Consider the following 121,896-nt stretch of genomic DNA (forward strand, 5'->3'; position numbering starts at 1 on the left):
ATCCTTCAATGATGGGGGACTATCGTTGGGGTCTTGTTAGAGAATGCAACATTTCTTAAAAAAAAGGAAGTAGTGTACGTTTTTGTAACCCAATGGAAGTTTCATATATTGTGATAGTTTTGATTGTCTTTTCATGACCTTTTGGTACATTTGTATTATTGTTTATTGTAAATTGTCACACTTGTAAATTATATTGTATTATATTTTATATATGTGTTTGTGGTAATAAAGCAAAACGTTTTACCTCAACTTAAGAGATCTGAAAGCATTACTATAAGGTGCAATAAACAGTACACACAGTATACATACAAACATATTTATTTCTCTAGAAAGAATAAAGCGATTATTACGAAACTTGGAGGGTTTGTTAAATATGAATCAAAGTATACTTAGGTATAATTTCTATGTTAGTATATGCAAGGGGACAAGATCTTGGGGTGCAAAAATAAACGAAAAGGGAAATTTTTGAGGGATTTTCCCGAAAATCCCTCTGTTACGGGAAAATCGTACGTGATGGAGAAAAACCGAGTGCATATTCGAATTCAGCGCAAAAAGTTTCTTTCAGAACAGGTATTTCCTTTTATGTAACAAAACCTTTGTTAACTAGTGTAATCTATTGTTTTCCTCCGTATTAATATGATCACTTTTTGTTCAAAGGGAAAGGTCTATTCACACACAAAGCAGATACGATTACACAATATATTCACTCTGGTATCAAAATCTATTTCCCTTTTATATTTTACTATTGCGAAAAAACTCTTAAATTTGTCAAATTTACATACTATACATAGTAAAAAGTTTTGTACTAACCAGTCACTGCTTTGTTCTTATTTTATTAATAGGCCTATTAATTCTTATTAATCTCCACAATCAGCGTGTTGTCTTATATACGCTCTTGTATCAAATTCTTTTGCGCTCAATGATCTACCTGCAACCAAAACCCTTCTTCTCTCTGTCTTTGTTTTAATTTTACACGCTACCTCTATTCAGCTCTTGTCAGTGGTACAATTTCCCGATTTTTCATTAAAGATTCTTCAAAATGTTTAGGAATATCAAATGAACAAAAGTGAAGTGTGATCACTTGCAGAGTCGGATTTAGGCTTAGTGAGGCCCTCTACGTGTCCAGGTGAACGTAGGCACCCTCTATACAGAAATGGATAAATAATGATATTTTAGGAAGCAGACTAGCAGAAGGAGCACCATTAATTACATCATAGTAGCCTACACAACAGGAACCACTGTTGCTACGTCCTACGTATATGTAAATTTTATTTTATTTTGATTGATTTTCTTATACATTGGAAATTGATATCCAGTTTTCTTCATGTTTTCGGGGCCCACAAAACAGTGGGGCCCTAAGCTATAGCTTGTTTAGCTTATACGTAAATCCGGCACTGATCACTTGCAAAAAGTAAAGAAGCTTTCAACGAATACATCAACTTATTTCGAGATAGGAACCTACACAAAATTTATGCCAAGTCTATAAAATAACTGATAATGATATGCAGCACGAACAAAGAGGCATTCTCCAAATTGCCAACTAGGTATTTTAATTTGCCAACTTGTTAAGAAATTGAGAACTTTGGGGGGAGCTCCACCCTTACCCCCCTTAACGAGGCCCCTGGATACCACACTATTTTTCGATTGGTATGGTAAAATAGTATTTTCCATACTATTTTAGAATAAGTTATTAATTTTATGAAAACTTTGTTCGTTTTAAATGACTGAAGCGAGGTAACCTTACGATGATGTTTTATAAGCTGGTCCTTTGGGGGGACAAGAACTCATTCGGGGGGCTGGCCCCGATGGGGTCCCTGTGGCTACACCCCTGATCATGGCGATATTTAAGGAACAAAGATTCTAATTACCAAAACTATATTACGGTAAACAGGAAAGTAGGGAAAAGCTAGAAAAATCAAGGATTAGAACCTAAATCTGAATTTTAAGTGCGGCCTCTAACTACCCCATTGTAACGATTTGTGCCTGCGTTTGTTCAGTAAGGTCAAATGTTCCACTGGCGTAAGTTGACTTGCACTCGGACGTCTAGGTATGGATATCGATTTCGATTTTTTGTCCAAACAAAAATTTCGATTTTTTGCCCAAATTTAGGGAAATTTTAATTTCCCTAGTTGGGAACACTGCGTGCAGGCCCGTCCAATTGATGTCAACAATTAGGTATCCATCCGAGTTATCTATCTGATATGTTTCAAGGAGGTCTCTCTACAACGAAGGAAGCTACAGGGAAAAAAGAAATAAAGAAAATTCGAAATTCTAAAATTCTCGAATTTTTGACTGGGGTGAAATTTGAGAAGGAAATTCGACATCCAGTAGAAAAAGAAACTAATATGATAAACTATGGTCCAAACATATTTGTCAAAAAAATATCCCGATATCTTAATTAGTGTCCACACAGGAGCGGATTTAAAAAAGTGACACATCCGTGTGTGCCACTTTGGCCACCTGAGTCCGAAAGGAATACTGTACATTTGATTACACTTTCTGACTAGTAACTCGTGTTGTTTAGCAGTTATAGTCTCGACTAATAATAACATTGTTGTTGTAAACAAAAACTTTATAGAGTCAATCCATTCTAAGTGATCAAGCTTGTGCTGCTCGATCATCTCCCAAAAAAGTTAATTTGTTCATGAATGTGTATCCTATATCAGGTACTTCAAAACCACAATTAATTATTTTTTACATCACATGGTGACGCAGCGGCTGCCGCCATTATGAGGTTTTTCACTTTTAGGCGTTTACGTTATTTTGAATATCTGAGCATGTATTTGTCCTACCAAGTTGAAAATTGCTGGACGTCTCCAGCTCGTGCAGAGCTAAAATTTTGATCTCTTAACATTTTTGCCTAAGACCACTTGAAGGGGCTGAAATCAGGGTCTAGAGTAATAACATGTTTGGACATTAGACATGTTTGGGAAGGGGAAACAATTGATGTAGAAATCTGAATCTGTGGTGCATTTAGTTCGGAGTCATAAGTTAATACACAAAAATTTACAGACTTGTAGCTGCTTCCAAATGCCTGGAAAAAAAATGTGAATTTGGGCAATTCTGCCAATTTGGTATGTTTCACTGTCCTATGTCTGCAATGGGCATGCATAAAAAAATCTGCAATTTTGACAATAGTTAGTCCTTTAGTATACCATAGCACACAACAAAGCGCGTTTTGTGTTTTTGAGCAGAAAGGGTCAAAGTACTAAGGAATGACATCATATTCTAGGAGGTGTTTTGTTCATGAATTCAACTGGAAATTCTGTTGTTGTGAAGTAAAATAAAGTAGGATGAATGGTTAGTCCAGTCAAGGCTCTCAAGCTCGCTTCTGTCCTCTATTTGTAACACTGTTTTATCACTGGTGAAGAATGCCGCTATCAGCAGAAAGCGAGGAGAGTCAAAATGCACGCTTGACAAAATGTCCGTAAGTACTCATTGCTCTTGCTGCTTGCTACATCAATGATATTCAATCATGTTTATTATTGTTTTAACTGTCAACTCATGCAGGAGACTGTTGTCCTTTTGTTTGATCTACATTCACAAGTCAGTGTTTACAGCGAGTAATTGTTCACTGATTGGCGAATGTAGATCAAACGAAAGAACAACAGTCTCCTGCATGAAAACAAACAATGGAGACAGAGAAAACAATGCATGTGCATGGGTGCGTAAAAACTGTTTGAGTTGTTCATTCATTTGATAATATTTATAATTGTAAGTTAATTGTAATAGATACTATAAAGTTTCAAAACCCTAATATTCATTTTGAAACACCCTGCATTACTTTAAATTATGTCATCCTATATTCATGTCTTGTATATATGTAGTATATATCAACAGGGCCTGCCCTAGACAATTTGTTGCCCTGTGTAATGGCATAATTTGCCGCCTTCCCCTTTCTCCAGAAAGAACAAATCTTGAAAGTCACGATTGTAAGTATGCTATTCCAGTATGAACGACGATGGGGAGGGAAAGTGTACTATCACTCAGAAAGGCTTAAATACTACAAATGCAATCTCGTTGTGTCTGTTTGTTGTTTGAATATTAATCTATTATGTTAGTGAAAGATAAAGCAAACACACCTGAAAGATCGTAACTCTTTTTATAAAATTCAATAGCGAGCTTCAATCTCAATATATCAGTTTGCAATTATAGTGCAACTAGTTCTTTTATCTTGATTTTTTTTATTTTTTTCTACCTCTGTTAGTTTTTCTTAAAAAGTTGTTTCCACCTTCAATGATAACGATCTTATTTGTGACAAAGACAAGACTAGCTTTCATATCAGAACTCTGATAACTAACTAAATGGAACAGGTGTTCGAGAATTGAGTTCTTGTACAGTATTTGGCAACATTCAAGCAATTTATGCTGGGATTTATGTGACCACTTGCTTTAGCACTGTCCATGTGACCTTAAACTAATGCGACCTAAACATAATTTAGAAATGTAGTATTCATATAGAAGGTCAGCTTAGTAAATTTAACTACCATCATCATGAAGTCTGTTTCCAACAAGAAATATTTATTTTAAATAAAGTACTTAATAGCAATAATTCGAGCAGATATTGCCGCTCCGTGCAAATGCACGTATTGCACATATAGTAGAGTCGGCCTTGCATATCATATATCTAGTCGAAAAATTATTTATATATGCTATTAGGGAAAAACTAGTAGGCAAATTAGTATCATTATAGTTTCTACCTTTAGACAAGTTATTTGCATTTTATACTGTAGGTGATATTATTTTCATATTTGTTGAAGGAATGCTTCCAGGAAAAAACAGATTTTCATTTCTACTTTTATTTCTTAGTTGATATTGATGAAACACTGCTGAAACTCGAACTGTTAGTAGGTATGCTACTGATATATATATATTGTAAAATATTTGTACCGTATCAGTATCTAGCGTTCAATTTATGTTGCATGATACGGTAGTTACATCTACATAAAAATAATTCATACTTAAATAGACGTAAGAAACATTACAAATGACTATTTGAAAAAAATTAGAAAAAAACGAGAGGCAATGTTTTTTTCTAAAAAATTGTACATTTCTGAAAAAAAAATTTTTTTATTATTTTTATTTACAACACTACTCCTAACATCATAACCTATGAGGTAAGAAGGCGCTTGTAATGTTTGTTTGCTCCTAGCAGTAGCTCTGGACACCTGTATGTTTAGTATTTCCATAGAAAATCGAATAAAAATACTTAATTCAGTCCCAATTAGTCATATAAAAAAGTTTATGCATAACTAAAGGTAAGAAAGAAACACTGAATTGTCTAAATGGTCGGAGCACAATTCTTACACATGTAGTCCAGAAAATAAATACTGGTTTTGTTAATTGCTAAACTCTTTTCATTGTGAAAATACGTTTTATGTATAGGCCTATGTGTTAGTGAACGATAACAGATCCCTTTGTTTTTGGTTGTGGGAAAGAAGTCGAGTTGTTCGCTGTTCCGATCGAAGAAAAAATAAGTTTTTCTTTACGAATAAAATGTACGTTGAAAAATGATTTGTGTTCTTCAAGAATATGCAGAGTAATCCAAAAATACTTATGTTACCACCTACGGTTATAAAACAATTATCTAATCACGTTAAACATAGTTAATCACTGTAGCCTGTATGTAGATACGAAATTTTCCCCAGATCCATCACTTATTTAATAATTCTACATTAAATTTGTAAACAGTGTATCACATTTCTGATTTATATAAAATTATCGTAATTTTCTGTATTGTAGCTATTTGTTGTCTATAACAAATTATCATATACTACAACATTATCGCTCAATTTCCACCCCGTGGCTGTGTCAAAATTGCAGGGGGAAAGAGCCAGACCTAAAGGGAATTTGTAAGAATCAAAGATGATTTCTTTGGGATAAGTTTCTGTAAGGAAGTCCCACTTTTCTTTTTACGGCCAGAACTGTATATTTTCGGTTTTCTGAAGACTAATGTATCATTTGAGTTACATTTCCTGTGATGTTGCGGTGGTTTAATAGCAAGAACACTCACCTCTGATGTGTGGAGTCTCCAATTCAATCACAGTTTAACGCTACGCTTTCGGGAGAAAAGATTTGTGATGTATAAACATAGCGTGCATGAGCTTTTTTTGAGTTCTCCCACTTTCTTTGTTCCACATGTATCACCCGTCTCATCGTCACTATCCCCCATAGCCTCAGTGCATGAACGTGGGACGTTAAACTCAAAATTATTCATGCAGAAATGTTTTGTGTCTACAAGTCTGTGATAATTTTCCTTACTTTGTTCGCTATACATATCCACATCGTTAAATCTTCTGAAACAAAGAACATAGTTAGTGCCTACCTAAACTGGGTTTTTGTCACATCATTACAACTAAATTCCTAATCGAAGATAAGGACCCAAAATAAATACTGGAAATAGAATATCTCAGGGACCCTCAAGTTAGGGAGTTGAAACTCGGTATCTGTACTCTTTGTTAAAAATAAGTTGACATGTATCCCAGCGTCTCAAGACATCCACTTCTGAAAGCGCTAAAGGGGGAATTTATATTATAATTTCGTGTTGTGTATTCACAAAATGAAAGTCTTTTAAAAAGGTTAACTTTCTAAAAATTAATTTTTGAACATAGTTAGCAATTGGGTTTACGTGGATTTTTATCCTCACATTTTGATTAAAAGCGTATCTTAAGGGGAAATGGTAGTTTTCACTTATTTATTTATCTATTTTCTAGCAAAGTATAATGATTTCACTGTTTGAGATAAATCTTGAACATAGTTAGCATTTGTGTTGAGCTGGAATTTTGTAATTTCATTTCTATCAAACATGCAAAGGGGGGGGGGATTCAGATATATTTTTCAAATATTTTCCATAAATCTATTCTCGCGCAAAGAATGAAACTACTAATTCAGCTAGTACCATATAAAGGAGTTCTTAATAACTATAATATTGGAAATAGTCTTAGTGACTGTAAGTCTTAGTTCTCAAACATATAATTATACTCCTAGTATAACAAAATTTGTTGTCATTAAATACTTCCAGGGTAGCAATTGGGTATATATATTATTATATATATATTTTATTTCAAATCTTATTAGTTTTCTTTTATTTAGTGCCTAATTTAAGGTTACTATAAAAATAAATATCAAAAATCGAAATTAACAATTGCTTGAACTTTACATTGTTGTATGAAACTGTTGTTAGTTTATAGTGACCTTGTGCTATAAAATGAAAATGAACTTGTGTAATTTTGCAGATTACCTTGATACACTTTTGCCCATATAAACAAAGAGTTTCGACACAGAGATTTTAGTTCGGTTATATCTCACATACAATGCCACAAAATCTAAACAACTCCGGGAACCAGCTATTCTAACGCAAAACTCTGAAGTAATACAAGCAATAATAAAATTTTTGTTTTCTTCTGTAGGTCAAAAAAAGTTGATTTACTGTCAATTTGATATATGAAATCTTTATGACGAGATATTTCTCACAATATGCGAAGGTCGACATCATGCAAACATTCAGAAGTTCCTTTCGATCATCTCGTCTCGCATGATGTTGTTATTTATTTAGTCCGTCTTCTACCGTTTCAACAAATCTAAAAGCAAAATCGATTTGATTCACTGTTTGGTTCACATACTAATATAAACATTTGGAGTTAGCACAAAGTAAGATTTATTATTATTATTATTATTATTATTATTATTATTATTATTATTATTATTATTATTATTAACAAACTGTGTAAAACAATCTGATGCTGCTAAGATTTGCATTTGCACTTCTTTAAAATGTCAAACACTTTATTTCACAATTTAAGAAAAATGCAGAATATAAAGATGGGAATAATAATACTAAGAGTAATAATAATTTTTAGATTTTTGATTCCTTCATTTAATTTTTAGACTTCCAAACTATGATATGCATTAGTTGTCAGAAGGCTTTGTCCGTACGTACGTTTGTCTGTCTGTCAACAGATATCAGAACCAAAACGGTAAGAGATACGGAGAAATGCTTTCCTGCAATCACTTCAGGTCCCAAGAATAGATTCTATTCCTCTATCAATCCTCTATTCAAACCAGAAGTAAATGCAACTACAGTATAACCTCGTTAACACGAACTCGCTTAAGCCGAACACTCGGTTAGGACGAACAAAATTTCGGTCCCGGCATCGCTGTACATTATCTTATAGGAAGTTTTATCGGTTAACACGAATTTCGGTTAGCACGAATTACGAACTAATTTTTAGTCCTTTGAGCCAGTAAAGGTTTTGATTTAACACGAACTTTCAATCCAATCCTTTGTTTTTTTTTTCTTCAGATCATTTTTCTTATTTCAGATTTCACTCCAGATCAGTTTTTGTCATACAGTATTTATACAGACGAAAATTGCCTTGTAAATAAGAAGAAAAAAAACAGAAACAGGTATCTTTCATCTCTTATGAGGTGTTGATTCTGTCCTCCGTCAAGCGCTGAACATGCAGGTGCTTGGTAGACGAGCTGGCGACAGCTCGAGACAAAACATCTTCTCTCCCCTGTAACTCCAAACTGGTGACAGCTATCATAAATACCTTTCCGTTACTAGCGGTACTCACCCTGCTAGCGGAGTTATCAATTTTATAACTTGATCTGGATTTTCTGCGTGGAAACTTTTTTTTTAATCTTCGAAGATAGGATAATAAACTTACTGTAGGCCTAGTGTTTTCACTTTTCAGAGGATGGTACCGAGACCGAAACTAGTCTCGATCTCGATCTTAACTCGAATTTGAGACCGAGCCGTGCTTTTCGAAATCGAGACGAGACCGAAACTCTCAGTCTCGCCTCAATACAATTCTGTGGATGGTATCAAGACAGAATAGTCTTGGTCTCGTCTCGAATTTGGAACCGAGACGAGACCGAGACTACTCAGTCTCATCTCGATACCATCTCTAGTGTTTTCTATGACATACATAATATACTGTAGTGGTATGTATAGTTTATATACTGTAGTGCGTATGTATGGAGAAAATGTATTCGAATAATAACATTTGGGTCCCCGGTTAACACGAATTCTTTTAACACGAACTCCTGATTTTTCAGTCCCTTGGAATTCGTGTTAACGAGGGTTTACTGTAGTTATTTTCGGTTTCAAAGTTTTACACCGAAGAACGAAAACGGTAAGAGATAGCGAGAAATGGATTTTTGCAACGATTCAGCGTCTCAACATGCCGTTACCACCTGCAACACTTTTTCTAAACCGAAAGTGGTTCAAATTTACTATTAGTTTCGGTTTTAATACTTATTTTCAAAGAGCAAAAACGATAAAAACATCAAGGAGCGGTTTTGTGGGATCGATTCGTCATCCAGGCTTCATATTCTCGGTTGACCCTCTATTGGAAGCAAAAGTGATAGAAATCAACCATTTCTTTTTTCAATGTTTATCGCTATATAGGACAGAAAACGGTAAAAGATAGAGAGAAGCGGTTTACTGCAATCGATTCAACATTTCAAGAATAGGTTCCGCTTCCTCCGTTAACGCTCTATTCAAATTGAAAGTGCTTGAAATTAGCCATTTTCTCTTTCAACGTTTTTCACCATAGAACGAAAACAGTTCATATATCACCATATCTCTCCAAACCGGAAACGGTTAAAAGATTTAATTTCCAGTTACAGCACTGATTATGTAATTGATAAAACCGAAATAGATAGCGACAAGCAGTTTTAAATGTCGATTCAGTACTTCAAGATATGTATCACCTTTGATTTTATTCCTCTATATTGCAACATGAAATGATAGGAATCAGTTAGCACTTCCGGTTTCAATCTTCATAGAGCAGAACAGGGAAGGATCCAGGTGGGGCGATCGGGGCGATCGCCCCCCCCCCCCGCCAGAAGAGAAAACTTTCTAATTTTATATATATAAATAAAATCCAACCCAAAGTTTGGAGCCCTTAAAAGTAGCAGTATAACGACCCACCGTTCCCCCCAGAAGTCGGTCCTGGATCCGCCCCTGGAGCAGAAACAGGTAGAGAGAGCGAATAACGGCTTTTCGATACGGATTCAGCGTCCGAAGAACAGGTTCTGTGGTTGGTGCTATTCCTCCATTGCAACCAGTAGTTACAGATGTAATCATGGGCGCCCGAATAGGGGAGCAGGGTAGGGCTCGAGACCCCCTGGCTCACGAAAATGTATTAAACTTCTTACGATTTTCTTAATACAAATAAAAAATACCAACCCTAAAACCAGGGATTTGAGCCCCACCTTAGAAAATTTTCTTCGGGCCACCATGGATGTAATACTAAGTTTGAGCATTGAACCCTTATAGTTGGGAAGTCTATCGTAGTTTCACGCTGTGAAATGATGTTCATTCGTTACCTTTCTGCATCCAAACCTGGCCTTTATTGTCATTTAAATAGTATTCTTTACATTTTTTGTGCCCAGTGAATTGATTTACAAATTTGATTGTATATACAACATAACGAAACATAAAAAAGGTTGTCAAATGGATGTCAACTAAATGTTCTTCATAGCGGTCCTGGAGATCGATGAACATGTTAGTGAACACGGTTTGCTGGAATGACAAAGCAAATGACCGAATCTTTTTTCTTAACTCCGTTATAGTGGTAGGAAGTTATCTGTTCGGAAAATTGCTTCCTTCAGCATACCCCGTATGTAGGCATCTGGAGTCATGATGTGAGGGAAGTGGGAAGGATATGAAAAATCCGTTCCACAGCAAATCAAGCGATGTCCAAACTCTTGAGAGGAGAAAGGTAAGTGACTCACTTGCAGTGGGCAATAGCTCCGTCTTGCTGCATCCATTGTTGTTATAAGGACAGATTTTTCGTACGGTAAAAGCCGCATAAATCATGCAAGACAGGGTCAATAATCAACTGTCTGTTTATGTGGCGATCAAAGTACACATGGCTTTTCATCACTGAACCATATGTTACTGATGAAATCTTCATTTTCATATGCCATAGCTAATACTCCAGAGCAATACAGTAGACGTCCACGCTAATCTGCAGTGAGACGCTGCCACACACCGTATGAGCTGAAATATTGCTCGACAATAAGCACCTCCTCCTCTGTAGTGAGGGGGCGCGGTGGCTCAGTGGTAGAGCGTTCACCTCTGGTGCTTGGGGTCCCGGGTTCAATCCCAGCCCCCGCCAAGTGAACTTTGTGGTGGACAAACACCGTGTGCGTGGGTTTCCTCGGGGTTCTCCCGTTTCCTCCCACTTTCTTCATTCCACCATTTCATTCATTACTCATCATCACCGTCTCCTTTAGCCTAACCGGCGTAACCGTGGGACGTAAAACTCAAAGATTTCATTTCATTTCCTCTGTAGTGAGTAACATTATCTTCGCACCAACTGCACACTACACTAGTCCACACACAACTGAGCACACATGTGGCACTCACAGCTCATACCACATAGTATCTGAGAGCCACCCGTACGCGAATTTCAGGGCCTACTGTTTGTTTTGCCGCATACTGTATTTGCTGCATCACTGTAATAATAGACAACAAAAGTCTCGGGCTTTGTATCGTGCTAAAATTCTAATAATAAACAGTGCACTAATAGTTGTTGCTACTTACACTATTGTTTGCCTGCCTGACATTGGTACATGCCGCTATTTTGATATCGGGTGTTAAGTTGTGCAGGGAATTTACCGATTTAAAATTATTGTGACGATCTAATTACAACTTAAAACTTGCATTACTTGAAATTTAATTATTTCAAAATAGGGCAAGGACCTCCCTAGCATCACTACCTGTTATGTACAGGGCAGGCTCTACTATACGAGGGTCACTACAAAAGTTTTGAGATTTGAAATAACTTACACACTTAAAATCAATTTAACACTTACATTTTCTCGAAGTATTCACCATTACACTGTACACATTTTTGCATACTCGAAAACCACTTTTGGAAGCAGTGTTGCCAGTCTTTTTCTTCAAGTGTTGAAAGTTCATTCTCGTAGGCCACTTCTGCTTCTTCAGGGCGATCAGCTTCAGCTCTTCCCATGCATGCGATCTTTGATCCTGGGGAACAGAAAAAAAATCACACGGGATCAGGTCAGGGCTATACGGCGGATGAGTCATAAGTTTGACCTCCGTAAATTCTAAAAACTGAATTGTGATGTTGGCCGTGTCTGCGGACGCGTTGTCATGATGAAGCAGGATCCCATGCAATCCAGTTTTTGGACGCTGTTCCCGAAGCTTCTGGAACATTTTTGTTAGACAAACAGTGGTGTACCACTGAGCAGTAACAGTCCTTTGTTCTTCAAGTGGAATAGTTGCAACATGGCCAGATTTGGAGAAGAAAGTTGCGACCATCTTCTTCCCCACACTTCGCGGTCGCTTCACTTTCGTGGATGGATTTTCGTCTGGAAAGATCCAAACTGTAGACTGGCGTTTATTTTCAGGGTCAAATTGATAGATCCAAGTTTCATCCCCAGTAACAATGTTAGAGACGCGTAGAGAATTGCCTCCATCAAATCTTGCAAGCATTTCTTCACACCATTCCACACACATGCGCTTCTGCTGTTCAGTCAAAGTGTGAGGCACCCAACGAGATGAAACCTTCCTGAGCCGAAGATGATCATGAAGAATTTTTGTTACTGCTGGCGATCCAATATTCACTGTAGATTCAATGTCCTTGAAAGTTGTTCGAGGATTTTCTCGAATCATTTGTTCCACAGCGGCAATGTTTTCATCTGACACAGCTGTTGCCGGATGTCCAGCTCTCTCTTCATCTTTAAGCGATGTCCGGCCTTTTCTGAATTCACCAAACCACCGAAAAATTGTAGCACGGGAAGAAGCAAGGTCCCCAAATGCCCCCTACAAACGGTCAAGGCTTTGTGTCTCGTTCAAACCACTTTTGAAATCGTAAAGGATCATTGCCCGAAAATGTTCCCTTTCGAGCTCCATTCTAGACAACCAAATACTGCTTATATAAACAAACAAGTGAAGGCGATACGGCCATGCCGATAAGCGAGGCGAGTTGAAACTTGCTCCGCTTCTTCGCTCCGGATACCACTACCGAACACAATTGTTGGAATTCAAATACTGTGCCACAACAATGCGTATCTCAAAACTTTCGTAGTGACCCTCGTATGTGCAACATGTGCATTTGCACGGGGCGGAAAGTTTCGAGGAGCGACAAAATCTGACATAACTATATTATTTAAAATAAATATTTCTTGTTGGAAACATACTTCATGATGTTGGTAGTTAAATTTACTGAGCTGATATCCTATTTGAATACTACATTCATAAATCATGTTTATGTCACATTAGTTTAAGGTCACACGAACAGTGCTAAAGCAGTGGTCAAACAAATCCCAGTATGAATTGCTTGATTGTCGCCAGATACAAGAACTCAATTTTCGAACAGTAGCGAACACCTCTTCCATTTAGCTAGTTATCACACTTTTGATATGAAAACTAGTCTTGTATTTGTCACAAATAAATTATTTTTTATTTTTTAGCAGATGTAGAAGGAAAATCAAGACATAAGGATAAAAAAAAACTAGTTTAGTGGAAATGCAAACTAATATATTGAGATTGAAGCTCGATATTGAATTCTATAAAGGGGGCCGCGGTGGCTCAGTGGTAGAGCGTTCACCTCTGGTGCTTGGGGTCCCGTGTTCGATCCCAGCCCCCGCCAAGTGAACTTTGTGGTGGACAAACACCGTGTGCGTGGGTTTTCTCGGGGTTCTCCCGTTTCCTCCCACTTTCTTCATTCCATCATTTCATTCATTACTCATCATCACCGTCTCCTTTAGCCTAACCGGCATAACCGTGGGATGTAAAACTCAAAGATTTCATTTCATTGAATTCTATAAAAAGGATTACCATCTTTCCTCTGCAGCTGTGTTTGCTCTATCTTTCACTAATATATTATTATTTAAAGAAAAAACAAACACAATGGGATTATATTTGTAATGTTTAGGCCTTTCTGAGTGCGAGTGCACTTTCCCTCCTCTTCGTTGTTCATGATGGTGTAGCATACTTAAAATCGTCACTTTTAAGATTTGTTCTTTCTGGAGAAAGGGGGAGGCAAATTATGCCATTGCACGGGGCGGCAAATTGCCCTGGTTGTGTATAATGAAGTCATTGAATAACTGCTTAAACATGGTATGGATTTGAAATAGTTGGTAGACAAACTCAAAAATATAAAGTTGTCAAATGTAACTAATTGGAATTTTAAATAAGTACGATTTTAACCTATAGATGGAGCGAAGATTCAAGCGAAACAACTGATAACTGCACCTTATTTTCACTATTGTGTTGAAGATTACAAAGTTAATAAACTTGCAATGCTTATGATGATTATAGAAATAAGGAAACAAACTAGTAGGATGTTTCTCAAATCAAAATTGTTGATAGACCTTGTCAACAGATTATAAGGCTTGTATGTAATTCTTTCATCCATAAAACAGGAAATTGCTCATCTGCATGTCATGACAACAATACCTAAATTTAAAAATTATGTATTTTCAATGTCATTCTTCCATATATCCTTTACGGTTAACTACTCTACAAAAATGTATTTTTCCATGAATTACAAAGAAGGTATTTTAGAAGTTTCTATGTTCAGCCGAAAGCAAAATATTCGATTACTGAATATTTCAAGCAAATAGTCTCTCTGAGGTAGAGTGACAGCGACTAACGGGATTTAGAAGATTGTGCATACATATGTCACCATCAGTAATTGTCAGCTTGCTAATGCTAGTGGCAACATTCCATTCTGTGTGGGGTGTAGCTATTGCAGGAGTACATGACGCGAAGCGAGACAAAAATGAGGAGGAGGGAGATTTGTTTGAAGGCGATATTCTTCTAGGACAAGATGAAGATCTAGCGGTAAGTTGTTTCAATGCCATTATATAAATACAACTTATTAATGACTTGCAGTTTAGATATGCAATCGTAATATTTCATCATCGCATTTACTTATGAGAAAACCTGCTTTTCCTTAACACGTGATTTTGATGATAATATCTTTACACGATCTGCTTTTGATAAATTATTCCACCTATTTATGTAAGACACAGAGTCCATACATAATAATGATTGATAAGCAATTTTCAACGTTCTATATTTGTATGTTATCTGATTGTTATCCATATTTCAATTATATGACGAGAATTTTGATAGAGAAAAGTACATAAAATCTAAAAAAGGTCTATAATAAAGACACACCAAATAGCAATATAGTCCGGCAGTTAAGAGCCAAAATTTTAGTGAACTCTGCATTTTGTCACTAAAAGGTTACACTTCACACAAATGTTCTTCAGACTACACCCAACAATTTGTGAAGGGGAGCCAAGCTGAAATTCTTGTCAAGTGGCTTTGCCAGGCATGGTTGCATACTTATAAGAGTGGATTACTATTTGCTGCATTTGATTCCGAATTTGACATTCCCACGTATCCGTTACTACACAAAACGTGTAAAAATGGTACGACTTAGTCATTAACTGAATCTAGAAACAATATAGGCATTGTTCGGTTAAAATAGGGCAGTCTATATGGCGGATTGCCTACATTCGAAGATAGCTCTTCAAATTTCAGTCCTAAAAGTGTTTGATCTTCACATTTTTTGTTGAATTATAAGTAGGTAATCAGAAATCAATTAAACTAAAATGATGTTATTGTTAGATTTCAAGTGTTGTTTAATTGCAACAAAATAATATCTTTAAAAATAGCACGAATATAAGTAAAATGAAAATTTTGGCGAGCCAAAATTTTCGTGAATTCTGCGTTTTGTTGCTAGAAAGTTATATTTCTCACATTTTTTCTTCAGATTATATCCATCCATTTCTAAGGGTTCAATCCTTGTTAGGTGTTTCTAAAATGCATGGTTCAGGGTCATTATTTCGGATTTGGCTGGGGGACGACCCTTGCCCATAGAAGAGTTTTACGCTTTTAATAGTATATCGATAGACAAGCTATTAAAATAGATGCGTTCCTCAAAATCAGAGGGCAAGTGGCCCCAAACCAATGCCACGGTCAAAGGTGACGGGGGAGTTATTGGACTGACTGAAAGTCCGGAAACATTACGGAGATTTCTTTTAGCATCCCCAGAAATATGTCAATACATTGAACACATGGAATTCACTTTTAAATGCCCAGAAGATGATACTAAACATCATCAAACATCTAAAACATTTGCTGGAAAATTTCAGAAACATGTTCATTCGTTAATAATAACTTTCGAGTATTCTTCTAATACTCTTCTGAAACGACAGGAGAACTTTACCGGATGGACAACAAAATAATAGCACAATCTGAAGCAGGTGACACTCTCGAAATGATGGAAAGAGAAGGATAATCGCAATTCACAAGATTTGTTGAAGAGAGGCTGAAGAACAAAATTAAGAAAGTTACTGATCCGTTGAAATGCAGAGGTTTTCCTTATTCAAGAACCAACAGAAGAGACGAACACGTCTTGCTGACAAACCAGCCTTACAAATGACTGTGTGTTGTTTAGTCGTCTCTGCATTGCATGCCAATATAGATCAGGCGTAGTGTTGCCACGAGACGAGACTTCAGGCTGTCTTCGTCTCGTCTCATGCAAAGCGTGTCTCGTCTCGAAAAGATGTGCTCGTCTCGTATCGTGTCTCTTCCCGAAGGATTCTGTCTCGTCTCGTTTTGTCTCGAAAAATATTGCAGCATATCATGCGAACGAAAGTAAAATGTAGCAGACTGCACCATGATGACCAAGATACAACAAAGTTATTACCCAGAACTCAGAACGCACAAGACAAGAAATGTCACGGTAGCTACACCGTGAAGCATTCACCTCTGGTGCGTGTGGTAATCGGTTCGATCTCGGTTAGTGCCTTGTGAGCTTTGTGGTGAAAAAACAACGAGTGTGTGTGTGTGTGTGTGTGTGTGTGTTATCTAGGAGTTGCCTCGAATCCTACCATTTTCTTCATTCTACTAATTTTCTCATCATCATCCATTCGGAGTGAGCCAAAGTTGCCTGAAGGTCTTAAAAATAAATTCAAATAAGCTCACAAGGCAAGGACAAATAGTTTATATGATAATATTTCTCTGCTGTTAGTTGTCTGAGGCTCCTCGACCTCGGCTTCTTTTTTTATATTCTGAAACATTGAAATTTGTTTCACCAGTTTCAATACACGAGTATACAATAAATTGTTCATAGGTACATCGAAGACGAAGACACTAATGTCAAGTAATGTTTGCACGACAAGCAAAGTTCGATGTAACTGCACTGGCCACAGTGCCTCAGCTAGGTGTCAACATCCCCTACATTACCGTTTACTATCAGCCCACTTACTCTATAATGTATATATATATATACTTTGATTTCATATATTCCAGCCTTTAGGTTTTACATTGTTAACCAAGACCAATCCAAAAACTACTTACCATTTTAGCATGTTTACATTTGTTGCAATTATTAAAAAAGAACAATAGCATGGAACAAATTAATTTTATTGACTAATGGAAAGTATTTGATTGAAATTTTATACTCTGAGAAAATGTTTGATCACATTGAACAAAAAACTGGTGCTGAATACCAAACCATTTGGTCAATATAGCGCCAACCAAACGTTTGGTCAGCAGCACGAAATCATTTGGTTACGATTTGTTTTGTTGCAACAATCTAGTATTTAGTTACCCGTATTAAATATGCATTTGGTACTTCTGACTAAATATTTAGGATTCATTTGAGAATACCAAAACATTTGGTTAAAATGATAAAAGTTTGGTTTCTTGGAACTAAATAATTTTGTTTTAAATATTAACTCTGCTTTTAGTTAATTCAACCGAATGCCCTGTACCAAACTTGATTTATCTAATATTTTGGTTTCAGGTACTAAACTGAAGATAATACAATGGTTATCGTAAGAGTTATGGGAACTTTTTTTCTAACGAAAATGTAACAAAGCAAGAAATTCTCAAATATGCAAATGGAAAGTTAGTACATATGGAAATATTACGTGTAGATTGGATGAAATTACATATCCCATAATATGAACAATTATTTTTACTCTTTTTTCTCGTGCAAATTTACGGCCACTAAATTAACCAAAGCACATTACCTAACAGTAAAATAATATATACAAAAAAAGTAAGCTTGTTTGCAAACGGGTCGATTAGCTGCAATATTTCCCATCTTCTTATGTTGATTACATTCCCCACAGTCAAACAGATAGTCATTTTTCTTACTTATCATAATTATTTTGTTCCTTCGGATTCTTCTACGCATACAAAACAATATCACGTTTACACACTAACAGCTAGTCCACACGAGATCTTGCAACTAAATATTTTGGTCAAAAAAACAAATAACTTTAATTTTGTTATGCCAACCAAATGTTCTGACCAAAAAATAAAGTGTTAATGACCAAACACGTTTGTTATAAATGACCAAATTTTGGTTAAACTAAACAAATAGTGACCAAATACCCTGCCCTGACCAAACAAATTTGGTATTCCTGACCAAGTATTTTTTGTCAATGTAGGTTATTGCATAATAAGCTCTACTTAAACTGCCATAGTACTGGAAGCTGAACGACACATCGGAGGAAAGAAATCTTGGGGACAGTCTACACCCCCAAGATACAGTACAAGTATGTCCCCATACCCACGGGGTCTGGGCTCCTATATGGTGTTTGCCCCGTTTGTGTAACAAACTCATAATGGTACACTCAGATTAGCTAGTGGTGTAAAAAAATTCATTTTGGTTCCAGCCAAAAAGAATCCCGGAAGAGATTAAAGATGGAGATTTTTTTAAAAAACATTTTCTTATATTGTCGTGGTCTATTCGTGATCGTACAACGTACACCTTCATACAAGCCGAGCAGTATGCGGCGATAGACCAATGGCTCGAAGACCCCGGGTTGAGTCCCGTAAGGGCCATGTATATGGATTTTAACAGCACTTGTTTTCATATCAGTGTTAGGGGGCGAAATCGTGCGGGATTAGAGGATTTCAAGAATTAGTAAATATATAGGCAATACATTTTATAATAGGATTAAAAATATGGTTTGGGTATCCTATTTCTTTTCTGTTAATTGTGTTCTTCATTGTTCGAATTTTGCCCATTCTCATGATATTTTCTGCTTTGAACAGAGTTCCATGAATATTATACCAAATGTTTTTTACACTTATCAAGTTCGAAAGGTGTGCCTATAGGAAACCGTTTCTGAAGGTAATTCAGGTTCTAATTAATATTATTCACTAAGAAAGAAAAGTATCCCCCTCCTCTCAACATGGAAGCAGAGGGCAATTTCGCACTCTGGTCAGATCCAGCATTTCAGCGTAACAAAACAAAGACCTCCCTGTAAAATCTCTTCACCTCCAGTTGCAAACAACAATTTGAAGGTTCCGTCGACAATATCTTGGCTTTTTTTCCTTCGCCCGGTCCCAACAAAGAGGTGAATTTTACAACATGACCGCTGTATATTACAGATGCCCCTAAGCGAGCGATTGATAAAATGGTGAAAGTATGTGTGTGTGTATGCGCAGTGGCGTAATGCTAGAATTTTTTTGTAGGTATACGTTCGAGCGTTTCCAAAAGTATAGCATATACGCAAGACTAGTTGGCGTATACGCTTATTCTTTCGTAAATTTAAGGTGAGTATACGCTGAACTATAAAAATTTTGGGTGGGTATACGCTGTATATTCCCGTATACACCCATTACATCCCTGTGTATGCGCGTGCGAGAGAGAGAGAGAGAGAGAAGACAAAATTTTAGTTGCAAGATAACGTACTTCAATTGCTGTTTTCGGTGCATTTAGCAAAAAAGAATACCGCCACGAGAGAATAAAGGCCAGTGTAGTCTGTTCTCTTCCGCCACCTCAGCAGAACTTTCAACTATAGCTTGTGACGAGTGTGTAGACCTTACCCAGTTTTCAAATTGAATGGATGGTGGTGGTAATTCGGTTTCTTGACCTTCTAAAAATCTTCCCTCTTTGTTTTGTTTGTCATCATTCCAGCCAGAAATAAAGAAAAGAGAATTCCTCAGTTTACAGCAAGGGGAATTTGGGACAAGAGATAAAGGATGATATTCCTGGAAGCTCATGTATCACGATTCTTTCATTCAATAGACAGGGGACACTGTTCTATGAAGGCTTTTCAACATCTTTTCTCACAAAGGGGATTTTCCTTTTGCAATCTATATGACCACTGGCAACTTCAATCTTGGCCTTCCCCGCCATCGTTTGCATTTTCGAGACACGAAACGAGACGAGACACGTCACGAGATGTCTCGTCTCGTTTTCGAAACGGTACAAGTAGACTGTCTCGTCTCAAAGGGTTCCGTTTCGTCTTGTTTACGAGATGAGGCACGAGAAATGTCTCGTCCCGTAGCAGACTACTCAGGCGATTTGGGCGAATTCCTTAGGCATGAAAATGAGTTGCAACGTCCGTCACTGACAGTAGGAGACTATACATGTGAGTAACAAATTTAGTTTTCTCAAATGTCTTGAACTTCTCCAAAAGGAAGAAATTTTTCAAGAACCTAAAGTAGGCGTGAATTTTTTTAATAGAACAGCTATTATTTATATGATTCCTCAAGGAGCGGCCAAAACGTTTGAAGAATATATCACGGTAATATTAGTCAATACTTCAGAAAACAGTTTGCAACAATGAAACGAATCGATGTGGTATGGAACGAATATTTTTTCCAATTCCATAAAAGAAATGACATGAGAATCAAGGGGAACTAGTTGGAAATATCGCGTCTCACCTAACCCTCCAATTCCCAAGAACTATCACTTCCTGCGATTAAATGACAATAAGCGACAACTTTTTCGTTTAATCATCCCAAAATCGATGGAGATCGGACAAATAAAGAAAGGAGTTTATACCACCAAAGGGGAGTTTGCACTGACTACAGCCACCATATCGAACATTAATTCTTTAAACCCCTGCAACCATGATTAAGCGGACACACGGATGATGTTTCAACTTGCAGATGCTGTCTCTTGTGGATCGAAAGATGCTCATGCGAACTGTGGACACAGATGTTGTGGTTTTGCCTACCAGTGATTTCGACTAAGTGGCACTGGAGGACATGTTCGTCGCCTTTGGAGTTGGACAAAGCTTTCGGTCAGTATGCAATGTCATTTTATGAAGGATATGATGTTATAAAGTTTGTTTCGCGGAGGGTAGAATCGGAGAAACAGTATTCAGTTGGTATTGGACTCAGCATTAGCTGTCGGTATACACATTTCACACTATCCACAGAGATAATTTCTTATTTACTTTATAATTAAGATAGGTATGGGGTACCATAACTGCTACAAATATAGACTATCCACGAATAATCGCTTGATCTTCTAAGAAAATATGTATAATGTCTATAAATGGGATTACTTATGCTGTTGTTCCCGACGTGCCAGCACTTGCCTCAGTGTGAGACTTAAATGCACTCACACACACTTTCGTGAAATATCTTTTTATTTACTAATCGAGTGACACTGTACGCTGTCTTAAGCATTGTAAAGACCTAATTCATGTGCTATTTCTGTATTCCAGATACGTGAAAGAAATGTCAGAGTCATTGGGACCATCAAAGGCGGAAGCACTTCCTATGTTCCATGCATTTACGGGATGTGAAACCACATCATCATTTTACGGAAGAGGCAAGAAAACGGTATGGGATATTTGGAACGTAGTACCAAAAGTGACTGGAGCTTTTACTGCACTGGCCAACGGAAATCATAGATGAGGCGATTCCATCTTTAGAAAAGTACATTGTGCTGCTATATGATAAGTCATCGATTATGGATTCTGTAAATGAAGCAAGGAAGCATTTATTTACAAAGAACAATTGAATCAATCCCACCTACACAAGATGCGCTGTTGTAACACGTTCGCAGAGCATCTTATCTGTCTATGATTTGGGATCAATGTTTGAAAACACTCCATGACCTTCCCCAACCAACTTCGTGGGGTTGGAAAGAAAATGGCAAGTTAGTCCCGCAGTGGACCACGATCCTCATTGTTGCAGAGATGTGTTTGGAGTTGGTTAAATGTGGTTGCAAAAGAGGATATGCTCGAAAATATACGCAAATACCGAAAGTCTTCATTGAACTGTACACCATTTTGCTACTGCGAAGGAGACTGCGAATGAACTGTTTCGAGTGCTTTTTTAACTTCTTTGGATTATTCCCTTTTACCATCGGGGAGCGCGGTGGCTCAGTGTTAGAGCGTTCACCTCTGGTGCTTGGGGTCCCGGGTTCGATCCCAGCCCCCGCCAAGTGAACTTTGTGGTGGACAAACACCGTGCTCGTGGGTTTTCTCGGGGTTCTCCCGTTTCCTCCCACTTTCTTCATTCCACCATTTCATTCATCTCTCATCATCACCGTCTCCTTTAGCCTAACCGGCATAACCGTGGGACGTAAAACTCAAAGATTTCATTTCATTTTATATTCCCTTTTAGCAATTACTTTATAGTATAAAAAACGTTGTGACAGCGTATAGTGTTGTTAATGACAGTTAACTATGGATTGCTCGTGTAAAGCAAAAATGATGGTATTTTACTTATATTTGTGCTATTTTAAAGGTACTCTTATGCTATAATTAAACAACTCTTGAAATCTAACACTAGTGGCTATTATTTTCAGTTTAATTGATTTCTGATTACGTACTCAGGTATACAATTTGACAGAACATGTGAAGGATCAAACACTTTTAGGGCTGAAGTTTGAAGAGCTATTCTCGAATTTAGGCAATCCGCCATAAAGACTCCCCTCTTTTAACCGAACAATACTGACATTGTTTGTAGATTTAGTTAATGATTGACTCGTACCATTTCTAAACATTTTGTGTCGTAGGAGATACGTTTGAATGCCAAATACCCAATCAAACGCTGCAAATAGTAATCCACTCCTGTAGGTAGGCAACCATGCCCGGCAAAGCCACCTGCCAAGAATTTCAGCTTGGTTCTCCTTCTTAAATTGTTGACTAGAACCCAAAGAATGTCTGTGTGAAGTGTGACCTTTTAGTCATAAAATGCAGAGTTGAATCCCTTAACCGCCGGACTAATATAATGTTATTGATATTGTGGGGCCTATAGCATAGAATTTGGAGGTAAAGAAAGAACAAACAATGGTGAAAAACACAGAAACACACGATAGATCATTCTCGAAAGTTTTAAAACAATAAGTATCTTGAAGTATTATATAAAATATTTCGAATATTCTCTTTTTAAATACTAGTTACTATCAAATTCAGTGAAGCCAGAGCCAAGGAAACAGGGTGGGCAGATGGGTTTTTTCACTGTTTAGTGGGGACAGTGCCTTTCTGTTTACACTTCTCTTCAAAGAACATTTCTCTCCCCTAGGAGCTAATGCTTTTCTATGATAAAAAAGGTTGTTTATTATTATTATTATTATTATTATTATTATTATTATTATTATTATTATTATTATTATTATTATTATTAATGTAGAGATAGAAGATGTCTCTTTGGCGGGTAATATAGGTGGAAGATCTAAATTTGTTTTAAATTTCTAAACTTAGTACCTCTGTCACATAAGCAAAGTAAGGCTATCTTATATTCGGTACAATGTCACGAGTATAGGTGTTTATAGCCATATCCTTTTTACTCAGTAGAAGATTTTTATTTATATTTTTGGTTCGGTTAAGAACGAAAGGAACTTTGAAACTCCATTATTAGAACTTAGTTTAAAGTTTATTTAACATTTAAAGGGCCATGCGTCTACAGGCAAGTTAAACTCAATCTCATGTTTATTTTAACACTCTGTACTTCTTTTTTCACTATTAAAGGAAATGATCCTGAAAAATTGTTGATAATTAAGTGGGACTCAACTGAGAACCCACATTCATTGATGCTTTTTCAGTTTTCAAGTTCCCGTCTCGTGGTCACGATAATTTCTGAACTGTGTTAGTAAAGTATAAAGAGCATAAGATAAGCTTTCTATTTTTAGGTATTCGATTTCATGTTCAAGTAAATTTAAGAAAAAAGGATATTAACAACCTCTAAGGAAAGTTAATAAAGAGATTAAATTAAATACATATGCGTAGTGCTACGGAAGGAGGAGGACATTAAAATATTAATGGCAGAAACTGCGTATTACTATCTATACTAAATATTTTGTGTTATGATTTATCGAAGGACTGAAAAGAAATAATCTACCCATTCTACATACTGTACATGCAGGAGTAGACTGGCCCGCCGGACAAACAGGCAAATGACCATTGCACTCTCCACTTTATACTCCCCCTTCAAAATGTATTTAGTAACGAAAGTAAAATGAATAAATTTCCCTGAAGTATTTACATTATATTTCTGGAATAATACACAAAATAATTCGCAAATCTTGCTAGTTTTTGTTGGTAATAACTTTTCAAGGAACGTATAAAGTTGTTTAACCTTAAGTAACATCTACATTGCCGGGAAACAGCGGCTTTCATTTGTAATCAAACTAAAGCAGAACTTTTGTTTGAAGTATCTTCATTTCAAAATTATACCTTATGTTGTACTAGTTAAAATCATATTGGTTATACACACAATATGGGTTGCATATAGCAACAGATATATTTAAATGATGTAACACCACCTCCTTGACTAATTAGGGTAGCACATTGCCAATATTTATACAACAACTCTGTTTACGGAGTCAGTCCTTCCCTGAGTACGTCACCTAATGTTAGACAGATAATAAGATCAAAATAATTAAAATAGGAAGGATATGTCATGTGCTGGATTAAGATCTTCAAATGCTACTCATGTTATCAGGTTTCTAGAAAGTATTGAGTCTTTTGCTCACGAGATGGCGTTGCTGTTCCAAATCTCAGGGTATATGAATTGCAGCGGATCAGACTTAACGTCATTTGACAGCTGACATTCGAAGCAAGTAGATATGCAAAAAGTGTTGGAATTTTACATGATCATTACGTAAGGTATTTCGTTGCAATGATGAATAGACTTTCCGCAAAACTGACCTACATTTTAGATAGAAGCACAAATGCTGTGCAGACCCGCGAAGTAATTTGTGCTGTTTATTGGCAAGATGCATACCAAATGCAACAGAAGTAAATGATATTCTTGCAAAATACGAGCAAGATTAGCATGTAAGCAGTCATGACATCGGCAACAACCTAAATAGCCATCACCAGTGTTAAACTAATTGGCGAAAGCTGGTTACAAAAAGAAGCTCTAGGATTGGGTGCCAGATGATCTGGCTCAGAAACACATACTCAATTAAATTTCTATCTGCTAATCTCTACTGAAACGTAACAAACTCTAGCCATTTGTGAAGAGGTTGATCACAAGTAATGAAAAGTGGATAACCTACGAAACAGTGTACGAAAAAGATTATGGTCGAAGGAACGAGAAGCTCCAATCTGTGTCAAACCCCACACCGACGCCCAAGAAGGTTATGTTGTGTGTTGATGGAATTAGAATGGCTTATACATTGCAAGCTGTCGCTGCAGGTTAGAAAGATAGACTCGGACCTGTACTGTCGAAAATTAGCGCGAGTACCCTAGCAATTGAAAAGAAACGACCGGAATTGGTCAACGGAAAAGGTGTTGTATACCAAACTGGCAACGCCAGACCGCATAGATGGTTAACAACCTGTCAGAAATTAAGAAAACTTGGTTCGGATATATTAACCCATCCATAATAGTGTTATTTTGAAAAGAGGCATGTGAAAACCACATGTCAGAATGTTGTAACCAGAAATACCAGAAGTTCTATAGCGATGAATAATTGTGATGCATGAACAATGGCAAATCATCAAACAAAATGGGGCATATATTGTTTCACTATATTATTTTTAATTACAATAATTGCATTTTCAACTTCAACCACCAAAGATTCAACACATTTTAGACCACCTAATATGTTAGGCAATCTTCAAGTCTCTATGGTGAGGAATTGCACTAGACGCTATAGCAATTGTGCATTAAAAGAGAATAGATCCTGTCAAAATTTACCAATTGTTGCTACTTCTTCAAATTTTAGCAGGGTTCATATAAATTTTGATTTATTTATTTTGGTTTTTGTAATGGTTCATAAGTTTAAGTTTTAGTCGCTTCACATTGAAATGAAATGAAATCTTTAAGTTTTACGTCCCACGTTATGCCGGCTAGGCTAAAGGGGACAGTGATAATGAGAAATGAATGAAACGGTAGAATGAAGAAAGTGGGAGGAAACGGCAGAATCCCGACAAAACCCACACACACGATATTTATCCACCACAATTGCTTGACATTAATTGAATTTTGAGAGGGATATATAAGACTTTGACATTGAATACCTAACTTCGGTTATGATTTCTCTTTATGACCAAATGATGGCAGAAACTTGACATTAATGTTTTACATGAACAATGATTCATTCATAAATTTTACTAACTCCGGTTACTTTTAGTTCCGGCAGAACTTGCAAGTTATTACAAAAGTGAGTTTAAAATTGTTAGGGTTGAGTGATAACGTTTTTTTAAAACTTTCTTATACTGTATATATATATATATATATATATATATATATATATATATATATATATATATATATATATATATATATGTATGTTTAAAAAGACATTCTAATATCTGAAAAGCTATTGTATGAAATCGTTTACATTTTTTATTCACTTTTGCTCAATCACCATCATCTTCTTTCATTTAATGAATAATTAATGTTCAAAAGCTAATGAGTATATGTATAACTTATGTTTCATTTTGACTACTACCTCTTGGCTATGTGGTTAGTGTACTTACCTTGGGTGCGGGAGCCCTGATATGATTCCAGTGGGAGCTCGTGTCGTTTGGATCCCATGTTAAGCTGTAGGTTCATATCTCATATATCCTCGCTGCTCATATATCCTCCACTAAACTCTAAATCAGATCATTTTGACGAATACTGTTTACTCGATTTTGACAATTATATCTATAGTTTTAATATTGATATTATAATTTTATTTATCTTGTGTACTTGAGTTTTGATAGTTTTCTCATTCAAATTTCATTTGGTCTCCCTGAAATATGTTATGACTTTGACAGTTTCACTTTCTTTACCGGATTATGTTATTAAATTAAAGTTCTTGTACTTAAAGTTTGGATGATTTACTTACACTTTGGAACTTGTATCATTAAAATTTATGTTGGTTTGCCTGAATCTGATAAGGACACATTGTGTAGATCATTCAATGCTATCAAAATCTTTATTGGTATTGATTGTTGATTGTTACTGCACTTACAAGGAACCCCTTGAGTGCGAGGTCGCAAGTGCAATCTCTACTAAGGCTCATTTGAAAGTGTAATGTGAACAATGTAGACAGGGAAAATATTAGGTGTTAATGACTCACCATATGCATCAGGGGGCGACAGAAAATACGTGTTCGAGAGGTGCAGAGAGCAGCCTTCAATGGGATGTAGTATTACACTTTACAAAATGGAGATCGTCGATGTTCACGAAATATTCAAAACAAACCATTAACTTGTATTATGAATACCGAATGAAAAATGACGCGCCACAGTGATCACAAACGTTCGCACCATCAAGATCGAAGGCGACTTTCTTGAGGGTTATAAACCGTTCTGGACGTTCAGCTCGGTATCCACTCTTAAAGAATGCATATAGAATCATATTGGTGTAACGGGTACCATCATATTTCAACAGTTTTCATATCCCCGACCTCGCACTCAAGAGGTTCCTTGATAGATTGTCATTTTATCAAAATTTGTCTGATTTACAACTTGATGGTTTTATTATCCAATTTACAGTTGGCCCACGTAAAATTTGATAATGAGTACATATATTATCTACTCAAAATTCGGCAATTTCCTTCCTTTATCGGATGATATCATATATTTAAATTGAGTTGTTTCATTCAACTTTTGACTAGATCATTTAAAGAGATTGCTACTCAAATTTCAGTTGACAAGCTTAAGCTTGAAAGAGAAGTATATGATTAGTTAGTTTAATTTCTAAAAATGTCGGAGATTTTTATGGTTTGTACAGTTCCAATTTTGTCACATCTAAATTTTAGTTGATCTACTCGAAATTTCGGAAGGAAGTGTTCATATTTGGTTCACATAAATCCTGGGAATTTTGATTTTTGTATTTAAATAACTAGTAGGTGAAGAAAAATGTATTAACCAAATGACCAGAAAAAGGAAACCTAAAATGGATTGGCGATTATGGTGGGCTATTACGTAATTCTATCGAGGGCCAGGGATAAAACCAAAAGGTCGACACCTGAAATGTTGGGATCGGGATGCAGGATGCACAAAATACCGAGAGATGAAACAAAAACTCTGCCACCGGAAGACCAGCAACAAGCCGCCTAAGGACCGAACTACTGGCGAAATGAAGAATTAAATTTCGAAATTGTAAACTACATTCAGAAAGTTAAATTGTAATTAATTAACTTAAATTTGAGTGAAAATTGTATTTTTTCTTTTCTTTTACTATTTCCGAGAGATTCCTTAAAGAATTCCATACTTAAATTTGGTATCTTAAAATTATAAATTAACCTTTGTGTATGTATTCCGTAAAATCAGTGATATACGCAGAAGTTCGTCAAAAGGGGTTAAAGGTCTAAAGTTCATATAATTTCAGATGTTTATAAGAATGAAGTAAGTAAGTTTCTATCTACTCTTGTATTCTTGCCCAGGAAGTGTATTAGAATGAGATGAATATTCACTCTAGAAGGAATTCTTGAAAAGGGAGCAGGAAAAAAAATAATTTTTTGAGTTTTATGTCCCGCGCTTAAGTCGGCTAGGCTAAAGAAGACGGCGATGATGAGAAATTAATGAAATGGTGGAATGAAGAAACTGGGAGGAAACGGGAGAACCTCAAGGAAACTCATGCACACATTGTTTGTCCACCACAAAGTTCACTTGGCGCGAGCTGGGATCGAACCAGGGACCCCATGCACCAGAGGTGAACGCTCTACTACTGAGCCACCGCGGCCCCAGAAAACAGGAAATGTCACTCGCTGTAATCCTTCACTTTTGCAGCATATTACTTGAAGGAATCAATTTAATCATAGTATTTAAAAAAAATAGACGTAAATTTTGGAATTAGTATGCATTTGTAATTTCATTCAAAACTTCCTGGAATAAATATTCGTTGCTGCAAGTCAAATCATACAACGCGATATTTAGTGTTCTATGATAGGACATTATAATATTTGTACCGTACTTAGCCTTCACTCTCAACTCTCAACAAACGCTTAAAAGGACCTCCATAATTTGCTGTGTTTAAAAGATTGATTATAGTAAAATTAACCAATGAGAAGCTAAATCACCAAATAAATATTGAATGTTTCTTAATTTTATAGTGTTTTGGAGTTTACTTGTTTTAGTCTGGACAGTCGCTTTTACCAAACGCTGTATTAATTTCTCTGGTTCTAATATGGGGAACCAAAATACTAGATAAAAGTTGAAAGTAAAAATTAAACAAGATAAGAGTGAAAGAGATCATTACACTTTTCTATGGAAACATTGGAGAAGTAGTCCAGTTCAATTATTAATAGCATTATTTAGTTCTGAAATATCGTAAAATAACTAGCACGGTTAGTGATTATACAGGGTGTGATTGAAAAGTACCGGAACTTTTCCCGCCGCGCGGCTCCCTGGCGTTTGAAAAATGTGAGGGGTGGGGGAAATGTGCGCGGGACCTTCCTCTTTCAAGCAGAACTTGGCCCAGTGCGCTGCGAGCAGAGTTTGAGAAAGAATCGCTGTCCGCGCGGACGTCATTTTGGTCGTCGGTCACGTTGTTTGAGCGCCGAAAATGGAGTCAAAGATTGACCAACGCTACGCCATCAAGTTTTGTGTCAAACTAAAAAATACGTTCACCGAGACCCAGGACCTGCTCAAGGAAGCCTTCGGGGAAGATGTGATGTCCCGTACTCGGATCTTTGAGTGGCACAAGGCCTTCAGGGAAGGCCGGGAGGACGCCGATGACGAACCACGCTCTGGGAGGCCGTCGACGTCGAAAACCGATGAAAACGTCGACCGAGTTCGCGAATACCTGAACCTGGACCGTCGGACAACCCTCCGGGAGATCAGCGAAGAACTTAATTTGACATACTATGCAGTGCAAAAAATTGTAACTGAAGAATTGAACATGCGGAAGGTGTGCGCCAAACTGATCCCCAAGGTGTTGACCGAGGAGCAAAAAGAACTGCGAGTGAAAATGAGTCGTGAAGTGCTGGATTGTGTGGAAGCCGACGAAGAGTTATTAGACAATGTGGTCAGTGGTGATGAAACATGGTGCTACGAGTACGACCCCTCGGTGAACTTGATGGCGTAGCGTTGGTCAATCTTTGACTTCATTTTCGGCGCTCAAAAAACGTGACCGACGACCAAAACGACGTTCGCGCGGACAGCGATGCTTTCTCAACCGCTGCTCGCAGCGCACTGGGCCAAGTTCCGCTTGAAAGAGGAAGGTCCCGCGCACATTTCCCTCCCTCACATTTTTCGAACGCCAGGGAGCCGCGCGGCGGGAAAAGTTCCGGTACTTTTCAATCACACCCTGTACTAGTTATTTTAGAACTTACTGTTAGTTACTTATAAACGTTTCTGGACATTAAAACTGCAACACATACCTCTCTTTGTTTAGTTAACAATTTGATTTATTGATTTTTCATTGATTAAAGTTTTTTTTAATATCACTTTGTTAAGAATACATACAAGAAATTTATGATCATTGGTTGTAGGGATGGTATCGAGACGGGACGAGACTTCGTACAGTATCGGTCTCGTCTCGGTTGATAAAGAGCGGTCTCGATCTCGTCTCGAGTCAAGAATCGCCGCCTCGGTCTCGGTCTCGTCTCGAAATTCTCGAAATAAATAGTGTGAAATTAAAATTGTGAACGTATTACTATCGTACAGTCTGTCGTTTCCGCTTTTAATTTTTATCTTCATTTTTGACTTAGAATTATGGTATGGTGTACCTCTTCATAGCTAATTTGCTAGCGCTAATGCTTTCCATGCGTGTGTTCTAGGTTCAGTCATCATTGAGTATATCATACCTGGGATAAAACCCTAACAGTAACATATATATTTCACTTTCAGCAATAGACTTTGTCTCATATAACCTCAGTACTGCCTATACAATTAAACTCCATTAAATTAACTCCAGTACTATACAGTAGTTTATTTCCTTCTTTTGAATCAGAATTGTTCAATACCTCCTAATGAATAACGCAACACATAGCAACATGAATGTATTTAATCGTACCGAAATTGAAATTTTACAATTTCTCATTTATTATCTAATACATTTTGCTTTGACTGTCATTTTAAAAACAGAATATAACGTTCATTACCTTAACAAATAGAGTAAATTATTACTACAATATATTTTGTTTGAAATTGATCAAATGCTTTATTACCGTTTCACATCTCCGTGTTTAATTGACACTTTATAACACGAACTTCCTGAACCTTGTGGTGGGAGCTACGACACTCATCTTTGCTATGTTTGGTCTCGGGTTCGATCACCAAACAAGTTAGATTCAAAGTCCGATGTTTCGCATAGTTCGCGTCTCATTTTAAATATATTCTGTTTCTTATACAAGTTCATAAGGTCGTAATGCATTACATAAGTATATATCCAATGCCATAACATAGGTTAAGCTTATTCCTGAGCTCTCACCGATACATGCGTTGTTTATAGTGTTGTAATAATGTAAGTCTAATATCATCTTACTAATTTGTAACTACTTAGTATAGTTTGAAAAAACAATACTATAGATCTTAGTTAAGAAACCAGTTTTTCGCTTCTCCTGTAAAATTACGAAATTATGACTTGGTTTAGTTTAAATCTGAGGTCCAGATATAATAAAATCATCACCATCATAATCAACCATTATCAATCCACCGCTGGATCAAGATCTTTCCATGTCTTCTCCACAACTATCTATCTTGGGCAATTCTTTTCCAGGTTACTCCCAGTGGTTCTTCATTTCGTCACACCTTCTTATATGCGGACGTTTCCTCGGCTGCTTTTGTCTCGTGGTATCCAGTCTAGAATTGTTTTCGTTCATCGATCATAATTTCTTCTTGCAATACATACGTCTAGCACATTTTGCAGCTCATGTTAAAATTATTTCATTAATACCAGTCACTAGTTGCCAAATAATTCATTTCTATATATTTGGGCTACAAATAGTTCAAATCCACTACTTTCGGAGCATAGACACGCTACTTTTTGATCTTAAGATCTGGCAACACTGACTGAATGATTTAAATCAACACACTGTGAGACTCCCATTTGGTCTAGCAGCTTGCACGTTTGACTTCAGTTCGCGTGATCCGGAGTTCGATTCCCGGTAGGGGTAAAGTTAAACGACAGAAGTGGTTCGGATTGCACTATAATCAGTAGCTCCACGTCTCCTTAAGCCGCCCTAGCATAAGCGTGGGACGTTAAACGAAACCAAACCAAAAATGAACACAATTTGTATTACTAACAGTAAGTCCTTGAATAATTGCATATAGCTATATGATGGGAGGGTCCTTGAATAACTGCACATAGCTATATGATGGGAGGGTTCTTGAATAATTGCATATAGCTATATGAATCGAGTTTGAGGTGGTCGGTGGTCAAACTAAAGGAAGTAAAGTGTAATTAGAACATTTAATTAAACACGGTTTTAATCTAAAGTGAAGACCAGACCTAACGCTTAGATGGAACAACCAGTGTTACTGAAAATTTATCAGTTCATTTATTTTATGTTACAATTAGCATTTAAGTGTAACTATTGCTGGAACGAAAACTTTGACATTAACATTATAAGTAGCCCAAATACTATGAAAAACATCGCCTTTTGAAAACATTCTTGCACCATGAAACAAATTACGAGTAATTTTAAAATATTTTGCAGTTTAGCTACGTTATTTACACTATATTTAGAATAATAATTAGCAATTCATTTAAGTGAGCAACACTGCTTAACATAATGTAAATGCGACTTCTTGTGATTAAAATCACTAAAAACGTTTGTTGTAATGTCATAGAAGCAAAGGAAAGCAACAATCATTATAAAAATTTAACACAAATAAATCATCTTAAGCAGTATAGCAATCACTACCCATGTGTTTGGTATCTCTAAAATGGTTTGAAATAACAATTGTTGTAAATAACATTATGATCATTTAAGTCTTTTGGAAGCATCTACATGATGAGACGTGATTATGTCAGCACGTTTTCGAAGTAAAGTCTTTAAAAAAGTTTTAATTTTCCATTTCTTGTAACTTTGTTCCTTCATTCATTCGAAATACATTATTCCATGATCATAGTATTTGACACTAAGATACAATTGATGGGCATTGCACCGTCCATGACATTTGAAGTATTAGAGATATCCAAAATGACGATTGATGTTAGTGATACTGTATGAATTTAATTTCGTTATAGTTCGGCCGTAAGTAATAGTAAGGGGGATTTGCTTCTTACTTTTATTATTTACTAAATAATGTATGTGGTATTGCGGTTTTATTTAATATCTAAATTAGAAATATGTAATACCTTACGTAGTGCAATTTGAGAAAATATAATTTTATGTTGTTTTAGCAACACTGCTTGTTTATTTAGTGGTATTGCACAGTGGCGGATCCAGGGAGCGATCGCCCCCCCCCCGAAGAGGAAAGTTTTTTTTTAATTTTATATGTAAATAAAACCCATTCCAGAGTTTGGAGCTCTTAAAAGTAGCTCTAAGTAGCAGTATTACAACCCACTGCACCTCCCAGAAGTCCGTCCTGGATCCGCCCCTGGTATTGCAGAGTATCTGGAAGAATTTCTCCTTCAATATTTCACACAACTTTTACAAAATTTCAGCTATAGCCCCCTTCATGCTCAGGTATAAGCGTGAAGTCGATAAAATGGACTTCAATACTACTTTCTTTACACTGGATAAAGCGGCAAACTATGGTTTAGCCCCTCCCTAGATCATATCCAGGATCCGTGACTATATATATATATATATATATATATATATATATATATATATATATATATATATATATATATATATAGAGAGAGAGAGAGAGAGAGAGAGAGAGAGAGAGAAGGGTATATACATCAGCAGTGGATTTTGTTTCGGAAGAGGCTTGAGGAATGAGTAACATTTGTGTTGCACGTGCAATGCAAAAAAATAATCACAAATTTATTTCGGGAGGGGCTTGAACCCGATAACCACCACGAAATACGCCACTGTACATCAGTCAACCGATCCCATATTATCTAACACAGCAACGAAGCTTTTGAGTAAAGGCAAGTTTAATAGTTATCAGTATGAATATTCCAGACGAGACCCAGATTTTCGACACTGATCTAGTCTCGTCTCGGTCTCGTCTCGATTTATAAAGATCTGTCTCGGTCTCGTCTCGGTATATAAAAGTCCGTCTCAGTCTCGGTCTCGGTACTATCCCTAATTGGTTGATTAGAGTGGTTGTGTAATGTAGTCACGGCACGTACTTTCCCAATTAATATGAAGAAAGACACTTCCTTGTGGCTCTATGAATAGCGTGCGCGACTTTGGCCTTGGGAGACCAGGGTTCAATTCCCAGCGAAAATTCATGTGGTCGGGATCCCATGTTAAGCTTTAGCTCCATGTCTCACATAGCTTCGTTGATGAACGGGACGCTAAACTCAAATCGAATCCAATCCTATACGAAGAATAAGAATAATATTTTAAAAAACATAAATATGGTCATGTATTTCTGTATGCAAATGAGGAAGGATGGAATAAACCTTTTAGTTAGTTTAATATGGAATCTGTAACTAATTGAGTCCATAAGAGATATTACAACATAGGATAGTTAAGTCACCGACTTTGTTATTATTGACTTTTCCTATTATTCGTTCACTTCACAGAGAAGATCTTTAAACGCCTACACTTATGTACAATGTAATCACATGTTTTCCGTGACTGGAAGCTTCTCTATTCTATCTTCTTGCAGCAGGAAGGACGGCAAGAAATAGGGCAGAGCCTCAGCTCTGTTGCTGGTTGATCCTCATGATGAAGGTAAAGGAATTTTCTACTTTTTACAAAAAATTACTGACACACATTGTTTGGAGAACGAGAGGAGCCCCACAATAGATTTTCATGCTTTGTGATGCTCGTATACAAATAATTATGAAGGAGGAAATAAAATACTTTTTGAATGTAGTTTACAATTTTGAAATTTAATTGCACGTGATTTACATTTACGTTTACGTATGATATTTTATTATTATTATTATTATTATTATTATTATTATTATTATTATTATTATTATTATTATTATTATTATTATTATTATTATTATTATTATTATTATTATTATTATTATTAAAAGCACTTAAGAAACTAGTTAATATTCTTGTACTACGTTTTAACTTGATTTACATCTGAAATATTACTATGAAAGTAAGTATAAGATTATAATTGTTGTGCCATTATCGCAAACTAAAACGCAGATCTTGCGTTATATTAAGTAAAACAGTTACGAAATACTATCTAATGTCACATAATCAATCGCAACCACCACCAAATTAAGTCATAAATTGTATCAATTTGTTTATGATTGAAATTTAAATGCCAAGGACTATTGTGCATTCAACAAGTGAAAGTATCTCTGTTTCGCAATTAGTGATAGAGTCATATGCCAATAAAAATTGGGATAAAATTATGGATCATTCTTTATTCTAGCTCATCTTCTCAGTGGAGAGTCATGAACTGAGTACTTGTACAATGATACACTATCTACATAAACGAACACTAGGTGAGAGGAATTGTATTTTATTCGTGTTCTTCAACATCCATTACTTTAGGACTCATAAATTGATTTATGTATCTGTGGAGCAATGACTCAACCACAAAGTATAGTTTCTTTTTAGAATGATTGCTCAAAAATACTCTATTACCTTGACCCAGTGAACAAAATATGCATAATCAATACCTGCTATGTTCATCTAAAGTTTTAGATAAAAATAAACAACTCTTAGGCGAGGAAGATCTTTTTCCCTCATTAACACGTCTATCTTCTTCTGTCGCTCTCTCTTCTTCTGTCTATTTCGTTTTCCTTCTTTTCTTTCGTTAGTCACTTTGCGTGTTATTGTAAACCTAGACCTATATAAAAATTACCTTTGGAGTTAAAGGATTCGTTCAGCATTCGTTTAAATATAGGAACTTTATTTTTATAAAGCAATTGAAACAAACAGCAAAGTAGGCGGAAGACTAGACAGTCCAGTCAACGTATGTTAAAATGGATGTTCTATGCTTATGTTTTTGTTGGAATTTATGCTCACGACTCCTATTTGTTAGTTCAGTAATTGATTAGAATAGTCCTCTGCCATTATGCAAACCGAGTCCTCTAACACAGATGTGGAAGAACTATTACTGTGTTCAAGCACGTAAATGTATGCATATTATAAAAATCTAACTTCATTATAGTTTAATTAAATCTTTATTCAACTTGCATGACATAAATCGAAGACTCGTAACATCGTTTATCTCACTTTAAATGATTAAATATTCATTATTCTTATCACATTCACTTCCAAAGATCTGTTCTAATTTTTCCTTCGGATTACCATGATCCACATCATAGGTATCCTGCCATTACTGGCGGTGACTTGCTGAAAACTTAGAAGGTTCGACGCACCACGGTTCCAAGCCAATCTTTTAGTCTCAACGTAGAAATTATCCAATTTAATAAAGCATCTTTCACACACCGCTCTTTTTCCTTTCAGTATACCTTCTATCTTTTCTCTCAGAATACAGTTCCTTCTCAGCTAATATCTCTTCCCTTCCTTAATTACAAATAATATCGTTCCTATATCTGCTAGTACTCTAGGGCTTCTTCTTTGATTATCCAGTAGACCCACCCAATTTCCTATATTGTTTCTGTTCGCCCATATTTAGAAGTCATCCAGTCGTTTCTCATGACGTCTGCACAGTGTACATATTTCTGTCTGTTTCTGTAGTACAGTAACTTACACGATACATTTTATGGGTCCTTTTCGTGACTGTTCAAAGATTCAAAAATATCCTTGATACTTGCCAAATGCTTCTTATACCATTCCTATCCTTGCTTTTATTTCATTAACAGTACTACCTAGGTACTGAAAACTAATTATCTAATTAACTATACCCCCCTTACTTCTATATTTGCTGCAGAACACGTGTTCTAATCATCACATTTTTAGTATTTATTGTCATTCCATATTCTTCGCAGCTCACCTGAAGCTTTTTAACATATATTCTTCTTTTTTAGATTTTGCAACAGCGCCACATCATCTTCAAACCGCACACACCTAATCCTATCTATTATCAAAAGTCCATCTTTCCTGCACAAACCTTCTTCACTGTCTCTCCTGGATAGATATAAAGTAACGTTTGTGAGCGGGAACTTTTCTGATGAACTCAACTTTGAATTACACTGTTTTCTGGCATTTCTTGTTGTTTTGTATATACATAATTTATTATGAAACTTCGATCTTATTATTCCAACCAAATCTTTTTTGTAACTCTCTCCAAAAATTTCCAGTCCATTCACCTGGACAAAAATCTTTGAGAGAAATATGTATATAATGACTAAATTTTAAAATTTAATCCTGATCCAGCAAGTTACCTCTTTCCAACTCTCTCTGTGAGAAATATTTAGCCTTAGTACTTCCTGCGCTAACAAATGAACCAGGAACTAAACGTAACAAAGTAAGCACTGTAATCTCTCTAAAAGACAATATGAAACAACTTCAAAGGATCGCAGCTTTCTGAGAGAGCAAAACATATCACACTCTGTCCTGGCTGCTCCACTTGCATTAACAAAGAATGATTCCTAACTGTAAAAGGAGTTATAAAAAACTGAAAGGAAATTTAGTAGGCACACCTAAGACATCACATTACCAAAAGATGGGCTTCTAATGATTAATAATAATAATAATAATAATAATAATAATAATAATAATAATAATAATAATAATAATAATAATAATAATAATAATAATAATGACTCAATAGAGATTTGAGGATCCTGAATCCAGACAATGGTAAAATTTAAAGATAAAACCATATTTCTTCAAACGTAGTTAAGCAACCTATTTGAAAGTTTGGTGTCACTGTACACTCGTGCAATTAATTCGTTTACGCCCTTAATGGTCAACTTGATGAGATGGCAACATTGTGCCTGCAAAATTTGGCAACTGTGTAGCAAGTCTGGTATCCTGAGATAGCTAATGTGTGTATCGAAGAATATGAAGGTTTCAATTGAGTTCATTCTTGAATGTATTAAAGTTCTAGAAATACAAAGTAAATCTCCCATAATGTCAGTTATTGGATATACGGCACAGTCCTAATACCTGTAGATATTATTCGTTTTACACGTAAACAAAGGACTAAATAGCAATAAGACAGAATATGCGACGCGATCAGAGATTGTGTTCAAGATTTGTACAGTATACATATATACTTTTAAGTAGCAAAATTGAAACTCACTTTCCTAAAGCGTGTTAGCGTGTAAACTTGAGTTTTTTTTTCGCTTTTTCGATGATCATGAGTTCAAGTCTTGTCTGCTCTGCAATGAAACTTATTTTAGAAATCTTATTTCTGTCATTTGTTCAAACAACTATCGTTTTTCCAAAAATGTTTCTTAATATTATTCGCTTCATTTTAGTTTCTTTGAATATTTACAAGAAATTCAGCATTATATTTTTTAAAAATGTTAAAATTATCAAGAAGTTTACAGAAATAGGTATCCTTATTTCTAATCAGTGTTATAACCTTAAAGAAAAATTTCTAAATATTTGAAAGTTTAATTAACATGTGATCAAACTTCAATGAAACATTACTAAGACAAAACTTAATAAAACATTTACCTCGAAAGTCTTTGCAAGTAATATGTAAAAAGTGAACAGAAACATTAAGCGTAAATTATCAGTTGTCAATTAAAGTATAGTGGGATAGTTGGCAATCTAAGTAGAAGATTAATCCCTTGGTTCATGAAAATAATAAACATTTTATAAAAATAATTTCAGAAAAATAATTTGATTACAATTACTTAACGAACGTAGATTAGTGTTTAACGTTGGCGCTTCCTAATCGGGAGTTTCCATATTTGAATTTTATTACCAAGCATCCTGGCAAATGATTTTTCAGGTCTACCGAGCAAATGCCAGGATACCTTTAATATATAGCTTAGACACACTTTCTTTAAAAGTTTGTTTCTTGGTTGTTAATATTTCATGTAGGATGACGTTTTCGCTTCATCTGAATTTTTTATAATAAAAAAATACACAGTATGTATAATAAAATAACCGTGGCTTCAAACCTTATTGAGTACGAAACTAAAGTTAAAAACACTATTATAAGCCTTTATACTGATAAACGAAGACAGTAGTTCTAAATAAATGTTGCAAATAAGTATAAATACAAATTTGTATTTTCAGATAAACTATTAGTTTCCAAGGTTCTTTCCGCTGGTCTAGCTGCTAGCCCCTACAGTTTTGTGCGCGTTCGATTCAGGTGATAAAACACAAACATTCATTTTTCTTCTTTCACTTTCATTAATCATTCATCTTCTTTACCCTAAAGAGCATAACCTTTGGATGTTAAGGCTGTGATCAACGCTCGGAATGCGATGGGTTTTCCCTATATAATAACATTGCATACTTCATTCCAAAATATTATCAAAACTATTATTATTAGAGATCGGATGTTTAGGCACTAAAAACCTGGAAAATAGGCAGGCAAATAGGCATTAAAAATTTAAAAAATAGGCAGTAAAATAAGCACTAAAATGTAACTCGAAATAATGAAGATAAATACTCAATATCATTCAAAAATAGATTCAAGTCATAGATAATGTTCAAAGAATATAGAAACACACTTTTTTGTTAATATCTTATTTTATTGTGTATATATAAAAACGAAGCTTGTTATGCATTTCATACATACTGGGTGAACCGGAAAGATGTGCACATACTTTGGGAGCTCATTCATGACATCAAAAGAAGACAAAACGTCCTGTTGCATGTTGTCGAATTCTGCGTCGTGTACGAGTGACAGGGGGCCAACTTGGAATCCAAAATCGAATCTTGACAATCGGAACGAGACATAAAGGTGTTCACATACTTCGGGAGGTGATTCGTGACATCCAAGAGGACTTTTTGTCTTCTTTTCATGTCACGAATCACCTCTCAAAGTATGTGCACATCTTTCGGTTCCGTTCCAATTGTCAGGATTCAATTTTCAATACCAAATTGGCACTCTGTCAGTCGTACAAGACACGGAATTCGACAAAATACAAGAAAACATTTTGTCTTCTTTTGATATTACTAATCACCTCCCGAATTATGTGCACATCTTTGAACTTCACCATGTATATATATCGTAACGTACCACGTGCTTGTGTTTACGAACACTTAATATGTGTGTATTATTTATGTTATATAAATTATATATTTTCCCAATGAAGGCTTATTTTGAAGAAAATGCATAGAATAGGCAATATTAGGCACTAAAGGTCAAAATAGGCAAAATAGGTAAAATAAAATTGGCTTAAATCGAAAGTATAAACCCCCATATAAACTTTAAAACGTTATTTTTGATCATATCTTTAATAATAAAGAATAGGCATTTTGCCTAACATCCGGCCTCTAATTATTATATACATTTCGAAATTTGTCCAAATGTTTGTTAGTATTAATATTGCGTGTTCTGTTTTACTTTTTCTTGCTAGGGTAAATTAGAGCGCGCTAATTAAAAATTATTTTTTTTTCATTTAAAAACTAAGATATTGGCTGCTATTTGCAACAGCGCAGAACAGCAGGGAGGAGGCCAACTAGGAAGGTTTCTTTCATTCTATGGCCACCGCTAGGTCACGTGCATAAACTTCCGGCTGTCCACGGAGATAAAGAAACCGATTAAATTCAGATTGACAACAGATAAGAACAAAGTCAGTAGTAGAAAATGGATCGATCTGGGCCAGACCTGGATCAGTTTTAGCCAACTCACAAGCCCCTGGGAAAATGACCACCATGCACCGTGAGCCCACGGCCTTTTACGACCTCCATTTTAGGGGTGAATTTGTTTCCTTTTATGACCACTTTTTAGGGGGTGTATTCGTTCTCTTTTACGACCTCCATTTTAGGGGTGATCTCGTTCCCTTTTATGAGCATATTTTCCAACCCCTATGAACAAACAGCAGAACATCAGACTACGTAACATAACGAACATACAGAAGAGCAAATTGAACTCGTTCTTTTTTATGACCTGCATTTTAAGGGGTGACCTCGTTCTCTTTTACGACCTCCATTTTAGAGGGTGTACTCGTTCCCTTTTATGAGCACTTTTTCAACCCTTATTTTAACATAGGAGATAACACATAAGATTACGAACACATAGAAGAGAAGATAACACATAACACTACGTAACACACAGCAGAACAGATAACACATAAGAGTACGTAACATAACAAGGGTGTATTCATTCTCTTTTATGAACATATTTTTCAACCCTATTTTAACATAGGAGATAACACATAAGATTACGAACACATAGAAGAGAAGATAACACATAACACTACGTAACACACAGCACAACAGATAATACATAAGAGTACGTAACATAACAAGGGTGTATTCATTCCCTTTTATGAGCATATTTTTCAACCCCTATTTTAACATAGGAGATAACACATAAGATTACGAACACATAGAAGAGAAGATAACACATAACACTATTTTAACATAGCAGATAACATATAAGATTACGAACACATAACATAGCAAGGGTGTGCTCGTTTCCAACCCCTATTCTGAACATAGCAGATAACACATAGAAGAGCAGATAACACATAGCACTATTTTAACATAGTAGGTAACATAAGATTACGAACACATATAAGAGCAGAAGACTACATAACATAGCAGGCCTCCATTTTAGGGGTGAACTCGTTCTCTTTTATGAGCATATTTTTCAACCCCTATTTTAACATAACAGAAATGACATAAGAATACTTAACTCATTCCAACCCTTATTTTAACATAAGGAGCAAAGATTACAATCGAACACCCACGGTCTACAGATAATCATTTTAGAGGGTGTATTCATTCATTCTCTTTGATGACCATTTTTTCCACCCCTAATGAAATTACATAGGAGAGCAGATAATACATAAGATTCGTTCTCTTTTACGACCTCCATTTTAGGGGTGAACTCGTTCCCTTTTATGATTACTTTTTCAACCCCTATTTGACCATTTTAACATAGCAGAAATGACATAAGCATGTCCTCAAACTACTGACCATCGTGAACAAAGGTCAAACTCGAAAACGAAACAACATATCGAGCTGCTGTTTCCACATTTAGCAATTGGTCATCAAAAAAGTACTGACCATCAAGGTCAAAGGTCAAAACTCGAAAACGGAGCCACATACTCAGGTGCTGTTTCCACATTGAGTAATAGGTCATCAGGTACCACAAGTTCCAAAATAGTGGTCATCGAGGTCAAAGGTCAAAATACTTAAAACCCAATAACTCGAAAACGAAGCAACGTATTGAGGTGCTGTTTCCAAATCTAGTAATAGATCATCAACTAGTGCAAGTTCCAAAATAGTGGTCATCGAGGTCAAAGGTCAAAATACTTAAAACCCAATAACTCGAAAACGAAGCAACGTATTGAGGTGCTGTTTCCAAATCTAGTAATAGGTCATCAACCAGTGCAAGTTCCAAAATAGTGACCATCGAGGTCAAAGGTCAAAATACTTAAAACCTAATAACTCAGAAACGGATCCACATATTGAGGTGCTGTTTCCAAATCTAGTAACTGGTCATCAACTACTACGAGTTTCAAAATAATGATCATCGAGGTCAAAGGTCAACATACTTAAAACCTAATAACACGAAAACTGAGCCACATATTGAGGTGCTGTTTCCACATTGAGTAATAGGTCATCAGGTACCACAAGTTCCAAAATGATGACCATCGAGGTCAAAGGTCAACATACTTAAAACCAAATAACTCTTAAATGGATCCACATACTGAGGTGCTGTTTCCACATTTAGTAATCGACCACCAACTACTACAAGTTCCAAAATAGTGACCATCGCGGTCAAAGGTCAAAACTCGAAAACGGAGCTACATACTCAGGTGCTGTTTCCACATTGAGTAATAGGTCATCAGGTACCACAAGTTTCAAAATAATGACCATCGAGGTCAAAGGTCAAAATACTTAAAACCCAATAACTCGAAAATGGATCCACATACTGAGGTGCTGTTTCCACATTTAGTAATCGACCACCAACTACTACATGTTCCAAAATAGTGACCATCGAGTTCAAAGGCCCAAATACTTAAAACCAAATAACTCTTAAATGGATCCACATATTGAGGTGCTATTGTCACATTTAGTAATTGGTCATCAACCACTGCAAGTTCCAAAAAAATAATGAACGCCCAATGAACCAATGAATGCGAATAACTCTTAAACAGAGCAACGTTTTGAGGTGCTGTTTCCAAATCTAGGAACTACTACATGTTCTGAAAACACTGACCATGGAGGTTAAAGGTCAAATATTTAAGCTTTAATAACTTTAAACAAAGCCTGTGTGACCTATTCAGTTTTGTACCAAGCAGAGAGAAGTGAAGAATGAAAAAATATGACTGGCTTACTTCGAGAAAGAAAGCAACGATATACATTTTAACTAGCTGCGTATTTTAAATCATTTTGTACTATTTAAATAAACAATCGGATAAATTTAACCGGCTCAGAAGTTCAATACTCTTTTGTACGCTTGAGTGAGCTTTCCAATTTTGTAGCAAGAAGGACTATTTTCTAACTAACTCAGAATTTCATTTCATATTGTAATACTCAAATTTGGATGGAGTGTTTAGTTTTGTACGAACCAGAAACATTTGATTGGATTATTTCCTTATGTACCAACTGGAAAAAGTGAAGGGCCATTATTCAAATAAACGAAGGAATAGCAGAAAAAAATAAGTGAAGAATGAATAAAATTTAGGTGGATTATTTTCTTTTGTACCAACTGGAAAAGAGAAGAAGAGCTACTTTAACTAGCTCATTATGTACTGTTTAAGGAAACGAAAATTGACTATTTAACTAGCTCAGAATTTATGTAAGAATAATTTCAATGTTCTACTTTTTATACCAACGAGAAAAAATGAACTAGCTGAATATTTAAATATACGAAAGAATAAATTTAAGTGACCTATTCAATTTTGTACCAATGAGAAATGGCATTTTAACGGGCTCAGCAAAAGGCGAAGAAGGATTATTTTATATAATTTTACTCCTCAAATAAACAATGGAGTATTTAGTTTTGCACCATTTTGGAGTATTCAAATAAACAAAGGACTTATAATTTGTGTCAACTCTAAAATCAATTAAACGAAGTAATGCATTTGAGTGAGCTATTTGATTTGAAAAACCGAAGTTGAGTATTTTATACCATTTTGTATTATTTCAACAAACAAAAGGAATAAGCAAAAAAAGGATCATTTTATATCATTTTAAACTAGTCTAATAAACGAAGGCATGAATATGAGTGAGCTATTTAATTTTGTAGCAACCAAAGGATTTTCACGAAAGAACAAAATTGTACTAATCAGAAAAAGCGAAGAAAACCCATTTTAACTAACTGAGAATTTCTGTACCTTTTTGTTCTATTTAAACAAACGATGGGATAAATTTGAGTGGTCAGAAAAATCGAAGAAGGTACAATTTAGCTAACTCAGAATTTATATACCTTTATACTAGCCCAATGAACGAAAGAACAAGTTTGGGTGTTCTACTTTTCCATTTTAACTTGCTGAGTATTTTATACCATTTTGTACTACTCAAATAAACGAAAGAAAAAGCGAAAAAAGATCTTTTTAACTAGCGCAGAATTTCTGTAACACAAAAATTAATTTGGATGGAGTAACAAGAAAGAAAGCAAAGATATGCCATATTAACTATTTAAATAAACGAAAGAATAAATTTGAGTGATCTATTCCATTTTGTACCAAGGAGAAATGCCATTTTTATCTAGCTTAGAATTTCTAGTGCATGTTGTATTATTTAAACAAAACGAAGGGCTAAATTTGAGAAAGCGAACATGAACCATTTTACTCAGTTTTGGATGGAGTATTTATCTTTGTATGAACCAGAAAAAAAGTAAAGAAGAACCATTTTAACTAACTCAGACTTTTATACCATTTTGTACCAATCAGAAGAAAATCAAAGAATGGTCATTTTAACCAGCCAAGCAGAAAAAAGGAAAGAATTAACACTTTGTACTAACCAGAAAATGAGAAGAAGGATCAGCATTCTAACTTTTTGTGCCATTTATTGGGGTGTCCTATTTCCTTTTGTACCAACGAAAACCATTTTTAACTGGCTTAGAATTTTATACCTTTTTGAAAAAATTTGTATCAAATCGAAAAAAGCAAGAAAATACCATTTTAAATAGCTCAGCATGTTACAGCTTTTTGTGTTTTTGGTCTACCCAATTTAAACAAACGAAGGAATAAATTTGTGTGACCTATTCACTTTTATAGCAAGCAGAAAAAGGAAAGAATAAATTTGAATGGCTTAAGCAAAGAAGGTCAATGGTAACTAGCCTATTGAAGAATGAATAAATTTTGTTTGTAATTAAAAAAGCGGAGAAGGTCTACTTTCTGTACCAACCATAGAAAAACAAATTTGTTTGACCTATTCACTTTTATAGCAAGCAGAAAAAGCACGAAAAAAAGGGAAGAAGGTTCATTATAACAAGCTCGGTATTTTTATCTTTGTGATGCTACATTTTGTATTATTTTTGTGTCATCCAGAGAACAATTTAAATTGCCTCTCCCGTCACTAAGAAAGGCTCATAAAATATTTGAACGTGAGATTTGACAAACCAGAGTTGCGTAATAATTGTGTAGAACAGACTACATAGCAATTTGCGTACTAAAGAAAAAAAGAAGAAAGAGCATACTTGACCAGCAGAAGAAGAGATTATATCAAAGTAAGAGAAGTTTTCAAAGTTCCATGTTGCTGAGGATATTTAACAATTGTACTGCTAGACTTTCCTTCCTCATCTAAGTCAAAAAGACAAATATATATTTTTGCATTTATGTATTTTATTATAATGGAATATAAGTTTATGGAGTATATTTGGAAATAATAGAACATATATCACGATGTTGTATTGTTTTGAAACATATTATTAAACACGGAGAATGCATAGAATGTTTTATTGTAGATATATAAAATTATTTATTTGATTGGCTTTTGCTGAAGAGCAGAAAAAATGACTAGCATGGAAATTGTTTATGTTTCACCTAGAGAAAAAGAAATTCAGCGTGAAAACGAAAAACCTATACTGTTAATCCAGCCGTCTGACCCCGATTTGCCAGATGAATTACATGATAAAGTGAGAATCATATATCCAACACAAGAAATAGAAGAAGTGTATTATTTTAGACGCTATAATAGATATAATGATGAAATACTCCCGGAAAGTGATGATGACAGTGTTTCAAATATTACCTGTTTTGGAGTGGAAGCTAATGAGTGCGGGTGTACTAGTGAAACTATTAGTCATACATGTGTTATACAATTATTTAATGAGTATACACCAAATTCAGTATTATTATGTGAAGCATGTTCTAAACATAATGAGAATGAAAAAGATCACAACTGTTTGCTGCAGTATGATTACGAATTATTGCAAAAGGTGTGGACAATCTTGATTAAACGTAACATGAGAGAGAAAATCTATAAACTTTATATAAAGAAGCATTTTAAAGGTTGTAATATTAAGAACACATATACTTTGGAGAAAAAATTTAATCTGGTATATGAATACATTACAGAGTGTGATTATTATATCAACAAATTAGTAGAAATGTTTTTAGAGAAAGATAAACAATTATTTAATCCTGTAAATGAACACTGAGCCCACTGTAGCATATGCATTTGATTGTGTAAGAATAGAAGAACTTGAACTGTTAACTGGATCAATTTGTAGTACTGTAATATTAAGAATTTAATAGATAACTAACATTGGACTCTGGCAACTGATTTGTCAGGGAGAGGCAATTTAAATTGTTCTCTGGATGACACAAAAATAATACAAAATGTAGCATCACAAAGATAAAAATACCGAGCTTGTTATAATGAACCTTCTTCCCTTTTTTTCGTGCTTTTTCTGCTTGCTATAAAAGTGAATAGGTCAAACAAATTTGTTTTTCTATGGTTGGTACAGAAAGTAGACCTTCTCCGCTTTTTTAATTACAAACAAAATTTATTCATTCTTCAATAGGCTAGTTACCATTGACCTTCTTTGCTTAAGCCATTCAAATTTATTCTTTCCTTTTTCTGCTTGCTATAAAAGTGAATAGGTCACACAAATTTATTCCTTCGTTTGTTTAAATTGGGTAGACCAAAAACACAAAAAGCTGTAACATGCTGAGCTATTTAAAATGGTATTTTCTTGCTTTTTTCGATTTGATACAAATTTTTTCAAAAAGGTATAAAATTCTAAGCCAGTTAAAAATGGTTTTCGTTGGTACAAAAGGAAATAGGACACCCCAATAAATGGCACAAAAAGTTAGAATGCTGATCCTTCTTCTCATTTTCTGGTTAGTACAAAGTGTTAATTCTTTCCTTTTTTCTGCTTGGCTGGTTAAAATGACCATTCTTTGATTTTCTTCTGATTGGTACAAAATGGTATAAAAGTCTGAGTTAGTTAAAATGGTTCTTCTTTACTTTTTTTTTCTGGTTCATACAAAGATAAATACTCCATCCAAAACTGAGTAAAATGGTTCATGTTCGCTTTCTCAAATTTAGCCCTTCGTTTTGTTTAAATAATACAACATGCACTAGAAATTCTAAGCTAGATAAAAATGGCATTTCTCCTTGGTACAAAATGGAATAGATCACTCAAATTTATTCTTTCGTTTATTTAAATAGTTAATATGGCATATCTTTGCTTTCTTTCTTGTTACTCCATCCAAATTAATTTTTGTGTTACAGAAATTCTGCGCTAGTTAAAAAGGTCTTTTTTCGCTTTTTCTTTCGTTTATTTGAGTAGTACAAAATGGTATAAAATACTCAGCAAGTTAAAATGGAAAAGTAGAACACCCAAACTTGTTCTTTCGTTCATTGGGCTAGTATAAAGGTATATAAATTCTGAGTTAGCTAAATTGTACCTTCTTCGATTTTTCTGACCACTCAAATTTATCCCATCGTTTGTTTAAATAGAACAAAAAGGTACAGAAATTCTCAGTTAGTTAAAATGGGTTTTCTTCGCTTTTTCTGATTAGTACAATTTTGTTCTTTCGTGAAAATCCTTTGGTTGCTACAAAATTAAATAGCTCACTCATATTCATGCCTTCGTTTATTAGACTAGTTTAAAATGATATAAAATGATCCTTTTTTTGCTTATTCCTTTTGTTTGTTGAAATAATACAAAATGGTATAAAATACTCAACTTCGGTTTTTCAAATCAAATAGCTCACTCAAATGCATTACTTCGTTTAATTGATTTTAGAGTTGACACAAATTATAAGTCCTTTGTTTATTTGAATACTCCAAAATGGTGCAAAACTAAATACTCCATTGTTTATTTGAGGAGTAAAATTATATAAAATAATCCTTCTTCGCCTTTTGCTGAGCCCGTTAAAATGCCATTTCTCATTGGTACAAAATTGAATAGGTCACTTAAATTTATTCTTTCGTATATTTAAATATTCAGCTAGTTCATTTTTTCTCGTTGGTATAAAAAGTAGAACATTGAAATTATTCTTACATAAATTCTGAGCTAGTTAAATAGTCAATTTTCGTTTCCTTAAACAGTACATAATGAGCTAGTTAAAGTAGCTCTTCTTCTCTTTTCCAGTTGGTACAAAAGAAAATAATCCACCTAAATTTTATTCATTCTTCACTTATTTTTTTCTGCTATTCCTTCGTTTATTTGAATAATGGCCCTTCACTTTTTCCAGTTGGTACATAAGGAAATAATCCAATCAAATGTTTCTGGTTCGTACAAAACTAAACACTCCATCCAAATTTGAGTATTACAATATGAAATGAAATTCTGAGTTAGTTAGAAAATAGTCCTTCTTGCTACAAAATTGGAAAGCTCACTCAAGCGTACAAAAGAGTATTGAACTTCTGAGCCGGTTAAATTTATCCGATTGTTTATTTAAATAGTACAAAATGATTTAAAATACGCAGCTAGTTAAAATGTATATCGTTGCTTTCTTTCTCGAAGTAAGCCAGTCATATTTTTTCATTCTTCACTTCTCTCTGCTTGGTACAAAACTGAATAGGTCACACAGGCTTTGTTTAAAGTTATTAAAGCTTAAATATTTGACCTTTAACCTCCATGGTCAGTGTTTTCAGAACATGTAGTAGTTCCTAGATTTGGAAACAGCACCTCAAAACGTTGCTCTGTTTAAGAGTTATTCGCATTCATTGGTTCATTGGGCGTTCATTATTTTTTTGGAACTTGCAGTGGTTGATGACCAATTACTAAATGTGGAAACACCATCTCAACTATCAGACTCAGATAAAAATAAGTATGATATTTGTAATCTGCATGTTCAAAAACCCCCATATACCGAGTTTCACCCAAATTGGTTAAAATTGTCATAAAAAGGGCGTATCCCACATAAACTATAGGACCCAGGTAAAAATAAGTATGATATTCGTACTCAGCATGGTCGAAAACCCCCATATGCCGAGTTTCATCCAAATCGGTTCAAAGAGCGTATCCAATCGCTATGTTACATAGGTATTCATTGTCTTAAAATAGGGGTTGAAAAACGAGTCCACCCCTAAAATGGAGGTTTTTGTGTGTTACGTACTCTCAGTGTAATTTCTGCTATGTTCAATTAGGGGTGGAGAAAATGAATACACCCCCTGTGCTATGTCCGCCATGTTTCGTAGTCTCTGTCATGTTGAAATAGGGGTTGGAAAATATGCTCATAAAAGAGAATGAATACACCCTTGTGTGTTACGTACTCTCAGTGTAATTTCTGCTATGTTAAAATAAGGGATGGAAAATAAACCATGTTCTTTTATTAGCTGTGCTATGTATTATCTCTTCTGCTGTGTGTTCATAGTCTCAATGTAATTTCTGCTATGTTAAAATAGGGGTTGAAAAATATGCTCATAAAAGGGAATGAATACACCCCTAAAATGGAGGTGGTTGTGTTTGTTATCTGCTCTGCTGTATGTTCATAGTCTCCATGTATTCTATGCTATTGTTCCGCCACCACTTAACTGTCGGGATAGAAACGAGAGGCACCTAAAAGGTGCGGGATAACAATACCAAATTTATAGCAATAAAGCACATATTAAATGGGGGCGACTCCACCACTAGTCTTAGGCGACTAGAACCATAAGCAAAATTGGACAAGATAATGAATATGAATTTACTGTTAAAATAATTTGAAAATAACCAATGCATTTTCATTGAAAATTGGTAGCAATAAGGGCGTTAAGGAATAGAAGGTAAGCAAAGGAATAGCAACTAATTTTGAACAGTCTCACCCTAATTCGAAGTAGTTCCAATCTCCTCCCTCTTACTCATAGGTGATGTTTAGGCGCTGTCCTCGAAGTTCCAGTAACTTGCAGGTTGGGTTGTCCTGATGAAGTCCATGATGAGAACTTGGCATTGAATGCCGGACCCCAAAGGAAGGGAGACTCCGATGTGCCTCGCGTCGTGGTTGAGATCCAAAGACCAAGATCGTGCTCTCTCAATTGCTTTTGACCTGACTGTCCCTCTGACGTCAGAATGAGATGATGGTGACACCACAGAGTTTCCTGAGCGTGGTCGATTACCCAAAACTGACATTGACCAAGTCCATGTTTCCACATGTCGTCGACTCAACACAAAGTTCTCAAACTTGCTCATGGGACTGCTAACGTTGACAGGTAAACGAACCAAAAAGAGACTCACCTGAGTCAAAGTACCTACTTCTGTATTTATTACTTCCTTGTTGTAACATCGTGTCGTGGGTAAACGAACGAAACGGACAATGTCTTGCAGTAGCCTGACTATGAGGGGCCAATGAGGTCGAACCAATTGAGAGAAGCAATTGATCTAACAAAGCAAATTAAAAGCGTCGCGTGTGAGACTGTTTGGTAGGCAAAAGGTAATAGGAAGTTGCTACCAGTGTTTATTACAAATTACAAGTACAAAGACTTCCTCAATAACAGAAAAGCAATAGTTGATTAATCTTTCAATGCAAAGTCAGCTGGCGACGTACAACAGAATATTGGTGTTAATAACATCAGGCAGTGAACTCTTGAAGGCTGCTTGGCTTCCATGGATGACTGGTTGAATTTCCACATGAAATAAAGATGTCCTAGCTTGTCCTTACTTCATATCCCGTAACATGGCCTCCCTCCAAAATGTCGAATCGGAAGGAGTCGAATCCTTGGAGAATCCTGACGTTTCGACAGCAAAGATCTGTGGAATCGTAGGAGAAAAAAAAAAAGATTTAAGATCTCAAGATGGGATAGATGCTGTAAGTGAGATAAACTTCTTACCACTGGACCATAACGAAGAACGTAAGATGAACTGCCAATAATTATCCACACTGCTAAGAGATGGCATAAGCGATGCACTTACTGGGGATGGGAACACACTTGTAGCACAACCATAACAGCCGATGATGCAACAGTAGTTGTTATCAGGTGAATGTGGTGACGGTGCAGTGAAGAATGTCCCAAGAGAGTAGAATGAAAATGCTGGAGTAGAAAGCAGGATGGTGAGTACACAGTTCGATGAATAAATGAAACAATAAGGTACTAACACAGCTTCGTATTATAGCACACACGTAGCAACTAATATTCCAATTATGATGTGGGTGAGACGAGTAGCACGTTACAGTTTATATTAAGTTGCATTAAGGTATGGTATATAAGGAATTACGCTACCAATTGAAGATTAAAATAAATTACCAATAAATAATTAAAAAAAATAAAATGCAATTTGCAAATGCAGGTTAAACTGAACTAAATATTCTTAAGAAACAAAACAAAGAAAAAATAAATTAAAGCGTAGGCTGGAACGAAACCAAAATGGGAAATCTGGAAGAAAAACAAAACTTGGAAATGGTACCAACTATAAACAAGTAATCTGGGTCATACCCCATGACCTAGATAAAATGTAAACAAACAAACACTTGTAGGTCACGAGCCCACGCAATATGGGTCACTAAACTCAAATAAAGCGTTGTAGAGTCCAAACCACGAACCCAAATAAAACAAAAGGTATCTGAAAAGAGAACAAAATCACGAATGGAGAACAAGCTAGCTAAAACAGTAGTAGAAACAAAATATCGAAAAATGTCAATTTGAAACCTAAAAATGCGAAAAACTGGAGAAAAAATCCTATTTGCTACCAAAAAATGTGGAGGAAATGTAAACTAACCAAAGGATCAAAGATTGGACAACACAGAAGGGTTTAGAATTTAATTACTTTTTGAAAACGAAATAAGATTTGTTTCACATTTCCTTGAAACAAAGTAAAGCATCGGGGCAGGTTTTGTCGATATCGGCGCCTAGCCACTCGCCGATCAAAAGTAATTAAATCCAAAACGAAGGCCGTCACCAAATCTAATTGCAAGGGGCAATATAAATAGTACTTGAGAAAGAACATAAGCAGCAAATATTACACATTATATAGGTCAACAAAATATACAGAAAGTACGAAAATTCATAGGCATAGTAAACACTAATAGGTCAGCTTCATAAACGATAGACTAATCCATTTACACAACAAATTATGTTCCCAAAATAGTTACTAAAGTTGAAAATTAAAATTCTTTAAAATTAACTGAATTAAAATTCCACAAGGCAAAAGTCAAAATTAAATTACTGCCTCAAAATAATAAATTGTATTCAAAGTAAACTTAAGTGAAAAAGCAAACATTTTTCTAATGCATAATAAATTTACGAAAGACATTAAAATTTGCAAAAGGCACTAATAAAATTAAATTCAGAATAGCAATTCAAATAGCAACAAAAATAAAATTATGCATGAAAAAAGTGCAACCATAAACATGTAGCTTAAATAAAATTCATATCTATATATATAGTCTCAAATATCATATGCATATAATATGTATTATCTCATAAGTTCAAAACAAACATAGAAATCTAATAATCATAAATATACACTAGATAAAATAGCTCAAGATGAAACAGGCTATACAAGTTAATTCAAGCTCTCATGTAAATAGAATGGTGCAACACAAATAAAAAAAATAATTCATGCAAAGGGTAAACAAAATATATACGACCTCAATTTAAAAAAAAAATAATAATAAAATATGTGGCATAATTCAAACTAAATAGGAGTGTCAAGTCTTCTTAATCAAAAACACAAAGTAAGTACTCACTCCAAACCATTGTGTATACCATTACAAGTAACCTGTTGTTTCTTCAAGCATAAAACACACACAAAACATATCCCCAAAAATCATATTAATTAACATCGTCATAACAAAGACGGAATAAACGGCGGCACACTCTACCTCGCCAAAAAAAATTTGAACCACTCTAGTCCAAAGAAACACAAACAGATGCAAGCCCAAAACTTGGCTAGCAGTGAAGAACATGGGGAAATTGCTTGAGGAAACAACGAAAAAGAGACAAAATCGGGAGGTGGCACCCTGGGCAAAAAACTGCACTCCTTCGCGGTCCACTCATTGCTCCCGTGCACAATTAACATACAAACTAAAAACAAGGCTACGTAAGGGTATACTAATAATAAATAAAAACTAAATCTAAAGCACCAAGCTAAATATTAACTCAAAAACGAACTTCTCAAAATCAGTACTCAAAAACAGCGCATCAGAATATAAAACGGTGCTATACCACAGGAAAAAAAATTGCCACAATCTTACTCAAATTTCTAAAAATGGTGTCAGGGATAACCAAAATTGCAGTCAGGAATATGTTCTCTCTTTTTCAAAATAATACTATTACTAATAATAACACCAATAATAATAGAAATTACTAAAAATAAAAAGTCCAAATTTACGATCTATATGTTCCTGACTAAAGGAGGTCATATAATACTTCGTACAAGTTAAAATAGTAAAAGGGAAACAAGGAGATATTTAAAATTAACAAAGGAATAATTTTAATTCATCTCAGTCACAAATCTCAATGTTAATTAAAACACATTCTAAAAAGTGTACATTCGCTACAGCATACAGCGCGAAGAAAGCTGACACATCAAACTCAAAGTCGCAAGAGGAAACTGATAGCAATACTAGCTGAAAATTCCAGAACAAAGTACGGTACTGACCTACGGTAACGTTTACTAAAGTAAACGAACTCCATTCATACAGCGAGATCGTCTTAACTGAATACAAACAATAAAAGAAGAACTAATACCAGAGAGAATAAAACATTATCAACGCTAATAATTGAAAAAAAAAACTCAGCTTTCTCATAACTAACAATAAGTAAACCCAAATAATCAAAATAATCATATATACAAAACATACAAGCGAACTGACAACGCCATAATCGAAACCTACAGTCAAGGGCGGTTGGGAGGGAGTTTAACTAAAGTAAAATTTAATAAAATTTTAGAGGTGGGAGGTAAAATTCTAAACCAACTTCAGTAAACATACTTCAGCAAAAAAAAAATCAGCAGCGTACAAACATCCAATACTACTTCCAGAAGGGTTGGTGGGCGGAGGAAAATTTCCACTACTCATTAAGGCGGGAGGAAAAACAATTTGAAGCAGCGAGAGGACCACAGAGATACCAAAAATCACGGCGCAATCCACCATGTTCCGCCACCACTTAACTGTCGGGATAGAAACGAGAGGCACCTAAAAGGTGCGGGATAACAATACCAAATTTATAGCAATAAAGCACATATTAAATGGGGGCGACTCCACCACTAGTCTTAGGCGACTAGAACCATAAGCAAAATTGGACAAGATAATGAATATGAATTTACTGTTAAAATAATTTGAAAATAACCAATGCATTTTCATTGAAAATTGGTAGCAATAAGGGCGTTAAGGAATAGAAGGTAAGCAAAGGAATAGCAACTAATTTTGAACAGTCTCACCCTAATTCGAAGTAGTTCCAATCTCCTCCCTCTTACTCATAGGTGATGTTTAGGCGCTGTCCTCGAAGTTCCAGTAACTTGCAGGTTGGGTTGTCCTGATGAAGTCCATGATGAGAACTTGGCATTGAATGCCGGACCCCAAAGGAAGGGAGACTCCGATGTGCCTCGCGTCGTGGTTGAGATCCAAAGACCAAGATCGTGCTCTCTCAATTGCTTTTGACCTGACTGTCCCTCTGACGTCAGAATGAGATGATGGTGACACCACAGAGTTTCCTGAGCGTGGTCGATTACCCAAAACTGACATTGACCAAGTCCATGTTTCCACATGTCGTCGACTCAACACAAAGTTCTCAAACTTGCTCATGGGACTGCTAACGTTGACAGGTAAACGAACCAAAAAGAGACTCACCTGAGTCAAAGTACCTACTTCTGTATTTATTACTTCCTTGTTGTAACATCGTGTCGTGGGTAAACGAACGAAACGGACAATGTCTTGCAGTAGCCTGACTATGAGGGGCCAATGAGGTCGAACCAATTGAGAGAAGCAATTGATCTAACAAAGCAAATTAAAAGCGTCGCGTGTGAGACTGTTTGGTAGGCAAAAGGTAATAGGAAGTTGCTACCAGTGTTTATTACAAATTACAAGTACAAAGACTTCCTCAATAACAGAAAAGCAATAGTTGATTAATCTTTCAATGCAAAGTCAGCTGGCGACGTACAACAGAATATTGGTGTTAATAACATCAGGCAGTGAACTCTTGAAGGCTGCTTGGCTTCCATGGATGACTGGTTGAATTTCCACATGAAATAAAGATGTCCTAGCTTGTCCTTACTTCATATCCCGTAACACTATGTTAAAATAGGGGTTGGAATACTCTTATGTGTTATCTGCTATCTGTTCTGCTGTGTGTTACGTAGTGTTATGTGTTATCTTCTCTTCTATGTGTTCGTAATCTTATGTGTTATCTCCTATGTTAAAATAAGGGTTGAAAAAGTGCTCATAAAAGGGAACGAGTTCACCCTTAAAATGGAGGTCGTAAAAGAGAACGAGTCTTATGTGTTATCTGCTCTGCTGTATGTTCGTTATGTTACGTAGTCTGATGTTCTGCTGTTTGTTCATAGGGGTTGGAAAATATGCTCATAAAAGGGAACGAGTTCACCCCCTAAAATGGAGGTCGTAAAAGAGAACGAATACACCCCCTAAAAAGTGGTCATAAAAGGGAACAAATTCACCCCTAAAACTGGAGGTCGTAAAAGGCCGTGGGCTCACGGTGCATGGTGGTCATTTTCCCAGGGGCTTGTGAGTTGATTAAAACTGATCCAGGTCTGATCCAGATCGATCCATTTTCTACTACTAAAGTCTGTTTTCTCTCTCTTCATAGATTGTAAAGATTTCATTCATTCTACGTAAACATCTCCGCGAATAATTACCTGTAGAGGCATATTGGAGTTAACGACGTACGAAAGTTTCAGAAAATTTGTCTATGTTGCTTTCAAGTGAAGGAAGTGTTCATCTTATAAAAGTAGTTTCGGCACGGCAAATTAAAAGTGTCAGCAATAGTACTTAGAAATGAATTTTACTATTACTCTAGTATTTCTATTTCATGATATTTGATGGATTGTCAAAAAACATTACAAGACTAGTAGTTTTCAGAAATAGACTGCTGTGTTAGACACACACACAGATTAACTGACGAGTAAATTTACGAGGGAGGACCCAAAAGAAACCGGACTTTCGTTCTTAAAGAATAATTTATTACATTTTTTACAAAATTCTTTCAGTCTCCTTCAAAGTACTATCCATTAAATGAGATTCATTTCTCCCATCTTCTTTCCCACTGTTTGAAGCACCTCTGGAACTTTTATATCGTCTAATGCGCTCTGCGAAGTTCTTTTTACAGCCTCTATACCATCAAAACATTTTCCTTTTAGATTTTGTTTAATTCTCGGAAAATGTCATCGTGTTGGTCAAAAGGTTTGGATCATTTTCAATCTGATTTTTCAAGTCCTGGCTCAAATTCAGACGAATGATTTGATCCTGTGTGAGCAGGCGAGAAACAAACTTAGCGGCAACATGTCTCATTTGCAAAAGCTCACGCTGGCATGAGTTCCAACTCACTTCTGCCTGTTTTGAAATATCATCGATCATGAAACGACGATCCTCGCTGATTTTGGGGCAGATTTATTCGACGTTCTCGTCGTTTCGAAATGAAGAGCACCCAGAACGCGCATGCTCTTCAACACTCATCACACCACACTTAAAGCACCCAAACCACTCAAAAAATTGTGTGCGGTTCATAGTATCCTTCTTGAAAGCCTGTTGAAGCATTTGGTAAGTTTTTGTTTCCGATTTTCCAAGCAAACATACTCCTTGTTCCTTTGAATCTGCCATGACGATTTCACAGGCGGCAAACGAGAACAGTTAAGAAAAGTAATAATAGGAACAAACGTTAACATCCTATGCAGATGCCGCTTAGCCAACTGATCTGGGAAGGACTCTACTAGACCCACCTAGCAGGATAACTCTCTACTACGGCTAGGAACGACAGCGCTCTTTCAATCCGGTTTCTTTTGAGTCCCACCTCGTAAATGTATTAATTAATATTTATTTTATAAAACGAAGCGTCAGATGGAGCCGAAAAGCCATTTTATACCTTAACATTAATAACAAAGGCAAGGAAATGTGGAATTCGGGCAGAGCATGTGTGGCGAGTACATCATCCTGGTGATATTTGCCTGGTGGGACAGAATAAAATCGTGCGAGAACATTAATTTTTTTTTTAAAAAAAGCTTCTTGATATCACTTATCAATTTTGCTGTATGGATCGAGATCGATGGACTTAGTTTTGGTTTGATTTCAGTTTAGCGTCTCGTTCAGCAGCGAGTCTGTATGAGACATGGACCTACAGCTTAACGTGTAATTTGAACCACATGAGCTCTTGCCGGGAATCGAACCCGGGTCTCCTGCGCAAAAGACGCGTACGCTATCAACATAGCCCCAATGGAGCTCTATGGAGATCAATATTGAAACCGGAAGAGTGAAATTGTTTTTTAACATTTCCAGTTTCAGTAGAGAGATATAGGTGAAAATTGTGTTTTCTTGAGATGCTCAATCGATTTTCGAAAGCGGTCGCTATCTACTACCAATTTAGTTTTATCGCGATCAATGTTAAAATCGAAAACGGTTGATTTCTACCACTTCTGGTTTGAATACAGGGTTAACTGAAGAAAGGGAACCTATTCTTGAGACGCTGTTTGAATTCCCGAAAACTTCTCGATATCTCTGACAGTTTTTCCTCTATGAAAATAAATACTGAAACCGGAAATAGTAGTAGATTTCTACCACTTCCGGTTTTAATAGTGAGATAGGGGTGGATATGGTAAATTATCTTGACGTTGAATCGATTCCCGAAATCCTCTCGTTGCTAGCTGTTTACGTCTTTGATTTATACAGTCGCGAGGCGTAATCTTACAAGTAGGGTAGGCCCGATAAACTAACAACACAAATAACATTTTGTTTTCCTTATTTAAAAAAATAGAAATTATCAAATCTATTTATTTTAAAGAACTTTCTTAGCTGTATTTCTAACTCTGTTTAGAGTTAAATTTATGTGTGTGTATACATAGTAGTTTTTTGTTATTTAACAAGAAAGAATGAATACTTATATCAGCAAAAGTAGTCGTATTATTATTATTATTATTATTATTATTATTATTATTATTATTATTATTATTATTATTCAACAAATATTTAAATGGAGGAAAACACGCAATGTGTATATTATTGGAATACTCTCGTTTAGCTTCACTACAAAGATTCTGAAGTGCAGTTCATATTTACTTCTGCCTGGTATTTGCAGAGGGGATGAGGGGATTTACCTCCTCACTTGCTGTTTTTATTTTCTGCATATTTGAAAATGAAGGAAGAGTTAAAGTAAGTATACATTCTTACAGTTAACTGTCAAATTTCTTGGAAAAGCGTTTGTTACTTGCATCTCCTACTTTAAAGTAAGTACAATACAGAATTTAATTAATGTATCACGTCATAATAACTTCACTAGAAATGTTAATGCTCAAAAGGAACTTCATTTGATGAAGGTAACTTAAGTAATTATATGCATGTGATATACGGGAAACTGTTAGATGTCAGACATCCTACAACGGCATGATATAACATCTAAGGCCAGTGCCTATGTAGCATACGGATAACGTATGCAACGTACTGATTTCTATAGTAAGCAAGAGGATACCGTATATTTGTACAATATACCGCTGTCCGGAGAACGTATTTTTCTCTGTGCAGTTAGGGCGAGTGAGAAATAAAAGTTGAAAACCTCGATGAGTATCCAGATTTTCAAGTTTTTATTGCTAACTCGTCCCAGCCGCGTGTGTTAAAATTCATTTTTGTCTTTTTAACATTTAACAACCGTTAGTGGTGATGCGATGAGACGAAGTCTTCCAATATAAGATTTAAAAAAGTTCAACAGTATTGTCAACTATGCGTGTTCCAGTTCCTTTTTATTATTTTTAAATACGTGACAATCTATGGGAACAATGTGATATTGCTGAAAATATTCTAACAATATTCTTGTTAATTTGTACGCTTAATAATTAAAAGTAGGTGTCAATGTAAGCATTTATGCAGTTTATCACGACAGTTCTATAGTGTTCTATTAGAAATAAAGTATTTATAATTGACTATGATGATGACTTGTTCCTTTTTTCCATATCAACATATAACTGAACTGAAAGAAATAAGTCACATAACATACCATAGTATCGTTAATAATATTGGTAAGAGTAAAATTCCAATTCGAAACCTCAAAGTATTTACAACGAAACACTGTAAAAATTTCAGATTTTAAAAATATTTCCTTAGGTGTTTTACTATACCTCAATTAGTTTTTTGACTCTCCTGAAAAATGAATAAAAATGACTTGTTACCTTTTACCCTGAATCCGTCCATTTGGCAATGATATTCTCTAGCGTGATCACGGAAGGGTTGTTGGAAGAAGAACGAAGAGTGTGTTACATTTATATTTTATGCATATGGTAGGATTGTGGAAAGAATGCCACTGTGTTTAGTCGTACTACCGTAGTGCTTAATATAACATCTATTGAAAAACAAAAATTCCCTACATTTGATCTCGTATTCGTAAGATTTCCCTTTTTCCCTCTTTTAAAAAATCTTTCCCAAATCTCCCTGCGCCACAGGAAATTTTCCTCAAACCAGCATCCCTTGTGAGTGTGGCACTAACGCCAATTCATGTCCAAGTCCATTTCAATTGTAAAGGGAAGTTTTACAGCCAACCACACAAAGAGTCGACTTTATTATTATTTTGATGTATTTTATCTGTATCTCACTCTGTACAATACTTTTTATTTATTTATTTATTTATTTATTTATTTATTTACGAACACAATTCCAGATACAGCTGAACGCCAGTTTACACTGGAATATCTAACAAATCTAAGAGATGAAACATAATACAACAACAACAACAACAATAATAATAATAATAATAATAATAATAATAATAATAATAATAATAATAATAATAATAATAATAATAATAATAATAATAATAATAATAATAATAGGAATAACAACATAAGTGATAACAAGGTTGACAATAGCTGACTAAAGTTTATCCACGAAAATGACGTCGTAGTGCAGAGTTATATGCCCTATGCATGTATGTGACATTTCGTTGTATAGTTTAGGAAGCCTGTAGGACAGAGAACGTTGAACTATTGAAAGTCTAGGTCATACTATATGAAAAAAATATGTGTTGCGTGTTTGTCTGAAGGGGATTCGAAAATACAATTCTAAGAGTAGCATTTCGGACCTGAGTTGACCATGTGAGAGTTTATAGAGATATTTGAGGTCACTGATTTTATGACGAGTGTCAGGTAGTTGAATATTTAGTGTTTGCAACAGTTCGTGTTTTGTCATCATATGTGTGCGAGCTACTCTCAGGCGTGCTATTGCCAGGAAGAAGTTTAGAACTGAGTTTAGCCGGAATAGATTTGTAGAAGCTGCCATTGTCCAGATAGGTGAACAATATTCCAATTTAGGAGAGATTATTGTCTTGTAGAAAATTGTTAGGAAGAGGAGTTCCGTATTTCTGTTAATCTCCACTGAAATCTTAGAAGACGCATCGAGTGCTTAGTGATAGTGTTTATGTGTTCTGCAAAAGTTAGTTTTGTGTCAAAAGTAACTACGAGATCCTTATGATTATTTACTCTCGCAATTTAGAAACTATTTGGAAAACTTTTCATCCCAACAGTTTCTCTAATAAATATTCATATTTGAAACACAAAATCCCTTTCCCAGTTTGGCGCCTCCTGCGAACGCGTAGTTCGTAGGATTCAAGATCTGGCCCTGCACAGAGAGAAACTATTTTAGGAACTGATTCAGCGTCTAGAGAATAGGTTTTATCTTCTCTATTAATGACTATTAAAACTACAAATAATACATATCAATCATTTTCCGTATTTTACGTCAATAGCCATCGACCAAAATCTATAATAGACAGCAACAAGTGGTTTCTTAAAATTGATTCAGTATCTCAAGAAATGATGCACTATCGATCCGTATTACCCTAATAACATTGGAAGTGGTATAACTTCAATAGTACTTCTGGTTTCAAACTTAATCATCATGCAACAAAAATAGTAACATATAGCAAAAATGTATTTTTAAAATCAATCATTTGTGAAGGAAAAATAATATCATCACCGTAGTACTTTACTAGAAATGAAAGTGGTAAACTTTACTAGTACTTCCGGTTTCAAGGTTGATCGTCATAGAACAAAATCTACAGCATAGCAACAAGCGCTTTTTGGAATCGATTTAGCGTCTCAAGAAAAGATTTCTCCACCTTCAACACTCTAAAATAGTGGCGAGCCTTGAGAAGAGACAGGGTAGACAGTGTCTACCCGTTAGGACTTTATATGCATTAAGTTTATATCTTTTCCTAATAGTCCAGGATCTGATTATGGCTCTGTAGGAAAGTTTGAGTATGGAGAATTTTTCTTCAGAAATGTTTAGTAGGTGTCTTACTAATTAGTTTTTACTTGGGTGGACATCCGACATCTGGTACGTTTTCCGACTATTACGTCATCAAAGATGGCGGCTATTTAATCACAAAATCGTTCACATCTAGCTAATATTAGACTGATTTATATAAAATTTCGTTCTTTTCTTTCAGGGTTGCTTAGCAGGGATCCTAGTATGCATGTTTCTACTAATGTGAACACCCAACACATTTCTCTAGGATTACGTCATCCAAGATGGCGGCTGCTTAATCATAAACATGTTCATATCTCCGCTAATACAGTATTGGACTGATTAACATGCAATTTCTGATTTTTTTTTCAGGATTGTTTAGCTGGGATCCTAGTATTTTCCTTACTAAGGTGAACATCCGACATATTTCCTAGGATGACGTCATCCAATATGCCGGCCGCTCAATTACAAAATATATTCATACTTCTGGTAATATTTTACTGAAATTAACACAGAATTTCATTATAATTTTTCATTATTGTTAAACAAATATTCTAGTAATCAGTTCCAATTTACATGGTCATCCGACAGTTTCCAAATATCGCATTATCCAATATGGCGGCTGCTCAATCACAGAAATCTTAATATCTGTAGTAATATTTGACTAATCAACATGGAATTTCGTTAGTACGTTGTAATTACTATTGATGAAGCGAATACATCTAAAGTTGCAATTCACTTAATTCTAACATAATTCCAATTGAGCTAGAAATATAACGGGTGTTTCAGTGAAAAAGCCGTGATTTTGAATTGCAACAACATATTTTATTGATGATCATAGTAAAAGAAATTTACATGGTATGATAAGCCAAAGACTAAAGTTTAATGTAACACTAAAGTTTAATGTAACACATGTTCGAAGTGTCCACCCTAACGATTGGACACTTTCCTGACCCTGATGGGCATGTTATCAAAACCCTTACCAAGAGTGACGCGACTAACTGCTGCCGTACACTGCTCAATGTGTGCTCTTAATTCATTTAAATATCGGGGTTTAAGGTTGAATACCTCCTCCTTGAATTAATCCAACATAAAATTACAAGGGTTAATGTCTGGGCTGTATGGAGGCCACTCTAAGCCTGTTCCAAAAAAAAAAAAAAAAAAAGAATATCGATTAGTGATCACACGATTGCGGAATTTTGTGTGATGGAAATTAAGGACAGGTTCTGTTGTATGCTGTTTAGCTCCAACCTGCTGGAATCATTGCCGACGAAGTGGACACCTTTTACGACAAAGACTAGGATAGAAGTAATGCTCAAGCATTTCCAAATAATTTTCTGATGTGACATAGCTATCAAAGAAGAAAGGTCCAATTATGCCACGTTTTGTTACAGCACACCAAACCGAAACCTTTTCCGGATGCACTTCATGCGGATTTTCTGTTGCTCAAAATCTTAAATTTTGTTTGTTTACTTCACCTGACTGACAAAAGTAAGCTTCGTCTGTACACCACGAGTTTTCAATAATGTCTGGGTCATCAGCAATTAATGCACTGGACTGATTTGCAAAATGCAGACGCCTTCTTTTTGCAATATATGTTAATTTTTGAAGCATCTTCCTTTTGTAGGGAAACATTTGCAGATCTTTTCGCAGGATACGCCAACATGATATTACGGATATTGCATTTTCTGCTGACAAACGTTGCAGAGACTTTTTAGTCAGGCTATTCACATCCGATGCTCGCACTACTGCAATACGCTGTTCTGTAAGCACAGTTGATCTGCATCCCCCCTCTTCGAAGTCCTGTAACATTACCAGTCTTATTCAACTGATCAACATAACGCCATATGGACTTGGTGGATGGTGCCCATGCACAATGATAGGAAACCAACAAGGGAGCGTGATTCAATGAACCAAGGCACCAATGAGATCTTCTGCTGCAACGTAAGTCTACGGTCCGCCATTATTATACTGGACTATGAAACCTTAAAAAAAGCATTGTAAAACAAAAATTATCCTTTTTTCTGTGTATTTACATATAAATATTACTATACTATTGTTCAAATAAATTTTGTAGCCGCTAGAAATCGCGGCTTTTTGGGTAAAACACCCTGTATTACCGGTATTTAAATAGTATTTAAAAAGTATTTAAAATATATTAAACCATTTCTTAAAATTGAGTTAAATATTTAAACATACATTCAACAGAGACATACACAACAACACATACATCCGTTTCTCTTATTAATATCGAGAACTAAAAAATCCAACTAATTTTCTAATCCAGTAAACTATGTGCTATATCAAATCCTTTTAACTAAAATATCTTGCAACATAATAATTAATTAATAAATAATTACTAAATAATAATTAAATAATTACGAACAGTTGAGTTCATTCTGATATTATAAATATTATTAACAACATGTATCAATACCCTTCACTACAAACCATTCTGTTTGCAATATGAAGTGGATGAGAAGTTTTAAATTATAGAATACGGTAAACAAAGTAATATAATATACAATGAATATCACCACCACCTTTTTAAGATGTCATCTAAAACGAATTTTACAAGTTAAATTCGACTCCTTTATACCCCTGCACTTGCAAAAGGCACATGTTACCTTATTTTTCTTACAAATGCGTGAGGAATTTGTAAATGTCAAACAAGTATATGCCCCAATAAAATCATTAGGATACTGCTGTAAGTTTTGTGTTGGCATCAAACATTCTTCTGTCACTTCGAAACCAAAATCACAAGGGTCTAAGTGTACAATTGTGTCATCAATACAGTGCTGTTCAAGGTATGTATAAAATTAAGATCTTAATAAGTGTCCTGTTGCTTGAAGGTGGCAAGACGTTAATGTCAACATTTTACCATAATGGTAATAACTAGGCTTCGGATTTTTAGGTCCCCAAAAATTCAAATTAGGATTTTAGAAAGTGCATTTCAGGATTTTATAGGTTTTTAAAAACACGGTTTAGGATTTTTAGCGTTATATTACTGAAAACGGAATATTACTACACTTTAAACACTTTGTTAGCTATTTCATACTTAAATGGTAACCTTAATTTAGTAAGTTTTATGCTAACCAGTCTTCTGCGTAATAAAAATAATAAAACTCTTCTTACCTTGGACTTTTTTTGATAGCTGAAATATAGTTTAACATATGTATGGCCTGTTGTACTATAGTAGTAGTAGTGCTAAAAATAAACTTGCTGCCCCGCTTTTTCACAATAAGCCGCAAATTACAAAGAAACATGTTATGTGAAGGAAACCTTGTTATTGCATTGTTGAAAACTGGTTGAATGGTGTTTGAAAGTATTTTTCAAGTTAAAAATAACTATAAGGAATCATTTAGGACGTTATAGGTTCTAAAAGTTAATTTAGGATTTTTTAGGTCCTAACCTCCCAATTAGGACATTTTAGGTCCTATAAAACTAATATAGTTCTACTTATAGCAACTTGAAATGTAAAGAAAACATGAATTTTTTGCATTCACTGTACAGGAATAAAATAGGTTCAAACCTAAGAATCCGGAGCCTAGTAATAACAAACCCTGAATTCATCTAAAGATGTGCAATGGAATCCTTTCTTCAGTAGCTGGACTAAGTATTCTTCTGCAGCTTTAAGGATTGTTTTCTACATCACCCCAGTCAGGCGACACTCCAAAATTTCCCAAATATATGCTCAATGCAGAATGAATAGCTGGTTTCTTCGTAACGAACTTAGTAGTGTACTGGATGGCTGAAGCAGTTTGTACAGGTCTTCTCTCATTTTTCGGTAAATGGCATGAACCCGGCAGAAGTCGTGTGGAATCACCAACTCCAGTGTGAACCCACATTTCTTGTAAACTAATATGATGAAGATTAGGCCAATGAAACACTGCTAATACCATTATGTTAGTGTCAGCACTAATGAGAACAATTTTGGTGAATTCACATTGGGATGCATACTTAGAATGAATCATCATTCTAAAATCAGCTTCCTCTAATAGTAATCAATTTATTTCTGGATAATTAACTTGCATTCCATTTTGCGCAAATGTACAGTTGAACATCACCTAATCTTCATCACCAGAGAAGACACTAAAGGTGTGGTTGGTAGCAATGGCGTTTTAGTCAAGGGAGACATCAATATTTTCACAATAAACTCTGGTAACAGCAGTTTGTTGCGTGGAGATCACCGGAAACTATTGAGTTGGACGGGTAATGGAATGTCTTCGGAGATGGAAGCTATAACAGAAGCTCTATTTTGCCTTCGCATTCTCTCGTGTTCTTTTGGTTATAATTTGTGGTAGCTGCCGAACATATAATAGACCCTTCCACAGTCCTTCGTGATGCTCTGAATTTATATAAAATAAGAAGCTACAATACAAAAAGTTTTCTTGTCAGTTTTCGTCACTTTCCAGATAGAATTCATAACATCCACAATGTGACAAGTTTTCTGATCCACCTGGAACAGGTGATCATTACTGGTGATGCTGAAAAATGTTTCGAGCTCTTTCAATAAAGCGCTTTTTTTCACTTTCTCATAAACCCTTATTCACCGAAGAGTACAGAATTATTAGACAAATCATATCTGAAAAGCTCTTGTGCGTTATATCCACGAGCTTGACCAATTTGTATCATCCTATAGGCGAAACTGTTTGACTTATTCCTGTTGTTTTTTCCTGTACTTGATGCTATGTGACTATTAAATAATTAATAGTAGCATTAATTTGTGAATAACATTGAAATCCCTTTTCATTTTGTCTTCATATAGTGTTTTACGCAACGTATATACAATAGGCCTCACCAGCTATTTGGTAAATATTTAATATCTTTTCTTTTGCATATTGTGGAACTAGTGTCTTCGTTAGGATGCATTTCAAATGGGTTACCTTTTCGCAAAATATATTGGAACATTGAATTTACCTTTTCATCTACGCTCTGTATCTGTTTCTTGGGAAAATTATGGTGAACATTTAACTCTTCGACAAAAGAGCCACCATATTGAATGACAATCCCTGGAAAATATTTTGAATGTCCAGCTAAGTTAAGAGTACTTACTACGTCACCTACTACGTTTTCCTTTTAAAAAATGAAATAAACTTTCGTGTTAATTAGTCAAATATTACCAGAGATATAAAAATTTCTATGATTGAGCAGCCGCCATATTGAATTATGTGATAGGTGGAAAATTTGTCGGATGACCACCTAAATTGAAACTAATTACAAGAACATTTGTTTAACAATAATGGAAAATTATAACGAAATTCTGTGTTAATTTCAGTAAAATATTACCAGAAGTATGAATATTTTTGCAATTGAGCGGCTGGCATATTGGATGACAACATCCCAGGAAATGTGTCAGATGTTCACCTGAGTAAGGAAATTACTCACTATGACCCCTGCTAAGCAATACTCAAAGAAAGAACGAAATTGCATGTTAATCAGTCCAATATTAGTGGAGATATGAACATCTTTATAATTAAGTAGCTGCCATCTTGGATGATGTTACCCCAGGTCGGGTGTATACATTAGTAAAAACATGCGTATTAGGACTCCTGCTAAGCAATCCTGAAAGAAAAGAACGAAATTACATGTAAATCAGTCCAATATTAGTCGAAATATCAATATTTCTGTGATTAAGCAGCCGCCGTCTTTGATGACGTCATAGCTGGAAAACGTACCAGATGTCGGATGTCCACCCAAGTAAAGAATAATTAGTAAGACACCTACTAAACATTTCTGAGGAAAAATTCTCCATACTCAAACTTTCCTACAGAACCATAGCTAGATCCAGGACTATAAGTTAAAATCTTCGAGCATCTAGCAGGACTTTGAACATTATTTCTGTGTTGGATCCATATTCCTTGCATCAACATACAGAAGCGCAGGAGTACGAGCCGCGTGCGATTAAAGGGCCAAATACTCGTGAACCTCTCAGGAGACGTTAGAAGCTTCGTGTATTACAGGTTGGCAGTCTAGTTTATTTTAAGCTAGTTTGTAATGTAATGAAAATCTAAAAACAGAGATAAAAAATACATGTATATATTTTATAAAAAAACATTAAAAAATTTACTCTAATGTTAAAGGAAAAAAAGGCACTGAAATTGCAAATATCATTTTTGTATTGTTATTTTGTGGCAATTTAAAAATGTGAATATTAGGTGATGGGAATCTAAATGTAAGAAAAGAATTTTTAAACTCGGGCGATCACGTATCCTTTCGTGATATTTACTATCATTAGGGAAAAAAAGTAATTATAGTGGACCTCAGGGTTCGAAATGATGCAATTTATCAAATATAAAAAGGTACTCGAGAGGACAGAGGGCATAAAGGTTCACATTAAAACTCAAAACAAAAACTCCCAATAATCGTAACTCGAAGAATGGGTGGACGACGGAGAACTGGACTAAAATTCTGTTTAATGTAAGTTGTATTTTTCATTCACAAAACGCTGTTACTTTTGGTGGTCCAAGCTTTTAGTTTTGGTTTCCTGCAATAAAGTTAAGCCTCAGAATTAATAGCGATCTTTTTTATATATAAAATCATTAGATTAATTTCTATAATTACCTGTAAATAAAACATTGTATTTTGGCAAAAGCGGAAAATAGAAACACTTGTCTTTTGTTTTAAATACCATCCAATAACTTATTAAGTTAATGACAGGTGGTAACACTGATCCTCTCAATAAAATCTAACCACTATATTACCGCACTATTTAAACAGTAAGTGCCAGAAACACGTTACTTTCTTGTTTTCATTTTAAAGCATCTTTCAATCTCCATCGATAAAATGTTAAATTGTTATAGTGAGCCGTGGAAGAACGATTTATTTCTATTCATTTTGTCGTTTTGTGTTGTTAACATCCGGAAAAAAGAAACCCAGTTCAGAACTCTACCACTATTGTGTATTTCACGAAAGTGACAAGTACGATGTCTTTTTTCTCCCCTCTGGATAAGTGTTTACATTACACTGTATTATGAAATTGCAAACGAAAATATTTCGAAAATTTCTGTGAAGTTTAGGGTCCTTTTTCTTAGCAACAAGGCTATATAAGACGTGAAGTTACAGATTAAGATGGAATTGGAACCACTGTAATGTGTTGACATTTTCAACGCTCTGAACATGGAAATCGAATCCGGAACTACGTGCACAAATGACCACGTACTAACCACTATACCAGCGGGAAGACATATTTTGAAAATTTTGGTAACAGCTCATTTAAAGAACAATTCTCACTACTGTGAGCAAGTGACTGAATGGACTTTAATAGCTTATAATATAATTATTTTAAGCGAATTTTGATGTTTGCGAAAGATTCTTTTCTCCTTAATTGCCTCTTCACCAAAGCAACTTGACGTAGTATTGCAAAATAAACTTGTTGTTTTAGTTTTACTTCGCTATAGCGTTGCAGAAAGATATTGATTGTGTAAGGTTGCTCAAAAAATACGTTTTGAATTTTTACAATCCTATCCATTTCCCTAAAATGATATTACAGGATAAATTGAAGGACAACGGGACTCACTAACACATGAATATATACATAGATGGAGGGCAGTGATGAACTTTATTTTTGCGACCTAGACAACTTATGGCCGAATGCCCCTCGCCCGTCATAACAGCACATCACTCTACATCACTACGCTATCACTTAAAATTGTTCCAAATGTTGATTTTTTTCTTTTGCGGTCCTTCTGAGCTCAGCGGCCCAGATAGATTTTTCTCTTTGTTTAGCCAGAAATCCCAAGTTGATGATGGAATAATGGGAATATTTTATTCATGCTGCATATTCTGGTGTCCTATAGATGGGTGAGGTGAGGTGATTTTGAGTTTAACGTCCCTTTCAGCAGTGAGGCTATATGAGACGTGGACCTACTGATTAACGTGAAATCCGAACCACATGATCTCCCGCAGGGAATCGAACCTGATAGAACTCTAATCGAGTTTATTAGGATTTTGTAAATTTCGTAATTTTATTGGATGACCCACTTGACCACATATGTTTTAAAAATCAAGAGCAGCGCTCTAAAGTGTAGGGCAATAGATGCCCGGATCATCCTATATAAAGTCCTCGCTGATGGTCCTAGAGTTCTACAGATACCTTCTATAATCTTCACTCAATCTTAACCAAAGGCGGAAGGAAACATGTAATAAATGCGAAAAACCGTTAACTACACTACACGCTTTTTTTTTTTTTTACTGCGCGTGGATGTACTGGTGATGTTTTATTTCTTAAGCGTGTATTTCCAGATTTCTTACTTAGTTCATGTAAATTCCTCTAATCTTCCATAGACGATAAGAATAATATCTCTTAAATTTGAACTTACTGGGTTAAATAATGAAATATTCTTATGGTTTTCTTTTTTTCAGTCCAAAAACCTAATTATTAACAAAGAAATTAAATGGCCAAACCGGACTTTATACTACGAGATCAGTGATGAATTTACTGATGAACAACGAAGTGCTATCACAAGAGCCATTTCAGATCTCCAAAGGTAACCTGTGTAAGATTTGTTCCCAAGACAGAAGATACACAGGCTTATGTGGTTATCAGGAATGTTATGGGTAAGTTCTAAATTAGCAACAAAAAATCTTAATGTTTCTAATATATTTTCATCTTTAACAAGGTGTTTTCTATTGACAAGCCATTACTAATAGCTTTAGAAATCCTATATACGAGTAGAAATCCTATGGTCTTAAGAAACTATGTATTGAGTTGCCAAATTCTGAAATGAGCGCTTTCTAAATGTGCTCAGAAATTTTCTGATAGAATTATTTATACTGACTAGTAAGGAAATCTTAATATGCTCTTCCCGCTGGTCTACAAGTAGTTCGCGCTCTTTGGTGCACAGAACCCAGGTCGATTTCCAGTGGCAGGGCTGGAAATCTGCGCCAGATTTTTCTCCAAATATCATAATGTTCAATTGTGTTCAGGTCCAGTGAATAGGTCGGTCAGAGGAGGCATACAATTTCATACTGATGCTTCTCAAGCAACAGTTCCAATTGTGTGAATAGGACGCATTGTCGTTCTAGAATATAATACTATTACCCGGGGAAATTTGCGCTTATAGAATGGACATTATACCTTAAAAATGGCGATATAGTCACGGGTAGTGATTCGACCGGTAAGCATCATCAGCAGGACCCACCGGAAACCAGGATATTGTGGCCCACAGCATCACAAAGCCACCGCAATATTACGGTCGCGCCGAAACACTGCGGATCTGCGGATCTCCGACACACATAAATACAGCTTGTAGTTTGAAATAGAATGAACGGTAACTCATCCGATCACATCACACGTTTCTAGTTACCAGCGGGTCCATGCTGCCTATTACGGCATCATTGACGTCGTGCTAAATCGTAATGGTCCATATCAGCGGTTTCACCAGCGCAATTCGATCTCGTGTCTCCATGTCATGTAACACGCTGCGGACTGTGATCGTCGATACAAGCTACAAGAGGTGATTCATAACTTACTACGGCACTTGCACCGCAGTCATACAATGGCTCTGTACTGTTCAGCGGGACTTGTCACTGCGGTTCTTTTTCGAACTATTGTTCCTCTTTGAAGATATAATTTTGCAGTAAGCTTTGTAGGCCGAATGGGGAAGCAATTTTACCACAGACAGTGATGGAATGAAAGTCAATTGGAATTATATAAAAATGCTAAAGGTGGAAAAAGAGTAGTTTCTTTTACAAAACGTCATACAAAGATACGACTCTCAAGGAAGGAAACTTGAGTAAAATGAAGAAGACTAGGTCAAGTAAATCTGGAGTCTGTGCGGTTGGTTAAAACTTGCTCGCGAAAATCCTATTGCCCAGAAATAAGAAGAAAGACATCCAAGAGCTAGTCGATAAACATATAATCCCAAAGTACTTTTATAACTCGTTTTTCAAAAATGTTCTTGAATTAGATTGAATTTCCTTCTACAATCTCTAATAACTTTTACTCGTGTAGAAGAAGTTTTCTTTCGAGATAATTTCGTTATCCCTTTAAGACCATTATTTATTAATTTATGATATTTTGTATCTGTCATATTATTTTATTTAAAGACAAGTTAATCATTTCTAAAAATTGAAAGTAATAACATGATACTTGTAAGATGTCCTAATCCACATCAATATTTATTCATGCCAACAAACAGAAAAGCGTCATAACATTATATGTTTTGTTCAAACATGCATCTAAACTGCTACAACTCAATACAAATGAAAACGTTAAAAATTAACTTGAGAATAGTCACAACTCAGAAAAATTCCTCTTTTGGTAAAAGACACAAACTTTACAATAAATTAACCTTGCATCGACCTTCTGAGAGTAATTTATAGAAAAGTTCATAATTTTAAATCTTTTTCGGTGCTATGCTATTGTTAAAATAGTTTTTGGCATTTACTGAAAAAGTTGTTTTTTTGAGTGGTCACTTTTGAAATAAGTGTGCGATATGTTTTTGCTTAAGATAATAAAAATGATAGGGAAAACGAGGAAATTTATGCCAGTCCAACTGGGCTGTGGTCTATCGGGGCTTAATGGTTCGCAATTGCCTGAACTTTGGATTTGGGTAAAGTGATGAGAAACAACAAGGGATTCATAAGGGTAGATTTTCGATTTTTTGCGATATTTTGAGCCGTTTCCGAGATATCGGCTAATGGTTCCTAATCCCAAAATTTTGTCAGAACATTACCAAATTTTGGATTTACGTAAATTATGTGAGAAACGACAATGGAATTATAAAGGGATGCTTTTTGGTTTATTTTGCGATATTTTGAGCCGTTTCCGAGATATCGGCGCCTAACGTTCCTAATTGCCAAAATTTTTGTCCGGAATATTACTAAAATTTGGATTTAAGTAAATTGATGAGAAACAACAAGGAAATTCATAAGGGTAGATTTTTCGACTTTTGCGATATTTTGAGCCGTTTCCGAGATTATCGGGCTAATGGTTCCTAATTGCCAAAATTTTGTCAGAACATTACCAAAATTTAGATTTAGGTAAATTATGATGAAAAAATGGTAAGGACATATAACGGGAGTCTTTTGGTTTATTTTTGCGATATTTTGAGCCGTTCTGAGATATCGGGGCCTGATGGTTCCTAATTGCCAAATTTTGTCGGAACATTACCAAAGTTTGGATTTAGGTAAGTTATGATGAGAAACGACAAAGCGTTTATAAGGGGCGATTTTTCGATTTATTTTTGCGACATTTATTATTATTATTATTATTATTAATAATAATAATAATAATAATAATAATAATAATAATAATAATAATAATAATAATAATAATAATAATAATAATAATAATAATATTTTGCTACTCTACAAATAAGGTAATGTGCCACTAGGAAAATTCTATCGGATAGGGAAATCAGCGAAATATTGCTTACGTTTCACTTGTTGAATCCATATACGCCCCAAGAATGATGTAACTTCAAACTTATTTGTATGCAGTGTATTTTATTCGTACTTACAAGATCTGTAAGTTAAAGCTTCAACTTTATTGATATAATTGCAATTTAACTATGCACTGATATTGTATTTTGTAACTATAGTTTCATTTTAGTTGGTGAGTGAACATTATTTAATGTTTCATAATTCCTCTACATACAGATGTGCTGCCCCAATTGGCTACCATCGCAGTAGAAGAGAAATGAGACTCCATTATCCAGCTTGTTTTACTCGAGGCACTATTCAACATGAATTATTACATGCATTAGGATTCTGGCATGAACATACTCGCGCCGATCGAGACGACCATATTAGAGTAATGTGGGAAAACATTATGAAAGGTGAGAGCAATGTAGTTAATATCCAAAATAGCTTGAAGTATCTCTCAAAGGTTTGATTAACTTGCAAACAATATACCACCATATATAGACTGTTAGTATGCCTAAGCGATATTAGGTCCCAAATATTTTTCATCGTAGAAGAAATTCATGGAGATAAGAAGTAATAATTCGTATTCCGTTATGGAATAAATTTTGAGAACATGCCAGTTAATCTTATCTTCTTGACTCTCAGACATAAGATTTTGTGTTTGTAGGCTTTCTCCAAACGATAAGCATCCATGTTGTGCTGTATGGTTGCTAAACAAGATAGCTTACTCTGACGGAAGAACGCCGACTGGAAGTATTTGAGAATAAAATCCTTGGAAGAATATTCGGCCTGAAGAAGAACGGGAATGGGGAATGCTGGAAACTTCATAATGAGGAAATGCTAATTTATACCGTTTACCAAACATTGTTAAGGTCACAAGTGTAGGAGGTTTAGGTGGGCATATCATGTAGCCAGAATGGAAGAAAGTAGAGACGCTTTCAAAGTTTTAACTGGAAATCCAATCGGAAAACGACCATTAGGAAGACTCAGGCACAAATGGGAGGATAATATTAAGTTAAATTTCACAGAAATAGGAATAGAAAGTAGAAACTGGGTCTAGTTGGCTGAAGAAATAAGTCAATGGAGAGCTTTTGTAAACGCGGCATTCAATCTATGGGTTCCATAGGCCACAGAGTTTGTTGGTTAGGTTTCTTGAAATATCTCCTCCTTCTACTCCAATTTTATTACCACACGAGCTACATAATCGTATTAGTTCGTAGTTTTGGACCTTAAAATTAAGTAACTGAATCATTCCGAAAAATGGACATAAACATGAGACTTAAAACGTATTTCTATGCTTCCCACATGTATTACCATTTTTTATAATCATTATAGTCGAGCTGCAATTATAAAATCCATGGACTGTGCGCTACATCTTCTGTACTTAATATATATTAGATTTTAAATATAACCATTTACACAAAATTATACAAAATTTTGAAGTAGATTCCAGAGATAAATCAAAATTCTCTTATTATTTTATTGGCTTCATTTGGCTCTTCTTCCATCACAATAATAGATTTGATAATGGCAGCTGCAATAATTATAATTATTTTTTGGTATTAACTGAATTATATAGAGCATTAACCCTGGCCCATTTCTCTAAAGAATCCAATCCTTCAACAAACGCAAAGTTACAACCCCCATAATTCAAATATCTATATAATCAATTTTAACTTTATTACGAAATCGAGTCTGAGCGAAATTCGTTTAAATTACTGTACTATATGTAGACTATAACCATCCATTGTAGTTAGGATATACCGTACTAAAGGAGTATTTGAATGAAACGCGAACTGCAAGTCAGGACCCTTTACGTTTACTACTAATAGTAGCGACATCATGTGAAGTAATTATTTACATAGAATACCAACAGTATTGGTATCATGAGGCGCAGCTGTAAAGCTTTTGCGTCCAGTGAAGTCGACAGGGACATTCTCATTGCTTTGCGGATATTATATAAATAAGAAAAACAGAGTCTTCTACGTCATTTTAAAAATAAACACGTTCAATAGATTGAAAATATTCGTAAATAAGTTCTTTAAGTATTTAGCTGATAAGTCATTATGTTTTCTGTACTTTCGTCACGGATGAGAACAGTTCAGTAGTTAGTCTGAATCGTCTGTGTTCGCTATTCATATTTATTGATGAATTAACAGCGGTTAAGCTTGCTCTCAATCACGCGCTTCAGCTTCCGCTATGCCGTGTGCTTACCGACTCGCAAAGCGTTCTTGGAAGACTGAAAAATGTCATTAGAAACACGTTCTAGTTCAAGACATTCTTCTGAGATGTCATTAGCTACAACAACAACGAGATCGCGTCGTGGTTGTTTGCTGACAGACGGGAAAACACCAACACAACAATTATGCATGCTCAGTGGCGTATTTACGATTTTGTTTCGGGGAGGTCTTTCCTAACTTTACTCCTACAAATGTGAAAATTCTGCAAGAAATTTCATTTGTTTTAAAATATTTTAGTAAATGAAATTTCGAGGGGGATTAAGCCCGGAAGCCCCCTTAAAAACGCCACTGTTCATGCTACTTACGTAGATGTCGTACTGCAGCACTCCCTCATGCACCAAGCTCCACAGTCATTTTATGGAACGGATGCAGTTTTGCTGATAGGCCGATTCGGACCAGGAAAGCGGAAATAAGTTCAATTCTATTAAACCTATTATATTTCGGGTAGTTGACATATGTCGTCTCGTAATGGTCGCGAGATGAAGTGATATTGGTGCACTTGCGTATCGGACATCATATCTCATATATTCCTATTTAATACATTATGCTAACCGTCCATATTATGAATGAGGACTGTACTGTTCCACTATCTAGAATACTCAAACCTCAGAGAACGTTTAGGACTAACGATAATAGTCAGGTCTTGAGGGATAACCCTGATTTTAGTGATCGTAGGCCTATTCTATCTTCCATCTGTGTTGTTTTAGTATTTAACGTCCTCTGAAGTCTTTTTTTCTTTTAGATTTATCTAATTATTTCATTACTACTACTATTTTCCTTGTTATATGATTTTAATTTCAATACTTATTTATTTATTTCTTTTTACGTTTATCACGATCTAAAATTCAATACATGTTTTTCTTTTTTTTATCGTTTCATTTAGCTTGTGACATATTAAACTCTGAGAAGTATGATTTTTCATTATCGTTTTTATTTTGGGAGATTGAAAATCATGTGTCGACATCGTTTTCGTGACGAAGAAAATTGGCCTTCGCGCTGATATTTTTGTTAAACATACCGTCAATCAGTAAATAGATATAAAAAAAAGAAAAAGACAAAATCTCATGTTTAACCAATACAAAATTGAAATGCATATATACAAAGGCTGATCCATTTCCATCGAAAAAATTTGCTAACAGAGCAACAAAACTGTATGCACACGTGTATCAGTCTCTCAACAGTTGTGGAGCAAAAATGTGTTGCAATGGCGAAGTGCTGCCGAAAAACAAAATCGCTTCTGGGAAGAGGTTCTTCCCATGTAAACTTTAGCATTTTCCGCACAGTAAAACACTATCGGAACAATTAATGTTGTAAAAAAAATCTGTGAAGTCTATTTTCAATAAAAAACATCATTCTTTTTCGTTTTTTTCAAATGTCTGTTTTTTCTCTGGTAACTATTATTTATTGATTTATGTTGCAGATAAGTGAAATAATCAGCAGAACTTGAGACGAAGCCCTCATAACTTTAAAATTCTTTGTTTCTTTGTACCAATATGAGCAAAATTGTGTGATTATTGTTCATTTTTTCTTCACTAGTAACTCGTGTTGTTGTACTAGTCATAGTCTCGACTAGTAATGATCTCGTTGTTTGGAGACAATAATTTGATAAGAAAAAAATTTCTCTCCTTTTTACACCTTAGTTCCAATAGTGTTGCTGGGAAATACAAGGTGTTTCAAAATGACTATTGGGGTTTAATGGGTTTGCATTACTTATAATTACAAATAATACATCAAGAAAAAGAGCAACTCAAACAGCTTTTGCTACAAGTGTTCAACGTGAGCACCAATCGTCACACGGCACACATTGAGTCGATAGGCGAGAATGGCCTATAAACTTTCCGCCTAGTGTTGTAAAAAAAAAAGTTTTTTTTTCTGTGAAGTTTTTTTTCAATAAAAAACAGTTCTTTTTCATGCTTTTTTTCAAATGTCTGTTTTTTTTTCTGGAAACTGTTATTTATTGATTTATGTTGCAGATTATTGAAATAATCAACAGAATTTGAGTCGACGCTCCCGTAAATTACAAATCGTTTGTTTCTTTGTATCTACAAGAGTAAAATTTTATGATTATCCCTTGCGGACCCAGGTCATTTTTTGCGTTTTTCTACATTTTCAGTTAGTGACTTATTGCTCAAAAACCATTTATTCGATTGATATAGTTAAGGCCTTGTCTTTTGGAAAATGAATGTGGCTATTTTTTGGTGTAAGTTGCATTGCAGTATTCCCAACGGGTGGAAAATTATTGAGAGAAATGTAGGGGTGAAAATTTTCAAAAAAAAAAAGTCCCTAACCGAAATTCAAAATTTTTTGTATCTAGCACTGCCGCCATATGGGTTCAAGTCAACTAAAAAAATTCTTTGGTGTGTTGACAAGGTACAGTGAAATCCTGAAGTCGCTGGCTTCCATTGAATGAGGGAAAGAAAAAATTATCTGTCATCATACACATGAAATTTTGACACTTTTTACGCCTCAGAAGCAAAAATCAACAGATATGCCGGGGCTACAGCTTCTCTAATTATCCTATTGAAATTTTTATGTTGTGTTCTGTAGGGCAAAGAGGAGGCTTTCAGGTAGTGGTACGTTTGTTTCAATGTAGCCAGCAAGAGGGTAATAATAGAAGGGAAGGGAAATTTTGCGAATTTTTCTCCTAAAATCGGGAATTAATTGTTTTGGCTGGAAACACTGCCATCAGACAGACGAAAACTATCTTACAATAAACCTTGGCACCCCAAGAAAATATCCTACAAGTATCATGGCGATATCTAACAAAGTAAGCATGAAATTTAAAAGAAATATATCTCATTCTACCTCGGAAATTCACCATTTTCTTACCATTTACAGAACATGGCTGATTATAAATCTCAACTGTACTTCCCTTAATTATCATATTGAAACTTTCTATAGTGCGTTGTGTAGGGCGAAGATGAGAATTTCAGATAGTGGTACGTTTGTTCCGATGTAGCCAACAAGAGGGAAACAACAGAGACATAACAGCAAATAATTTACCCAAAATTTCCCCCTAAAATCTGGAATTAAAATTTTCTGTAGCTGGTAGCACTGCTACCAGTCAGACGCAAACTATCTTAAATTAAACATTGGTACACCACTAATATATCCTACAAGTAGTATGGCGACATTTAAGGAACAAAGTTTCCAATTACCAAAAATGTATTACGGTAAACAGAAAAATAGGGAAAACTAGAAAAATCAAGGGTTAGAACCTAAATACGAATTTTTCATGCGCCCCCAAATTACCCCATTATAATGATCTGTACCCGCGTTTGTTCTGTAAGCACAAATGTTCGATTTGCGAAAGTTGACTTGCACTCGGACGTATAGGTACGGATTTATAAACAAAAATATCAAAATTTTGCCCAAATTTAGGGAAATTTTAATTTCCCTAATATGCAACACTGCGCGCAGGCCCTTCCAATTGATGTCAACAATTAGGTGTTCATTTGAAGTATCTACCTGGCAAGTCTTAAGGAGGTCACTCTACAACGAAGGAAGGAATAGGGAAAAAAAGAAGTAAATTCGAAATTCTAAAATTCTCAAATTTTTGACTAGGGTGAAATTTGAGAAGGAAATTGGACACCAGAAGAAAAAGAAATTAATATGATAAACTATGGTCCAACCATATTTGGCAAAAATAATATCCCGATATCTTAATTAGTGTTCACATAGGAGCAGATTTAAAAAAGTGACACTGAAAGTAGTATTCGGAGGGGCACTTTTCCCATTGCTGGTATTTATTATTATGTTATATACGTATTATTTTGGTCCCTCTGGACGGGCACTCTCTGAGCTCCGGGGGCGCCTCCGGGAGCATTGCCCCCCCAAAAAAAATATCTGAAAGGAATACTGGACACTTGTAGTTAAAGGATATGCACATCAGCTTTCTCCTCGATCTACATCACCAACGAAATTGCATTCGAAGAGGGCGTCAGTAAAACTCACCATCAGTGCTAACAATTTCCAGAATATGGCAACCTGTGAGAAGCCATTATGACCAAACAATTACATGTGGTCTACTTAACAGTGAATCATGCAATCCATACAAAATTGAAGCTGCAACTGTCTACAAGATCAATATGCATGCATAACACCCGAACCCGTAAGCTGTACACGTAACCATTTTGAACGTTAAAGCAAAGATTTAAATTAAAATAAACGCTACATGTTCGCATACGGAATATATAGTGTTTTGAGCAAACGCTATTGACGGAAAAAAGAAAAATTAATCAGGTTTAGCGACGTTCGCTTGAGTTCAGACCTCACTGAATTATTAGAACAAATATAGCTATGGGAATACAATCTATATTATTATTATTATATATACAGGGTGTTTCAAAAGGGAGATGATTCCTGACACCAAGACAAGACAAAAGGTATAGACCAACCTTGGTCACAAATGCTTCCTTTCGGAGTTATAGGCTGTCTAAAACATAAAAAATGAACTTTAAAGTTCCATAGCTCAAATACTATATGATCTACCGTAGTCGGGCCAAGACTTCACTTCGGAACTAGTATGTGTCCCATTACAAAATCCTGCTTCTGAATCCTTCGGTACATCTGCAACAATTTTTACAGAGGTAGTTGGTGAGTACTTCAAGCTATATGAACGTAGCCAAACTCCCTCTGCAAAAATTGCTGCGTGGGTACCTTAGGATTCTGAAACACGTATTTTTGGATAGAGCACATGTTAGTTCCTAAGCGAAGTCTTGACCCGACTACGGTAGGTCCCATAGTTTTGGAGCTATGGACCTTTAAAGGTCAATTTTTCATGTTTTCGGCAGCTTATTTTTCCGAAAGAGGAAGCATTTGTGCACCCAGGTTGGTCTATACTTTTGGTCTTGTCTTGGTGTCAGGAATCATTTCCCAGACGTTGTCGGTATTGTTTTGAAACACCCTATATATAGGGCTACCATACGGGTACAAGATTATTTCTGCAAAATTTCATGCTTTTACGTTTCATAGTTTTGGGAGATCTCGTGATGAATGAATGATTGGATTTACACTTATCGATCTGGAAATTAAATCTAGATCATTTATTCTTCAATTTCATTTTATGACCAAGAACATTGCATTCATTATAATTGTCGAATTTGAAGCAGAAAATATTAAATTTAGAGGTTCACTAAAGAGAATATATATAGAGAAAAATTATATAAAAATAAAACATTTTTCCTAATCTTCCAATCTTTCCGGAAAGTTTGCAAAACTAGTCAAGACTTCCATTAACCATCCGCGGTGAGTCCGACAGCAATATTCAAAACCGAGAGGGCAGGCAAAGAACATGCAGATGAATGATGATCAATTCGTAAAGCTGCTCGCTCAATCCACACCTTCCCCAAGATGATGGTCCGCTGAATGTTTTTTTTTTCTCCGTTCATGTCGCATAAACCTAATCCAGTGAATTCTCAAATTAGCTGGTGATGTATGAAACAGAGAAATTCAGCAGCTTCTTCATTGCTGTCTGGTGCAATGAAATGGCTGGCCACTAGCATATTCATATTCACCCTTTCATCACTTGGAATATGATCTCTAAATTCGACGTATGATTGTGGATTGGTGTTACGGTTCCTTTCTTTGCGCTACTTAACTGTAACTGGACATCTTCCTCTCTCGTCACGAGTATGACCACGAGCGTTTGTACTCCCATGCGCAAAAAAAATGCGCGTATACTGTAACTCACGATTTTCCGTATTTATTCCCTTTTCCTTACGTTTATGGGTAAAATTGAGTTATTAGTATGTGGAGGTAATAGAGAGCAATTCATCTAAGGAGATATTTCCAAAAAATATAATAAAATAATAAAAATATAAACAAAAAACAAAATTATGCTCGGTTTTGTGTATACTGGCAACGATGATTTCTAGGGATTTTTTCAGTAGTACAGCACGATTGCGGAGGGCATTCAGTAGGGAAGTCGAGGAGATGGATCAAGGAACTGGATACTGAACTAAAATGTTGCATTTATTGGTTAAAACCTAGTGTGTAGATTGCCTGCCAAATATAAATTAGCTTCTGTAACTAAGATGTCGTACGAAAATATAGAATTAAACAGAAAAACTCTTACGTTAAGGTTCGAAGCGATACGCACCATGGTTATGAAGATTATTTCTTAAGAAAAAAGAACAAATACAACGTAGCCTCTGTGGTTAGGTGGATAGAGTGGCGGACTCGTAGTTATTTTATTATTTTGACACCACATCGAATCCCATCCTATCCCATCCCATTTTTTTTAACAAAACATTATTGGAAGTATATAACTTTGATGTTAATAAGAACCGAAACAGTATAATAAGGAAATAACTTATTGATAGTATCCTTTAATCGACGTATTTATTCAGTATTAGAATACGTGTACTATTGCAAACAGTTATTGTTTTCAGTTTATGGTCTTGTATGTTACCTGCCCGTTCTTGAACAGCAGACAACTCACTTCGGATTTGTGTGTCAAGAACAGGAAAAATAACATACGCGACCTTGACAGTCTTCCCAAGTTTACCCCTTGTTATATCGACATGACGTTACATCGAATGATGCTTGTTGTCGTGAAAAAAAGGAAAAAAGGAAAAAGCTTATGTCAAATTATCGTTTGTCTGTGTGTGTGTGTGTGCTTGTGTTTTTTTCTTTTTAGACTATTGACTTTCTCCCTCTCTCTCTTTTTCTCATATCCACAATTGCAAGAAATTATGACCGACCTTTGTGGGTTTATTGGGAATAGGACGATTTATTTTGGATTGCTAACAGACGACATTTTTTTAACCATTTGCTTTAAACTTTGGCTTTGTGGCTCTTAGCACCCACAAAAGGTCATTATAAACTATATAAGCAGTTCCCGTTTTCACCGGCCGCTGAAAAAATATTGGGGAAGAGAAAAGTGCTTGCCGTAAAGATAATGAATAAAAAAACAAATTAAAACAAATAATTTATAAATCTTTATAATACACTCTAAAGTTACGAGCGATTACGGCTAAGAATTTAACGTGAGATTAAAATTACGAGTATTATGTATTATGATTAAACAAATAATATACAATAAGTAAACTACAAGCAAATTATATATTTAACAACCTGAGTGCTTAAAAACAATTACTTTATTTTTAATTTTTATTTTTTTAAAATTATTTACTTTGATTAGATGGCCTTTTTGATTTATAGGAATGATTTTTTTTTAATTTTATTTATAATTTGCGCTAGCGGCAACGAATGAGAGTAGGGGATAATTTATATAACACTTGCGTTTTATTATGCACTGCACAAGGAGGGTGGGGATTAAGTCAGCCGCAACTTTTTTCTTTTGGGCTTTTTTTTTTTTACACAAATTTGGTTTTCTGTAAAAGTCAAAAACTAATTTGAGTGTTATGCTTATATTTACTAAATTCTAACGACGACAAAAACACGATTTCAAAATGCAATCATAAGTCGGTGTAAGGAGTGTTTTCGTTGAACAAAGCTAAATTATACAGATCTATGTATGCGGAACACGAATATTTCCAAAAGATAGCATGAATATGAACGATAATCATACCATATTTCTACATTATATAGTAGCGTGAAAAACTGATATTAAAATGATATAACAAACAGGCATAAGCTTTTTTTTTCTAGCACGGCAACACATTAAACTTAACTCATTAAATTTTGGGAATTACAAATTATCACCTTACGTGTCGTTATATTCCTATTCGTTTTCACGTTCGAGCGACGAAAGAAGAAATTGTAGTAATAGTGATAAAAATCGAATTCGAGATTTCAATGAATTCAAGTTTCACGCCCCCACATATCGAAAAAGTAATTTTCATGTCTGTCCATCTGTTCGTCTGTCGGTTCGTCACGCTTTTTCATGTATTCAAATAGAGGCCATACTGTTCGACGTATCTGGACCGAATTCTAGACATGAAGTTTTTATAACACTTTAAAAAAAACTAACTAACTATATGGCCTATGGAACCCGGAGGTTCAATGCCGCGTTCACAAAAGCTCTCCACTGACTTCTATTCTTAGCTAACTGCATCCAGTTTCTACTTTGTATTCCAATCTCTGCGAGATCCATCTTAATATTGTCCTCCCATCTGCGCCTAGGTCTTCCTAATGGTCGTTTTCCGATTGGTCTTCCAGTCAAGACTTTGAAAGCATTTCTACTTTCTTCCATTCTAGCTACATGACCCTCCCACCTAAACCTCCTAGACTTGACGACCCTAACAATGTTGGGTAGATCATATAAATTGTGTAGTTCCTCGTTATGAAGTTTCCGCCATTCCCCATTCCCGTTCCTCTTGGGTCCGAATATTCGTCTCAGGATCTTGTTCTCAAATACTTTCAGTCTATGTTCTTCCCTCAGAGTAAGTGACCATGTTTCGCAGCCATACAGAACAACAGGCATAATAATCGTTTTGTATATTTTAAGCTTCAAATTCCTCGACAGAATTCGCGACAACAAGAGATTTTGAACCGAATAGTAACACGAATTCCCTGCTTTGAGTCGACATTTAATTTCTTCGTGAATATGATTTCCCTCTCTTAATATTGATCCTAGATATTTGAAACTATCCACTTTACCAAAAGTATTATTTAATATTTTAACGCATCCATAATTTGCTGTATTCTGGTCCCGACGCACTTCCATGTATTTAGTTTTCTCTGCATTTACTTCTAAACCCATGTCCCTGCAAGAGTTTAATAAGATCTCTGCATTTCTTTCTATTGTTCTCCTATCATCCCCTATTAAATTTACATCATCAGCATATGCCATAACCTGGTCAATACCGTTCAACTGTAGGCCCTGGTTGCTATCTTTGATTTTCCTTATAGCGTATTCCAGAACGAAGTTAAATATAATAATGGCGACAACGCATCTCCTTGTTTCAGGCCATTTTCGACGTGAAAGCTCGTGGACAAAAATTTTCCTACCCGACTTTACTTTGGGATTCATTTAAACATATCTTAATTAATCTAATTAGCTTTCTCGGTATTCCAAGTTCTGTAAGGACGTTGTATAATGTTTCTCTCCTAACCGAGTCGTACGCCTTTCTAAAATCAATAAATAGTCGATGTACCGGGGTATTGTATTCCCACTTTTTTTCGAGTATTTGGCGAATGGTAAATATTTGGTCGATAGTTGATCGATTTCGTCTAAATCCGCACTGATAATCTCCAATAATTTCATCTGTGTATGGGGTCAGTCTTGCTAACAGAATATTTGAAAGGATTTTATAGGATGTTGATAGAAGAAAAATGCCTCGATAATTATTACAGTTTTGTCGTCTTTCTAGTAAATTGGAACAGTGATTGATTCTTTCCACTCTTGTGGCAATTTTTCCTTGTTCCATATAAGGAGAATGAGTTTGTGTATCTTGTTCCACAATTTTTCGCCCCCAGCTAAAATTAACTCAGCCGGAATTTCATCTACACCCGGAGATTTGTGTTCATAACACTATCGTTTCGAATTCTATATCCTCCGACACCTAAAAATAAGGGTAGTTTACTGAAGGATGAAAATTTAAAATCATTAAATTGTCTCAAAAACGGCTGTAAAGATTTTGTTTGTATTTTTACAAATATAGTATGAATCATTGCTCTGAAAAAATACGTAAGGTGTAATTTACTGTATGGGATGCATTTTTTTGAACAATTTTCTCAATCACATTTTATAAATAAATGTATCATTAATAACCTGACAATATGACACAACTCGTTCGTCCTGTAAACATTCAGAAGAGGTAGTTTAGCCTACTCTTCGACGATTTTCCCATTAACGCCTGACCCAATTTTGTTCATATTTCATAAATAAATGTTACATAAATAACCTAACGATATGGTATAATTCCATCATCCTAAAAAGCTAGAAGTGGTATATTACTTTTCGGAGCAAGTTTTACCCTACGATTTTGTCGATAATTACTCTGGCAATTTTGTTCGTATTTCATAAATAGCATAACTCGTTTTTCCTGAAAAGATATACAAGGGATATTTTATTCTTGGGGATGACTTTTTTTAAACGATTTTCTCAGAAAGTACTCAAACGCTTTTGCTCATACTTCACATACAATTATCTGCTTAATAATTCTAATGTATGGCATAAGTTATTTCTAACAGAAATATGACGAATGGGTACTTTACTTTTGGACGTAAGTTGCTTCGTACAAAGTTTTCTAAAACACATTATTTTATTCGCATTTCCCAAATAAATATTTAAGTAATAGCTGCAGCCTAACACGAGTCAGTTGAAGAAATTCGAGCGAGAAAATTCAGTGCGTTTCATCCGTATCCATTCTTAAATATATTTTTAAATGTTACACCCAATCACAATTTTCCTAAGAAAATCGAAACTTCTTTTTAAATGTGCCTTGCTGTGGCCAAATGGTTCAAGTGCATTGGTTCTGGATTTGATTCCCGATGAGAGCTAGTGTATTTTTATCCTTGTTAAGGAATAGGTGCAAAGAGAAAAGTGTTTAAACAAGTCTAACCAAGCTAATGAATAATACAAAGAAATAATACAATATTACGAAATTCTAGAAGAAACGTTGTTAATATTAGATATTTGCGTGTAAAAGTCCAACCCATGACTGTCAACTCCAAAGGTAAGAAAGTGAAACATCCAATACCAGGTTAATCAGTGGTCTCTAGTTAAAGCTATCCTACTAGGAAGTGATTGAGATACCAAAAAATATTGTAATCGCTGGGAGACATGTTAGGAGAATACATTGGGTGAGAGAGTTTAATACTGGAACTCATGAATAGTCTCTGCACCTTCGTTTAGTATTGAAGTGCGTAGGTCTATATAGGTTTGCATTGAAATGAGCATTAATGCACAACATCTGTTGAACATTACGGGGGGCTTGCGGACAGGTTTGCAGTACATTTTACGGGGTTCGATATTGTAACGATCCTAGCAAACTCCTCAGCCTTTCCGCACTGTACTCTATAAGTTAAATTCGTGCTTAATTAAAACTATGTGTTTAAATTTAACACTGTTAACCGTTAATACCTGTGCACAACGGGCAACAATCCGCCAATAATTCTTTATTTTTGCCCTTTGTTTTAGCGCCATAAATGTCTTTGTTCATAAATTTCTTTGTCTATGGTTTTGCATATACGTAGCGTGGACATTAAATTTTGACTTCTACGCCATATGCATCTAATTACAAACACACCTATAGAACGAACACAACAAACTTGGAATATATAGTTTATGTATGGAAAATCATACACGAGGCGCTGCACGGGAGAGCAGTGTGCATACATATGGCAGTCAACTTCCTAAGAAATTTATAATAATAATAATAATAATAAAATCAGAAAACGAAACAGTTATTTACATAATGTATTTATTTAAGCATGGAAGTGCAATAGACTTAAGTTATTTCCCTCTCTCTCTCTTTGAAGGCAACAACCTTTAGGGTGCCAAGACGTAGAAAAGGACTTGTGGCACTCATGACTATAGAGTGGTGTGTGTTTGGCACATCGGGTTCCTTCGTTGTTAGCCCCTGCTTTCTAGACCGGATGCAGTTATTCCCGGTAGAAAATACAAGAAAATATACCTTTCTATTACTATTAAAGTAAATAATTACACTCATTCCCTCAACGTGATACTTGTTTAACTGTATACAGACAGCTGATCCATGGGAGAATCGTTGATAATAATAAATAAAATAAACTCGACAAATATTCTTGTAATTTTCTGGACACGCCAGTGTGCCTGTTATCCGGTTGTGGCACACTGGAATATAGGGTATGGCTTTCTAATTTTTCCCCAACTATTTTAACTGCTTCAATTGAAATTAATCTATAATAATAAGAGTGAATTTAGTCTTCTTACCCTTCGATTTAGAAATAAGGTCCGCTAGAATTGTATATTTAAAAAATAATAATACAGTGAAACCTCTCTAAAGCGGACAGCCGTGGGGAATCAAAAATTGTCCGCTATAGAGAGATGTCCGTCTTAGAGAGGTTTCAATATTTTCTTACGTAAATTAGTAAATAAGGTGATATGTAATTACAAACTATTGAAGGTAATTTATCAAACCGTTCTATGACTGTGGGCATGTCGATATCTGCGAATTCTCCACAAATCGCTTTGAAAGAAATTTTGTCTAATCCGAAACTTCTCTAACCACTCGTTCGAGACATTGAAATCTGAAACATTCATTTCTGTTGCTACCTCTAAATTCTTAGCTTTTAGCATCGACTCTAACACAGGATTTTTTTTTTCATTCCGCACTCTATAAAAAACATTCACTTGCACACCAACTTTGTTCAAAGCAATGAGACACAATTTTCATTGTCATTTTCACACCACAACTTTATTAACTTGTCTAGGTTTTATATGATCTCAGGTGCTTGAGTTTTACCGATACAAAAATTTTCAGCTATCCTTCGCACACCTCAGTATTCTTCGAAAATTCAATCAATTCGATTTTAACATTAGCGCTTCTCGTGGCATTTCGAAAGCTCACAACAACTTACACCTTATTGCTTCCGTCTACAAATAGAGGCACTAAGACAATATGCGAATACGTGAACAAAAATTACCAAACATGTCTTCTGCTTGATTCCAGCAAAACGGTAAAATGATGTGTCATCCCAAATGGCAGGCAACTGTCAATCACTTGATTCTAAAACAGGTTGGGTGGGAGTGGAATGCAAGCAAAGGATATGAAGGTGTTGTTAAACAAAGACGCTTCATCTGAGTTTCTGAACAGCCAGTTGACAAGGAAAAATGTTATTACAATGTTTCCTTGGTGATATATGTATGCATTTCTGAAAATGTATTTTTTCTGTATTTTTCAACTTGTTTCTAGAGAAAGTGTTCGTAATATGGAGGTAAATAATACTTATAAGAGAGAGAAAAGACTGTCCGTGTCCGTACTAGAGAGTGTCCGCTTTAGAGAGGTTTGTCAACATGGTTTTTCCTATTACAGTGTTTGAGGATTACAAAATATGTCCGTTATGAGAGGTGTCCGCTTTATAGAGGTGTCCGTTAGTAGAGGTTTCACTGTACTCAGAATTTTATAGAGTAGTTTGTTTTATTCGAAATGACATACTTCCTGCAACTGTTTGGGTTGGAATTATTTGAGATCAAATCTTTAAGTTTTACGACCCATGGTTATACCGACTAGGCTAAAGGACACGGTGATGATGAGAAATGAATGAAATGGTGAAATAAAGAAAGTGGGAGAAAACAGGAGAACCCCGAGAAAACCCATGCACATGGTGTTTGTCCACCACAAAATTCACTTGGTGCGAGCTGGGGTCGAACCAAGGATCCCATGCACCAAAGGTGAACGCTTTATCACTGAGCCACCGCGGCCCCTCTGAAATTATTTATAGGAGAGAGTGACTACTTTATGAAAACTTGATATCAAACACATTTGTTTAAAAATACCAGCTTTTTGTGAAATATTGCTTAATATTCAGGAAAACCTAAGTCAATAAAATAATAATAATAATAATAATAATAATAATCTTAAATTAAAAACTCTCTGGACCTAGTGCATTGGCACAATTCCACGAATTAAAAAGAGTTTGTTTACTTCTCATGTAAGTGTAGAAGGACTTAATCCCTATTGCTTTCAATATACGAAGAAAGTGTCCAACTGTCAAATGATATGCTACATAAAATGCCCTATGCAACATAATGTAATATAGAGTCATCATTTCAGGTTGTCTAAAGAACACTTTCGTTTTAGCAAGAAAGGAAGAAAATAGAAAATACTCAGTTTTAACCTAGTAGAAAGTTTGCAGATTTAAGAGAAAATGTACAGAGTTGTTTGATATTAAATGTAGTTCGGATTAATGGAGTAAGACACCGTAGTTCATTGTATGAAATATACTGGGAGTGACCAAGCCATTGCCTATGGAAATATCGAAAGAGATACGTTAATGGTGTTAGTTGCCAACTGTTGTAGAAATGAAAAATTTAAGGAAATCTCTAAAATCACAGATCCAAATTGACTAACTGCTAAGTAAAACTGCTAAATCTGACTAAAGCAAAAAAAAAAAAAAAAAAAGTCTTAATGACCTGTGTTACAGTTTCAGACACATCATTCTCATATCAAAACTACGATAGAAGTAAACAATTGCCATGATTAGAAGCTCAGAACATGTTGTTTCCTTGATGTTATTTCCTTGCTAACCTACACTGATTGACTTTTTGCACTCTGTCTAAAAGTGCTCAGTAGGTAGTTACCATCTAGTCCTCACTCAAATATTCACGAGGGGCGATAATTTTGATATTGTAAGTGTTCTTAATGATATGTTGTAGTTATATACATGGGTGGTCGACAGTTTGAATAATTGATACACCTTTTTTCCGCATATTAATGATCTTGTAAATGGCACAGAAAAAAAATTATATATGCAGCTGCATACGGACGTTGTATATGGGAAGAGAATGTCACGTATAATACATGTTTTCCGCTAGAAGAAATCTTAATGTGACAAGCAGGATATAAAAAGACATTTAGAATTGAAATATGCAGATCACATACGTAACAGAAGGTAATATATTGTTTGTTTCAATTATTTGCATGACATGTAACACGGCAGAGGATGTTGGGTGTTGGAGAATATTCTGGAATTTTGCTCGTTCAATGGGTGAAAGAAGATGCCGGAAGTTTCCAGTTTTTCTCAAGTTTATTATCGTTGGAATAGGGGAAAGAATATTCTCAAAGTTTCCAGATGGCTCCCAAGGTTATTAGACTTATATAAATAACGATTCATTTGCATGATTTCTACAACGTGTAAGAGATAAGAAGCGCAACTATAGTGTTGGAAAAAAATTGACACCTAGAAGGCACTGGAAGGGAAAATTTTTGCTAGGTACTAACTTAGTGGTATTCCATTATGTTTTATACTTTTTCACTTTTATATGGGAAGGGACATTGGAAATGAAATAATGTAAAACATATTGTAATTGTCGGGAGTATAAGGGAAAAGAAGTGTTTGTTTTAATCGGGAATTGATTGATGATTTTCGGCATTGAAAATCATATGACTTCGTGTAATTTTTATGGAATTATAAATGAACTAAGATATAGTATAATGTAATATGAAGGGTACAGGGAATCAACATTGTTCATTGCACCGGGACTCGAACTAGGATTCTCCAACGTGGAGAACCATGCGCTAAAGATTTTGCTTGCAGTGCGGAGTTTTAATTAAAAATGTTATAAACTTTACTGTGTATGAACAAACTTGTATTGAACAGGAAGTCAGCAGAATCCAGGTCGGAAATAGAACTAGAGCTCTCTCACTTTGAAACTGGTACGATAAGCCTTTTGCTTAGCAGGTGATCTTATATATATGGAGCTCTGAATTGTGTGACTTATAACAGGTATATATAAATGGTATGTTAAGAAGGAATGTATATTGGACAGGGAGCCATGGCACTGCCAGGATTCAACCAGGGGCTTTCTACCTGGAAACCGTATGCTAATCTTTTAGGCTTCCACTGTGGACTATTTAGTTATAAATGTTAAAAATTTTACTGTTAGAACAAACTTATACTGAACAGGAGGTTAGCAGAATCCGCGCCGGGAACCGAACCACGATTCTCCCACGTGGAGAACCGTACGCTAAATCTTTTGCTTGCAGTGCGGAATTTTTACTTATAAATGTTATAAACGTTACTGTGTATTGGCAAATTTATATTAAACAGGAAGTCAGCAGAATCCGCGCCGGAAACGACTTATAGCTCTCCTACGAGGAAAACTGTACGATAAACCTTTTACTTAGCAGGTTTTGTTACTTATATGTAGCTATGAATTGTGTAAGACGTACAACTGGTATTTATAAAGTATAGGTTAAGAAGGAAGTTATATTAGACAGGGAGTTATGACACGACCGGGATTGGACCTGGGCTTTTCCACCTGGAGAACCGTACGCTAATCCCTTATGTGGTTGCACTGTGGACTTTTCAGTTATAAACGTTATATTAGACAAGAAGCCATGACACTACCGGGATTGAACCAGGGGTTGAACCACCTGGAGAACCATATGCTAATCCTTTTTATGCTTGCACTATGGACTTTTCAGTTATAAATGCTATATATATTTTACTGTGTAGGAACAAACTTATGTTGGATAGGTAGTTGGCAAAATCCGCACCGGGAATCAAACCACGCTCTCTCACATGGAAAGCCAATATGGTTGGAATTGTTAGTGCTACTTTGAATATTTTATTTTTGTAATTTGGGAAGTCGTAATACGGTAAGTTTTGAATCTTTCTAAGTTCAATTGAAGTTTTGTTCTTTCTGTTCTAGGCGCAGAAGCAAATAGAAAGTGATAGAAGCGAGAAAATCACTGGAGAATAAAACCTATTCTCGTGAATTGTTTGCTGTTGAAATATAGCAGTGTTTTGTAGGGTAAAGGAGTTATAGATTCGTTTTAAAACATGGATTCACTGAAACCTTTGGATCTTAGTACAAGAGGTGAAAGTGATTTTACAGAATCGTTATCTTTGCCGGGGACAGTTTCCAACATTGTCGTAAGTGACTCCGCAATCACCCCATTGGAAACAGAAGGTACCACGGTCAACTTGGATGTATTGACGTCTTTATCGGGGACATTCCAACTGATAGTGAGCTCGCAACCTCCGCAAATGGAAACAGAAGTTATTCCGCCACACGAGATCGATCATGAAATAGAAGAATATCCCCTACACCTTCACCAACAGTGAGTAATTTCCCGGTGCAGAATTGAGACTTGGAAGAATTTTTGTAGTTACCATGTGATTGTACTGTAGAACATACATCATTTGATCGCACAAAAGAGTGTATAATATACTGGAAACCAGACGATCCATTTATTTGTATTGCATGCGGTTTTTTGGAAGGTGGAAAGTTAAAGCATGATTGTTTGATGTTGGATACGGAATACCTTGAACGGAAAGCTATAGATGTTACAACAAAAGTTGAGGTTCGTAAAGAATTATTATCAATTTATAGAAAAAAGCATGGACATTTGTTTTTGATTACACGGAACTTTATTCTATGTTTCCGAGATCTTGTGTATGATTTTGAATATAGGCCGACGATAGTTAAAATTTTACTAGAGAAAGACTGAGAAATATACTGATATGGTGTAAAATGTACAAGAAGAATGTACAAAAGTACGTTAAAAGTAAAATTAGTGTGAGCAAAAAGTTTTTCTCTGGAATTAGATTTAGTACTCTACGTGTAGAAGATATAACCAATAACAATAATTTTATACCAATAACAATAACAATATATAATTTTATATTTTACTATTATACATTTATGTATTATCTTTTAATGGAATATAAGTTCATGGAGCATATTTGGAAAATAATAGAACATATGTGATGATATCATATTAACGAACTGTTTCTTGGAAAAGGTTTATTTTGTACCGCCTTGAAACATGTTATTAAACAGGAAATTCGAAGAAAATATTATCTGATTTGTAATATAAGACGGAGAATGCATAGAACACTTTATTAAATGTAAGGAAAAATGTGTTTCACACATGCGCAGAAGCTTCTATCGTAGGTATATAAATAGATGTACCACACTAGAAAAATTAATTGATTTGTTTTGTTTTTGTTGAAGAGCACAAAAATGACTGGCAGTGAGATTGCTAAAGTTTCACTTAGAGAAAAAGAAATTCTATGCGACAATGGAAAACCTATAGTGTTAATTCAGCCGTCTGACCCCGATTTGCCAGATGAATTACGTGATAAAGTGAGAATCGTGTATTCATCACAAGAAATAGAAGTGTATTTAGACGCTATAATAGATATAATGATGAAATACTCCCGGAAAGTGATTATGGGAGTGTTTCAAATATTAACTGTTTTGAAGTGGAAGCTAATGAGTGCGTGTGTACTAGTGAGAGTATAAGTGATATGTGTTATATAATTATTTAATGAGTACCCACCAAATTCAGTATTATTATGTGAAGCATGTTCTGAACATAATGAAAATGAAAAAGAACACAAGTGTTTACTGCGGTATGTTTACGAATTATTAGAAAAGGTGTGGACGATCCTAATTAACCGTGAAATAAGGGAGAAAATCTACAAACATTGTTTAAAGAAGCATTTCTGGTTGTAGTATTAAGAACACTCATGTTCTGGAGAAAAAATTTAATATCATATTTGAGTACATTACAGTGTGGTTTTTATATCAAAGGATTTGTTTTTGGAGAAAGATAAACAATTATTTAATACTGTAAATGAACAGTGAGACACTGGAGCAAAACGTATCCTATTGTGTATGAATAGAACAGATTTGTCCTGATATGTTAGAGCAAAATACTTCGATGTAAGTTGTGATATTACAAAGGGTAACAGGCAATTGAACTGTCAGCTGTAAATATTATTTTTATAAACGGATTAATGCGTTGCATTGCAACATTAAGAATTCAATAGGTTACAAACATTGAACTAACACATGTAAATAATAGTTTATACTGACAACTGAATTGTCATTGAGACTAATGAATTGTTTTCTTTTAAAAGAAATGCATTCAAATTAGAAAAATAATCTTAGTTGTTTTGTATGCTATATGAAGAACCTAGTGTTTATTTAAGAAGCAATTGATTATAAGACAAAATACTTGTTTCGAAGGATATGGTAGGAAACTGAAAATATTTAATACTTCTTTTGATAAATATTTAATACTTTTTTATATTCTACATACATTTCCAACGTAAGTGAATGATGAACTGTTTGTCCATTGAATGGGAGTCACTGAGGTTGATACATTGTGTTTAGTTTATGATATGAAGATCTTGAAATTCTTGTTTACTCAGTTACTTTAGATGAAAAAAAAACAACATATAATCTTGTATGCAGATTGAACTGATTTAAGAGCGCACCCAAGCAAAGGAGCCATCGGACGCCGAACACATTGAAAACCTTATAACCTAACAAACCTTTCAACACTTTCTTAAGTGAATTATGGTTTCAATAGGAGAGGAATGTGTGATATACTGTAGAACAGTATGTTACACTACCCTTGACTGTTTCATTTCTTATAAAAGAAGTCAGTGTATATTTTGCTAATAATATAGGTGACAATACTTAAAATTACGTATCGTTTTATTGAAAGTAGAATAATGCTACTTCAATAATGGTTAAACACAGTGACTGTTAGTTCTGGATCCCCCTTCAAAAAATTCAGATTGTGCAGATCCTTACTTGGTATATGCTTTTTAAAAAGAATAAAGCTTAGAGAGCTCAATACTTTGAGGTAAAGGATAAAATGTCTATGAAATGCATAGTAGTATGTAGGATAACACTTCTTATTAAGATGATAACGTGAAATACTTATTTCATTTTATATAGTAAAAGGACAAGATTTTACTGTTGTGAATAATTGCCTTGGACTTGAAGATCAAACACAACCCTTTTGTTAGACAACCAGTAGTAAACCTACGTATAATGAATTGACTGCACACACTGTAGACGCTTTACTTTTTTATTCTGGCAATAACTATTGTATTTTAACATCATAAAAATTGTAGACCCACAATGATGTATAGTCGGATATTGGAAAAATGATGCATGCTTATAGCAAAATGATGTAGTATGTGGAAAAACAGAATAGCGCGGTGACTCACTGGTAGAACGACATTCTCTGATGTTCTTGATTTAAAACCTACCAAGTGAACTTTATGGTGGACAACATCTTTTTTCTTGGTACTTCCATATCCTACAACATATCCTACAGTATAATTAAAATATTTTCTAACATGTTTCTCGTAGGTTTCGTGCTCATATTGTTAAATAAGGCATTTTCTACTAACATTTCAATGGTCAAATGTTGAAAGTGATTATGTATATGAAATAAATATTGAATGGTTGTACAAGATAATCTCTAATATTAAAAGTTAAATAAAATTAAGTTACTCGCGCACAAATCGTGATCAAAAAATCAATACAAAAATGTTTCATCTACACCTGTATCGCCCTCCTATAATGCAACTAGATAGTTCGTTCGCTTATTATAGTTTTATGTTGAATGCTTGTTCCGATGAAATTTCAAATACGAATTAACAGTCCAGATAAAGAAACATTTCGTCTTTTAAAAGTTCATGTATTTCTAATATTGATACCAACAGATAGTTCTAGGCAACAAAGTTACTTATGTGATCTTGCGTTTCGTGAAAATGGTGTTTGTTCTCCCCAACCGCATGGACTTGTTGTCCATCACAATTGCACATGTTGAGATTGAACCATGTAATACCATTTTACAAACGTTACCTGGTTCACTTTTCGAGTTTCAGCTACTGGCAAGAGCATACAAAGTCATCATCTGAGAAAATAATCGTTATATTTGGTGGTGAATCTCAACCACGGATAATCCAAGCTTGAAAACAGGTGCTGCTTTCCTTAATTCTTTTGTACGGTGGGAGTTTCCAAGTTTATTTCACCTCAGTATGTTCTTATATTCTTCATTATGTTTAAAGTTTTACATTAAATTTTAAAAAGGTTCCACGGTGGAAGACAGCGAAAACATTTATTCCAACAAGAGTCTTATACACCCATCTAATAGCCCTATAATTTTGAATGCAAGTGTATAAAACTGTGGTCAGTGAACCATAGATGGTTCTTGAAATATATCCTTCTGATCCTCTTAAATGTTAGTCCGAAAAGAACAAACTAAAATTCATGTAACCTGTGTATCACATAGTATACTAAGAATCTCAACCAGTATTGATAATAATATGGGATTAAAAATATTTTTCCTGCCTTCAAACTCGTTCACCTCTGGCGCGTGATGGGTCCATGGTTCGATCTTAGCCTGCCAAGTGGCTATTATGGTTGACCCACAGCATGTAAGCATGTTTTATCAGGATTCTCATATTTTTCTCCCGAGAAATCAATCCATCTCAAGTAACATTTTATTGTTTCCAAAGAAATCGCGAAAGAAATGAAACCCTCAATAAACATTATTTAATAATAATTATAAGTTATCATCATGGCCTCGTAATGATTCTATTGCACGAGAGCGAGAAAGATCAAATTAAAATGCTTTATATACATCATCATCATAGGTACTCTGCCTTTATTGGCAGGTCACTTGCCTCAGCTGAGAAGCTTTCATGCTCCACGGTCTTCCGCTAACCCCTTCATCTTCGCGTATGATCTTTCTGTTTTAATATCATCCATTAATTGTAGTCTCCTTCGCCCCCTCCCTCTCTTTCCCGCCACCATACCCTTTAGGACGTCCCTCATGATACAATCTCTCCTTAGGCAATGTCCTTACCATTTTCTCTTTTTGTCTTCCTAATAATAACTAAGTGTTCTTTTGTCACCACCATTTCTAACACTCTCTCATTCGTTTTCTGCTCGACCCAACTAATTCTTTCCATTCTTCTCCACACCCACATTTCGAAGGCTTCCAGTCGATTTTCGTCACTTTTACCTAATGTCCACGTTTCCGCCCCATACAGTACAACACTAAACACGAAGCATCTAAAATAAAGTATTAAATATTTTCAGTTTCCTACCATATCCTTCGAAACAAGTATTTTGTCTATAATACATTGCTTCTTAAATAAACACAAGTTTCTTCATATAGCATACAAAAACAACTAAGATTATTTTTTTCTAATATCAATGTATTTCTTTTAAAAGAAAACAATACATTACTCTCACTAACAATTCGGTTGTCAGTAACTCAGTATTTTTGCTATAAACTATTATTTATGTGTGTTAGTTCAAGTTTGTAACCTATTGAATTCTTAATGTTACAATACTACGGACTGATCCATATATAAAATAATATTTAGAGTTGACAGTTCAATTCCCTGTAATCCTTTGTAATTTCACAACTTACATCAAAGTATTTAGCCCTAATATACAAGGGAAAATATGTTCTTCTATTCATATACAATTGAATGCATATGCTCTAGTGTCTCACTGTTCATTTACAGAATAAAATAATTGTTAATCTTTCTGCAAAAACATTTTTACTGATTTTAGATATAACAATCACACTCTGTAATGTACTCATATATCAGTTTAAATTTTTTCTCCACAGCATAAGTGTTCTTAATATTACAATTTTAAAATGCATCTATAAATAAACTTCATATTTTTTCTCATTTAACGTTTAGTTAGGATCGTCCACGCCTTCTGTAATAATTCGTAATCATACTATAGCAAACACATGTGTTCTTTTTCATTTTCATTATGATCACAACATGCTTCACATAATAAAACTGAATTTGGTGTGCACTCATTAAATAATTCTATAACACATGTATCACTCATACTTTCACTAATACACTCGCACTCATTAGCTTTCACTTCAAAACAGTTAATATTTGAAACACTCTCATAATCACTTTCCGGGAGTATTTTATCATTATATCCATTATAGCGTCTGAATACACTTCTATTTCTTGTGGTGGATATATGATTCTCACTTTATCACGTAATTTATCTGGCAAATCGGGGTCAGATGGCTGAATTAACACTATAGGTTTTCCATTTTCACGTAGAATTTCTTTTTCTCTAAGTGAAACATAAGCAATCTCCCTGCCAGTCATTTTATTTGCTCTTCAACAAAAACAAAACAAACCCACTAATTTTTCAAGTGTGATACATCTATTTATATACCTACGATAGAAGCTTCTGCGCATGTGTGAAACACATTTTTCCTTACATTTAATATAGTGTTCTATGCATTCTCCGTCTTATATTAAAAATCAAATAATATTTTCTTCGAATTTCCAGTTTAATAATATGTTTCAAGGCGATACAAAATAAATCTTTTCCAAGAAACATTTCGTTAATGTGATATCATCACATATGTTCTATTATTTTCCAAATATACTCCATGAACTTATATTCCATTAAAAGATAATAAGACTATTCATGGCTTTGGATTAATTGTTTTAACAAAAGAGACACTGACCAAAGCTTAAAACTTTACTTTATTTTAAATTATAATTTGTAACTGTTTCGGATATCTAGCATATCCTTCTTCAGACACGATCGAAATTAATGAAAATACAGACATATATATAAATGTTGTTAAATATAAAGATAACAACATTTATATATATGTCTGTATTTTCATTAATTTCGATCGTGTCTGAAGAAGGATATGCTAGATATCCGAAACAGTTACAAATTATAATTTAAAATAAAGTAAAGTTTTAAGCTTTGGTCAGTGTCTCTTTTGTTAAAAGATAATACATAAATGTATAATAGTAAAATACAAAATTATATATATGACTTATTATTGTTATTGGTTATATTTTCTACACATAGAGTACTAAATCTAATTCCAGATAAAACTTTTTGCTCACACTAATTTTACTTTTAACGTACTTTTGTAAATTCTTCTTGTACATTTTACACCATATCAGTAGATTTCCCAGTCTTTCTCTAGTAAAATGTTAACTAACGTCGGCCTATATTCAAAATCACACACAAGATCTCGGAAACGTTCGATAAAGTTCCATGTAATCAAAAAAATTCATGCTTTTTTCTATAAATTGATAATTCTTTACGATCCTAACTTTTGTTACAACATCTATGGCTTTCCGCTCAAGCTATTCCGTATCCAACGTCAAACAATTATGCCTTAACTGTCCACCTTCCAAAAAAACGCATGCAATACAAATAAATGGATCGTCTGGTTTCCAGTATATTATAAACTCTTTTATACAATCCAATGATGTGCGTTCAACAGTACACTCACATGGTAACTTCAAAAATTCTTCCAGGTCCCAATTCTGCACCGGGGAATTACTCAGTTGTTGGAAGTGTAAGGGATATTCTTCTACGTCATGATCGACATCAAGTGACGGAATAACTTCTGCTTTCAGTGGCGAAGGTAGCGGGTTCACCATCGGTTGGAATGTTCCCGATAAAGACGTCAATACATCAAAGTTGACCGTGGTACCGTCTGTTTCCAATGGGGGTGATTGCGGAGTCCCCTGCAAAGATAACGATTCTGTAAGATCACTTTCACCTCTTGTACTAAGATCCAAAGGTTTCAGTGAATCCATGTTTAAAAACGAATCTATAACTCCTTTACCCTACAAAACACTGCTATATTTCAACAGCAAACAATTCACGAGAATAGGTTTTATTCTCCAGTGATTTTCTCGCTTCTATCACTTTCTATTTGCTTCTGCGCCTAAAACAGAAAACAAAACTGCAATTAGTTACCGTATTACGACTTCTCAAATTACAAAAATATAATATTCAAAGTAGGACTAACATTTCCAACCATATTGGCTTTGCATGTGAGAGAGTCATGGTTTGATTCCCGGTGCGGATTTTGCCAACTACCTATCCAACATAAGTTTGTTCCTACACAGTAAAATATATATAACATTTATAATTGAAAAGTCCATAGTACAAACATAAAAAGGATTAGCGTACGGTTCTCCAGGTGGAAAACCTTGGTTGAATCCCGGTAGAGTCATGGCTTCCTGTCTAATATAACTGTCTTCTTAACATATCCTTTATAAATGCCAGTTATACGTCTTACACAATTCATAGCTACATATAAGTAACAAAACCTAATAAGCAAATGGTTTATCGCACGGTTTTCCATATAGAAAAACCCTGCTTCGATTCCGGCGCGGATTCTGCTGACTTGCTGTTTAATATAAGTTTGTCAATACACAGTAACGTTTATAACATTTATAAGTAAAAACTCCGCACTGCAAGCAAAAGATTTAGCGTACGGTTCTCCACGTGGGAGAATCGTGGTTCGATTTCCGGTGCGGATTCTGCTGATGTTCTGCTCAGTATAAGTTTGTTCTAACACAGTAAAATTTTTAACATTTATAACGAAAAAGACCACAGTGCCAGCATAAAAAAGATTAGCGTACGGTTCTCCAGCTAGAAAGTCCCTGCTTTAATCCCGGCAGTGTCATGGCTCCCTGTCCAACACAGAGATGTTCACCCTCGCAAGGGTGGCCCTCTCGAGGGCATCCTCACCCTCAAGTTCCCTCGCCCACGGTGACGCGAGGGCGAGGGAGCGCGAGGGTGAGGACAAGTATTGGCCGCGAGGGCGAGGGTGCGCGAGGGCGAGGACAAGCTTCGATGGCGAGGGTGAGGGTGCGCGAGGGCGAGGAAAAGATTCGACGAAGAGGGTGAGGGTGCGCGAGGGCGAGGACAAGCTTCGATGGCGAGGGTGAGGGTGCGCGAGGGCGAGGAAAAGCTTCGACGAAGAGGGTGAGGGTGCGCGAGGGCGAGGACAAGTTTCGGCAGCGAGGGCGAGGGTGCGCGAGGGCGAGGACAAGCTTCGATGGTGAGGGTGCGCGAGGGCGAGGAAAAGCGAAGGCGCGAGGGCGAAGAATTCAATAACGAACTTTTAAAATGAATTAAATGTAGACACTGTAATTGATCACACTTAGTGTAATCCACTTCATCAAAGTCAATTATTAGTTGATCAATAATTTTAATTGATCTTAAATTAGGATTATCTTATAAAGCACTACTGTTAATGGTTTAATTGAATTGTCCATTTTGTAAATAAAATCTCATTCTAAGATAATTACGTTAAGTATAGATCGCAACTATCTAGGCCAGCCCACAAACCGTTTTTAATTGAAATCCTATCCGTTTTCCAAGTACCCGGTTACAAAACTATTAAGTCAATACTGAAAACTAAAAACGAAAATATTTATTGCAATTAAACGATTAACACGATTGGTATTATTGGACGGGAACACGTTGGCTCAGTGCTACAGCCAATCTCTGGTTTCAGGGGTCACGTTCGATCCCAGGCCAAGTGAGTCTGTGGAGAACGATAGCGTATACTTGGGTTTTCTCGGGATTTTCCCGTTTTCTCATTCCACCTATTCTTTCATCATCATTCACTTGCAATTCCATCAGTCTCCTTTAGCCATCGATGGCATAACCGTTGGATGTTAAACTAAAGATTTATTTATTTTTATTTTTTTTATTTATTATTATTATTTTTTTTAAGATTGGTATCTTTGAAAGCGTTTTTAATATAGTGTAAGAATATGCAGCGCACAGTCTTGAAAGGGAGACTATTTTGGGCGTCCAGTAGGCTTCTTTCTGTGATCTGTTACCCTTCATTATCGACGTTTTTATTATTATTTTTTTTCGCTAAGTAGGATATTAAAATAGAATGATTTGGTTCTATATCGCAAGTTTTAAAGCTCCCTGACAACTGATATTTAGTCAGCAAAGCATAGGAAAACTTAGAAATAAAGAAGCAAAACTACCTGAAGTATTCGGCTATGGTTCATCTAATCATGGGCGTCGTAACGAGGGGCTTGGGTGGTCGCGTTCCTCCCAGATTTTCGTCACACGTATGTAAGCAAACTAAGAAAATAAAAGCATATATTCAGGGGTGTAGTCGAGAGTACACGAACGTGTATTGCTCAATCTTAGTCATTTGCGCATACTTTCTGCTTCAAGGCGTGTAGTACTATATTCAAAACTAGCACATATAACCTGTGAAATTTGTAAGACTAGCATATACTCTGTGAAAATTTTAAGACTATGGTGTACGCCGTGTAAAATTTTAATACTTGAGCAGGAAGTTTTTGATAGTCTATTATTGCAACACAGCCCCTGCCCGCTGCAGCCCCTAGTTATTCGCCTCTACTTTCTAAACATTTTCTATATATTTTACATCCCTGGAGTTGGTGACCCCGCATCGTGGAGGTTGTGGGGACATTATCTAAGCCTTTGGTCAAGTGACCTTACATTTGGACCTGTCAAGTGACCTTACATTTACATAGATTACTAATGAGGTAAGTGGGTAAAACTGCATTCAGGTTTACACCTATAATTTCATGATTCTTAGTGTTCATCCTCCCGAAGGGGAACTTTCGAAGATGTCCTCAATTCTAACTATAGAGAAACGTTCTCACACAACAGAATAAACATAATTTCAAACCGTTCATGATCTATATTTAGAAAAAAATAGCACTCTACTAACGTAATTTGCTGTTTTGGAAAATATAAGTTTTACTTATGAATATCTGGGAATCAGTCGATCTGTCTGTATTCTGACGTATTAGAGTTAATGTCCCTTTATAATTCATCACCGATGCCGATGCTAAATGGTACGTGAATCTATAGTTTATGGTAGGATCCGAACCACCATAATGCGTTCAAACTTTACTCAAGGGAATCGAACCTGAGACTTGCTGCAAAGCAGACATGCTTGCTAGACACTATACTAACTTCCTTTGTATATTTCAATATCATTAACTTTCAGTAATCACCGGTAATCGACCTATAACCAGAGTCGAAGTCTAAGAGGGAGTTATTGAAAATGTTTAATTATCCTAATTTTTATGTAAATATTTCACTTTAGAATATTAGCGTTTAAATACTCCTCTCCCCCATACAACCATTACACACGCTAATACTATGTAACAAGCAGTAACGACTACATATTATCAGGTGCAACATTTAATCAATCAACATATAACATATAAAGCTTATAAAATTTTAATTAGTCAGCTGGATTACATCTTATGAAAAAAGTTGAATAATTTCCACCTTATATGTTAGTTGTTTGACGTAACGTAAGCATGAAGGTAAGCTTAGATCTTTGTTCGAAATTCACATTGAAATGATATTCGCAAAGAATCTTCAGTGGGCTGAATCTCTTTCGTTCCAGGTTGGCTACAAGACTGCGGTAATCGTAGGACGTAAAAATGAAGATTTTATTCCCCAGTCAGAATTTTTAAACTATCCTATCTCTTCAAGTCAATAATTGTCTGTTTTGCATTATTACTTTTCAACCACAGAGCAAAATAATTCAGTCACCCTACTCCTGTTTTATTGATGTACCGTATGGCAGCGTGTAACAAATTGTTGCGAGGTCCTGGGCAAGAAAAGTTTGTGATCGCCCTTTCAGTTTTTAATTGCTAATTATAATAAAATTTCTGGAAATCAATTAATCTACACATTTAATTATTTGTGCTAAAGAAAATAAAGGTTTGTTCTCTTACTTTCCCGTTCCACCATTTCTTTCATCATCATTCACTTGCAATTTCATCCATCTCCTTTAGCAGTTACATAACTCTGGGGCGCTAAACTAAAGATTTCATCTTTTCTTTCATTACTACAATCTTAAAGTTTGCACGTATTAAAGTTTGCACGACATTATTAATTGTTGAATTGGTGGATTTATAAAAGTCAGTGCTAAATCATTTTAGGCTCGATAATTCCAAGGCCCCTGAAGGCGCTAAGCTCTGAGCGTGCCATTTAGGGAGGAACGGTGGCTTAGCGATAGAGAAATTACCTTTGTTCGAAGGGTCGCATGTTCGATTCCCGTCCAAGTAAGTTCGTGGTGGAGGACATCGTGTTCGTGGGTTTTCTGGGGATTCTCCAGTTTCCTACCACATTCTCATTCAACTATTTCTTTCATCATTCACTTCTGTCTCCTTTAGCATTTAGCTTGCATAATCGTGGGATCTTAAACTAAAGATTTCATTTTTCATTTGCCTTTACGTATTTGTAGTGTAAGGAATCCTTGAGACAACGTTTGAAAGATATCATTTCATAATTGTGGGAATTACTGAAAATAAACTTTCCAACAATGATAGCTGCCAAAAATGAACCAAGACCAAAGTGATAAAGTACACAAATTGGCCCCTAGGGTAGTTTCTTAAGACAAAGTTTCATATTTATGGCAATTATTGAAAAAAATTAAAAATTTTAACATTGTTAAGGTAGGACAAATGTATCTCTATTAGTGGTAAATATTAACAATATTTGAGCATCGAAATTAACCTTACAAGCACATTGACACATTTCAGTTTATATTTTAAGATACCAATTAACTTAGATTCACATTCAAATCAATGAAGTCATTCATGTTATAGGTTAGAGTGGGTATATATTTCTGAGTGATAATTCAACAATAGTGTTCTGAAGTATTTTATTTGTTTGCTGACGGAGTTTCAAAATTAAGCACTTTAGATCTTTCCCTTTGAATTTGTTCAAATTCCTCAGTTACGCTACATACATCAGGGATGGCCAACGTGTTGACTGTCAAATTCTGACAGATAGTCCGCGGCAGTCACTCTACCGCCACTCATCAAACCTTGATTTCACCCTCACCCTCATGAGAGCTGCCCTTGTGTGGCTGAATACTTATGCTTGCATCGTAGTTCAAGAAACATTTTGAAGTAAAGGCATTGGATACTGTTGATAAATGATGTAAACGTCACTATCGACCGAGATCTCTATTGTAACAGTTGTTCCATTTTAGGTGTTCCACAGTAAGTTATACGATGATATGTTTAGTTTCCTTTCTTTAGGACGTATCTTAAGCAAGGGCGGATCCCGGACGGACTTCTGGTGGGGGTGGTGGGTTGTAATACTGCTACTTAGAGCTACTTTTAAGAGCTCTAAACTCTGGGTTGCGTTTTATTTGTATATATAAAATAAAGAAGTTTCCTCTTCTGGGGGGGGAACGATCGCCCCGATCGCCCCCCTGGATCCGCCACTGACGATAAGGAAATAATTCAACAAATATGTTGAATAATTGATGCTCTGATCCTCACGAAGGAGGCCCTCTCGAGGTCTCCTCACCCTCAATTACCCTCGCCCTCAATGATATGAGGGCGAGGGTGCGCGAGGGCGAGGAAAAGTTTTGAGCACGAAGGCGAGGGCGAGCGAGGATAATGGACAACTCCTATCGCGAGGGCGAGGACAAGCTTCGATGGCGAGGGTGAGGGTGCGCGAGGGCGAGGAAAAGCTTCGACGGCGAGGGCGAGGGTGCGCGAGGGCGAGGACAAGTTTCGGCAACGAGGGCGAGGGTGCGCGAGGACGAGGACAAGCTTCGATGGCGAGGGTGAGGGTGCGCGAGGGCGAGGACAAGTTTTGACAGCGAGGGTGAGGGCGCGCGAGGGTGATGGACAATTCCATTCGCGAGGGCGAGGGTGGACGAGGGTGAGGGCCAACTGCTACTGCGAGGGCGAGGGTGAGTGAGGTCGAAGTAAAATGAACATCTATGGTCCAACATAACTTCCTTCTTAACATATAATTTATATATACCTATTATAAGTTTTTATATACCTTTTATAAGTCTTACACAATTCATAGCTACATATAAGTAATAACACCTGCTAAGCGAAAGATTTATGTACGGTTTTCTACGTGGGATAGTTATAGTTCGATTCCCGGCACGGATTCTGCTGACTTCCATTTCAATATAAGTTTGTTCATACTCAGTAAAGTTTATAACATTTATAATTAAAACTCCGCACTGCAAGCAAAATCTTTAGCATATGGTTATGCACGTTGGAGAATCCTAGTTTGAGTCTTGGTGCAATGAACAATGTTGATTCTCTGTAGCCTTCATATTATATTATACTATATCTTAGTTCATTTATAGTTCCATAAAAGTACACCGAGTCACATGGTTTTCAGTGCCGAAAATCATAAATCAATTCCCGATTAAACCAAACACTTCTTTTCCCTTATACTCCCGACAATTACAATATGTTTTACATGTATTTCATTTCCAATGTCCCTTTCCATATAAAAATGAACAAGTATAAAACAAGAATGGGAATACTACAAAGTTAGTACCTACCAATAATTTTCTCTTCCAGTGTCTTCTACGTGTCAATTTTCTTCTTCCAGCACTATACTTGCGCTTCTTATCTCTTATACGTTGTAGGAGTCATGCAAATGAATCGGTGAGAATATTCTTTCCCCTGTTCCAACGATAATAACCTTAAGAAAAATCAGGAAACTTCCAGCAACTTCTTTCACCCATTCCAACAACCAAAATTCCAGAATATTCTCCAACGCTCAACATCCGCTGCCGTGTTATATGCCATGTATGTAAATGAAACGAACAATTTATTACCTTCTGATACGTATGTGATCCACATATTTCAATTCTAAATATTTTTTATATCCTGCTTGTCACATTAAGATTTCTTCAAGCGGGAAACCCTTATTATACGTGACATACTTTTCCCATATACGACATCCATACGCAGCTGCATACATTATCGTATTTCTTTTGTGTCATTTATAAGATTATTAATATGTGGGAGAAAGGTGTATCAATTATTCAAACTGTCGACCACCCGCGTATATAACTACAACATATCATTAAGAACACTTACAATGTCAAAACTATCGCCCCTCATGAATATTTATGAGTGAGGCCTAGGTGGTAGCTACCTACTCTGCTCGTGTCATGTTGCAGTTCTCCATGAGTTTGTACATGTGCCTTTTCTTACTTATATTTCGTTGAGTATACTGTTTTCATTCCTTTTATTTCATTGATCATGTCATTTCTCATAGTCTGTACTTCTCGCACAGATTTACTTTAATTTTGCATTCTATCTCAGTAATGCCCGGCTCCAGAGAATTTGCACTACTGTTATTTTATTTTGCATATTTTCTATTTTGCTAATAAATACAGTAAAGCTTAATATTCAGTATGCAGCTAATGTAAATTGTTAATTATGTATGAAGGAGCACCGACTTCTCTAGCACAAGTTCTAGATCTTACTTGCAATGAAGACAAAATGCTTGTTGAATATGCGTAGTTTTTACCTACTTACCTACTTACTTATATAATGCTATTGGACGCGGATAACGATAGAACCTCTGATTCAGTTAGGAGCCTCTACAAGAGCTGTTTGTTTTAATTTCGAGATTTTTTAAAGTAGCTCAAAGCTTCACCGGAGGTAAATGTTGCAACATCTCATAGTGCTATTGTTCATCTATGCTTAGAAAACATTGAGTAAGACTTGGTTGCATGTGGTATGGTTTGTTATCCATGTCAAATTTTGTTTTAAACTGGAAAAATCAACTACAGACACTGTATGAAATGAAGGGTGTGAGGCAAAAACATGGTAACCAACAATTTTACTATTTTAAGAAATTAGAGGGTTTCTGCTGCACAATTTATTTCCAAAATCGGAAAACTAATTTTTCACATATGACTATACATGAAGGATTAAACGGACAAGGTTAAACGAACCAGTGTGCGTTGCTCTGTATCGGGTGCTGCAAAACGCAGCAATTGCAAAATTGTGGGTTACCATGTTCTTGCCTCACACCCTTCAAATGTGGCAATTAGCATTCGATTAAATCAATGAGTTGTGCACCAAACCTGTGGCTTGCAAGTTTCCAAGCTGATTGAATGGAAAAGTGGAAGATGATCCCTGGCCTAGTCAACCATCTGTGAGTCAGATTGAGGAGAAAAGTTTAAAATATTCAGGTCAGTGCTCTTGTGAGATTCGATCGTCAACTGATTTTCCGTGAAATTGTCTGGGAGTAAAACATTTTTATCGGTTTATCTCACCAAATCTTACTTGAAAACCTAGGGATAGAGCATATATGACAAAATTCATGCGGAAGATACTCATGTAGAACTACAAGAACTCTCGTATTACCATCAGCAGGAAATTGGAGGAAATGGCCGCCAACAATCAGATATTCCTAACTACTATCATCACAGGAGATGAATGAATAAGATAATGTAGTCCCAATGAAAGTCATCTGGATCCTCGAGACCCAAAAGGACCATGCAGACTAGTGCGATTCCAGGTACAAGTGGTACTGATCATGTTTTGACATATTCAAGATCATGCATCACAAATTTGTTCCACGTGGCCAAACTGTAGCTTAAGAGATTTATACAACTGTGTTTTAACGGTTACGGGGTTCCATTTATTGTACATGACCGGACAAGTGAGCATCTAGGGAGCGGCGCTTCCAACATGTCAATGTTTTCTGTCACACTGCAGAAATGATGTACGACTTCCTAGCCAAATGCAAGATCCCAGTCGTATACCATCCACTACTTGTCAGTAGATCTATGTGAATTCTTTGTTCACTACGCTGAAATCCAAGGGATTTGACCCTATCCAAGATAACACGACGAGGGGATCCCGGCTCATTCCGTGACAAACGTTCCAGAGTTGTCGCTAATGATGTCGACAATGTTGGAACTGATTTGGATGCGGCATGAAGGGGACAAGCACATAATAGAGCGTAAGTCATTCCTATGATCTTTTACATCATCAGCTCGGGATATAAATGAACAGCCCTTGTATACCACTGACTTTCGTGCTACAGTATGCCAAATTTTTGTTATGGAATTAAACTTGTCCATGCTCAGTCCGCACAATCTTAATTCTGTGACAACGGCGTGTTTATCACAGGATATCAAACGAAGATTCTTCTCCTGTTAGCTCATGGGTAAGTTTCAGAGAAGCAGCAATAGTCCAGGGACATCAATCTACAACTTCGATTACAGATGCAAGTTCCTAGAGATTTAGATCGCTACTATTAGTGGACTATTGGTTTGATGTAGAATAGATTGAATCAATAATGAATCATGGGAATAATCTAAGGAGATTCAGAAGTCCTTAGGATATTTAAAATTCCTTAATCTAAGGTTATTTCATAGGTTATTTTTAAGTATCGTACACTGTATCAAAGTTTTCTCATCTTTGGTGCGACTATGTTTACTACGGGTTCATCATGAGAAAATGGTGAGGTTCAAGCTTGTGTCATATCTGTGCAATTTTGATAATTTTTTCTCTTGTTCGTGGTAAAACAATAATGTGAATTTCTCTGTGTGTAATGTAGTTATATTCACCTTTTTCTCAAGCTATTGTATGCTCTGAGCACTTTGTTACTGTGTATTATATATATATATATATATATATATATATATATATATATATATATATATATATATATATATATATATATATATATATATATATTCTTTTTCCAATATGTATTGTTTTTTCCTCATATTACGATAAATGTTTTATATTGTTCTCTTTCGATTTTTTGTGTTTTATTATTTACAAGCTGAAATATCCGTTTATTGCACTGAGAGAATAGATGTATGGAAAATATTTAAACCTCCTTTCCCTATTAGGAGCACATTTTATTGAAACTGTAATTAATACTATACTCTATTTTTGGCATAAATTTTGAAAAATCTTTCTACATTAGGATATGCTATGTAATCAAAGTGGCATAATATTTCTATGTTCCATAATTCATTTCAAACGAGTCAGCTGTGTTCCCAAGATGCGATCGCAAACAACAGAAAACGTCGTTTTCAATGTGACGAAAAAGTTATGGTAAATGCCTTTTCTCTCTCACTTTAAAAGAGAAATTTTCAAAAACACTGGGACAGGTGTACATTTGCTTTTAATGACAAGTATATAATGAGTTTAATCGCTCTAACTTGAGGGATTCATAAGATACTCTATTTTTCGCACGAATGTTGAAACCTTCTTACCCCCTTAGGATAAAGCCTTTAATTACAGTGACATGATAAAACCTTAACGCAAGGTAGGTGATAATATTCCAAATTTCGCTTGAAGCGGTTCAGGTGTTTTCCAGTGATTTGGTCCCACACAAGATCAGTTTCATTTTGATATAGGATGAGCCGAAAGTCAGGTAGCAGTCCTGACACAGGAAAATCTGTTCGGTTATGGGTTCACTTTGCTCATAGATGATGTTTGAATGGTGGAATAACCTCGGAAACACATATGAACACCGCGGACGCGACGTGGAAGTATGCCATCTTGAATATAACTTTATTTATTTAAAATAGAAAGGTCAGCATTGACATATAGTATATATGCGTGTTTGCAGATGTGCAATGCTACTGACAGTTTTGTCCTATCATTAAGCATTCATTAATTATGGCCTGTTTTCTCTGTTGATCCCCTCACAACACACGCTCGATATGACCACCATGTGGAACAATGATACACGCCTCTTACAATCCTCATGTATAGCTAGCGATGCCTCTAGAGGCATGGCAGCAGAAGCTCCTTCAATTTGTTGCACCAAATGTTACCAATTCCGGAGTACACCTTGGGCTTCGTGTGGCCTGAAAGATAGAAGTAAAGAAGCGTAAGAACTGGAAAGCGAGGTGGCCACTACGGCAGTCCCCGACGTCCGATCTACCTCTTAATACATCGCTGACCCAGGTAGTTCCCCGCACAACGTCCGTAATGAAGAGATATTCAATCCTGTTGGGTGAGAGTTGGGTATGAAAGAACAGCCGGCTCACCCGATGGCCATAATTGTTTGGTGCCGTAGATGAAAGCTCGGATTCGATTCCTATTGAAAGCTCATGTAGTTCGGATCCCATGTTATGCTGCAAGTCTACGTTTCATGCAGCCTTGCTGCTGAAAGGGACACTAAAACTCATATAAAACGAAAAAAGATTTTTATGAGTTTTAATATCTAGTGTTTAAGGATTTGTTTCAAATGAGTGATGCTTTTCAAATGATGTCATGCTGGAAGTTTTAGTAGCATGATGTTGGTCCTGTTTACAATTCACATATAAGTGTGTCTTCATACTATAAAATGTAAACGGACTTTGAAAGCTATTGTTTTCCTTATGCAAGACGATTCATAAAGTATTCGAATAAATAAATGCACGAAATAAGTTTTTTTCGCTTCCATATACTACAAATGTATTTAGTTATAAATAAACTGAAAAGGTATTCATTTTGCACTCCTAATCTATTACATATTTTTTTAAATCATGTTAAATGTAATGTAAAAGCTTAAACAGTAATCTTATCACTAAACTCTAAAACTGCTCACATTAATCTTCTAGACTATTATAGATTAAAAAAAAGAAATCATTCATATAATGTATTTCATTATGATATTGCAGTAAGTGTTGGATTGGTTCATTAACCCAAAAAAAGTATGCTATTAACTTATGACAATACTGATTCATCGTTATGTATATTACAATCGAACTGCCTGTAAACATAAATTAACAACAAAGCATTAACTATGAGATTATGAATAGGACGAAGTTGTAACATATAATTATGTCCATACCTGGTATAGAAACTAATGAGAACAATTTATTCAATTTCTCATCCACATCAGTCTGCTATGAGATATGTAAATATGATGATGTACCGTATATGACACGTAATGGGGAATTTGGGAAATCACAGAGTGGAGATAAGAGACCATGCGGCCGCTCATACCGACACTATCAACCAGTGTTACGGAACTTCCATAAGTTAAACTATGCTATTATTTGTTTCGCACAAACTTAACAAATACAGTATCCTTCAACACATCCTATAACAAATACAATAATACAGAATACTTTCCATATTTCAATCTGTTCTACTAAAAAAAAAAAAAAAATTTGGAAGTTGAATATTCCTCGTCTTCAATTGAAACATTTCCCAGAATAACACAGTACGTAGTGGTGTAAATTGGAAAGTCTTCCACTATATTTTTTTTCGGAAAATTTTCCCTTCTAAAAAAAATATCCACGATCAAGCTTTAAACTTGATTGAATCCGTGTATACGAATATTAAATAACAGCAAACTATAATTTTCCAATATCAACTTTTCATAACTATAAAATTTTTAAATATTATTTCGTACTTGGTTAAGAAAAAATTACACGGAGCTTCTGTGTGTATAGTGCAGGGAAAATAAAAGCAACTGAAAATGTTTTATTGAATGAAAAAAAAAACTGATTAAAAGTTTCTAATAAAGTTTTTTTTTCTTTTTTGTAACAGAAAATAAGAAGTTCTGCGCTGATTTTATTGTGACTTGGTTTACTGAGTAAACTATGGAACTAGTTGAGTTGATTTTAGTTTAGCGTCCCTTTCAGCAACGAGGCTATATGAGACGTGGACCTACTGATTAATGTGGAATGCGAACCACATGAGCTCCCGCCGGGAATCGAAGTCAGGTCTCCCGCGCCACAGGTGCGTACGTTAACCGCTTAGCCACGGAGGAGCTCAAAAACTATGGAACGATACACTTGGAAGAAGTATGTACGGTACACAGGCAAAAGTTTATTATGTTAAGCCAATTTAAACTTTCAGTTCTATATTCAACTAGTTTTAGTGTAATGGTTCAAACAATCTTATGGATTGTAGTTATTTCAAGTTATTTGAAACTATTCATATAGTAGTAACAAGTCTTATTCATTATTATAAATTTTGTTTCTAAAAAAATGTAGTAATAAAAACTCTGTATTGAAAAACTATAAAAGAATGATAAAGAACACAAAAATATGATAGAAAAACATATATAAACAAAAAGCAAGAAATATAATTTTATTTTATAAATTAAAATCAACTTATTGCGGTTTGCAGTTTTGTACTTTTCTTTTATATTTCATTTTAATTAGAACATTAGAACAGTTGCACAAATCAACCTGTATATATTACTTCCAATTCATATTGTTTTCTGAATATATATATATATACAGGGTGGGCCATTTTAATTAATCCACGGAAATATCTGAAAAATGATAAAACATAGAAGAAATGTTTCAAGTACACGTTATATATTGCTAAGGGGGAAACCCAATTCCGCCAAAAGTACCCCTCCTCGCCCCCCCTAAATGGGGGTAACGGGGGGTAACTTTGAAATGTCAAATGGGAACATGGGTCGAGTAATACCTCGTTCGAAAGGTCTTGGAAAACTAAGTAACGCTGTACCAAAAGATGTTTCATATTGTGCACCGGTTTCAAAATGGCCGCCATAATATGGTTCGGAAACTCCAGTACCCGTAGTGTGAAAACCATGGAAGGTAAATGAATGGAACAAAATTGAAATACGTAAATTTTAATACGTGAGGGCATATCGAACGGTGTGGTCCCTGTGATCCTAGTGGCCTCCCTAAAGGGGTCTTGGGGGCTAACTTCAAAATTTCAAATAGTAACATGAGTCGAGTGGTACGTCGTTCGATAAATCTTGCAAAATCTAACATATTGCAGGAGAAAACGATTGATGTGAAATGGCAGTGTTCTCAAAAGGCCGCCGAAACATAGTATCCGTATCAGAGAAAAGGTTTAGTACCCGTAGTATGAAAGCGATTGGAGATAAATCAACAAAAGAAAAACTGGAGTAGCTAACTGACGTAAGGCACATCGAGAGGTGTTGTCGGGGTGACTCCAAGGGCCAACTGAAAGGTATCCGGGGCCAACTTGAAAATTTCAAATAGCAGCTTGAAGCGAGTAACATCACGTTACATAGACAAATTAATATCAAACAGCTTCTGTAAGAAAATTTTCGACATGAGACACCGTTTTCAAAATGATCGCAAGGACATGGTGACTGGGTCTAAGAAAACGTCTAGTATCCATAGTATGAATACGGTTAGACATAAATGAAAATAACGAAAATTAAATAGGAAAACCACGGAGGCGTTCCAAGGCTCGAGAATAATACAACAGAGATAAAAATATTAGAGTAAAATTGCCATAATGTATAAAGAGAAATCCAAGTCTTGCAAAATGATCTCTCCCTGCGCTCTGTATGTGAGTGGGGTGGAAAGTAAAGTGAAAGTTCAAACGAGAACTCTACTTTAATTCGTAAATTAAGGCTAACCTTACAAATAGGTATGGTGTGGTTCAAACATTTGTTTGTAAGGATGACGCTGTAGTGACTAAAAAAGAGAAACTTTTATGCAATGCGTGCTGGTTATTCAGAAAGCATTTCGGGGATATACGTACACACCGTTTCGTCCCTCAAGCTCACAATATGACATGAATGCTAATAGTTAATCAAAATGTAACTGTGGCCATCCGCGTTAACTTAGTGCACCAATTCTCTATGCATGAAGTCTGCCTTCCAAACAGCATTGGGTAGGTCAAGCGTACGCCCGAACCGTTGTCCGGTCGGACATTGAAATTTTGAAGTTAGCCCACAAGACCCCTTTAGGGAGGCCACTGGGATCACAGGGATTACATCATTTGATATGTCCTATGATATTTACGTATTTCAATTTTGTTCCATTCATTGACCTTCCATGGTTTTCATACTACGGGTACTGGAGTTTCCGAACCATATTATGGCGGCCATTTTGAAACTGGTGCACAATATGAAACATCTTTTGGTACAGCGTCACTTAGTTTTCCAAGACCTTTCGAACGAGGTATTACTCGACCCATGTTCCCATTTGACATTTCAAAGTTACCCCCCGTTACCCCCATTTAGGGGGGGCGAGGAGGGGTACTTTTGGCGGAATTGGGTTTCCCCCTTAGCAATATATAACGTGTACTTGAAACATTTCTTCTATGTTTTATCATTTTTCAGATATTTCCGTGGATTAATTAAAATGGCCCACCCTGTATATATATATATATATATATATATATATATATATATATATATAAGTGTTTTTCCTGGAATTTTTCAGTATTTGTTTAAATGAGTTGCTTCAGTTTGGAACTTTGGAAATTTGAGTAATCAAAAGTTTAGTACTCTATTGATTGATTTGAGGATTAGCATTTCATTCAGCAGCGAGGCTATGATACGTGGTCCTACAGATTATCGCAGGATCCGAACCACATGAGTATCTACCGGGAATCGATTTCGGATCTCCCAAGAAAATACCTGATATTAGCCCTAGTTATCTATATGTGATGGAACTATGTAAGGGTTAAAAAGTAGTGAAGCTATAAAATAACATATATTACGCGTACGAAACTGATAAAATGCCAATATTATGATTTTCTGTTATCAAAGGCGAATTCTAAGCTAATATGTATATTAAGTTTTTTTTTTTTTTTAGAACATGACTACGTATTTTCTAAAAATGAAGAATTGTTACATTTTTCATTTATGAAATTTATGAAATAAATTTTACGGCACAACGATGTAGGAACAACAAACAAATGAAAACTCTTCTGAAGAATCGGAAAATTTTCCGGAAAACTTCTCTGAAAACCAGGTGAAGCAACTGTTCCTGAACAAGAAAAATTTCCTGAAAATGTCCTGGAAATCTCACATTTTTCTTAGGAATACTTATAGCAACTTCTCATGAATCGAAAATTTTTCATTACTAGTTGTATGGCACATTTCGAACTTTTCTGAGTTATCAGTTAAATCATGCTGTATAGAACATGACTGACATATACTGAAATAATAAATAATAATTCTCCCATAACATCGCCGTAGTACGCTCGAAAACTTTGAGCCAAGCATTGCTATATGTACGAGCTTAGTTCAGTTTTCATCCCTTTCCTCGATTTCACTGAAATGTACCATACGGCGTTATTCTAAGGAATGCTTCAATTATTTTGGTAAAATTTTAACATTCAATTCTAGCCAGATTTGTCGATATTTTTTTTTCTTTTTGCTGAATTCTCAAAAAAGGAATTGTTCTTAATAAAGTAATTTCCTTGTATTATTCTTCATATGGAAAACACAAAACTGTCGTTCTTTAATCAAAATTTATCATATTTGTATTCTCATTCTTTCAGGAAAAGAACACAATTTCATGGCAAGATCACAGTCTGAGGTCCATCTATTAGGTCTACCATACGACTACAATAGTGTAATGCATTACAGATCCACAGCATTTTCAAAAGATGGAAAAGGCGCGACTATTGTGCCTCTAAAGCCAGGTGTGGCTATTGGTCAACGTGTAAGATATAGCAAAATAGATTTAGCCAAATTAAATCGTTTGTACAACTGCGACAGTTACTACAAAGGGGACGATATTCCAGGGGCCCAACCTGCTTCTCCGGTGACAGAGAATTCTTCGTCAACAAGTCAAATGCAATCAACAGTTACTAACCAGAATCAAAATCAACAATATTATCAGCAACAACTTATTACACCATCTTCTAGTTACGGATTTCAATCAAATGTAAATCAATTCGCTCAGACAAATAATCAACAGAAATCCCACTCGAATTACGAAAACATGCATGATGTAGATCAGAGTACTTCTTCATATTACCCAGGTACTGGTAATATACAGACATCAGCTTCTAGAAATCAACAACAGAATCAATTCCACGGAAGGCAATTCGCTTCAAATCATGGAGATAGTAACTTTGGCTACTACAACAGTTATCAGAATACTGAAAGAAATATAAATAATAACAGAGGTAATTACAATGTACCAGGTAGCAATTACTATGGGCGATCTCAAAGTCACTCTCAAGGACATAATCATCAACAGAGATATAATTATAATAAAAATGAAAATAATCAATATACTTCTAATGGTCAACAACGATACAATTATGGAAACTATCAAAATAATCAAGAATATCCTTTCAGCAATCAACATGGGCAATATTATAATCGAAATCACGGAAATCACTATTCAACTAGTAATCAGAATCAAGCAGGGAATAGAGGTTCGAATCGTTACAATAATCAACGCAATTACGAAATGAAACGCAGTACTAATTACATAACTCAAACTCCTCCAAGACATAACAGAAGAAGAGGAAGCTATGAATACGAGAGGGACCAGAATTCTAGATACCAAAGTGAAGAGGAACTCAATTATGGTTGGTCTGGAGGAAACCAAAGAGGATATCGTCCACGAAATTATAATACTCATTATGAGCCACGATATAACAATAGATGGAAGGAAACAAATTCTGGAAACCGTGGAGACAGAATTAACTATGGAAGACCAAGCAGAAACAGATATACCAATCATTATTCTAACTCCCGAAGAAATAATCACTATCCAAGCTCAAGCAACCGAGGATCACAAGATATAAACGAATATCGTCATAGAGACGGATCACAATATGAATACCAGCAATCGGAATCCTCTTATGAGAATCAGAGGAACAATCACAATAGATACAACACCAACAACGAGAACAACAGACCAAATATGTACGAAATCACCACAGATGTTCAAGACCACACGATTCGAGAATACTTCAGCGGAAACAAGGACACAAATAGGAAGGGATCAACAGATTTACATTCAAAAATAGAATCTGAAGTAGGAAGCAATAACAACAGATGAGAAATTACTGTCTATTACACAGGATTGCAAATGAAAAGCATCTAAAACTTGTTTTCGTTTTGATAGGTGAATTTAATAGTTCTTGACTCACTGATTCCGAAAATGAAATCCATTTTCTCTCATCACCCTAGGTTTTTCCGCAAATTGATTTTAAAAATCCAACCCGATACCACGAAATTTATATCTATATATTATGGGAACAGAAATACGAAGGAACTATACAGATATCTGCACTGAAATATTTATAAATTTATACAAAAATGTGAATAAATATGAATACATTCACCTACAAATCTATTTATATTCTTAGATATGCACACACACACACACACACACACACGTACAACCCAACATCCGATGAATATGCAAAACAAACAAACACTTTTCAGTTGTTCTTCACACGCTTTCTTCTGTAAGCTTAGGCGAGTTTCTTGTGCTTCTCTTCTGCTGTTTATCTGTTTATGCTCCAGCAATAGTCCGCCATCATGCTAACACTCTGCCTACCCTGGCATATATGCTCCATATCTCTCTTATCCTGGTGAAATCTCTCACCTTGTTCCTCACTTACTTGACCAAGATTTTATGGAAAGTAATCCAGATGTGAATGCAAGACATAAATCTTAAATTTCGTGTTGCACCTAAGCACTTGAAATTTCAACAACATAGTTTCTACAATGTGCTTATAGTCGGAACTTTTGTAGTTAGCTAGAAAATTCTCTGTTACTTTTTGAATGAAATCCAAGCATCTCTCTCAGTTGTAATTATTGTTGCTTCAAAACCTGTTTTTCATAAGTTTTCGTATATCTGGATCAATAAATATGCTTTTTTTCAGTTTTCCATAGGATAAGGCTGGAAATTTATTACATATATACTTGAAATATTGTCCCTGTTTAAACTTGAAACATGTTCATGTTTGTCAAGTGCTTTCACAAATTATTTAATGAGTTCCAACTTAATGTGAAGATATGGAAGTAATATTTTGTCCTAACCAACTAAACGTTCATGAACAATATTTTTAGATTCTAGATTCCAGAGCACCCTTAATGGCCATTTCCTTCTTACCCAATGCTCATTTCTTGCCCTACTATCTACTCGCAAATGAAACCTAGCATCTTCGTATATCCAGATTGCTGTCCTAGTAAAATGACCACAATCTTGAAATCATCACACACTTCCCACCATGTTCTTGATATTTAGAATTAATTTAATAGTTTCATAAGTTTTTTTCTTCACTGAAATCGAATGGGCAATAGGTACAGATGGGTACTTATTTCCCTTGTGTAAAAGGACACATTTTAAAACTGTTTTGTCAGAATCAATGAACAGTCTCCAGCTAGTGGAAAATACGGGAAAATTTAAATTATTAAGCAAATCCAACACATGACTACAGTACACAAGAGATTCTTCTTGTACAAAGTAGAGTAAAAATTGTCTTTCTTTGTCTGTACCAGGGAAATATTGTTCCAGGTGCCAGAAGGTTCCTTTTGTGAAGACTACAACAAAGAACTTCTGCTGACTCGTTCGACACATCATTAAGATCATTTTGTGATCTAGCTAAAGCTAGGCTGAGATGAACCACTAGGCGGTTTAAAGTTGTCATCTTATGTGTCACTCTTCTGCCTTGGCGAACTAGAATCACTAACTCACTCTAGCAGCGGTGAAGATTTTGGGATAGGAATGTCTGGACCATGACCCACAGGCCTTATTGCTGATTGAATATTTGGGAACTTTCTTCTTATTTCTTGCATTAAGACCAACAATTTCACAACAGCAGAAGTAAGAATCGTCACTATGATTCTTCGGCTCCCTACAAACCATAGGAATTCCAAAGGGCATAGACATCTGTTTTCCCTTATTCCAATTTTTCAGATTCAACACAAGAACGGCACATTTTATGCGAAGCCCAGGTTTCGATTGATCACCAAGTTTTATATGAAAATATGCGTAATATGCCTTTTTTGAATAAAAAAATAGCGTAAAGCATTGCCGTTTCCTCTTAGAAATAAACTCACCGCAAATGTAACAAAACACATCCGGACTATTTTTACAACCCCGACTTGCCGTTTCTTCTTTGACTATAGCACAAGAGCACAGGATCACAGAAGAAAATCCAACTAAAATGGTAGATACGCAAGTTCGTTTGTTCATACATAAACTGAAATAAATCAATCTATGACCTGCCAAAGAATTTATACTAGAGATTGTCTGGGACATTGTTATGCAAGGTACACACTTTAATCTGTAGACAAAAATAAATGTAGATTAAATGGTTTAAATTTATAACTAATTTTCTTTCTTCATACCTATATCAGCTGTATAATTGCTAACAAATACCCTGCTGTCATCTAGCGAGTTATTGATAAACTACAGAGCAAACAGGTACTAAGGTTCGAGTGTAATTAGTAGAGATGCAAGGGCTCGAAAAAAACCCGGCTTTTTTGGAAAAAACTCCGTTTTTTTCTGCTTCGCTTTTTTGCTTGGGAAATTTTGGGCTTTTTTCAAAATTCTGCTTTAAATTGATAAATCAGACTTTGTTTCGGTTCTCTATAACACAAAAAGTCATTTAATTAGTGGTTGATGCTGATAATAATATAAAACCTCGAAAATAAACTATGAATTTCGAAAAGATATTTCAAACAATTTTTCTTCAACATATTTACATTATGAATTCCACAGGATTAACCAATGTATATAATAAGAATTTTTTAACCTCCTATATACAAAAGTAAGCAGAGTTGGCAAGAACCATGGTTGTTTTTGAAAATGCCAAAAACCCGTTTTTTGGGGATGTTTAAACCAGGCTTTTTTGGTTTAATCCAGGCTTTTTTTATTTAGATTTTTTTGCTTTATGTATTTATATTACATATTCACAGAAATAAGTTTGTTTCGCCTTGGTGTTATTATGCAACAGCGGGGTTATGCCGGAAGAACTCCCATAAGTATAAAGAAGTCCGGTCAGTAAATTTCTTAAATTGAGAATCTCCTGCCCTAGCCATCGGGAAAATCCCGTCATTACATGAAATGTAAGACAATAACGGGAAAATCTGCTTTGCATGTAAAATTTAAAGGTCAACGTATCATAATCAGTACGCTAAAACTGAGGTATTAAATTACAAATTTAGTACGTAGATATCATTGAAAGTCCAATCCAAGCTAATGTTGGAAGCTACGTAGACAATCGATAAATTTTGCCAATTTCTATCAATATATTTAAGCAATCTTGGCTTCTTTATAAAACAACAGGCATTTAGGCATGCAGATATATACAATTTGGTTTCGTTTCGCATGTTTAGGCTTAACATCCTTACGAAATACCGAGGTTATCAAGGAGAAGACTTTCGCTTAAACTGACATCCGAACCGCTACTTGGTTTACGCATGAAAAAAGGGGGTTCAATAAAAAGAATTGAACATGGGACACCTTGATTAAAAAGTGAAAGGGAAATAAAACTATTGCAGGTGGTTTGATATCTGGAAACGTCACCATGAAGTTCACACGATTTGCATTTTTCATTCTTTTTATTTTTTTGGTTTAAACCAGTTATTAAAAAAAAAAAAAAGTTGGTGTAAACCAGCCAACCCTAAAAGTAAACACTTCTTTTAAAATAATACACAAATAACTAGCAAAATAGTATGTAGTATTTTTACTTCAAAATATTCCATACCCTCTTTTTGAAACAAAATAAAATTAAAATAAAACATAAGAGAAATACTTAGATTTATATGATACACTTAAAGGCTGCACATCTAGAGCTTTTGGTTCTGTATATTCTTGAAATTCTAAGTTTTGTATAACCACCATCACGGTTTACCCAATCCTCAAGTTTTCTGAATTTTTAACAAGAGGGATTCAACATATCATTACGGAACTCCCCTGCCCCCCCCCAAAAAAAAAGGACTACGGAATATATTTAAGTTAAGCTAAATACAACTGCACAACAAACATAAGAGTGATTAGCTTTTGCGCTTCTATCGGTAAGTCCGTGATTCAACCAGCATTCGACCATTCTGACAAAGCTTTTCTTCATTCCATAGTGCGTGTATTGTGAGTTGGCCGACTTCCTTTCTTACTGTTTTTAAATCATTATTACTAATTACCAGCAGTGACGGTTTAGCGAAGGTTAGGGGGGCGGTCTTTCGGACTGAAGCCCGTTCCCCAAAGTTACGGAATGTCTGCAACAAACGAAATATCTATTAGTTATGCCTTTACTCATAAACTTTAAGCTCCCGTCAAATAAAAATTACGAATGTTTAGAAAAACTAAACATTGTTAAGAAAAACCTTCCCAAAATACTTTTCTAAATCCGCCACTGATTCTCGGTATAAAATGATTTTTAAGGTTGTATCCGGAAGATTATTGCTAAACATATAAACGAAACGAAATATTAGTTATGCCTGTACTCATAAACTTCAAGCACCTCCCAAATAAAATTAGGACTTTTTAGGAAACGAAACAATCAGAAAAAACCCTCCTAAAGTACTTTTCTAAATCCGCTACTGATTATTTGTATAAATTGGTATTCAAGGTTGTGTC

At 35.3% G+C, this 121,896-nt stretch overlaps 1 protein-coding gene across 1 annotated transcript; it reads left to right on the forward strand.

Moving 5' to 3' along the window:
* Positions 1-14,634: 14,634 nt before the first annotated feature.
* Positions 14,635-119,684, forward strand: LOC145680201 (uncharacterized). Its single transcript, XM_081750505.1, has 4 exons — positions 14,635-14,826; positions 70,386-70,510; positions 73,626-73,804; positions 115,844-119,684. The coding sequence occupies exons 1-4, from the start codon at positions 14,662-14,664 to the stop codon at positions 117,361-117,363; spliced, it is 1,989 nt and encodes a 662-aa protein (XP_081606631.1). The 5' UTR covers positions 14,635-14,661; the 3' UTR covers positions 117,364-119,684.
* The last annotated feature ends 2,212 nt before the right edge of the window (positions 119,685-121,896 follow it).

This window comes from Thermobia domestica, chromosome 1, assembly GCF_964235325.1.
Source record: "Thermobia domestica chromosome 1, izTheDome1.hap1.1, whole genome shotgun sequence".
NCBI lineage: Eukaryota > Metazoa > Arthropoda > Insecta > Zygentoma > Lepismatidae > Thermobia > Thermobia domestica.

Excerpts from the sequence above, each read along its gene's own strand:
- LOC145680201 (XM_081750505.1), top strand. The coding sequence starts at position 14,662 with ATGTCACCATCAGTAATTGTCAGCTTGCTAATGCTAGTGGCAACATTC. Across the intron at positions 14,827-70,385 it reads GACAAGATGAAGATCTAGCG|TCCAAAAACCTAATTATTAA; the intron begins GTAAGTTGTTTC and ends TCTTTTTTTCAG. Across the intron at positions 70,511-73,625 it reads GCCATTTCAGATCTCCAAAG|ATGTGCTGCCCCAATTGGCT; the intron begins GTAACCTGTGTA and ends CTCTACATACAG.